General features: G+C 38.5%; 5 protein-coding genes across 14 annotated transcripts in view; 1 reads left to right on the forward strand and 4 right to left on the reverse strand.

Annotated features, from left to right (window-relative positions):
* Positions 1-1,019: 1,019 nt before the first annotated feature.
* On the reverse strand, positions 1,020-36,848 carry LOC114247102 (uncharacterized). 4 transcript variants are annotated; one of them, XM_089740127.1, is made up of 10 exons: positions 36,450-36,799; positions 12,904-13,083; positions 7,110-7,270; positions 6,513-6,615; positions 5,765-5,953; positions 4,823-4,996; positions 4,117-4,215; positions 3,409-3,536; positions 2,812-2,979; positions 1,827-2,175 (listed from the first exon to the last, which is right to left on the reverse strand). In XM_089740127.1, exons 1-10 carry the CDS (start codon positions 36,646-36,648, stop codon positions 1,969-1,971), a joined length of 1,608 nt encoding a protein of 535 aa, XP_089596253.1. In that variant the 5' UTR covers positions 36,649-36,799; the 3' UTR covers positions 1,827-1,968. The 4 variants fall into 4 exon arrangements, with proteins under 4 accessions (XP_028035751.2, XP_028035752.2, XP_089596253.1 ...); XM_089740126.1 differs by having other exon boundaries at positions 2,812-3,015; XM_028179950.2 differs by lacking the exon at positions 4,117-4,215 and having other exon boundaries at positions 1,020-2,175; positions 2,812-3,015; positions 36,450-36,848.
* A 9,765-nt stretch (positions 36,849-46,613) lies between these two features.
* Dlg5 (MAGUK family member discs large 5) lies at positions 46,614-70,977 on the reverse strand. Its single transcript, XM_089740128.1, is given in 29 exon segments — positions 46,614-46,860; positions 47,864-48,083; positions 48,844-49,073; positions 49,692-49,912; positions 51,518-51,792; positions 52,581-52,747; positions 52,750-53,619; positions 53,622-54,518; positions 55,143-55,206; positions 56,303-56,373; positions 58,116-58,200; positions 59,187-59,292; positions 59,834-59,964; positions 60,570-60,649; positions 61,030-61,208; positions 61,669-61,832; positions 62,413-62,544; positions 62,631-62,726; positions 63,246-63,376; positions 64,208-64,314; positions 65,366-65,442; positions 65,805-65,928; positions 66,402-66,541; positions 67,576-67,693; positions 68,399-68,521; positions 68,690-68,805; positions 69,363-69,664; positions 70,264-70,449; positions 70,900-70,977. Coding segments are annotated over 28 exon segments (5,376 nt in total). The 5' UTR covers positions 70,307-70,449; positions 70,900-70,977; the 3' UTR covers positions 46,614-46,753.
* A 1,434-nt stretch (positions 70,978-72,411) lies between these two features.
* Positions 72,412-109,666, forward strand: LOC114247063 (insulin receptor substrate 1 chico). 6 transcript variants are annotated; one of them, XM_089740129.1, is made up of 13 exons: positions 72,412-72,546; positions 72,631-73,550; positions 91,055-91,238; positions 97,062-97,187; positions 97,837-97,976; positions 100,852-100,959; positions 103,588-103,905; positions 106,056-106,154; positions 107,160-107,262; positions 107,380-107,523; positions 108,095-108,338; positions 108,837-109,128; positions 109,395-109,666. In XM_089740129.1, the coding sequence occupies exons 2-13, from the start codon at positions 73,187-73,189 to the stop codon at positions 109,610-109,612; spliced, it is 2,340 nt and encodes a 779-aa protein (XP_089596255.1). In that variant the 5' UTR covers positions 72,412-72,546; positions 72,631-73,186; the 3' UTR covers positions 109,613-109,666. The 6 variants fall into 6 exon arrangements, with proteins under 6 accessions (XP_089596255.1, XP_089596256.1, XP_028035691.2 ...); XM_089740130.1 differs by having other exon boundaries at positions 72,423-73,550; positions 109,398-109,666; XM_028179890.2 differs by having other exon boundaries at positions 72,424-73,550.
* A 9,149-nt stretch (positions 109,667-118,815) lies between these two features.
* Positions 118,816-127,955, reverse strand: ball (nucleosomal histone kinase 1). The gene is made up of 6 exons (XM_028179972.2): positions 127,549-127,955; positions 126,643-126,712; positions 125,648-125,844; positions 124,332-124,548; positions 123,610-123,783; positions 118,816-121,865 (listed from the first exon to the last, which is right to left on the reverse strand). The coding sequence occupies exons 1-6, from the start codon at positions 127,765-127,767 to the stop codon at positions 121,204-121,206; spliced, it is 1,539 nt and encodes a 512-aa protein (XP_028035773.2). The 5' UTR covers positions 127,768-127,955; the 3' UTR covers positions 118,816-121,203.
* Positions 127,956-131,422: 3,467 nt separating this feature from the next.
* spz4 (Spaetzle domain-containing protein 4) overlaps positions 131,423-144,179 on the reverse strand; it is a 13,979-nt gene continuing 1,222 nt past the window's right edge. Inside the window, exons 2-6 of one of the 2 annotated variants that reach the window (XM_028179923.2) lie at positions 136,448-136,630; positions 134,401-135,158; positions 133,450-133,611; positions 132,718-132,971; positions 131,423-131,708 (exon numbers count right to left, since the gene is read on the reverse strand). In XM_028179923.2, coding sequence (XP_028035724.2) covers positions 132,719-132,971; positions 133,450-133,611; positions 134,401-135,158; positions 136,448-136,630 — 1,356 coding nt within the window. In that variant the 3' untranslated portion in view covers positions 131,423-131,708; position 132,718. Of the gene's footprint in view, positions 131,709-132,717; positions 132,972-133,449; positions 133,612-134,400; positions 135,159-136,447; positions 136,634-144,179 lie in introns of both variants that reach the window. The other variant, XM_028179924.2, reaches the window with a different exon arrangement.

Below are 144,179 nucleotides of genomic sequence, written 5' to 3' on the forward strand. Positions count from 1 at the left end.
CAGTGTGATCTTAAAATAGCATCTGCTTAAGATTACTATTACTATTTATTGGCGTCTTGAATTCTCTGTATTTGATCACATAGCGAACCTCTTAGTGGTGCTGTTTTAATCAACTTCGCAATGTTGACCAATACTTAAACAATTGACTTGTACTACCCGAAAATTTCAAAAAATCAAACCCGCAAAATTATAATTTGCGTAATTGCTGGTGATGGTGATAGGACCTCTTGTGAGTCCGCACGGGTAGGTACCACCACCCCACCTATTTCTGCCGTGTAGCAGTAATGCGTTTCGGTTTGAAGGGTGGGGCAGCCGTTGTAACTATACTGAGATCTTAGAACTTATATCTCAAGGTGGGTGGCGCATTAACATTGTAGATGTCTATGGGCTTCAGTAACCACTTAACACCACGTGGGCTGTGAGCTCGTCCACCCATCTTAGCAATAAAAAAATAAAAATAAAATCTGATCTCCCGTGATCCTTACTTGGTCAGTGCGTCGTTAACGCTGATAATCGCGTAAAGGACTTCACGTTGCGTCCATAATTTTAGAGAAAATCGGACATTCAGATCTTGCGCTTATTGGGGGCGCATGATGCGAGGCATAAGGAAACGTTCGGAGAATACTAAAGTGAGATCGGATAAAACGAGTCGATGAAACACGACATTTAAAACATTTAATTGTTTGTATTGCAACACGATATTAGATTCTCTGAAAGTTAATGATTTTCTAGTTAAGGATCTCATTTCTCATTCCGATAAACTGTTAGACTAGCATAAGATTGCTTAATAGGGTTTGTCTCAAGGTAACATCGACACTGATATTGCTAAGTTTGTGCCCAGAAATGATTGTTGGCAACTGAGCTGAAGTGACTACAATATCATGATTTTAAGCACAAGGACAGCTATAGTCTTATCGGTGACGATTTAGTAATATCGGAAATCTATGTCGAGTGAAACCATTTATTAAAGGGTTCTTGTTCAAATTGAACCAACTTAACCGTTTATAAAGAAAACACAATTTCATTTTATTCAAAACGTTTATTTGGATCAGAATTATAAGGAATAGATAAATTAAAAATAAATCATATAAATAGAATTTAAATGAAATGGCACTTATTTTAAAGAAGCGGTCCGCATTGAATAGCCTTTGAACATATTATTTCCTGCTGGTATCGCAGGATAGACAAATATTGTACAAAACTTTATGATTGAATAAATCGTTCATGAAATAGCTAAATAACATTTACTAATATTTGAATACCGGCCACCCAACAACGAGATCCACGTAATCACGAGGCTTCAACCAACGCACCCAGACCTGCGGATGCATCTAGTTCATACCGTGCACCAACAGACGAAAGTAAGTCGCAACATAATCTTCATTTCATATTGGCCCTCTTTACGATTTCTCTACACAATTTTAGGATGTGGCTGGTTCTTCTTTGAAGATCATTTTCAAGATTAAACGACCACAACTGTCGCTCCCCAAAAAGAGAAGGTGAGTTCTAACAAACAAAAGAAATGAGGACGGAATAGTATTCTTTGATATATAGTCATTGATAACTAATTCTTCTTCTTTCTCATCAACCGTTACGACGCTTGGTACAAGCTTCTTCTGTAACTACGTCCAATTTGTGTGGTCTTCGATAATGCACGAGCCATATTTCTCTCACTGTTCTGATCTGTTCCACGTGACTGTCCCTTTGCTCTACGTCCAAACTTCGTAATAACAAGACTCCAAATTGTCAAATTTCTGTAAGCGTTGAGAATATCTGCAAGTCCCAATAATAGATTGGAGCTCCTTTGAAGCCAAACTCCAGTGATTTTTCAAGGTTAAGCCACAATCTCGAAGTATGCATGTACCACAATCGCCTTTTTGGGGTCGAAATAAAATGGCCCGCCTCTATTTCGAGCTGCGAGACAAGTATCCGAGCTACGTTTCTTCGTCCAAGTCTAGGCGCTTGGGTCTAGGTGTCGCAGGGCAGCTGGACGTACCTGAGGCAGGCACCGATGTTGTCCTCGGGGCTCTGTTTGGGTGTCGGCGGCCCGAGGTGCACGGAGACCGCGAACGGCGTGCTGGACGTCTCCACCCAGCACCGCGCCGCCGGGAGCCCCGGACAGAACGAGCCGCCGCAGTGGTGCGGGTCGCACACCCCGCCGCCCCACGCGCTGCTCTGTGCCCACAACAATCTAATGATATGATAAGGTATAATCTGTCGCGGCCTCGCCATCGGAGTGTAACGGCCGAAAATACTGTCCATGGTCCGCGGTGACCTAACGCTACATGAAAACCGCGTCTGACCATCTAATAACACGGAAAAGAGTGCTAAAAAATCAGTCGAATACAAGATATGTCGGTGATGGAAGAACTTATCGTATCATTCAGTTACACTTTAAATGCTATGAGAATATTTCAACTCTTACCCCGGGTATGTTTATTTATTGCGTCAATAGATGAACGAGCTTCACGATTGCCTGTATGCCTTAAAATAGTCCGAGTACCGCTACCCACCCTGAGATGTGAGGTCAAATTGTCCATTGTATTTTATGACGACTGTATCATCACCCTTGAGACCGGCAATTTGTGGCCCGCGGCGTCTATCCGTACTGGCTTAAAGGATACCTTACCACCAGTTAATACTCAGAAAAAGTTGCTGTCCCTTCACTTCACTGGAAGAGATAAGACAGTGCCAAGCTTTGCGGGGCATGGTTTAAATGAAAGTGTAACTTTTTATGAATAAATATATTACATACATACATTCTCGACCAGACCGCACAGGCTAGTAAAAGGAAAACAGTTGAGCACTCACCGAAACGAAATACTCATTCTCGCAGGGCACAGTGATCCTGTCTTCGCACCTCTGCCTCCCGAAGCCTTTGAGGCCTATGCCGAAGGTACCGTAGCCGAAATAACGGATTTTGTCATCTTCATTGAGGTACTGGGTGTACGGAGACCAGCGGATGTGGGCTCGGCCAGTCTGTCCCCACATCCAAGACCAGATATAACTCCAGATCTAGATGCGATTAGTTTGGTTAGACTATCTACTGAAACTGACGGTAATATAGCGAGCGTAGTGTGTAACGATTGGAAATTAGCCATAATTAGTCCTTAACTAAAGAAAATTTCAGTACTTTTAGTAGTTTTAAAAGAGTGATGGGAATAAATGGTAGGTGAAGTTCAAGGGATTTCAGAATTGACCTATTCTTGTTGGTCCCACTGTTAAGCGGTTACCAAAACCAGTGTAACGTGAAGTCATCTCTCAACTTGGAACATGAGCTCAGTTTTCGGAACGGTCTTAGTTTTACCATCTATACTGGAACTCATGAAGCTCGCAGCAGTAATAGACAGGAACACAGAGCCGTACTAAAATTCCCCAACCAGCACCAGAGTTAAATAAAATCCTCACCCTAGACAATGTGTTAGGTCTTGTCACTGGAGGAGATGCTTCTATTTGCGGATCCATCCCAGAACCTTCTATATCATCTTCCTCGCTTTGAGTGTCTTCTGTTGGCATCATTTCATCGGGTTCTGTAGCTATAAAATTAAGGACGTTGACATATGATCCATTGAAACAGTGCACGAAATTTTACCTTTTTAATTATTTGGGAATTATAAATTAGGTGTAGAATTAAATAACACTCTTGTATGGTGACGTCATTGTACAAAATGAATTTTCTATATGGATTTCACTGTCGTCGACTTTTTACGGTGAGCTTTTTAACAATAATAAAAACTGGTGAACACGCGAATAGCTTTATTACACCATAAAGTCGCACTATATAATCAACTTTCTTTAATTTAACATGACTCTCGGTACACTAAAATATTCTGTCCATATAAGAGTACCAGAATACTATTAAAATAAAAATTGAACCCTGTATTTTGTAATATTAATCGTGTGTTTTCAGTTTCAGTATTATGGTATTATTATAACAACCTTTCCAAAAGAATACGATTATTCTGACCTTAGTCTGTCCAACTATATACAATTTAAATTAGAGTTTAAGCCATTCATTTCATCAAAATAAGGCCATTGTTATTCGAATTAAAAGCAAGGTCAAAAATATACTGGGATTAAAGCTTTAGGATTGAAAAGGGGTACAAAGAAATGAACCGTTTTGTGTTTGAATAGTCTGGTTATCCGCAGCTGAAGAAATCGGTGCTGTTGTTGAAATCCCACTGGATGCTGACGCTCCAGGATACGTTGGAATCTCTAGCGGGAATATTCATTAACTCATAATCAAATTAAACTTCTTTTCTATATACCTTCAGATGGAGTATTAACAATAGCCTAGCCTAGTTAATACTAATTGGGCTAATTGGACTATCCTAGGGATGCAATATTGTTAGCACCTCGTACGTCCTATGATACTTGGTGAGCATAATCCCTTGATAAATTCTTAATGCTGATAGCCTTGAGAGGCTATTTCAGCCTCGCCCTAACATGTAGGCGAGCTCACGGAGCTCAAACCGGAGTGTTGCTAACACTGGCCCTAGCAAGAGCCGTGCTTTGCAGAATCTACCACCGGATCGGAAACGCGACCCACTGAGAAGATGCGGCAAGAAACTCAGTGGGTTGTGTCTGTGGGTTAATTCGTTCGTCGAGCCCTTCGTCGCAAGCGACGGGTTCGACGAGGACGGTGACCGGGTGGCACACTGGTATCTTCTCCTTCTATTGCAGTTTAAGGCACACGCCACAATCCATCATCAGTAGACACAATAACTCTAGCATATCAACTAAAAACGCTGCTTAAATAATATTTAATACAGCACCAAAGGATAGGCAGCGTCACACAACCTAGATTACTCTGAACACTTACCCGTAGGCTCCGTGGGTCCCGGTCTGTTCCCCCTGGGCCCTATCCTGAAGGAGTGCTCGTTGCAAGGCGCGTATCTGATGGAACAGAACCCGGAGTTCCTCCTGACGCAGGAGCGGTACTCGTGGTCGGCGAGGTGGCGGCCGTTCTTGGCGTAGTTAAATGTCTTTATTGTGCCTGAAATTTTATTTATAAGCTTCGATTGCTGATAGTTTTAGGACGAGACCAAGCAGCTTTAACTGACCATGTTTGCAGTTTTTAGACAAATCACGTTTGGTTTTGGCTGAGTCATGTCGCTTACTGGTGGTCAAATGAGTCCACCAGAAAGGTAGGTGCCCGACACCGAGTATTTTACTCCGAAGTCTTTACACGAATTGAGACTTTAGTTTCGATTGACATGCTGAGTGCCGGCATATACATTGTTGGTGTGTATGGGCTCCGATAACTACTTAACATCAGATGGAACGTGAGATCGTTCACTAGTGTGAGCACTAAACAAATTAACAAAATAGAACCACTCTATCTATTACCTTGGATTTCGTGAAAGTTCACTAAGGAATTTAACGTAAAACAGACAACAGCATTGCCTTAATACCTAATGAACCAGCAATTCTACTCCGATCGCCAATCAGAATTTACTGTGAGTGAAATTACCAGGCGTGCGCCACTGGGGACAATAGATCTGCCTATTTCTATCGCAAATCATCACGTGTCTAGGCTCATAGGGCAAGACGACGCTGGGCGGTACAGTCGATACCTCGACCTCGGTCTTAGGACGAGTGGTAACATCCACATCCGTGACCTCCAGTAAAACCAATACCAGGGGTATCGTCAGGTCGTCTACCCGTTTACAGAGAGAGAAGAAACAGTCCATTAAATACCTACAATAGAAATTAGTTTGGGAACATCATGAGATCGTCTGGTCGGGGATATATCGATCCTTACCATTGTTTTCAGTGTAGTATTGAAGACAGTCGTGCGGAGCTGAATTAGCCAGTGGCATTTGTGCGAGCCTCATCAGCCATAACCTTGGAGTATCCAACGCCCGCATTCTCATCGATAGCTGCGTAGACTTACTTCCAGCCAAGTCCCCTGCTTCCCTTCTCTCGCTGTTGCTGGATAGTGTGTAGTAAACTGAATGGAAGGAGATTGAAGCGTGCAGATAACCCAAATTCGGTAAAATTGCAATCAAAATTTATTAATACCCTTAAACCTCTTACAGCATCGAATACAATATGATATGATTGATGGAATTTTCGAATCTATAGGCACATAAAATTGAAATGGCTAGTTTTATTTCTGAAGGCGAAGATTCGAAACGACACGTTAAAGATATCATTTGATTAGTTAAAGTTTAGTTCTACTTTTAATTACTTAAAAGCACTTTCTGTAATTAAAACAAAGGCGAAATCTGTTACATGAATCCTTTTTACGAATATTTTTGGACAGTTCATGAGTTTCTGATTATTTCTAATGGCGGAGATAAATAAGAGGAAGGTGCAAGGCAGAAGAACACGGACCCTGGGAATTGCGATGATCAGCATCACACCGCGGGTCTCCACTAATAAGCGTGAATTCGGCTAACTTAATCTCGGAATAATCACGATCTTCAAAAACAAGTACTAATTAAACATAAATGTAATTATATTCCTAGTTTTCTAACATCTTCATAATAATTAAATAATTTACTCACAATGTTGTCCAGGATTCTGTCCGCACAAAACAAATTTCGTTTCCCCGTCCCCTAATATCATAGCGTCCTCGTCGCACTCCCCAGTTGTCCTATTGGGTTGACCCTAGAACAATCGCAGAAATTCCATTGAAATGGGCGGACGGACTAGCTCACGGCCTAACTTATGGATAAGAACTAACTATGGATAAGAACTAAACGCTACCTTGAAGTTTGAATTTCAATTGTATATTATAACGGCAGCCTCACTCTTCCAATCGCAACGCGTAGCTGCTTCGCGGTACAATTATAATTATTTATTTCCTTATTTATTTATTAAGTTGCACCAACAAAGTGATAATCAATACAAAACAGTGGCAAACTGACCAAAAGTTCATGGCATATGTCACCTCAATTATAGGTGCAATCGACAGTGCATTAACAATAAAAATAACAAAAATAACAATTAGGCTGAATGTCTCCAGTAATTGTTCTTCTTTTTAATCGTGTCACTTAAGCGAGTCACATAAGAGTCACGCTCGATATCATTATGCCTAACGTCTTATCCTTTAGCCCACAACAGCTTGTAGATGTCATTTAAAAAGAGAAGTGATTACTTACGATAGTGAAATGTACGAAATCAATCCTCAACTGCATGATACCAGCGAAAGCCTTGTCTATAGTGATGTTGCAATCTTCCTCGCCACTCCACAACTCAGGGAACTCGGGAGACATAAAGTACGTCAAGTTATTTTGGACGACCCCACCGCAGGTTACCTCAACTGGAATTGATGCACGAAAATAGGTTTAAGGCTAATCTTCTTCTTATCAGCCCATGGACGTCCTCTGCTGGACATAGGACTCCCCCAAGCCTCGCCACAAAGACCGGTCCTGCGCTGCCTGCATCCAACGGATCCCCGCGAACCTCAATAGATCGTCGGCCCATCTTGTGGGAGGCCTACCCACGCTACGTCTTCCAGTAAGGCTAATACGACTAATGAACTTCAAAACTTTGAATTTAATATTATGGACAGACTTGATCCAGAGTTTTTTATGCTCCTAATAGTGCCACTGACTATATAGTAACTTCCAACTGAACGGAGTGGGAAGAAATCGTGCGTTAAAAGCACTATATTTTCTTTCAAACTACTTACAACCTAATGAAGATGCTCTGTTACGGGGCGAGTACAAATTGACATTGAGTTGAGACTGAGTTTATTGAAATAAAAGTTTAAAAGGACTGGTACAAATTATATGTGTTTCCACTACTAAAGGCAAATCTGTTCTGCCGTGCTTTTTGTAAAAAAAATGCTTTATAAATAGACCATGTATTCGGTACTGCTTTACTCTGCCTTTTTATTTATATTATTGTATGTGTTGGTATGGAGGGGCATGTGTAACAGTTCCTCACAGATAAGCTAATTACTGCATTCAACAAGTGTGTAATGTTATTGTATCATAAATATGTTATAAGATATCGCAATCTTCATTTGCATATTGGATCAAAATCAATGACGATACAACACAATAACAAACGGTGTTAAGCTAATTGCATTTCAGCCTATATCTTCTCTGCTTACTCGTAATTGTTGTTAGACTATCATTGAAGTCCACTGACATAATAAGATGTACTGTGGTATTAATTAATATCTACAACATACAAACATCAACAGATGCAACGAAACGAAATGAGTTGATAGGGATTCATACGAAGTTCAAGGGTTATATAGAAAATTTGCGGTTCTGGTCTCCCCAATGATACGTTCTTAGCAGAGATTAATACAAAATGCTGGTCCTATATTTCCTATACACCCCAATTTTTGTTTGGGATACATTTTTTCAAGTGAGATTTGCCAAGTGTAGTCAACGGTAGCAGGTCATAGGTAGCCACTTGACTACGTCCCTGATATTGCTAACGTTAAGCGGCAATAGCAATCATTGACTGTCAGAGCCGTATGCTCGCCTGCCTAAATTGACAATTTTTTTTTTTTGAAAAAAAAACTTATTGTTGTACTAGCTGAAAGCCTTTTATTAACTTCCGCTACATGAGAATCAGAACTAAGAATAAAATTACGGATGCGTCAGAGCGGTATCTCTCACGAGAGACGCGTCCGATGCCGCGAGTGCAATTACCGCAAATGAGTCGACTATTATCAAAGCCGGCAATGTGACTTTTGGACAATTATTGGTAAATCAGAAAAACGAATTATTGACTTTGTACTCCATTGGCAGTCACAAAACTCTTCTGAACGACATCTTAGATAAATAACAGGTTAAGTATTAACCTTTATTTAATGCAGGTTTTGTACCGTATTTTTTGAAGGAGACGATTATATTCAAATCAATCTGTATTGACATATCAATAACATTTTTTTGTCCAAATGCACAGATTGCCACCTTTGATAATAGACGACTCAAATACGCTACAATAATATACGAGGTAAATAAATCGTCGACAAAACGACAGTGAAAACCGCGCTATGCGTTTGGAAACCGTGAATCCATTAAGAGGAGACAGCGGCGCACACTCTCGCATGTGGTTAGCGAAACGACTAGACAACCCGAAATAGAGGAACGTAGGGTATTGTGCACATACATATTATGATGATAAAAGCAAATTTATGTTTGAATGAATCTTTTATGTTTTTAGTCCGTTGGCGGTACTAAATTTATGTGTAGTAAATGGTTGTAGAATCTGAGTTTAAGCTTTGTTTCGTATGGATATAGTGCGTTGTTGTGTTTTTAAAATGTAAAGTAATCGTTGGGGTTTATTCAATGTTTAAATTAGAATTATAATCTTTGTTAGTTTCTGCATAGTTTGAAAATAATAATCTAAACAGAGAGCAGTGTCTTGGCTACGCATCTGGGGCTTATGGTGTCTGTGAGTGATGGAAATCACTCAAGATCGGGCGTGCGCTACCTTCTAAGGTAATAAAACACGAAATAGTCATTCAAAACTCACTTAATTATTTGAATTCTAAGCACAAAATTAGGCCATAAGACTGTTTTTCATAACTAAAGTAATTTATTTCGAGAAACTTTTATATTGTATGAAATTCCCTAGCTGCTTAAGTTAAATATTTCGATTTTCATGTGATCAGAATATCCTTTGTGATAAGAGTCGGCCCGCGGGGTCTGTCTTCAGATAAATCTTACACATTTTCTTTATATACTATAAAAATACATCAAAACCAATTTAAACCTATGCCTTACAATGCCGGATAGCAAAAGGTATTGGCTTTCGCCTAAACTGGCCTAAACACAACGTAATCAATTTGATCACTCGAGCTGACGCAGTTCCCTTTGAGCTTCCAGTAAATGAAGCGACGGCTTGAATAAACTATGCTAATGGTGTTAACAAGATAGATAATGGTTAACAAGGTTTAATATATATAAATGTAATGCTATAGTTACGGCTATTGATTTTTTTGCATTTTCCTACATGATAATGACACCTTCTACCATGTGACATGATTGTTGTTCTACCAATCAAATTAGACCGTGCGAAAACTTCGTAATAGAATTTGTAGGGTAATGACAGTAATAGGCGACAGGTCACGTGCACCACGTGTGACTCACACATTTCTCTTCCCCTAAAAGGGAAGATATATTATAAGAACTTAATAAAGCCTGCCATCTTGTATGGATCAGCCTGTTGGACCACTAAAATTTTTATTTTTATTGCTTAGATGGTTGGACGAGCTCACAGCCCACCTGGTGGTAAGTGGTTACTGGAGCTCATGGACATCTACAACGCAAATGCGCCACCCATCATGAGATATAAATTCTAAAGATCTCAGTATAGTTACAACGGCTGCCCTACCCTTCAGACCGAAACGCATTACTGGTTCACGGCAGAAATAGGTAAGGCGGTGGTACCTACCCGCGCGGACTCACAAGAGGTCCTACCACCAGCAAAAATAAATAATAAATAAATAAATATCAGGCATCTTTGCTTAATATTTATTTAACTAGAAACTCTTTGTTATCATATGATTTATTTAGAATGCCATAACCAAAATGAACATCAAGACGAGGGATGATGAAGACAATGAAATAAGAAAGCAAAATGATAACTAAATTTATGTTTTATATACATAACAAGAAATAAATCAACCTACGTGCGTAGGTGTATGACTAGTAATGAAAAAATGAGATCATAAATACGTAGTATAAATCGTAGGCGTTCAAGGCGTTCCTTTGCCGAGGGCACTCCGGAGAAATTGAATGTAATAAAATAACAAACTTTATGAAATCTCAACGAAAACCCACGAGAAGAACATTCAAAGTTGTGTCGTGGCATGAACGTTATTTTTTTTTCTTTCATTTACTTATCACGCATTTCATTTCCTGGTTATTGATGCCAATAGTCATAACCACGGAACGGGTCAAATCACCCGCTGAGTTTCTCGCCGGATCTTCTTAGTGGGTTGCGATTCCGATCTGGTCGCGACTGGATAAAGTCAATGATTATCTAGAAGATTGCACAAAGTGGGAATGAATTGCTCGCTCCGGGCATTTTAATATTGCAATAATTGTTACGTTATAATACTCATTGTAAATGTGAATATTAAAAAAAAATCTAGTATTTAAAAAAAAACTATTATTAAAAAAAAGACATCCCCCTTCTCAAGACGGAGGCTAGTTTTTGTGAATTGGCGGTAGTTTATTTTTGACGTTCAACAAGTTTAGTATGTACTTTCATTTATGTTGAATTTTTTTTTATTTATTTGATTTGATTTGTCGGTAGATTCTGCAAAGCATTGCTTTTTCTAAGACCAGTGCTAGCCAACTCTTTCAGGTTAAGCCCGTGAAGTCACCTGCCACTCCGTGAGTAACTGGAATAGCTCCTTAGACTACCAGCGATTAGATAGTGATATATTCAGATCACAATTTCATTAGAGCAGCGTATGTCATGACCTTTCTCGTGACAAGCTAAACATAAATACAGACAACTCAAGGAACAATGCTTAAATCTCTAAAGCTTTTTATAAGCTAAACAAAGTGGCATCACATTAAATAATTGTGAAATAAACACTTTACTGGTCTGGTTTATTTCAGGTATTTTCATAGTGTTATATCCTAGGGCATTTTGATATGGGGCAATGCTGCCGATGTCGAAACGATTTTCATCCTGCAGAAGAGGGCTATTCGTGCTATTTATAATATGCATCCGAGGGAATCATTGAGGGACAAGCTTAAGGATATCAAAATTCTAACTTTAGCGTCCCAATACATTTATTGTACGTGCGTAAAAATATTGAAGAATTCCCTAGAGTCTGCGATTTTTATAATATGAACACTAGGAACAAACATAGGCTTGCGTTGCCGGCGGCTCGAATTAAGAAAATAAGCAACTCTTTTAGGGGGCTGGGTGTACAACTTTTCAACAAGATCCCACAAAACGTTCAATGTCAAGGAATCTTTGTGCAACAAGGCATATTATAAAGCTAAGGATTATTTACTAGATGGCACTACATGGGAATGAGGCGTTCGCTCCTGACCTTTTCATTTTTCATTTTTAATTTTTTTTAATTGTATTTTTTGAGTAGTTTTTTCGTTTATTGTAAATATTTTTACTTAATTAAATAAAAATAAAAAATATTTCAGAAAAAAACAAAAAAAAAGCCCGCCAAGTTTGTTTCGCCAGTTCTTCTCAGGACTTTGGCTTTTTTTGGAACCGGTGGTAGAGTTAACATTGTTATTTATATTTTGACATTCAACAAGTGTATTATGCTGACATCTAAGTTGAAATAAACGATTTTGAATTTGAATTTGACAGTGCTTTCTGATATTTTCACGAACCGCATACACAACTTAAGCTGTTAGTCGTTCATAACCATGAAAACTGTGAGGTATTCGACGTATTGGAGAAAAATATTAAAATAATATACGTGAGATGTAAAACTAATCTCAAATATTCAATTCGTTACCAATCGGGATTTTCAACCGTATTATGGACGCTGGATATAAACTAGACAAGAAGTTCGTCAACCGTTTGAGTTATTGATCCGAAAACAGAACGATACAAGAGGTACCTTTTTTATGATTGAAGTATTACTGGTAGCCCGGAGGCCTGTTTACAAGAAGTTAAGGTCCTACCGCCAGTAATTACGCAAATTATAATTTTGCAGGTTTGATTTTTATTACACGATGTTATTCCTTCAGCGTGGAAGTCAATCGTGAATATTTATTGAGTACGTATTTCATTAGAAAAATTGGTACCCGCCTGAGATTCGAACACCGGTGTATCGCTCAACACGAATGCACCGGACGTCTTATCCTTTAGGCCACGACGACTTCAAATCTACCATCTATCACTACCATCAGTAAATATAATACAAGATATATAATAATGTAATATTTCTAGTACACTAGTGCGATAAACCTACAACTACTCAATTTAATTACTCACAAACGCAGCAAACTCCGAGTCCATGAGCGCAGTCCCCGGCAGCTCGCCCGTCGCGCTGTCTGCAGTCGTAGGCATTGAGACAAATGCCGGCTTTGGCAATGTTAAAACCAGTCGGCTGGCACTCTCTCTCCCCGCCCACCGGGAAGAAGTTCAGCACCTTACTGAAGGAGAAGAGGCTGCCTGAAACAAAAATATAGGTATATTTTCTCATTAGAAACATTCTATTGCACGGCCAAACTGATGTTAAGTCCGGGCGTATTGAGATTATCACGTAAATACCGCTACACAGATTCAATACTGGTGCTCTCCACGCTTCTGGCGACAAACAGCGGATTAAACAAAATGATAAAAGTACATTTTTAGATACTTTTACTGTATATTATAATTTTATGTTATATTTTATTTATATTAATTTCTGCCGCATTTATACCGATATCTTTTAATTTTATTTTATCCTTTCTTTCAGCATTTAACATGCTTCTCTACATACTATTGTATCGCCGCTAAGGGTAGCGCCATCTATCGCCGAATAGTCGAACAAAAATCGAAGAATCTAGTAGCATCTAGAACGCTCGAAAGTTACAGCGCCATCTATTGTCAGATAGCGGAAACACTATACTCGACTTTTGTGGAATATTCTTGACGATTCTAGGGATTTCGTCTCAACTATAAAAGCGTTGCAGAGATGGCACGCAGTCGGTTAGTAATCGGAACTACTCGAAGCGAACGGATCACCTGAAGCGAAGCGGAACAAGTGAATTAAGAATTTCAAGGTGTTCTGTGAGTGTTCTAAGTGATAAATACAGTGTTAACTTGTAATTCGGTAGAATTTTATTTATCCCGAACCCCAGCGCGTAACACTATGTTGGCATGTCTGTAGTTTTTTGAAGTTGTTTTGATTTAAGGCCCAGGTCTGACACCCATAAGTCATATTCGGAAGTATATTTGTATAAAATACTTTGCTTTTGAGTGGTAGTGGAATAGACCCGTTTTTTGCTATCTATATATTATTACGTGAAGCAAAAACTTTGTACGAAAATTGCGCCAACGGAGGAGTATGAAATTTCCCACACTTATAGAGAATATCGAGAAGGAGTGCAGAATACTCATATTTTTTAAAAATTATGCATAAAAAATACAATAAATCCATAAAAAAATATTCCACACACTACCATGTATTTGACACACACACGCATGCATACTATTTATTTATTGTCAAACTTTTCATATTGCTTATAGTCTGTGGTCAAATTGAGAATAGATTAAATATTGTTTGTCTTTATTAATATTTTGCCTAAAATGTAGTCTTGGCGAAATCTGTGATTATATAATTTGACAATAGAATCATAATAATGTTTAAACACAAAATTTCAATTAATTATAGTCGAATTTCGACTACTGCGGGACCACTAATTAGTTTAAGCTTATCGCTTATATTGGTGTTGCAGCGATCTGTCCGTCATGACTTTTTGTTTGGGTCATCCCGCAGCCCGCTTCCGCGCGACCTCTTCATTTGGGCATCGTCGCGCGACATGTTTTGAAATTCAAAATACGTACATTTCTTTACATATGACCGTTCCCAATAAAATACTACGTTTCAATAAAATTAATAAAGAATATCACTGAAACATCATGTAGACGTCATATTCGCAATTTACATTAAACTTACATCAAAGTTGGGTAAATACCGTAAATATAAGATAGTTATCCCCCCCCTAGGTAACCCCTAGGTATCCCCCTAGGTAACATTATATTTATCGCATAAGAAATCTTCTTTAAATAAACTTTAGATATGTATCGTAATGTAATGTATGCATGTGTAGCGTCTTTAGCTTAATAGTGAAATGCAAAGTATATTTTTTTGCTATAGTTTATATTTTTGTTTGAGAAAGAAGAAATTAGCGGACTACGGTTCTTACGCTATCTTAGGATGGAAGCAGCTAAAGCCTTTTGTTACTCAACAACCATCGACTGGCTGGTAAGTAAACGATCACTCGGCCTAGCTGCTACTAATTATGTATTGGAACTCATAGACACCACAATCTGATTGCCGCCGATTTTATGTAGAGTCCAAGTCTAAGATATTCATTCCATTGTAATAACAGCTAGTTTTGTTTTCAAATCCGAACGCATAATCGAACACAAATTGGCACAATTAAACTAGACGGAAAATTAGTCCAGTTCAAGAGCTGAAAAACTTTCTATCGTGATTATTTAATTGTTTCTTGCCGGATCTTCTCAGCGGGTCGCGTTTCCGATCTGGTGGTAGATTCGGCGAAGCACTACCTTTGCTAGGGCTAGTGTTAGCAAATTCTTTTAGGTTGAGCCCGATGAGCCCGTTGAGCTCATATGCCCTATGATGATGAGGCCCTTAGGCCACCAAAGTAAGTAAGGGAAAGAAGTGGTAAGTTTAAAACTTTTTCCCCAAAATCAAAAAATGCCAGGCACGCATTTTTTATTGAAACATATGAAATATTCAATAACGTTCGAACTCGTTAGAGCAAAATTCAGTATGGACGAAACGCTGCATCGAATATTTTGTTGCAATAGTTTTTGTTTGTTGGGAACTATATATAGGGTATGTTCGGATACACCGCGAGTACTGTTCAGAACAGTGGCTGTGGAGAAATTCGTTCCGTTATGGACTGTGTCAGTCGCAGTATCCTAGGGAAATGTATGACGTCCCATTTATAGTGGGTTTTTTTACGGTTATGAACCGTTGCCTACTTTGTAATATTACGCGCTGGGGTTCGGGATAAATAAAATTCCACCGAAGTATAAATTAAAAACTGTATTCAACACTTAGAACACTTAAAACACTTCACAACCATTTTAAAATTCTCAATTCGCTTCCTCCGCTTTGCTTCAGGTGATCCGTTCGCTGTTTCGCTTCGAGTAGTTCCGATTACTGACTGCATGCCATCTCTGCAATGCTTTTATAGCCGATACCACATCCTTAGAATTTTCGAGAATATTCCACCCTTTGAGTATTGTTTCCGCTATGTGACAATAGATGGCGTTATACTTCTCGAGCGTCCTAGTTGCTACTAGATCCTTCGATATTCGTTCGACTATTCGGCGATAGATGGCGTTACTCTTATCGGCGTAACAGTAACCTTATTGAAAACATAATTGTTTGTTTTTTAAACAAAATTAAGCTGTTTTGTTTTGTCTAGACAATGTCAATTAAATGTACGACAATTATATTTTTTAAGACGTATGGATTTGATGCGAATGCTTAACTTCAGTTTATTTTTTAATTTACTGATACGGACGCTGATAGCTTTGTTTGCCTGCAGCTACCGCGAGTTCATATTTGAAATATAAATTAATAAGACTTTTTTAAAACCAATATAAATGGTTTGTGTATATTTTGTTCTTAATATTATAAAATTTCTTTAAAGTAAAATTACTGATGTTAACGAGTAAGTCCGTATAGGTAAGTTACTATCATCTTACTTATTTCTGCTGCAAAACACATTTTCATTTCAGTTTGAAGACTGCGCTCCTGTCAGTTATACAATACGATTCAGACTAAGACCTCATGTCTACAGGTGGGTGATTGTATTTACGTATATGAGGCCCGAAAACCATATGAGCAGTGAACTCATGTATTAAAGTAGAATAATTAATAAAAAAAAATTAAATTATGTGTACAATAAAGTATTTTAATTCGAGTTTCAAATATTTGAAAACCATTCGAATCGCAAATTATCACAAAACATATTTAAAAAGCACCAAGACAAATCTCATAACAAAAATAAATACTAAAAGAACGCAGACCACAGAAGTACTAACGAAGAACGGACTAAGTTCTTCGATTTGTTACAAGTTCGGGTTCCGTACATTAAACAAAAAGGCTGCGCACAAATCAATGAGGCGCCGAACCACTCTAACGAGAACTAATGAGATTAGTCAACTTTCGAAGTAAGAAGAATAAAAAGAAAGATCTGGTTTTCGCAAAATTTTAATAATGGACAAATGGGAATAAGTTTCTGGTGGTGATAGACTGCCAACTGTGATGGAAAGTGAATACAATTTATGCTATAAGCATTCATGTAACTATTATTATAAAGAAAATAAACAAATATGGTTGACTATACGTGAGACGCACCTAAAACTTAGCTCATAAGGGGCTGGTGATAGGACCTCTTGTGAGTCCGCACATGTAGGTACTACCACCCCGCCTATTTCTGCCGTGAAGCAGTAATGCGTTTCGGTTTGAAGGGTGGGACAGCCGTTGTAACTATACTGAGACCTTAGAACTTATATCTCAAGGTGGGTGGCGGCACTTACTACGGTTCCTTGCAGCTAACTTACGGCTCCAATAACCACTTAACATCATGTCGGCCGTGAGCAGGTCCATCGGCTTAAGCGAAAAAGAAAAAAAGGTAAAAAACAATTCAATTGTTGAGCTTATTGCATTAATATGGTAATCTTAAACATATTCATTTTAAGTCTCACTAAAATAAAAAATGAATGCGAAAATTATTGAAAAATTTAAACGGCTTCGCTTGTTTATGTGACATCCCATTACGGACCCCAAGAATGTATAAAGCATGTCGTTTTACTTTTTTCCTGCAAAGTTTGTGTATCGAGGTCAGCCCGGATTACATCTGCCTTTACTTTCACTGCAAATTCACTTGATAAAAAACGGATCTTGTAATGATGTTTTATCGACAGGTGAACGGATTCAACACTCAAGAGGTGGCTCGCATTTTGGAGCGATATTTTTTAACTCATACATTGCGAACAAAACTTACATGATAACAGTATTTTCAATTATTACATAATACTATTATTGATTCTGCACTACCTTTGGTTGACTGGTAGAGAATTAGGCATTAACTCCGCCAATGTAAATTTAAAATGAAGTGTAAAAAATAAATTAAAAATAATAACCCCAAAGTGTTTCTCCGTCGTTCAAAAATAGTAAAGTTCTCTTTGTTCTCTCTTTGTTTTTAATTTTTTATTGCTTAGATTGGTGGACGAGCTCACAACCCACCTGGTGTTAAGTGGTTACTGGAGCCCATAGACATCTACAACGTAAATGCGCCACCCACCTTGAGATATAAGTTCTAAGGTCTCAGTATAGTTACAACGGCTGCCCCACCCTTCAAACCGAAACGCATTACTGCTTCAAGGCAGAAATAGGCAGGGTGGTGGTACTTACCGCGCGGACTCAGAAGAGGTCCTACCAGCAATAAAAACTGGTCTCTAACTATTTACCATTATTTACGATCTTGACTGGGCTTGCAAGGTAATCACGATGTCCGGTTTGATGGGCAGCTATTTGGTCAACGCACGTTGACATTTTAACCTCAACTTCCAAGTAATGCGGTACGGATTTGGATAATAGCGGACAACATCCGCTTAGCACCAGATGGTCCGTTAAGGAATAACACTCTCTCACGTTGTACAAACTACGTACTTAACACGTATACAAGAGCGACTGGTATAACAAAAATCACATCTGCAAAGTTTATAAAATTACGCACTTAATAATGGTAAGGCACAAGGTATTTGACGTGCCGTGAATATCTTTAACGGCTAGATGAGTTTTCATACATATGTAGATGAGTTTGAGAGGTAGCGACACACTTATCTTGAAACTGTCGTTAGCGAGATTTGACAATCTGTTTGCCCTCTGAGTTTCTCGCTGAATCTTCTCAGTGGGTCGTGATTCCGATTCGGTGGTAGATTCTGCGAAGCACCGCTCTTGCAAGCTTGCAGGCTTGTGTTAGCAAATTCTCACAGGTTAAGCCCGTGAGCTCACCTACCCGACACGCGTATCTGGAATAGCCCCTGAGGCTACCAGCAAATAGGTAGGGAAACAAAAGAATCTGTGAAATGTCTTGTGATCTATAATAGCTACCCGCTATGGGCGTATTGAAAGCAAACCATGTACGTATCCACTACCAGCCGCGAAGCAGTCCTCCGTTCTCAATTCGATGATGAGACATCCATTTTACGATACGATTGAAACTTCAAACACAAATCTGAAGGTGGCGGTGACATTCTCGTTTTTATGAGCTGTGTTAACAACTTAAAACCAGGGGGGCTGTTTTACTGGTAACTCTTGTGAGTCCTCGCTTGTAGGCACCACCACCCCGCCTATTTCTGCCGTGAAGCAATAATGCGTTTCGGTTTGAAGGGCGGGGCAGCCGTTGTAACTATACTGAGAACTTAGAACTTATATCTCAAGGTGGGTGGCGCATGTACGTTGTAGATGTCTATGGGCTCCAGTAACCACTTAGCACCAGGTGGGCTGTGAGCTCGTTCGCCCGTCTAAGCAATAAAAAAAAGAGCTCATTCAACCACCCATGAAAAAAATATATATAAAAAGAATGAAATTCAAGGTGGGCCCAGTAAACACTCAACATCACAATAAGCACAGTTTCTTAACTACACCAATAAAATTACCGAGTAATATCATTACGAACATAATCAAAGCTCTTCATAATAAACTCGGAGCGAGATAATTCGTGTAACATAACTTTCAATATAAATTTTCAAGGGAGCTGAGAAACGGTTAGAAATTACATTCAAACTTGTATCCGGGTGTCGCAAACAGACACGGTAATCCCATTACAAGTGAACCTACGTATATATTACATTATAATTACACTTAACTCGTATTTGATGGTAGGAGGTTGAACGTGGTTTGGGTGACATAGCGTTAATATATCACAGTGCATACAATAACTACCTTGTGAACGTTTACTACACTTGATTATGATTATGAAATTCGTTGTAATCTAAATAGCAGGGCAGTTATAACTTTTAGCCCGCTGAGTTTCTCGCCGGATCTTCTCAGCGGGTCGCGATTCCGATCCGGTAGTAGATTCATTCGCGAAACAATTGCTCTTGAGTTGTTAGGTCTCCTTCGGAGGCGCTCGGGCAGTTGTTAGCAAATCCCACCCCTCTTGGCTGAGCCTTTGCTCGCCCACCTGTCCTGGTGAAACTGGAAAGGCCTTCGGGCCACCAGTAAACATTCAATCATAAAAAAAAAAAAAAAAAGTTATAACTTAGTTTAATATCTTGTCAATGTTGTATGACTAATAAAGCGGAATTTTTGGAATGATCGCTTGTTTTTTTTTTTTAGATTATAAATTTTAATTCGTATAGAAAATTGAAATGATTGATGTAGGGACGTATTACCGAAGCTGAAAGAGATAGCGGCATCGCGACATTATTTAATACTGTCTTTGATACATGTCATCAAAATTTATGATTCGTTTAATAGCTATTCAATCTTATGGACTCTAGAAAATGGAATGGAAGATAAAATTTAAAGTAGATACAAGGCAGGACGGTAATAACTATATTGATTTTTTAAATTGACTTCATATGAGTGTATGAGCTCACCACCAACTTGGTATTAAGTGGCTATCGAAACACATAGACAACACGACGTGAATGTGGCCACTCAGCTTGAAACATAATTAAGGTCCAATTTCTCAGTTGTAGGAAACTTTTAACTATGAATGTCTTCCACATTTTAGAGGAAGAAGCAGACCTAAGAAAACATGAATGGATTGCGTGACGATATGTGTAAGAGAGATGTGAGCGAAGAAATGGTATATGATAGAGGAGTATGGAAGGAGAAAACATGTTGCACCGACCCCAGGTGACTGGGAGAAGCGCAGGAGAATGATGATGTCTCATTTGTAGGGTGATAACCATTTTTCGGATTTTATTTTTGTTACACTATGTTTTTCGTTTAGTTGATCACATTCGTGAACATGTGTCAATTACATATTTAATAAAAAAAATTGGCAGTTTCTTGTGGGACTTGAACACCGGCATAGATTCTTCGCTCTATACAAGTTACCAGACGTCTTGTCTCTTAGGCCACAAGAACTTCAGAACACACTAACTAGTTTAACTTTAATTTCCAAATGAATCTTTATTTACATAATTATGTTCTTCTTTTAATAGGGACCTAAGATATTAGAAAAATCCAACACGATCGTATAGAATGAACTTACTCCAAAAAAAATACTCTATAACCAAACCGTAGTTAGCTACAGCGATCCAAATTTGATGTTCACCCACAGCTAAATGTTTATTAATGTTTTAATAACGTTATTAATTTGTATTAATGAACATTAAAATTATCAACTTTAATTAATTAGGGTATTTTGATTAGATGTAATTTGTTTTGAGATTAAATTTAGGATAATAAATTTAATGTATAGTCTGGAAATGTAATTTTGGAAACGCGACGTAAATATTATATTATAATATACAGCGAAGCAGTTATTTCGGCAGTATTTCGATTTCAAAGTTAGGATAGCGTTCCATATCCCTGAGCACAGAGAGATCAGATATTCAACCATCTTTATCCAGTTTTTTTTTATCTTCACAAACGACTCGTTCAGTAGGTTATCGTGCCCAGTAACCGGGTTGTGTCGGCTATAACAGGAACTTCGAGTCCGATCCTTAATGCTACCGGTCCCACGGTATCTACTGCCTACTTAGAACGAGGAAAAATTACAATGACACGGTGTACGGTTAGACCATACCGAATACTATCGACATGCACGCTAATGATATTACTAAGGATAGATACTGGAACGATTGAAGAGCCTTAAGAGCGAATGCTCGTATATCATGTGATTCTTTTGCCATTGTAATATACTTACCATCTACGGTTCCTACTATTCTAATTATGATTACTTAATTTCCTGTATATTTATTTACATGTATTATTTCATTTGATCAGCGCGTGGTGATGGGGAACTGATCATTCAAATTGGCTCGGCTATTTCTTTTGTTCATTGTGTATAATTATAATATTATAGATTGGTTAACTGGTTATATGAGCAAATGGATTAGATCGCTGCTGTAAAGATGATGAAATAAAAATATAGCAGAATAAAATAAACTAATTAACTTTTGCACACAGCCAAAAATGTATGTAATGTAATATTTAGATTGCTCATCATTAACATTTTATGCCTTATCTATTTTAAAACTAACTTGAGTTAATAATACGTTTTTTTTTTGTTTTCATACTTTTGTGTATTTATAATAAATTTAATTGAAAAGAAATACCTAAAAGAGCACAAACATTGCTAATCAGTGTAGGCAAAATCGCGGTCCATAATCCATGGATTTACTGAATGAACACCATGATGTTACATGAATTCAAAATATAATCCATATTCACTTTACGACCATCTATAAAATAATTAATAACGATTTTTATTTTCCTACACGAATTCATTAAGTAATGAATTAAGTAATTCATGAACATACCCTTCAAACAAACCACTTAGGTGATCAGTCTTGATAAATCAATTAAAAAAAACTACTCCAAATCTAAGCAAAAGAGCATTCAAACGACATTAAATATAAACCAGTTCTTAATAAAAATATGCGAATTGGACATAATTTTTAGCAAGCTGTTTATGCGGACCGTACAATCCAATGAAGTCTAGACCCCATATAATAGTGTCAACGATCGAGGTACAGACTGTCATTAGGTTGACCTAACACACATTAGTGTATGAGTAGTTTAGTGACTGTAAGGTATTCTCGTAACACTTTTTTACTAACCGATAACTTCTGTATGTTGGCTTAATTTTTTAATCGATTTAAAACTAGCTTCCTGTCAGCCTTGATGTTTTAAATTGTCAACGCCATACGACACACGTCGTTACGGATCCTCCCGATCCATTAACGGTAGTTTTAGGTACCTCAAGCGTAGTCACCGCCCTCGCTTGCGACGAAGGGCTCGACGATAAATTAACCCATAGACACAGTCCACTGAGTTTCTCGCCGGATCTTCTCAGTGGATCGCGTTTCCGATCCGTAGATTCTGCGAAGCACTGCTCTTGCTAAGACCAGTGTTAGCAAACTTCCGATTTCAGCCCCGAGAGCTCACTTACACAGAAGCTGAAATACCCTCTCAAGGCTAACAGCATAGGTAGGGGAAAAACTCTATACGTATTACGTTATAGGCAACGCGGCTTACGAGTTCGTCAGTCCGTAAAAAGGTAATACTAAAGCCATAGCGAAAAAATAATCAATTAATACAAAATGTTTAACCACATTAAGACAGGCAAGGCAGTAGAGACGGCAGAACATCTGTATCAGCTCAGAAAATTCTCATTGCTGTAGATCTGTTGGGCCATTTTACGAACTACATAAAAAGTTTTTATTGTACTTACAAAACGACATAATATAACACATTCAAAATACATCACTACCTATACGACAGCACGTAAATCTAAATGCCTTAATTAAAATCACAAAAGCAGACGTTCACATAAATAGTACACAAATGAACAAGAATCAAACATGAACATTGTGAACAGTAAGTCGAAAAGCCATTTAGTTTAATTGTATTAACTTTCTCAATCGGGAGAGGTCATAAACGGAACATCTTTACGGTAAGGTTGGGATTATGGTGACAAGAATGACGTTTTATTGCACCGCCATTCAGTGTCCTTATTGCGAGTTTTTTAACGGTCTCGATAGCGTAAAAGTTAACTCGAAGGTAAGCAAACGTTCCAACTCCATAGAAATTTGAGATAGCAGAAAGAGATAACAGATTTGGACAGGGCCCTACGTTTGCCGCTCACTAAGCACACAAACTAATTGATAAACTAAATCTGGTACTACAGAATTTATATATACAGGAAAGATTCTTTATCTCTTATTCTATTTTACTAGTGGTAGGACGTCTTGTGAGTCCGCACGGGTCCGTACCACCACCCTGCATGTTTCTGCCGTGAAGCAGTAACGCATGTTGGTTTAAAGAGTGGGGTAGCTGTTGTACTGTAAAAACTGAGACCTAAGACCTCATATCTCAATGTAGGTGGCGGCATTTACGTTGTAGATGTCTATGGATTCCGATAACCACTTAACACCAGATGGACCGTAAGCTCGTCCACCCACATAAGTAATAAAATAAAATAAAAAGGTGCACGTGCAACTTGGTGCACGTGAATGAAGTTCTTAAGAACTTCTTTTTCGATATGTAGTATTGTAGTTTTCTTCATTTTTCATCCTTAAATCAGATTACTCTTGTAGAGAAGGATTATAGGGAATAATGTGTGTAAGAGATGCGACATCTTTAACATTTATATTATATATATATTTTAAATTATAGATAGAAAAATAAATATATATGTATTTTTTTTTAAATGCTTCATTAAAGTATTGGACGCTACTCGTTGCTAACGCTTGTGCTGGTCTCTAACAGATATACTATGCGCATGCGTTCGAGTGCCACGCATTCACTCTCGCTCTGTCTCTTTCTAGTATGGTAGCGTTAAACGTTTAACGCAACCTTATTTGAAGTCGCATTAGAAGTTTCACTTCAATCAATAAATAAAAACTAAGCAAACAGAACGCTTCGCTTACGCTCGGTGTAAACTTTGTTACACGCTAGCGCTCGTCTAATAAGCAAGTACCCGATACGTATTACCTTATTCGGTGTTCGTCTGCGGTTACGAGCACGTTGCATTTCCCGCTGGTTATTACGAAGGACAGGTTCTTGCTCGCCTCGTGGTACACTTACGAGCTTAAACTTGGAGCATATTGGTTATTTTGTAGGGTCTAGGTACCAGTTTTACAGAATTTCCTAAAACTTACGAAATTAATTGATTGAATGACTTGGCGGTGCAGTATTTGGTGTCCCTAACAGCTGGAACAAGGGTCATGGATTTCATTCCCGCATCAGGCAAGCGATCGTATTAAGAACAAGTTTGTTTGCTCTTTGTCTGGTTATAACTATATATCCTGGTTGTTATAGTACAGGGAATCATAGTTTCGGATTAGGCGACCGCGAGTGACTTGCTCGCGGTTTTTATTATTAATATCCTACAACAACATACTATATCCTAAAACGTACAATATTTCGTAAAACGGGATTAAAATTACAATTAAATTGCCACTACTCGCAGTATCTAGGAAACAAATCACCAGAGGTTAGGGCTCCAGAGTGAGAAGCCTCCTCGCGATACGCGCCTTATCTGGACGAACTGCTTTTTTGCACACTAGCTGGATAATGACAGTTTCTTAAAGTGTTCGTCAAAACATTTTGCTATCAAACCATGCACCAACACAACCATCAGAACAATTACATTTGCATCAACATGCCACATGGCCGTAGTCTCATCTACCAGGTCTAAATATTTTTGTATTATTGTTATTAAATTAATTTACATATCTATACTAATCTAATATATAAAATTCTCGTGTCACAATGTTCGTTCCCATACTCCTCCGAAACGGCTCGACCGATTTTTATGAAATTTTATATGCATGTACATTTGGTCTGAGAATCGGCTACTATTTATTTTTCATACCCCTAAGTGATAAGGGTTTTCCACCACATTTATTTTAATTTTTTTTGGACATTTTTTTTTTTACTTTGAGGCATTATGTGGTTAAATGAGGTTTTGATAATTTTATATTCCTCATCGTTCACAGCGCTACATGCCTCTTTCACTAATGTACCACAACCTTACAATAAGTTAGTTTTTCGTTTTCTACACTAGAAATTCCCTAGAAATCTTATATATGGCAAAATAACGTTTGCCGGGTCAGCTAGTAATATTATAAAGCTAAAGAGTTTGTTTGTTTGAACGCGCTAATCTCAGGAACTACTGGTCCGATTTGAAAAATTCTTTCAGTGTTAGATAGGCCATTTATTGAAGAAAGCTATAGGCTATATAACATCACGGTAAGACAAATACAAGTGGAGCAGCAATAAAGAATGTTTCAAAATAGGGGTTTAAATAGCTCCTTAACATTCTATAATTCAAAGATATTTTCACTTTCTACGTAAGTGAAGTGGGAGGTAAAATTTAATGTTATGCCAAAGTTTTTTTTAAAGCCAAACTAACTATTCCACGCGGACGGAGTCGCGGGCAAAAGCTAGTTTTAAATGAAGCAACAAGGTTTTCTATTATCATAGTCATTATTTATTATCGTTGTAAGATGCCCATCTGATTGTGGGTTACGGCTGCTCATGGACATTAGTAATACCAGGGAGACAGTCACAGCCTTTACCTACTGCTATCGCCTGCGACATGTGCAGTAACGCCCACACGTGTCTAATAACATGGACACACATTCGACACACAATACCCCGGAAAATTAGATAAAAATGGTGACCGCATTATTGTCTAAGAAATAGGTTTACTCTTTTTTTCATGTAAACAAGTACTCTATAGTACTTAAGCCCGTCATGACCTATGCAAGTGTAGTGTTCGCTCACGCGGCCCGCACTAGCTTAAAATCATTCCAAGTTATTCAATCCCGTTTTTGCAGGATAGCCGTCGGAGCTCCGTGGTTCGTCAGGAACGTCGACCTCCATGACGACCTGGACTAAGAGTCCATCAGTAAGTATCTGCAGTCGGCGTCGATGCGCCACTTCGGTAAAGCGGCACGACACGAGAACCCTCTCATTGTGGCCGCCGGTAACTACATTTCCGATCCTGCGGACAGAATGGAAAGCAGTCGACGTGGCCCCAAACACGTCATTTCGGTTTTTTTTTTATTGCCCTTATAGGCAGACGAGCATACGGCCCACCTGGTTGTCAGTGGTTACCGTCACCCATGGACTTCAGCAATGCCAGGGGTAGAGCCAAGCCGCTGCCTACCAAATTATTTCGGATCCTCCCCACCCACTAACTTAGGTACCTCAAGCACCGATCACCGTTCTCGTCGAACCCGAGTAAATTAACCCTCAGACACAGCCCACTGAGTTTCTCGCCGGATCTTCTCAGTGGGTCGCGTTTCCGATCCGGTGGTAGATTCTGCGAAGCACGGCTCTTGCTAGGGTTCGTGTTAGCAACGTCATCAGGTTTGAGCCCCGTGAGCTCACCTACTACTTAAGACGACGCTGATATAGCCTCTCAAGGCTATCAGCTTAGGTAGGAAAAAAAAGTACTTAAGTAATTTATTGAAGATATTATTCTTCTTACTTATTTTGTGATCCTAAATCTGTAATACTCTTATCAATTTCATAGGGCAAATGCCTTTATTGCTAAAACTTGAAACAAATGAGATACGAATTAATTTAACAGTCAATGAAATTTATTACTGGCTTTAGGCTCGATGTTTTGCTGCTATACGGCTCCGACTGTGAGCCAAACCCAAGCGATTTAATATCGACCTTTCCATTTCTGTCCGCAAATAAATAATGTATTCCGGTTTCAAGAGTGGGACTGTCGTATTTTAAGATAAAATAAGATATACAAAATTTTGAGACCGGAGGATTCTTTTATTACCTGGTGGCGCCCGAGCCCTCGGTCCACCTGGTCTCAAATGGTTACGTGACCTATAAATATGATAAAGAGAATGCCGTTGTCCACCTTGAGACAAAAGGTCTAGTCTCAATAAGATCATAATCTTCATAGTTATGTCTTACACCTTATTAGGATCTTAATTAGAAGATAAGGCTCCCCTCTTTTTGGAAGGATTGAGGTAGAGGTTATAGCATTAAATAATGCCTTCATCGCTTTTTCGCCTGAGCCTCAATGCGAACTTGAGTAAATCAAAGTCGCTGCTCTACATAAACCTATCTCATAGCTTGAATGAAGCCAGAACCATCGAGGATCTAATCTGGTTTTACTGGACCAGTAGGTAAGCTCTCGGATGAGCTGTGAGGCTCAGCCTGAGAGACTTTCCTAACATCTGCGTTGGAAAGAGCAGTGCTTCGATGATTTTATTTATTTATTTGTTGTTGCCCTTGTAGGCAGACAAGCATACGGACCACCTGATGGTGAGTGGTTACCGTCGCTCATGGACTTCAGCAATGCCAGGGGCAGAGCCAAGCCGCTGCCTACCATACGAATTTACCACAGGATTGAAATCCCGACCCACTGCGAAGGTGAGACCCGGCTAGAAACTCAGTGGGTTATATCCGTGCGTTGACTGTGCGTTCGGCAAGTTTCTGTCGCATAGTAATCGTGCAAAGCATAATTAGTATTGTAACCGTCATTAAATATTCATTGTGTTAAATGGAAATAATGTTGCAATGCGATATTTTGATATAACGATTTAACAACTACAACAGTGATAAGCTTGTCTATCCATAAGATAGTGAGGGAATAACGAAAGCGTGCAGCACAATAATCAACAATGTATCTTCACTAATCACTTTCGTCTGGCGGCGTTAGACACGCGTGTAATTGTACTGTTATTGTACAAGTGAAGGTGAAATTATTTGCAAGCCCTGATGCATGACTGGATCGAAAGATTATTATTACAACGCGTTAATAGGAAATGTGGGTTGTGTTTTGTCAATGGAAAAGTATTACCCTGGTTCTTCCCTAAAGAATTGTACAGGAGCTAGGGAGTTTTATACCGTACGATTTACATTTAGATACGATTGCTCTCTCCCCTTTTTTTCTGACATGATATGCACTGTATATACTTACGCAAAAAAAACACTTGATACACAATATTCCCGTGTACAGTTTCGTTCACTGGTCTGTCATTAATTGCTTAAATTTAGTTGATTAATGCTCGGAATATACGTTCGTGTAATAGAACTAAAACGATATACTTAGTCTGGCCATAAATACTGTTACAATTAAAAATAAACAAAATATTACATTTGAATTTGGAATCTGTCATTTTTATATGATTGCTCATTGAGTTTTCTCATTTTGGCGCCAATACATTGTACAATATTTTGCGATATTAAAATGGATAACATGGATGGTTTGGTGGGGTATTAGCTACGAAGGAGTGACTGGGCCATACTTTTGTGAAAAAGGTATCAAGACATCGGCACAAGTGTATCAAGATACCATTCTTGAGAAGGTAGTGAAGCCCCTTAACAACACCATGTTCAATAATCAAGAATGGTCCTTCCAGCAAGACTCGGCGCCAGGTCATAAAGCTCGGTCTACGCAGTCTTGGTTGGAAACGAACGTTTCGGACTTCATCAGAGCTGAAGACTGGCCGTCGTCTAGTACCGATCTTAATCCGCTGGATTATGATTTATGGTCAGTTTTAGAGAGTACGGCTTGCTCTAAACGCCATGATAATTTGGAGTCCCTAAAACAATCCGTACGATTGGCAGTGAAAAATTTTCCCATGGAAAGAGTGCGTGCTTCTATTGATAACTGGCCTCAACGTTTAAAGGACTGTATTGCAGCCAATGGAGACCACTTCGAATAAGCTTTTTATACTTTAAATTGTTTTATATTTATGTATTAAACTAACACACTGTAAAAGTAATAAATGTTATATGCAATAGATTATTTTTTCCTTTGTCTCAGTATTTATGGCAAGACTAGGTACGTAGTAGCAGAAATCTAGTTGTAAATGAGTCAAATACAAGCATAGAAAACTAAAGAAAATTACTTTTTTTTGAACCTTAATACAGTCAAATTGTCTAGGTTAGTCTAGACGCTTCGTATATTAATATAGTACACGTATGTAGCAAACAAATTACGTTTTAGAATAATAGAGATAGAGCGTATACATATAAAATAACACCACAGTAAAAAAAAACACAACAAAGAAATAAGGTACCCGTTTTTTACCTATATATATACGTTCAAACAGATGAACCTAAACAAATTCGTATTGATGTATACCTAGGTATTAATTACAAAATATTTTTGTCGTAATCGAATTGAAATAGTTGCTATTTTTGATTAGTCGTATTAGTCACTAGCTTTTGCCCGCGACTTCGTCCGCGTGGAATAGTTACTTTGGCAAAACGCTTAATTTTACCCGCCTCTTCATTTACGTAGAAAGTGAAAATATTTTTGAATAATAGAATGTTAAGGAGCTGTTTAAGGTACCAAAATCACGCTTTTTAACCGACTTCAAAAGAGGAAGTTACCAATTCGACCATAATTTTTTATCTATGTATGATCACTTAAGTATGTTCCGCAGCGCACGCAGTGGAAGCTCTCAAAAGGGAAAAAACCCCGATTTTGAAACATTCTTGATTGGTGCTCCGCATGGAGCGGTCTTAGCGTGATGTTATAAAGCCTATTATAGCCTTCCTCGATAAATGGGCTATCTAAGACTGAAATAATTTTTCAAATCGAACCAGTAGTTCCTGAGATTAGCACGTTCAAACAAACAAACTCTTCAGCTTTATATTAGTATAGATAGATTATTTTTTTGTAGCACTTAACTCTCAAGATTAACCGCTTCATGAATATTCATAAACAACGCGATGTATTTTGAGGCATTATTAAATTATCATTACTACTTTCCCCATCACTTTATACAGTACGGTATATTTGCGTTCCAACTACCAACATTTCTTGGTATTGTAAGTAGATTTATTGGACAAGGCCAAATGAATTTTACATTTGAAATCGCAAAAATACATTCGACATCAGGTTTTCAAGTGAAATTACAATGCAAAGGCCTCGATACCTCGTCTGGTACGTTTTCTGCGTATTGATAATATTACGAACAGTTGCAGGAATATTTTAGTATTTTTTTTGTTAAAACTGACATTAAATAGATACTTGATTGCTTGAAAACCCTTTATACGGCATTAGGAGACATCGAGATTTTCTCTGAAATAAAAACAGTGGCATTAATAATACGTCGTCGTGGCCTACAGGATAAGACGTCGGGTGCATTCGTGTTGAGCGATGCAACGGTGTTCGAATCCAGCAGGCGGGTATGAATTTTTCTAATGAAATACGTACTTAACATATAAATGTTCGCAATCAACTTCCACAGTGAAGGAAAACATCGTGTAATAGAATCAAACCCGCAAAATTATAATTTGCGTAATTACTAGCGGTAGGACCTCTTGGGAGACCGCACGAGTTGGTACCACCACCCCGCCTATTTCTGCCGTGAAACAGTAATGCGTTTCGGCTTGAAGGGTGGGGCAGCCGTTATAAATATACTTGAGACCTTAGAGCTTATACATCAAGGTGGGTGGCGTATTTACGTTGTAGATGTCTATGGGCTCCAGTAACCGCGTAACAACAGGTGGGCTGTGAGCTCGTCCACCCATCTAAGCAATAAATAAATAAAATAAAACGGTTTTCTCATCGAGCTTCAGTAACGACTTAGCATCCGATCGACCATAAGTTTGTCTGCCTATCTTGACAAATAATAATTAATTATAGAGATAAAATAGTTTGGTTCCTTTAAATTCATAAGCACTACCTAGATAAATTGTAATCAAAATTGTATTAACATGATAATTAGTATTTTCGCACAGACCTATGCCGTACTGCATCATTAAAAGTGAAGAATCCACCTGGACCCTATTTCCGCTGGGTTTTTTTAAGACCAGCCATCAATAAAAAACAACTTCCGTAACTGCGGTGAACCATTGTAGGATAACTGAATTAAAAAGATAATACAGTATTCCTGAATTATTTGCTTACTCCTTATTGCTTGATATGGATTGGGATTTATGAGTATCCTTTGCAAATTAAGGATGCTACTCTATACAATGAGATCGTATTGGAACGAATTCCTAAGTACCGCTTGAACAACAAAGTTATTGCTACTCGGATAGATCATTATCTAGAACCTCAAAAAATATATTTGCTTTTGACAAAGATTAGTTTTTAGTTATATTAGAAGATTAGTTTAGTTATCTAGTAATTTTTTTTTAAATTAAAATATTGGCATTTGTTGTTTATAGAAATATTATCTCAAAATATTCCATATATTTGTTATTCTTTAATATATGTACACAATAAATTACTACCGGTGGTAGAGCTTGATGTACAAAGTGGGTACTACTGTCCCACCATTTTTGGCATTGAAACAATTACGTGTTCCAGTTCGAAGAGTAGGTTGCCTGATGTACTGGATCATTTGAAGCTTCAGTATCAGTAGGTACTGATATTAATTCGAATATTGGATGTTTCTGTTTGTTACTTTTTTTATAGCTTAGATGAATGGACGAGCTCACGCCCCACCTGGTGTTAGAGAGAGAGAGAGTACACTTTATTGCACACCAAAAGTTTACATTCATAAAACAATCAAAAAGCAGATACATTTGTACAATAGGCGGTCTTATCGATAAAAGCGATCTCTTCCAGACAACCGTTTAATTTATAGAGATTCTGGAAAATATGGCAGGTGTTAAACAGGTTGTTAAGTCCCGGAGCCCATAGACATTGACAATGTAAATGCCGTCACCCACCTCGAGATATGAGTTTTTATAACGGCTGCCCCACCCTTCAAACAAAAACGCGTTACTGCTTCACGGCAGAAATAGGTAGGGTAACCTACCCGGGTGAACTCACACTCCTACCACCAGTAAAAAAAAACCCAACTAAGCTAAGCTAGTTAAGCAACTTAACCGTTATAGTTTCTAAAATGCAAACAGGATACCAGGACTTTAAGATTACTTTGTCCATACCAAAGTAACGTGAAAAGAATCCTCATTTCGTTTCACGTATTTTTTATACGCAAACTGAATAATAATGACTGAACTAGATTGAAAAGGATCTTTAGGTGTAGTTTAGAATCGTTTTCGGAATAGCGACGAGCTCATCCGAAAGGGAATGATTAATTGTTTAAGTTCAGCTGTTGGAATCTGTTCTAATTTTAATACTAGTGAAACCGCGTCACTGTCCACACTGACTATCGTTGAATATCTTTTTTTTTATTGCTTAGATGGGTAAACGGGCTCACAGCCCACCTGGTGTTAAGTGGCTACTGGAGCCCATAGACATCTACGACGTAAATGCGCCACCCAGCTTGAGATATAAGTTCTAAGGTCTCAGTATAGTTACAACGGCTACCCCGCCCTTCAAACCGAAACGCATTACTGGGTTACGGCAGAAATAGGCGGGGTGATGGTACCTACCCGTACGGACTCACAAGAGGTCCTAGCACCAGTAATTACGCAAATTATAATTTTGCGAGTTTGATTTTTATTACACGATGTTATTCTTTTGGAAGTCAATCGTGAACACTTGTCAAGTACGTATTTCATTAGAAAAATTGGTACCCGCCTGCGGGATTCGAACACCGTTGCATATCGATACGAATGCACCGGACTTCTTATCCTTTAGGCCACGACGACTTCTAATCGATCGAGCCAAGAAAAATGTTTAGTACATTAGGACGGAGGCATCGCTCTTTAAGAAGGCTGATATCTGAAATACACGCATGACGTTCGTTGATGGTAATATAACAGAAACCTTCTTTGAAGACCTTCAAAAACCTTCCTTCCCAGAAACAACTGTACCGATTTAAGTCACGATCGCTCAGTCATCATCATCAGCCCAGAGATTTAATAAAGTATAATAAGATCTTTAGATTTTGATTTGATTTGATTTTGTTAAAGAACAATAGAAGAGTGAACGCTCTCACGGCCCACCGTTGCCTCAACACATGAGGCCTGTCACAATGAAGTGAAGTGTAATGGCGATCTCATTCATGAAACTGTAATACATGAAATAAGCGGAGACCCCTGACGGATTGCAGTAAAGTAGTTTATACCTGTAATAATCATTTTTATTTTTTTTACTTAAGCGACTTTTACACAAAATTGCTCCTTCATGGTGTAAACCGTTCGTGTCCAGATATTACGTATATTTTCTGGCACAAAAACTAGTGCCCGCCTGCCACATTTGAACCACGGCATTTAGCCACGACGTCCTTAATACATACAAAGAAACATTGGTTTTCATTTTCATACACATCATATATGTGTATATGCTTGAGACAGTTATTTCTACGTTTAGTTGTAATTGAATTTATTTCTTAAATATTCGATGTTTTTGTTAATTCAATGATCAATTACAACCAATCTCTATTAAAGATAATACTGAAAACTTAGCAGTATTTAACAACTAACCATGTTTTATTAGAAAAGCTTCTTTTTAATATTGGTGTGTGAAATAATCACACAGACCTATACATAAGTATTGCCGCTTCGGTGCCACCATCTTATCTATTCTGACCACAAAAAAATCATCAAAAACATTCAATAGCCGTACTACATAAACCTCCTGTCTAAAAATGAACTGCGGCATTCACTTTGTGATATCTACGGGCCCCAATAACAGTGGTTGATCTTTACGATCTACAGCAACAAAACACAAAACTTAAATTACCTAAATAACAAACTTTCTTATCCCAAACAAAAGGTAGTCAGAGAAACCGCAAGATAAAAGATGCGAAGTCACGTTGCTACCACGGAACATATTGCAAGTCATTAAGAGCGCTCATACACTGTCGAATTGTAAAAATAATAAAAAAAAACAAACAAACAAAACGCGCATGCGAATTCAAATAACCCGCTTTCGCTGTTACATTTTTTTACAGTAAGCGACCTACGTCTTCAGGGCATGCTGTCGACGTCGCCCTAAACAGGTCATTACGGATCCTCCCGATCCATTGACGGTGGTTTTAGGTACCACAAGCACCGGTCAACATCCTCGTTGAACCCGTCGCTTGCGACGAAGGGCTCGACGAGTGAATTAACCCATAGACACACCCCACTGAGTTTCTCGTCGGATCTTCTTAGTGGGTCGCGTTTCCGATGCGGTGGTAGATTCTGCGAAGTACTGCTCTTGCTAGTGCCAGTCATAGCAACACTCCCGGTTTGAGCCCCGTGAGCTCACCTACACGTCAAGGAGAAGCTGCAATAGCCTCTCAAGCCTATCAGAATAGGTAGAAAAAAAGAAAAGGGACATGCTGTGACTCCGCGCGAGTTAATTAGATTGACCTACCTATTTCTAACGCGATCGTATGTTTCGGTTTTGATAACGGGAACAAAATTCGACAGTTAATGCCAAAGTAAATATCAGCATTCACGTTGAGCTGTTCATGAGTAGTGGTGACCGCTTATTCCCCCATGAGCCTTGGATTCAAAGGCCCTAGTAATAAGGCGTTCTGAATGGACGGTTCGACAAACGTAATCTCGGGAAAAATCGCAAGGTTGTTCGAAGAAATATGAATGAAACTCTCTTTTAATGGTGATTAATGATCTCAAAATCTTGTGTGTATTATTTAATCAGTAAATTTGTTGAAAAGTCCAGGTACACATTCGTTCAAAACTTGAAGAAAACAATTACAATATATTACAATAATGGCTTACTTTGTCGCAACAATAAAATATAATTTTGAATCAAACTAAATTATCATTCGGTTTTCGCAGGCCGTAGACTTAATTAAAAGTATTACGGTGTTAATCTCGCGTCTATCATTTCCCGACGTTTCGGACACTTTCCAGTTTTCGTGGTCACGGATAACTAAAGTGTGATTCCTCGACATTTGAATATTGTACTGATTGCCGTCTAATTTTCTGCAAATAGTAATTATTCACATTTACGTTTCTTTGCACATATAAAGAATAAGCAGTATTCAACTTTGGTTTCATCTTTAAAATATAAGGATGTTATCCCATAAAAAGCCACTGGCTTCTTGTTATCTACTCTCTTCCCTATTAAGTTTTTTTTTTCAATTAATTTCTGGTAGGTAATGAGTATTTTTTGGATTTTGTTACAAGAAGTCTTCTGTTCAGAATAGTTAAAATTGTATACGAATTGCTTTCATGGAAACATTCTGAACTGCATAATTTCAAACAGGAAACGTCCTAAAAGTACTAGGATGGACTGTAAAAAAATAAGAAATTTGTGTGAAATAGGGTAAACGAGAGAAGGACGTGAGTGTATAGTTGACGTGTGATAGTTCTGAATGAAAAAAGAGGATGTAGGTACTGCGCCGACCCCACATCCTAGGATATAAGCCAGAAGAGGAACAGTTTCAAAAATCGTTAAATGTACGTAATACATCAAAATGTATAGTGATATTTTGACAATAACACAAACAAATCGTAGGTTATTTCCAATTAATGGTTTTTTTTCAATTTATCTAACAAATATTTATTGACGAAACTAAATACCTAAGCTACGTGACCTATGTTGGAAAACACATTATCTATGTATATATATATATAAAAATGAATTGCTGTTCGTTAGTCTCGCTAAAACTCGAGAACGGCTGGACCGATTTGGCTAATTTTGGTCTTGAATTATTTGTGGAGGTCCAGAGAAGGTTTAAAAGGTAGATAAATGAATGAAAATATTCGAAATGAAATAAAAATAACAATTTTGTTTTTCCTTTGATGTGTGTCGAACGGATTCCTTTTGTTTGTTTTTAAGTTTATTTTACACAAAAGTTTAGGTCTTTTATTTATCGATTGAGGCACTACGAAGTCTGCCGGGTCAGCTAGTTTTATATAAAATTCTTAATATTGTTTTATTATTGTGTTACTTTCTGCTTTAAAGATATTTTCTACAACCCTTCAAATAGATGACTTATTATTTCGTAACAGCAACACAGTGATCATAATTCCTGATCATCTATACTAATCTATACTAATATTATAAAGAGGAAAGATTTGTTTGTTTGTTTGTTTCGAATAGGCTCCTAAACTACTGGACCGATTTGAAAAATTCTTTTGCCATTAGAAGCCGACATTGTCCCTGATGAACATAAGCTACTTTTTTTAATTTTTTTTTTTTGTTTCATGTGTGTTTTAATGTTTCCGAAGCGAAGCGAGGGCGGGTCGCTAGTATTCTATATAGTGGAGATAAAATTCTATTACTTACCACCAAAAAATCCTCTTGCGTCATTTTTAAAGGTGTCATTCGCTTTATTTTTAATTGAAGTATTCTTCCGCTTATCTATATCACCGTTTTTCTTAAATCTTATTTTCGCGCCCTTTTTAACATTACAATCACAATAAACCAACATTAATATCACTAAGCATATTATCACAATTTTCACATGAATTATATTCGCCCACATTTTGTGATGTTCCTTAAATTATATATAAATAAAATTAAATTACATATCTTTGGTTATCATTTAAAAAAGTCTAGATTATTTATTTGCTAAACAACTTAAGCTGATTTGTTTACGTAAATTGTAAATTTTCATTTCCCGCTTTTTTTTATCAACTGCCATTTTAGTCGAGACGGCGCATGCGCGGTGTCGGCCACAAGACTGACTATCACGTTTCATTTCACGCGCGCTTTCGCATCGCACGCCGAACCTTTCAAAGTTGCAAAACAAGAAAAATGATTAAAGCATTTCCAACATATTTTTTTTTGTGTCCGTAGCGTCAATTTACTTTTTTGTCGTTTAGCGAGCACTTTCGGTTGCTTTCTCTAATCGTGCGATAAATGGACAGGCTCGAGTGCAGGATGTGAGCGCTTTTACTGTTTGTAGAACAGACCAATTAAATCGGAGCAATTTAAACCTAATCAGAGTTTCCGCGTACTAAGCTCATTAATCTTTATTATGTCTCCATTATATTTATTTTCAATTTACACGCTCGTTTAGCAACTGGTTCTTCTCTTCTAAATCAAACATCAGCATATCGATTATCTAATAGCAAACATTGTTTCAAGTCCAGATTGGTATTAGGAGGTATTGTATTGAACTCGCACTGCCCGGTGCTTGCTTATATTAATTTGTTCATGAGTTTAAAGGGTTTTTTTATTTTTATTGCATAGTTGGGTGGACGAGCTCACGGCCCACCTGATGTTAAGTGGTTACCGGAGCCCACAGACATCTACAACGTAAATGCCGACACCTACCTTGAGATGAGTTCTAAGGTAACAGGTTCTAAGGTAACAACAACGGCTGCCCCACCCTTCAACCGAGACGGATTACTGCGTCGCGGCAGAAAAAGGCAGGGTGGTGGTAACTACCCTTGCGGACTCTCAAGACGTCCTACCACCTTGTCTCAAGATAGGTGCCGCATTCACATAGTGACTTCCTTGAGCTCCGATAACCACACAATACCAAGAGGGTCGTGAGTTCGTCAGTTTACCGATAACAATAAAAAAAAAAAAAAAAAATACTATCCACAGATCACTTTTCAATTGCTCTTTCCATCAACAACTGTCACGGGCCTGGTGGAAAACTGAGAATGTTATTCGACAACGTTTTGACGATGTCATAAATAGTTTAGTCATTAAAACACGAACTACATTCTTCTATATTTTATTGCTCCTTCCTAAAGTTGTAAACAATTCGTTGATTTTCACATATTTATTCTTTTAAAACTTTATTCACGTCTTAAACCTAAAACCGTAAATTGTAAAAAAAAAACAATAATACAAATATAGAATACAGAAAAATATTATTAATAATTAATCAAACATCAACATAATATAATAAATACATCTATACAGTATAACAAGAAATTGTAAAATACAAAATAAATCTAATAATATAATTTTAAATACTGATTATTGTCAATTTTTATTTATTTATTTATAATTATTAAAAATAATAATAATATTAATAAATACAATCAATGCTTTAATTTCTTATTTAAAAACTCGTGTTCTTATGGGTTGATAATCAAAACCGCGCGTCCCAAAACACATATTCACTTTTGCTTGTCCAGAATTTTAATAAAAAAAAAAAAACCTTCGCGGTTTTTTAACGCCCAACGACTGACTGTTATAATAACTGCGGTTAAAAAATTATACAGCAAGAATCCTAAACGTGTTCATTTAGAACCAAAGAACAGCACGTGTATTAGCAAACGACTTAATCAAATCAGAGTTAATTAAACAAAGGTTCAGGCATACAAAACCATCTTTAACCGCAACCTAATAATATTCAACGTATATTCACTTATGACGTTTTCACTGTATGGGCTTTCTATTCTAACGGTCTATGAAAATTTACAAAGTCAATAAAGAAAGGGTTCCGTATGTAAATGTTTGTTGTAATCTATTCTTGATGATTTAGGAAAGGTACGAGCAGAATTTGTACTATATTTGAAATGTAAAATGGAAATAAGTCGAACAAAAGTCACATGCTAATAGGATTGAATTATAAAAGATTATCCATATCAAGAAGCGAAAATTCTATAAAAAAATTATTAAGGCATGAATATAGAAAATCAAAATACCTCTATTTGAGGGATCCAGAAAGGAATGAAACGAAAACACGCCTCTAATTTTAAATTACCAAAATATAAAGACTATATCCACCACTAAATTGAAAAAGTAATGATAAAATTGAAAAGCCTCGAAAAGATCCCCTTGGAAAGACTAATTTATCGTTCGGACGCTCATCTTCGTTGTTGTTTTCAAAGACTACACGCCTTTTCATTCTCGAAATGTGAACACGCATTGGCAAGACTAAAATTTTGCAATCGATTTCCGAAAACATTAATTTTATTTTAGTGTTATAGATAGCATTTCATTTAATTTTGGTAGTTTAAAACTAGTTTTGTTCGTTAACAAGATGTGCCGTTGGTCTTTAAAAATACTTTCAAAACAAACATGATCCTTTTGTCGATGTAAATATTGTGAAATAACGCGAAACGTGTGACAGTGACATTTTCAAATGTCTCAAATCTGTGCTTCGTTTGAGAAATAAAATCTTAATAACCTGGACAGTCTACGCTAATATGGACACGCAATGCCTCAGAGTTTAGAACATATGGGCTAGACACAAGATATAAGGTAGGTAGGCACAAGGTAGGCAGCGGCTTGGCTCTGCCCCTGGCATTGCTGAAGTCCATGGGCGACGGTAACCACTCACCATCAGGTGGGCCGTATGCTCGTCTGCCTACAGAGGCAATAAAAAAAATAAAAAAAATATATATAAGGAAGCGCAGAAGAGGCCGACCTTCCAATTACATTCAAACGACTTGGCAAAGACGGTCTTTAAGTCATAAATGACACAAAATCGTCAAGAAAGACGTAAAGGTATCAGGGGATTTGACCATGGAGTATAGGAAAAACCAGGACATTGAGTAGAAATATTGCATTATGCATTACAACAAATTTTCTATTCCAATTACATTTTGATAATAAATTTTTAAACAGCTATAACAATAAAAACGTCATAAGACAAAATGCGAAGGAGCAAAACTTAAATACTGTATATCAGATCAATATAACACTCACTTAAATTGTAATCCACTTTTCCAGAACGATAAGGTCGTAATTTCAAAACAAACCAAAATCAACCCTTTCTGCTTTAAATTGTTTTCAAACGCCAAATACTTTTATTACAATATGTATGGCTCACGTTCGCAAAGCGTTACCGAAACCAATAACACTACCGCAAATAATTTTATGAAAATTGGATTCTTGTTCTGAAATATAATCTTAAACCGAAAATTTCAACAACCTTAACTTCAACCTTACAACTCTGCCGAGATATGGACAGTTTATTTTGAAAGTGGTGTAAGTCCATTTTTGAGAAAAATGAGCTATCACGTAATTCATGCTTAATATAATGTAATTTTTTTATATATAACTAGCCCGTGTTTAATTTCTCAAAAAAATCCTATGTTTTGTACAACTTAAAATCGGTCGGTAAATGAAATTGCATAATGATCGATTATGAAAGTGGTGTAAGTCCAATTGACAGTGGCAGGTGGCATAGCCAGACCTCATATGATTTGCCTGTATTTTTAAATCAACAAATATAGTAACCTTTAATTTTCTCGAAACAAAAGAAAATGGACTTACACCACTTTCAAAATAAACAGTCCATATATAGCCATGTAGCTTTTGATTCAACATTATTTTTGTGCATTCCATATTGAATTCAACTGATTAAATAATGGTAACTATGGTTCACTCGTGATTAATGTTAGTATATAAAAAAACTGAAGATTTGATATAAATAAATTGCCAGATTTTCTTAAGTCCGACATAAGATAGATGCCTATTTCACCACCTGTTTTACTTAGATACTACCGTCTCTTACCTTGCCTAAAAGCGGAGAGAGATACACACATTTTAAACTTTTAAGCTTTTTAATTAAGCTTTGCACTTTAATTTTAAACAATGAAACAATAAAAAAGCACTTAAAAAAAGAAACTATATACAGATTAAATATAAAACGGTCACTGATAAACGTAACTAAAAAAAAAACAAAAATTATCTAATTAACGAACTAATTAATACGCGTAAAGCTAAATGAAACGCACAAGCTCCGAAGAAAACTTAAAGCGCATACGTTTCTCAACGTTACATCTTTTAGCTGTGGGATGGCGAATTTGGGATGGGATACTTCAATGTGGCGAATCTTTGCAACTTTGACAAAAAAAAAATTGCTTAGATGGGTGGACGAGCTCACAGCACAGTGTTAAGTGGTTACTGAAGCCCATAGACATCCACAACGTAAATACGCCACCCACCTTGAGATATAAGTTCTAAGTTCTCAGTATAGTTACAACGGCTGCCCAACCCTTCAAACCGAAACGTATTACTGCTTCACGGCAGAAATAGGCAGGGTGGTGGTACCCACCCGCGCGGACTTACAAGAGGTCAGTAACATAACTATTTTAATCCGTTCGTTTTTAATTACCAAAATGAATAAGTCATTAGAAAACAATACGTGAATTCGGAATCCAAGATCATTCTGCGAAGACTACTAATTACACATGACAATTTGATACTAAGATCAACGTATGAGTGGTGCGTGAATGGATTCAACAAATGAGTGTTTTTATATATTCCTAAGCACGCACTGCGCCAGACGCAAGTCAGACACGCTTTGTATCAAATAGTATCAACAATTGGTTCTAAATTAATTACAGCGTGTCCGTGACATTTGGAACCATACGAAATGCAACTCTAAGAAAATTTAATATTCACATTCAGTGAATTTTGTACGCTTTTCTTCATTGCTGCGTCAGTATCAATAGCATGAGTAATTAGTGTTGGTAATAAAAAAATGCATTTAAATTTTTCAATACAAATAATAATTACCAAAAAATAATTTAAAAGCATTAGTTACACCGTGTTCGTGTCATTCCACAATTCGCTATCCCAGCTTTAAGTTATAAAGCGTCTAAAAAACAATTATATTCTCTGTACATAGATATATAAGCTTAAATCTAATATAAATGTGCTGTCTTGTAAGCCTCATCACTTTTTATTTCATTGAGATCGTTTTTTTTTTCTTATTTTTCTTTAATCAATCGTTATTTTCATTTGGAATAACATATTTAGGCTAAAACTACAATAGACACCGATGAAAAAATACTATTCTTTTAAACTCTTCCCCGTTTAAAATAGTTTCTCTCTGGAACAATTCACAATACGTGGTAGTTACTCTTTTTTGTTTTTCCTTTATGGCAATAGTTTTAACTTTATGCCAGTTTCAATAGTTGCTCTTTTATGTTACTGTACTTTTTTGACACATGTCAAACTTCATTTCTGTCTTTGTCATTGGACATATCGCTATCCCGTTCACACTTCTAGATATTACTACTCACAAATTTAATTCAGGTAGGTCTTGCTCTCGGGCAATGTCATGTAGTATATATCTAATATAAAATTCAATAAAAAATTTCATGTAATCAGTGTCTAAAATAGTTTTAGCTTCATTGTACTAGCCGGTTACAATACCTGCGGTGACGTCACAAGTACCGTGCGCAAAATAAAACAGTATAAAGTAGTCATTTCTTTTAGAGAGTAGTATCCATGGAGCTCTTAGATATCAATCTAGCCGCACTGCGACTAAGCACTGTGCGACAGAGACAGCTATATACAGATTCACGTGTCAACACTACAGAACTCGACGGATACTGGCGCTATCACTTGTTTTCTCATCTCTAGTTCAAAAGAATGTCGATAAAAGTGGCATACAATGAACTTTGTAGTAAACAAAGCACTAATCATAACAAACAAACATAACTATACAGTTTTTGTTAATCTATAGATTATTATCAAATTGAACAACATCTATCCACGACATAACATCTAAGTATGAACAAGTATAACAATATAAGAAGCGGTTGTTCTACAAATCTGCATGTGTTTAAGAATTTTACCTTCAACTAAAAATAGGGAGGCACCTCACACGAATCAACCCACCGTTCGCAAAGAAATAACATCAAAGCCTGAAGCATAACCAAACAACAGTCTACAGAACTAAACTGTCAGCCCTATTTAGGAAACGTTAGAGTTCAATTTCACAATTTCCACAACGGTTCGTTCGTTGGTCAACCGACAGGTATGTTAATACCGTGATTGCAAATATTACAAACATTAGATATTATTAAATAAGTCTCGATTTCAGCAGCTAGCGAATACATCCATGACAACTGAACATTATATTCATATAAGCATTATAAATAACCTTGAAAAACTGATCGATATAACCCAACAGTCTAGATTATTTAATGGCTGAGATAATACATGTTATTTGTGTGAAATAAAAACAATATTTTACAATTCAAGACAATAGATTAAAAAACAATTCAAAAATTATTAAAATAAGTTTTTTTTTCTCAAAGACGGCTCGTTTTCTTTTACAATACTTAGCGTATTTAAGTTCAACCTGATCACTGAAATATACCTATACATGTGAAACATTTGATTTATGCACATTTAACTTAATCAAATCCACATACAATTGACATAATTCATAGCTTTCAATATTGTAATCATTAAATCAATTCAAAAATACCGATACGGCCAAACTGATACCTAATTAATTGTTAAATTATTATTTTTTGTTATCGTATTAATTATTGTCCGTACGCTGTTGCATTAAAGTCGTTTTTTGTTTGCCGTCAACACATTGGTGAGTCGCCCGCATGTTGTTCTATGTGCTTATTGCGAGGTTTTTTACGTTCTCAGATGGAACAGCGCCCCTAGCGGCAAACGTAGACAAACGTTCCGGCTTCATACAAATTTGAGTTAACTTTTACGCTATCGAAAACGTTAAAAAACTCTCACTAAGCACATTGGCGTGACGTCACACAAAAGTAGAATTCTATATATCAGAACTAGGCCGAATATACTTTTAGCAAAAATTGGTTTTGCAAGAATTAGTGTATAGGCTTATAACTTATAACCTTTACATTCTTGGGTGTTATTTAGAATGATATAAATTGTCCATAATGAATAAATATCTTATAATGGTGACATATTTTGATTTTACAAAGGGATAACCGACCGATCTTTAATATCTGATGACGCGACATCACACATGTCAACACCGTAATTTGGGACACAAAAAGATTTTTTCTAGAACATTTTAACTATCACTGTAATACAAATATATACGTAACCAGGCCGCTCCCAAGTCTAAACTACAGTCTTTAAGGTTCATCTACTTTATAAACACCTACTCCTATCCATGCATTCTCCGTGTCCGTAACGCTCAAAAACGTGACTAATAAACACTACATTACCGTGATAAATTTCGATAAAAAAGTATTCACGCTCGCCCTTATTCGCAATCGTCCAGAACTTTCTATGAGATGACATTTCGACAGTCCACGGTCCAAATTGGCATCGCTCACAAGACAATTGTCATTTCATTATTGCTTTGTAGAAATTTATGAACGTAATTAGTAGATCATGGTGCCTACGTCGCGTTACATTGGAAGGTGTCGGACGCGCAGAGGGACCATACAACGTTGGCATCCGGTCGTCAGACAAAAAGTCACCGAGCAGACCTGATCCTCGGTGAGCAACAACAAAACTCATCCAGTTCGGTCTCATTCGATTTACGTGAACGAATTCACAAGCTTTTCTCAATTGTGTATTTTTCAAAATTTATTTTTAATAATGATCATTACTTAATTTGTTGTTTGTTTGCATTTCGATCTAGAAGTTATGACGGCATATAACATTTGTTCAATACATAAATGACTTTCAAAGATAGCATCTGATTGCGAATAAAGGCACTTTGAATTGTAACATTATTGTTCTATCAAACACTAATACGATATACATTCCGTTGCACTAATACTAATAACATCTATACAAATTCATTAAAATGTTCCCTAAGTTCCTAATACGATTAAAAAACGTGTTTTTATTTTATTACTAATAAATTATTATTGCTCTCTACGAAATTCTTTATTATTACTAATAATTTTCAAAATTTCTACTAAATTGGTAGTTTTTAATACGTGGCAGCATTTCTTGTTTTTCTTCGTTTGGCAACACCTATCCCGTTTTAAGTATTTTTCATGTTAAGTTTGAACATATTGCTTTTAATGTCGTTTTAATATGTGTGTAGGATATTATTATGCCTCTAATATATAATACGGTAGTTATTACTTTTATGTAGAAGGAATGAGATAATTCTTTCTAAATTTCTTTGTTTGACTCCAATAATGATAAAAGAGTAAAACATACTCTTTCTAATCTTTACGTCATTAGAATTAATTTAATTTCCTTGTTTGCTATGTTGAAGTTTGGCACCTTTTCGTTTCTATGATCTTATTGCAATGACCTTTTTTTATAATTTTACTTAACAATTCAATACAAAACATCAAGTTTTAGTAGAAAACTTGTACAATTTGTAACTTCATACCATAACGATCATTTTATGGACACCCCAATAGGGAAGGGAAAAATTCTAAATTTCGAATCATCTACCATGTTTCTTTTAAATTCAAGTTTAAATAATCAGGTACAAGTTTCAATTCCGAGAAATTAATATTGCACATAACGAATCTTTATTCATTGTTGTTGTGCAATTTATTTATTTTGCCATATCGAGGCTGGAAATTTACTAAATCACTTCATAGCCGACAGTGTGACCACAACACAATAAGATTTGCCGCCAGTAATTATGCAAGATTATAAATTCAGTGAATTAGACAATTATTTGAATTGCACAATATTACTTCCTTCATCGTAGACGTCAATCGCGTACACATCATGAATGCTTCGTTTATCACACGGGCGTATAAAGATATCATCACTACGTTTTCGGGTTAAAGGATTATAGCTTCTAACGCGTTTCACATAAAGTACACGCAAACTTTTCAAATATAAACATCGATAATAAGTATAGTAAAAAGTTGTAGAAAAAAAATTTGTATAGTTCAAATTATCTAGCACCTAATTTGTTGATAATTATATACATTTATTTAGACCAATCATGAACACACTTACGTTAGTAGTGAAAGATTTAAAACAAACTTAAATTCAACTCAAGCACCAAAATATTATAAATAATTAATTTTTGCTAGGGTCGTCTGTGATGGTCGCGGCCGGCGGACAGCGTCTGGCGCCGCACGAGCTAGTCGCCGTTGATAGTACGGCGTGAACTTTACGCGACGGGGGTCATAAAATACTGGTCGGTGTATTAAGACAGTATCGAATCGCATACGGTCAGTAAGATTTCCACAAACCTTTAATAGCTTTAAGTTTCGGCGATTTCTTTGTGGCTTCTAATTCTTGCTTGAAGCTCGACATGAACTTATCCCGGAGACTCTGCCTGGGCGCGGAAGGCTTCAGCAGAAACCTCTTCAGATCGTTCGTGAAGCTCTTCGCCGTGTAATTGGTCTCGTCTTTAATAGATTCGTCGTTACTCGATTCTAGGAACGAGACCGATTTATTCGATTGTATCGAGTTTCTCCTTTCTCGTCTCTTTTTCGGTGTTAGATTACGTGGAGCCGGTGGTTGACTGTAGCTCCGCGACACCAGCGAGTATGAGTCGCCGCCCGAGTCGAGCGTGTCCGTGGACCGACTGCAGATCCTGCAGCACAGCTGACAATGTTCCTTCTCGCTGTGATAGCGTCCGTTACAGAACACGTAGTTCTCCTTCACGAACGATATGCCTCCCGACTTGCGCTTGTTGTCGGTGACGTCACGGCGATGCTTGCCGGAGCGCTTGCGGCGACACTTGGGGCAGTTGTTGCGGGCGATCTTCCGCAACTCTTTAAGGAACACGTAGTCGATTTCGAAGTAGTTCTTGGCGTCGGGCTCGGAGTAATATTTCAAGTCGCTGTCGGTTGAGTCGGTTTTGGATTGTTTCTTCTTGGTTTGGGCGATGTTGAGGTCTGAAAGGCCTCGTCGTAGTTCGTTCGGGTGGGGGGTCCGCGGCGGGGGGTCGCAGCGCGCGCAGAAAGTGACGGACTTGTGGGGGGCGGGGAGGGGGTGGGGGGCAATGGTCAGGCCTGCACCGAGGGAACCCATAGAGTCTTGTTCTGCTCCTCCTCAACAGCCTCTTTGATTTGTGTGCACATGTACGCAATGTTCACGCCAGCTGGTATTTCGGCTGCAATAATAAATAAATAGTATTTTAATATGATTACCTAAATTATTTCAGATCATTATTCTGAGATAAGATTCACACCTAGTGATTATTCCTAATTAAATTAGAAAATCTTCAGTCCTAAGTTCTTTATAGACTTGAAGGTATTAAGGCCAAATTAAAATATTGATAGAAAAGGTTATTAAAAAATTCTATTGATCTATTATCAATATTGTCGTCCATAATTATTATAAAATATTTTTTTGTGTATCTCAGTCCTGTGTATCCAGTCTTGTCCACATTCCTGAGATACACAAAAAAATATTCTATTGATCTTCAGAAAATCTACACATTTTCTAACGGAAGAATTTCACAATAAAAGACAAATCGTCTTCTCGCATTAAAACTGTCTAATATCTAAACTTACTAATTTTAGAGGAGAGTGTTTTAAAGGTTTAACATATTGTGATATTTTTATTATTAATCATCTTTGCAACATTTATTTTTTATTTTTTACCAGTTACAGTATCTGTCTTTGAATGTAAGATAAATTATGTATTAATTTTGTTAATAGTAGTCAAAATATAAGTAATCTAAAAAAAAAACTAAAACTAAACTACGCTCTTTTGACAGTATTTATGAGAAAAATACTGTTTTTTTTATTATTTATTGGTTAGATGGGTGGACGAGCTCACAGCCCACCCGGTGTTAAGTGGTTACTGGAGCCCATAGATATCTACAACGTAGACGCGCCACCCATCTTGAGATACAAGTTCTAAAGTCTGATGTTTAGTTACAACGGCTGCCCCACCCTTCAAACCGAAACGCATTACTGATTCACGGCAGAAATAGTCAGGGCGGTGGTACCTGCCCGTGCGGAATCACAAGAGGTCCTACCACCAGTAATGATACCGAATGATTCCGCATATTAACTCAATTTAGAATGTTTTTGGAAATTGTACCCTTTTAATGCGAAAAGACGAAATGATACAAAAGCTGATCGCATTCTCAGTCGCAGCGCACTCACCTGAAATGTAGCTCCTGTACTCGTTTTCGACTTTCAAGCCGTGCTCGTACATTTCCTTCGCTGCTTTGGCGGACACTTTCTCGGAGGGATACCTCGTGTCTTTCACCTCTTTGATTTGTTTGAACGATTTGAACTTTATGAAGAGGACTATAGGGTATATTTGCTGTTTGTGCAATTTCTCTATTGTCGCTACGCTTATATCTAGGATGCAGTGGATGCCCTGGGGAGGATAGCACATGGGTGTTAATGCAGTTCAGATAGTGTACGTATAGAATAGGAGCGTGAGTATAATGAAGAGTTGACGAATGCGCTAGTGTTGTGACGTGGGCAATGAGTGTTGTGTCGATAATTTTTCTAAATAATTGCATACTGGTTGTTTACATTTAAAATGTTCATTTTGAATTTAATTTAATATTTATGTACTTAGGCATTGAAATATATGAGGTTAAGGGCTGGCATGGATACCGCCATGGTTTACCATTAAAACGCCAAAAGAAAACAATATCCGTTTTTACATTAAATATCAATATATTAATACTTGAAGCAAAAACTTTGCACCCCTTTTTAAGAAAATTGCGCGGACGGAGGAGTATGTAATTTCCTGCGTTTAAAGAGAACATAGAGAAGGAGTACAGAATGTTAATATTTTTTTCTTATTCTGCATAAAAATACATTAAATAAAAAAAATAAAAAAAACATTACACACACTACCATATATTTGACACAAGACGCATGTATATTATTTGTTTATTGCAAAACTTTTCTTATTGCTTATGCTTATATTGTCTGTGGTTAAATTGAGAATAGATTAAATATTGTTTGTCTTTATTAATATTTGTTTAAAGTGTAGTCTTGACGAAATCTGTGATTATATAAGTCTTTGACAATAGAATAATTTCAATTAATTACAGTCGAATTTCGACTACCGGGGAACCACTAGTGAAATGAAATCGTCGTGATGAGCGCGCAATGTATATTACCTTGTCGGCGAGGTCCCTGACGGCGCGCAGCGGGATGCAGTCGAGGTGCGCGCAGTCGGGCGCGGGGCGGGGCTCCACGTGCGTGCCGCTGGCGAGCGCGGGCGCGGCGCCGGCCAGCGCCAGCGACGCGGCCCGCACGGCGCCGAACACGTGCGGCCAGTCCGACACCAGCCGCGCCGCCACGCACTCCCACAGCGGGCCCAGCACCACCACGGGCCGCTGCCGGGCGTCTGCGCACGCAACCACGCACGTCACTGCACCCGTCCCAGGGTACTCATTCATTCAAACTTTTGTGGACTAATTTAGGGCACTTTTTTTTCTTTTTCCTTTTTTTTCCCTACCTAAGCTGATAGCCTTGAGAGGCTATTTCAGCGTAACCTTAACTAGTACGTGAGCTCACGGAACTCAAACCGAAGTGATGCTAACACTGACCCTAGCAAGAGCAGTGCTTCGCAGACCAACTGATCAGAAACGCAACCCACTGAAAAGATCTAGCGAGAAATCCAGTGGGCTGTGTCTATAGATTAATTCGTTCGTCGAGCCCTTCGTCGCAGGCGACGGGTTCGACGAAGACGATGACCGGTGGCCAAGTTTGAGTGGACGTCAATAGGACCTCTTGTGACTCTGCAGATAGGTACCACCGCCCCGCCTATTTCTGCCGTGAAGCAGTAACGCGTTTCGGTTTGAAGAGTGGGGTAGCCGTTATAACTATACAGAGATCTTAGAATTTATAGATGTCTATGGGCTCTAGTAAGCACTTAACACCAGGTGAGCTGTGGGCTCGTCCACCCATTTAAGCAATGAAAAAAGTAACAGCGTGGATGACAGCGGCAACAGCACAGACTTACAGTGCAACCTCTCGACCCTCTGGTACGAGAGCAGGGGCAGCTCGTCGGCCAGCGTGCCGGAGTCGCTCCAGCAGCCCAGCTCGGTGTTGGAGAAGGAGGCGAGCTCTTTGCTGTCGCGGTGTTTCTTGCGGCGGAAGAAGGAGCGCCGCGCCGTGGTGGAGGCCCGGCGCTGCGTGTCCGACTCCAGCGTGCCCGACGACCGCCGCAGGATCTCCTCCACTCTGTCGACAACCCACACAGCGTCACTAGTCCGCATGTTACAAATCGACTGTCTAACTTTATTATCCACTAGCTTTTGTCCGCGACTTCGTCCGCGTGGAATAGTTCACGAATAATGCTTTATTTTAGAACAAATTTGGTTAGCATAAAATCATATCGAGCAAGATCGAGGAACTGCTGATTAATAGCCTTTGCAGCAGGAACTTGGAAGGAAAAATATAAAATAAAAATATAATGATATAAAATGTATGTAATGATATTTATGTGTTAGATTTTTTAAGTTACTAACATAGATTATAAGTAACTCTTACTAATAAAATGTTATGGCTTTAAAAAAAAAACTGATATAAAGTATAAATAAATAAAAAACGTTATAGTGAGCCAACCTTAATATACATATACATAGGCAGTCGCGGATTTTTTTAGATGTTTTAAAGGGGAACAATTCTGTCATCCATTATTTTAGCGAAACTTTAACCGTTTCTGCAGCGCACGCAGTGGAAGTTCTCAAAAGGGAAAAAAAACCCGATTTTGAAACATTCTTTATTGGTGCTCCGCTTGTATTGGTCTTAGCGTGATGTTAAATAGCCTATAGCCTTCCTCAATAAATGGGCCACCTAACACTGAAATAACTTTTCAAATCGGACCAGTAATTCCTGAGATTAGCCCGTTCAAACAAACAAACTCTTCAACTTTATAATATTTTATTATCCATTTTATTTATTACTCAACATCTCAACAGACCGACTTCAGACATCTATACATTAATACGTGAAGCAAAAACTTTGCACCCCTTTTACGCAAATTGCGCGGACGAAGGAGTATGAAATTTCCCACACGAATATAGAGAAGGAGTGCAGAATGCTAATTTTTTTTTGAAATTATGCATTAATAATATATTAAATCAATAAAAAAAATATCACACACACGCGTGTATACTATTTGTTTATTATCAAACTTTTCTTATTGCTTATAGTCTGTGGTCAAATTGAGAATAGATTATGTAATATTGTTTATCTTTATTAATATTGGTCTATAGTGTAGTCTTGACGAAATCTGTGATTATAGAAGTATAATAGTCTTTGACAACTCGTCTAGTGTCAAAGACTACTTTAACACTAGAACCTTATAATGTTCAAACTTATAATTTCAACTAGCGGCCCGCTCCAGCTCCGCTCGGGTCTTTAACAAAAATTTCAACGATGTTTAACGTTGTTTTATTTTTTAAATAAAAGAACACTTATTGCGACATAACTATAATAGTTAGACATATGCTGTCGCGACATTTTTTGTAAATAATAATGTGTACTACAAAGTCGTAGTACATTATTTTATTCTATCATCAATAGTTTTCGCAGGGCACGCGATGTAAAGAATATTTTAGGTAATTTTTTTACACCTTCAAAAAAGGTTTATAGCCTATGTCACTCGGGAATAGTGTAGCTTCCAAACAGTGAAAGAATTTTTCAAATCGGTTCAGTAGTTTCGGAGCCTATTCAATACAAACTAAGAAACAAATCTTACCTCTTTATAATATTAGTATAGATTAATTATAGTCGAATTTCGACTACAGAGGGAGCACTAGTTAGAACAGAACGGTCACTCACTTGAATTTGCTAGGTATGGTCCCCCAGTGCCTCTTAGCGCTCTTACAGTCCAGCTGCCAGGCCCGCCACAGGCCGGGGGAGCCGTTGAACAGCGTGTTGTCCACAAACAGCACCTCGTCCTTCCGGAACCACAGCGAGTACTCGTCTATGACGTCCATCCCGATGGACGTGATCTTCGCGCACCTGTCGAAGCCGGCGCGGATGTAGAACGCGTCGCCCGGCTTGTCCTTGATCTCGTGGTACTGCTGGAGGTCGTGCCGGACCAGGACGCTCACCTGCGACCGAACGAGTGATCGTTGCGTATTTGGAAGAAAGAAAAAAAATCGAACAGGAAATGTAGTTCGTTGGAAGGGCGGGATGGCCGTCATACAACGAACACAAGTTATAAGGGAACTGCTCCGGAAACCCAAGTATCTTGTAAACCGGCACGTAGCAGCCTGTAAGAAGCCCATAGGTCCCACACTATGCCTGTTTCTATCGTGTAGCAGAAACACGTTCCAGTTTGAAGAGTGGGATAACCGCAGTAGCTGATTAAAAGTCCAGAGCGCCCTAGGCAATTACTTTATCCGCGCCACTGTACCGGCCATGAATGGCCATCATATTACTATAAATTTTAACTAGCTGTTATTGCAATAACGATGCCGTTGTATCATCAAACCCTAGACTTTAGTAGACCAAGACATTTAGTTCAAGCATTTAGTTCTTAATTATCGATATGTTATTTTCTTTATTTAGTTAAAAAATGTGAGCTCCCGTGCCCCTTGTAACTACACGCCCCTAGGCACGTTCCTAGTTTGCCTTACGGATAATCCGCCTCCGGATAACCGCCATGCTATACAATTGAGACGTCGACATTCTCGTTATGATATCTATCGTCTCCGGTAATCTTTTAACACCAGATAGTCCGTGCGTCCACTGAGCGTTCACTCGTTTATACAAGGAATAAAATAAAAATAAAAACATAGATCTCGACCGGCAACCGAACCAGTAACTCGCGATACAGAAGTACCTGAATGTAAATTATTGGAATATAACAAAGTATTATATCAAAAAGCATTCGCACCTTATCAGCAGGCTTGGCCAGCTCCAGCGCGGCTTGTTCGGCGGTGGCGTGTCTGAGGTCGACGTTGTTGTACTCCAGGATCTGATCGCCGGTTCTCAGCCCAGCGTTGTACGCGGGAGAGTCGATCTGTACGCTGTGCACGAAAATACCCACAGCGTTGCCCCCACCAAACTTATCCCTAAATCTGAACAGTTCCTCATCTCAATGAGGAGAAACCTTGGCAGCTCTTTATTGGCTTGCGACTGTCTTAACGTCGATACTTCAGTCGAAGGGGTCTCCATTCTCAGAGATTGCTGCGGCCCAGGCGAGTTCCTGGGTGTCGGCGATCCCGACAACGAAACTTCCTCGTCGTGCGAGCTCTCTCCCGACGATGAACTGCCCTGTACTTCCATTTCGTCTTTGTATTTCTCCGGGCTGTATTGCACGAGCATTGTAATAGAATTGCCTATTTGTCTTAGAACTCTAGCTGCGAGGGTGTAGGTCGCAGAACGCATGTTAATCCCGCATACTTCGAGCAGCTGATCTCCTACTTGTAGACCGACTTGACTTGCGAGGGAGTTATCATTAACAGTGGAGACGAACACACCACCGCTGCTTGGAGGGCAGTATATTTGAATACCTAGTGGCTGTTGACTTTTGTCGATATGTACCCTTCTGAGTTCCCCCGGCAACGGTTTATTCCAACTCAGCCCACAGTATTCGGGCATCGAATTTCTTGTAGCTTTATGCGCTAATTGCTTTGCCCCCCTCCCGGGGCTCAGTACTTCAACGTGAAATGTCGGCATCGGTGAGTTTCTTTCGGAACTTCTCTCGATCGAACCTGTGCTCAGTTTGCCCGCGGAGTTCTTAGAAGTGACACTCGGGTTGGACGGTATCCGAAACCTCTGGTTCTCCTTTTTGCGAGGAAACGTGCCGCCCTCATAGCCGTGGTTGTAGTCCCCCACGCGACTGTTTCTTGGCACCGGTTGAATGTCGGACATATTGTGAGTGTGCGACGTGAACGAATGCATTTCGTAGCTCGTTCCTATACTCTCCCCGATTGGCTCTGCGGTATGTTCGTCGGGCTCGCCAGCTGCGAGTACCGACTCGACGTGTGCGGGTTCGAATTTGAAAAGGGTACCCTGTAATACTGCGACTGTAGTCTCGACTGCGAAGGCAACGTCCCCGTCATGGGAAAGTTGGCATTGCTATTCAGCGAGTCGGGCCCAAAACTATCGCTGTCCGATGGATACTTGTTCACTGTCTTCGGTGACGACTTCTTGGTCGAATAATATTGCTCAAGAATATCCTTGCCCGGATGATTCTTGATAGAATGCTCTAACGAACTTGGCGATTTGCGCGTTACAAAGTCTAGAGAGCTCGGTCCCTTATTGACCATGAAGTCCAGGGAGTGCGGACTCTTGGTCCTGGTGCGCGTCACCGGGTGGTAGTCCAGCGAGTCGTCGGACGGGTTCAGAACTAAACTCAAACGATTCGGCGTTATGTCGTGTTCAGAATAGTCGCTGATCGACATCTTATCTTTTTCTAATGTACGAATTTTCTCGAAGCTGTTGGGGGAAGCGAAAGGATTGTGAATGGCGAGAGGGGCGGGCTTGGGGAAGTGCTCGATAGCCGGGGAGGACTCGATCGACTTGTAGACTGAATGCCTCGCTGGCGTCGTGGCTTGCGTTAGCGGAGCGTGTCCCAAAGGTATCGGGTTCGAGTTCCTATTTGTATTCGATCTTTGCGGTTCTGGTGGTAGTTTCGTTGGCGGACTGAGGAGTATCGATAAAGGCGGCCTTTCTTTTCTAGATCTCGGCTGCACAATCGTCCCAGTCGAGTTTTCTTCTAATATAAAATTAGCTCGAGCCTTAGGCCACGTGCCACCATTTTTTGAATCGTTCTGCGATTCCTTATTTTTCCGTCGAGAGCGTTTTAACACGCTACTCGTTTCTTTCACTGTAAAAGGTAATTTTTATGCGAATCTTCAATACATAAAAAATAGATACATTATCAGAAATGACTAGATTTTGCGTTAGCGTTACTATTTTTCAGAACGGTCGTACCTTTTCAAAATTTGATAACTTGAATCGAATATTGAAAAGATGACAAGTGCAGATACGGAAATTGATTTAAGTAATTTGATTAAAATCTAAACTAAACTACCGACCACCACATTGCTACAATTGAAGACACGAGTGGATGAAGAGAATATGATGCAATTTGTTAATTTTGAGAAAACGGGTTAACAAATTTTTATTATTTATGTTTGAAATAACATGCGTATGTGGCTGTTATTTTTATTATTTAAACGTATCTCCTTCATCTACTCCAGAGTATTATTTTTTCGAATCATTTACAATTAAAGAATACGTTAAGTGCCCATGTCACTTTCATTTAATGTGATAATATTTTTTCTTGATAGACAAGACCTTCATATCGCGCAATTTCTAAAAATAGTCTTTAAACCCGGAGTTTTTAAGGTCTAATATGGTTTATAGGCAGAAAATGAATCGTATTTAATGTCGTCTGTTCGTTAATCAGTTTCGGAAATCAATAATATTACATTAAAATACGCCTTACCAGTTTTACCGTGATAGCTGTCTATGACTGAATCCAACTCCGCTATAGCGTCAGACTCGGGCACCTTTAATACAATAGGCATACGTGTCAAATTCGTTTCATTGCACATCTTTCTTTCTAATGTTCATATACATTGACATTTTAGACTTCATTTTTTTTTATAAATACATATTCAGATATTTGCGTGTATATACAAAAGTGACACTTATTAAAATATTATAAAAACTTTTTTTTAAATAGTTATTAGCCAAACGTTACCGAATCAATCATTTTCTTTATCAATTATCCCTTCCAAATCACCTTTAAGTAGGCAAAGAATAATACATGACACATGATTTTTTTTTAATCTCCCTTGTAGGCAGACGACCGTGCGGTCCACCTGATGGTGAGTGGTTTCCGTCGTCCATGGGCGTTAGCAATGCTAGGGGCAGAGCTAAGCCGCTGCCTACCGTGTGCTTTTTACACGCTTTATATTAGCTTCACTTGTATGTATGTTTGTATGTTTGTAACTGACTCCTTTAGACGCGATTTTGACACACTTTAAACGGCCAGATTTCATTCAAGCTTTGTAGGTTTATCGAGGACCGATGACAATACACTAACTTGATAAGATTATTCCATTATTCAAAGTGCAAAATCACGTATTTTGCACTTTGAATAATATAAATATGTAATATTTTAAATAAGATTTTTGCCAATTTATATAATTTTATCTATAGTCGATAAGGAAGGAATTGATGTTAAAGTACATAATAGTTTTAAAAATACGCTTTTATAGAAAAAGTAACTAAAAAATTAAAAATAAGTAATAGTTTAAAAAAACTAAAAAACACGCTTTATATAAAATTCAACTAAGAAATAGAAAATAAAATTAAATTGAAAATCGTGTAAAAAATATATATTTTTTATTGTAAAAAAAGCGTGGGGTGCATGGTGTTATTAGTTATAAATCCTCAGACCACTGATTGACCTTTCTTTGACTTTTGACCTAATACTTCATAGTCTCAACTGGAACATACCTATCTAATCACAATTTTCAATTTTTTTTATTGCTTAGAAGGGTGGGTGGACGAGCTCACAGCCCACCAATTGTTTACAACGAACCGCTTTCTAGTGACCTATGTCGATAAAATACCGAATAAAAACCATGACAGACCGACCTTCTGTTTATCCTTGGACTTGCTCCTCCCGGTAACGGCTTCGATCTTGCCCCGGATCATATCCCACGTGCCTGCACCAACATCACAGAGTACAATCATCCCGACAACTCTCGATACAACGTGTTATCTTATCGACTATAAACCGATCATTTCTGATACACAATGAGTACTTATAACGTTTCACTATTGCGATTTCGATGATACAGTTTCGCACTATCGTCATGTGACCTATTAATATCCAAAAACATCTAGTATATTTATTGTAAGGTTGACGAGCAAACGCGATCACAGCCCACCTGGTGTTAAGCGGTTACTGAAGCCCATAGACATCTACAACGTAAATGCCGCCACCTTAATAGAGATATGAGTTCTAAGGTCCCAGTATAATTACAACGGCTGCCACATCCTTCAAACCGAAACGCATTACTGCTTCACGGCAGAAATAGGCAAACTGGTGGTACCTACCCGTGCGGACTCATAAGACTTCTTACCACCAATACCCCCTAGTACCAGTTACCCCCTAACTTACTTAGATTCAAAACCAAATTCACATATTTTAAGGAAAACGCGTCAAATTTACTGGTGGTAGGACCTCTTGTGAGTCCGCGCGGGTGGGTACCACCGCCCTGCCTATTTCTGCCGTGAAGCAGTAATGCGTTTCGGTTTGAAGGGTGGGGCAGTTGTAACTAAAACATGAGACCTTAGAACTTATATCTCAAGGTGGGTGGCGCATTTACGTTGTAGATGTCTATGGGCTCCAGTAACCACTTAACACCAAGTGGGCTGTGAGCTCGTCCACTCATCTAAGCAATAAAAAAATAAAAAATAAACAATTCCCAGTCCTGTTGTTCAAACAGATCGTGCTTAACAACTGCCCAAGTTTTGATCGACAATCCAATTCCTACGTACGTAAATCAATACGACAATATCTGATGAAGACTTCATCGAACGCAATCACGATCTCTATCGAGACACGTAATTAGCGAACAAGAATTTGAGTGTAACAAACAAACGATTGTTTGTTTAGGCTTTAGGTATTGACGTGTTACGAAATGAAAACGCAGCACTGAGATAACGGAGATCGTATAAATCGATATTTGAGATAAATCATTGTGCTTTTTTCTACTAGGAGCACGTAGACGTTTTATACTAGCTTCCGCCCGCAGTTTCGTCCGCGTGGACGGAAATCCGCGTTTAGCATTGAGACATTAGGTGAGGTAGCCTTATATATTATATACTTTCCCAGGATTATGAATTATTTCCATATCAAATTTCCTCAAAATCAGTTCACAGATTTAAACGCAAAAATCTAATTTTAGATCCTGCAGTAACGCTATCGCTACTTTTTACTTAAAAATGTAATTCATGATTTTTTGACAACGTGAGTCTGAATAATGAAATATAACAATATTCTCTTTCAAATTAATTTTAAAATTGTCAAAACTATATAAAAATTTCAGGGTTATACTGGGAACAGTTTCGGAGTTCTGTGTGCTTACGAGTATTTTTTTTTAACTTCTCGCCAGGAAAAGCGCCCTTAACGACAAACGTACGGGGCACTGCAAACACACTATGCAAACAAAAAAAACAGAAAACAATTCTAAAAATCGTTGGCATATGTTCTGTTACTCTTTAATTAATTTTAACTATGCTTTGAAGTACAGATTGTAACTCTGATAACCCTACTGCGGGTATGTCAACGTTCGCATCCTACAGCACGTGTTGTGCGCGCGATGTGCACGTGTTGCGCACGCGTTGTGCACGTGTTGCACACGCGTTGTGCACGTGTAGACAAGGCATAACGTGAACCAACCTCGCTCCTGCGCGATCTTCCCCTGGCTGCCGGCCGCCACGTGGTACACGTAGCGCCGCTCCGCCGCGCCCCCCTCCCCCGACACCTGCACACACGCGCAACGCAACTGCTGCTACACATACAACTTTAAATTACAATTCAAAACAACTGATGTTTTATTGAAGTGAAACTTCTTTAGGCGAGTTAACAGTGAAATGTAACTCGCGACAGATTCGTTACGGCTAGAGAGAAAAGATATAAATTTAGGAAGAGCGAGAGTGAAAAAATAAGACAGCGTCTCGCGAACGATTCGACCGTGGAGAGGGAAAGGAAAAAACGAGCTAGGTCGCTTCTCTTATACACAGTATTTCCTATTACAAGAGAAATTTGGCTTAGGGATGAAAAATGAAGAAAACCAAAATACTACACACCGCAGAAGTTTCACTTCTTTACGTGCACCAAGTTACACGCGCACCATTTTTACATTTATTTCCAGTTTTACGAATTTAGGATTTGTTTGTGTGTCCGAATGATTGTAGACTGTGCAATTAACGGTCGTTCACGTGACAAATTAAAAAGATTTCAAATTAAAATTCATTGAGGCTTCACTCGCACCTCGTAAATTATTTCTAAAATACAAAGTAACCTACTTTATTCTCTTTCTCTTTATTAATGATGATATGAGAGAGAGAGAGAGAGGAGTGAGTGTTGAGATGACGGCTTATAGAAGAGAATGGAAGAGAAAAATTAGCTGTGCCGACCCCTGTGGGATAAGGTGGAGAAAAAGAATAAGAACCTACTTTATTCTCTGTAACCTGTTTCAATACTCCGTCAGATTCGACTCAGCTGTTTCGGAAATTTGCTCGAGTTAAAAGTCCCATCAAAATTGCTACCGCCAGCGTGCTAGTAGTTGTAATCAAATGACCATAAAATATATTATGTAGTCTCGTTAGAGATATATTAAAAAGGTACAGAGCGGATTGAAGTATACAAAGTCACGGCCCACTTGCTGTTAAACGGTTATCGGAGTCCATGGACATCACAACGTGCCCGCAGACGTCAGTACCGTCGCCACGTGTTCGTTTGACCAACCTTGGAGTCGACGGCTGCGGCGTGGAACTGGCCGTAGCTGTCGTCGGTCTGCGAGCAGATGTTCACCGGCTTGTTGTCCGGAAACGAACTGGCGTACGCGGACAGCCTGGTCGACAAGTGCTCAGGGTTACTCATTGTGCTAGTGTAGAGTTGCGTTGGTACCAGTAGCGCCATCTTTTTTATTTTTTTTATTGCTTAGATGAATGGACGAGCTCACAGCCCACCTGGTGTTAAGTGGTTACTGGAGCCCATAGACATCTGTAACGTAAATGCGCCACCCACCTCGAGATATAAGTTCTAAGGTCTCAGTATAGTTACAACGGCTGCCCCACCCTTCAAACCGAAACGCATTACTGCTTCACGGCAGAAATGGGCAGGGTGGTGGTACCTACCCGTGCGAACTCAGAAAATGTTCTACCACCAGTAATTACGAAAATTATAATTTTGCGGGTTTGACTTTTATTACACGATGTAATTCCTTCCCCGTGGAAGTCAATTGTGAATATTTGTTAAGTACGTATTTCATTACAAAAATTGGTACCCGCCTGCAGGATTCGAACACCGTTGCATCGCTACACACGAATACACCGGACGCCTTATCCTTTAGGCCACGACGACTTCAATATGCGGTGCGAGTGTGTTCTCACCTGTTCCTGTGGTCGGTGAGGGCGTGCAGCGGCCGCAGCACCGTGATGGAGACGGACTCGTACTGGCAGTCGTTCAGCAGCAGCATCGCCTCGGAGACACTCTTCATGCCCTCCAGAGATCTGTTGTTTATCTGGATAGAACGGACATGTACAATCAAATACCACGTCGACCTGCATGATCTGGTTCGGTTTACTTCTTGTTTCAAGTGAATTTAGATTGTTTGTTTTTGCATTAAGTGCATGAGTTGTGAGGTTTAAAAGTATTAGTTTGTATCTCACTATGAGGATAGATGTGGCAATTAAATTAGAATTCCTCATATATCGCATCTTTAGAACAGAAGTGAATTAAAAAAATTTTTTTTTTGTTTAACACCAAAAATGCAATAATTGAAAAATTGTATTTTTTATTAACGATTTTAATATTTTAATGCATGACTAAAAGATAATTTTGATTACTGATAGAATACATAATTATAAGTCGTTCAAAGTATAAATTTCTTAAAATTTTTAGTTAAGCCACTTCAACTCTAAAACTGCGGTATTAATATTTCAGATTAATATTATCTACGTTATCTAAATTTAAACTTCACAAGGCGAGTAGATATTTTTTTTAATGTAGAATTAATATTTTTAGTCGCAATCTATTATTAATGAATCATTTAAAACAACGCCTGATTGACGTCTGGTTCGGATATTACACGTCCCTGACAGCCCTAATGTCGCACACGCAACTTACGCTGACAACCCTGTCGCCCACGCACAGCGTGCCGTCCTTGGCCGCGGCGCTGTTGCTCGCTATCTTGCCGATGAAGATACCTGGTGAACGAGATGCTACAATAAGGTTCGGGTCAAATGAGATGTTGAGATGCTGACACTTGGATGGGCAGGTTATGCAATTATATGCAAATAAATTCTTAGTTAAAATTCAATTATTGTATTGGTAGAAATCAAATAGAATATATCCGCAGAATTTTTTTGGAGGTTCTATTCGAGACTTGCCATGATATATCGACAATTAGTACTAGGCATTAAGGACCTAAGCCTATGTCTAGCAGTGGGCGTCTGTGGGCTGATAGAAAATAATTAAAGTCCTATTATGACAGTTCACTTGACGGTCAATAGTGAGCTCTAGCAGAGCAAAGCAAGCCCTTTTGGAAGTATATGAGAAGTTGTAATGTGGGAGTGTGGCTAGTCACCGTGCTGCAGCGCCAGTCCGCCGGCGTGGGGCAGCAGCGCCGTGCGGTGCAGGGCGCGCGCCCGCTGCACGGCGAGCGGGGCGGGCGCGTGCGCCAGCGCGTGCAGCAGGGCGCCCGCACACGCGCGCGCGCTGCTCCACGCGCCCGTGCCGCACGCCGACGAGATGCGGTCCAGCACTCTGCGCACGCACAACACGCTCATGTCAAATATTTCAATATGTGAGACATCACAGATAATACAATTATATATATTAATATAACAACATTAAAAAAAAGTATATACATAAAAAAATACACCACATAGAAGCTAACGTTCCTTTTTAAAAAATGATATCAGTTTACACTTCGACCTTAAATGAGTCTGCCCACTACACCATTCCATACCATGACCGTGCTAGAAACGTGACAGGGAAAAACATTTTTTTTGTATTAAAAAGTATGTAACCATGCCCACTAGACCGTTCCGTGACCGACCAGCATCAACACGTGCTGCCATGCCAACGATGTAGTGGGCAGACTAATTAAGTCCAAAGATGGACGAATGACGACGACGTGATCTTGACCTTAATAACCACTATGATCAAAAATCATTTTAACTAACTCATCATCAAATCAACAATCATATGAATCCCAGCTAACCTGATCTTGCCATCAGCGTTGGAGCCCTTCTTGACAGCGGTGACGTATACGCTGCAGTCGTTAGGGAAGTACGGCTCGTCCCTGCCGCCAGCCAACTCGAAGCCAAGCTCTCCGTCTTTAGTTAGCCCGCTCAGTTCGACGTCAATTAGGTCCCATTCTATATCCTGTTGGATATTTTTTTTCTTTTTTTTTTCCTGCCTAGCTACCAGTAACTTCAAGGGACTATCTGGCTTCGCCGAATATGTGAGCGAGCTTTACTACTTATCCGCCACCAGATCAGAAACACGATCCACTAAGAAGATCCGGTGAGAAAGTTAGTGGATTATGTGTGTACAAAAGCACCGAAAGTGGATTTGGAGGAATCCCAAATAACGTCGCCTGGCCGAATGCGTGATTAGAGGCGGCGGCGATAAAAGGATTATTGTGTCGCACCACTTTTGTGACGTCATTAGTGGGGTTTACTAGTTAACAATCTATTTGAAATAGTTAACTTGTCGTTTCTAAGGTTTATGTTTTTGAATTAAACATTGACGCTTAAACATTCAATAATTTACAACGTGCTTCAGTCGCTTTTACATTAGACGTGAATTAATAAAGGGAAATCATTACCTTTTCCATTAGAATGTCATATTCTTACTAGTAAACTGTACGCGGAAGCACACAAATCGTTTTTAAGCTCTTTGATAATTGCCGAAAGCCTTCGTGCAACTAATTCCATGACGTCATACCGTGACGTGGCGCTACCTGTAGGTCCGCGGCGTCGAACAGCCTGGCGGGCTCGTGCGCGGGCTCGTGCGCGGGCTCGTGCGCCGGCTCGTGCTTCTTGTTGCCGTGGCGCCGCGCCTCCGCCACCTCGCCCACCATCTGGTCCCGCTCCTGCAGCACAATACGGTTAGCAGCGGGTCGGGGGGCGGGGGGTCGGGGGCGGGGGGTTGGGGGCGGGGGGCGCCGCGACGACTCACCTTGCGGAGTCGGTTGCAGAGCGCTTTAACGCTCTCTCTCTCTTGCAGCAGTTTGTCTCGTTCAGAAAACGCCCAGTCTCTCCTTCGTTTCGACACCTGTCAGCAAAATGCGTAAAGAAGTAACACTTTGGTTTATATGTTGTATTTCTGAAATGTAACAACGTATAGAGGGCACCTGACTGAGAAAAATATTGAAACCCAATTGTAAGGGCACAGAGCTGGGCTGCAGTAGTTGTTTACTAATGATAACTCCGGATTTTACTAGCGCACTTTAATACACGCGATCACGTACAAACGTTCTATGTTATAAATGTTAATATTAAATGTTACGGTCGCGAGGACCGATCCCGACTTTCGCGGAGCCCGGTTGTTGTACGACTGTTATGTTATGTTCAACTGCAACTTTAAATAAAGGTGCAGTGTGGCGTTATTGCTTGCTAAAATGTTAAGTCGTATTACACCAAACACTAATTTTAGTTTATGGCCATTATTTCATTTAAAATTGAGTAATATTTAATGCGGTCGTAGAAAAAGTTATCTCGTGAGATTTTGGAAGTTGTAATTTTGTAGACCACGGGAGGAGCCGCATTAGGGGGAGGGGAGGAGGGCGCCTACCTCTGCCTCCCGCTGCGCGTGCGCCAGCTCTGCGCGCGCGGCGTCCAGCTGCTTGCGCAGGCGCTCCAGCTCCTGGTTGGCCTGCTCCAGGTTCTCCACGCGCTCCTTGTCCACCGCGTCCACCACCATGCCTGCCAAACGTAACGCAACACTTACTAAACTAATCTGAGAATGATACTATTTATTGTTTTATTTATTGATTATATGGGTGGACGAGCTCACAGCCCATCTGGTGTTAAGTGGTTATTGGAGCCCATATACATCTACAACGTAAACGCGCCACCCACCTTGAGATATAAATTCTAAGGTCTCAGTATAGCTACAGCGGCTGCTCCACCCTTCAACGAAACGCATTACTGTTACGGCAGAAATAAGCGGGGCGGTGGTACCTACCCGTGCGGACTCACTAGAGGTCCTACCATCAGTAATACTACTATATTTATTTTCATTATTCACTACATTTAGATCCAAAGTGTAAGCAAATCGACATGTCACAATCATAGAACATACAGAAATGCCTTTAATTATAAGTTTCAATTTCGTTAGTAATTGAAAATATGAGTGGATAAAAGGGATATGATACAATAATTTGATGATTAATTTTGAGAAAACGAGCAACAAACTTTTGTCACTTGTAATTTGTCTTCGTACATAACTCCTTCATCACATGCAATTTCTAAAAATAGCCTTTAAGCCCTGAGTTTTATGGTCTAATATGGTTTATAGGCACATAACACCTTCATTCAATATAAGAGCTCAAAAATCTTAAAAATTGTACTTAACCCCTTCAACCATTCAAGTCTTCAATTGTATTAATACAATAAGACCTAATGAAATTGTGCATCCAGTCATGACATAACCACATTTAGGTACCCGGCGATGCACAGGTCACTGGATTGTGGACTCTATTGCGTATAGAAACATTTGAAGAATGTCTCCGGGAGCAGCCGGGGAAGCATCACCTTGCAGTTTGTCCAGGGAGGGATCGTTGGAGTGCTGCCCGTTGAGAAACCCGTCATTGCCGACTCCACTTGCGAGCCCCAAGTGGTGGTACGCCGAGTTGTCTTGTCTGGAACGTAAACAGATCATTCAATTAGAAGCTTCAAGCCTCGTCAACACGGCGACAACGATTCAGCAAATGTTATTTATTAAAAAAAAAAAAAGATCGTTTCATTTCATTCATGTATTTTGTTTGTCTATATATATAGTATTGTCTATATATATGTATTTATTTTGGCAATGTAATTGCCTAAACCTAGTGTTTATTTTTACTCATGTATGCAATTCTTGAATCTTTCACTTCATCAATGAGGGTTAAATTTTTTGTGCAATAAAAAATTTTCAATCAATCAATCAATCATTTCTTTTTACAAATATCTTCCGTAATAGACATCAATGTCCAGTATGTTAGACACGACGCTCCCGCCCACAGACCCACCAACGTGACTGCTTGTGACCTCTCTGGGACAAGGCAGTCTCTGAGCACCAGGGCTTAGCCGATCTCGGGCAATGTAGACAGGACATAACAACTTTACATAAGGACTCTAGCGGGATACTGTAAGGCGAGAGACACATGCACAAGCCTGATGCCGGATACTTTTTTTTTTAAGGGATTTTATGACCTGGTATCTAAGACCTTTAAGTCATGCCTTATTTTTATTTATAATCTTATTTTTATGAAAAATGATAATATGGTGTGAAATGAAATGAAGATGATTAATTTGAGACATTAATCAACTGGGATGAAATGAAATGATATCATCTCATTTCATTTCATCCCAGTCAAATTAATTTCTCCCATATGGGATGAAATATAATCTTAGTAAAATGGTGGTCATTTACTGAGATTTTTTCAATGGACTTCTTAGAGGATCCCGAGAAGTTACGTCCAGCGGCTTTATTTCATTTTCCCACATTTGTGCACTAACACAGATATTAAACAGTTAATAAAGCACCGTTATTACACATTTAAGCCTGAAGAAACACTAAATAGACAAAATAAAACAAATCACACAACCTCACTCCTCGCGTTCCCGCCAAAAAGTCCTGCCAGATACTTTAGACAGTTGTGTTGCCCATACCCCGCGACGGCTTGCCTGGCAGCAGAGGGCGCAACGTACCTGGTGGCGGAGCACTCCTTGAGGGCGCGGTCCCGCTCCGACAGCGCGCACTCCACCTCGCGACGGAGACTCTCGGCCTGCGGACCACGGGCTCAATGTACCAACTTATACAGGGAAAGAACACCTTTGCATATGTTAAGATATAACGAGTAATCTATTTATAATCTATATATTAATATGTGAAGCAAAAACTTTGCACCCCTTTTTACGAAAATTGCGTGGACAGAGAAGTATGAAATTTCCCACAATTATAAGAGAATATAGAGGAGTGCAGAATGTTAATATTTTTTTAAGATATGTCAGCTAGTCTATTAATAAATATTAATATTTCACTGACCTCTGTCTGAGTTGTTAGTATGTGGGGATAATATTTATGACCGGGTTGGAGTTGACGTGACAAGACCATCCCCACTCTCTATTGTAAAATTAAATGAGGCACCTGCAACGCTGTGGCCCTGTGATGTTCCCTGGATGCTTGTAATGCAGCTTCCAAAGCGGACACCCTTTTCATAGCTCCCTGCAGGTCATCAGATAACTTCTCCATTTCTTTGTGAACTGTATCCCTGGTAGAACAGAAAGTGCGAGTTAGGGTCGTCGTAGCCTAAAGGATAAGGCGTCCGGTGCATTCGTATGAAGCGATGCACCGGTGTTCGAATCCCGCAGGCGAGTACCAATTTTTCTAATGAAATACGTACTTGACAAATGTTCACGATTGACTTCCACAGTGAAGGAAAATAACATCGTGTAATAAAAATGAAACCCGTAAAAATATAATTTGCGTAATTACTGGTGGTAGGACCTCTTGTGAGTCCGCACGGGTAGGTACCACCGCCCTGCCTATTTCTGCCGTGAACCAGTAATGCGTTTCGGTTTGAAGGGTGGGGCAGCCGTCGTAACTATACTTGACACCTTAGAACTTATATCTCAAGGTGGATGGCGCATTTACATTGTCAATGTCTATGGGCTCCAGTAACCACTTAACACCAGATAGGCTGTAAGCTCGTCCACCCATCTAAGCAATAAAAAAAAAGCGTACCTCTCGCTCATGATGAGCGTGTACTCTGCCATGGCGGCGTTGCGCTCGTCGGTGAGGCGCTTGATGTCGGCGCGCTCGCCGGTCTCCCACTGCCGCACCACGTGCGCCACCTGCTGCTTCAGCGTGTTGCGCTCCCGGATCTCAACGGACAGACAGACACATCAGGCGACCTCTCCATCGTACAGCGACTTAAGAAGTCCATAGACAGATATGCCTTCAATTGGACACTGTGTTTGGTCCAGTCTGAATTTTCAGTTAAAAAATTGATACATTATCCATATGTTAGTAAGTAACTTGTGTTATTTTTGGAAAGAAGTTTGTTATGGGACGATGCGGAGGGGTACTTAACGGGGAAAAAACGTCCGTAACGTAAGATTTTTTGTTAGTAATGCACAGTGTACGACTTTGTAACTAACTTTGTAATAACGTACAGAAAATAACATTTTTTTATCATTCATTGACAACGATCTCAGAGCGTTCGTTTGCGCAATACGCTAACTCTTATGCAGACAACCGTGAATGAAGTGCACCACAATAAGTTCGCATGTTACCGAATGACCGTGGGTTGTTGCGAAACCTCCAGTTTTATTTTCTTTATACCTCGAATAGAACTTAAGATTAATATTTTTTACTGGTGGTAGGACCTCTTGTGAGTCTGCGCGGGTAGGTACCACCACCCTGCCCATTTTCTGCCGTGAAGCAGTAATGCGTTTCGGTTTGAAGGGTAGGGCAGCCGTTGTAACTATACTGAGATCTTAGAACTTATATCTCAGGGTGGGTGGCGCATTTACATTGTAGATGTCTATGGGATTCAGTAACCACTTAACACCAGGTGAGCTGTGAGCTTGTCCACTCACCTAAGCAATAAAAAAAAAAGGAACTTCGTTCCTATCTGGTGTCCCACGACACCACACATCTTTTTTTTGTTTTTGGTAATGATTTTCAAAATCATAATTGAATCAATAGTTTTATAAATCTATATTCAGCACACCTATTGCGATCTCAATGGGTAATCGTTTGTTTAAGCAATTTAAAATCAGCTGTTGTGTCATCAACATCAGGTAAACCGCTATCAGAAGGTAAGCGGTAGGTGCAGTTTCAAACACAGAGTACATGAGCACTGCATGTAACAGTGCTGCCCCACGAGTGCACACGTGTAAATGATTCAGCTCACCACAGCATTCCTCTCCTGTGTCAACTCATGGCACTGAGTCTTCAGACGGCTGTTCTCTTCTTGCAGGATCCGAAGCTTCTCCAATGTTGCATTATGATTCTCTATTAAATCGTCATATCTGTAACACAATTAAACTGATCAGACGATATATTGTAATCAGCTTAGCTAATCATTAGAATATGTATTTTTGAGCTATTAGTCCTTTTCAATGCAATTAGCAAACATAACGTCAGTTCTACTTTTTGAAACAATTAGGTTCATATGTTTAAAAAAATTCAAAACTTATTATTCGTCATTCATTCAACAGCCCCAAGCTGGGATCTTCAACTAAGTTATGGGATGGAATACAAATAGGACAAAAAAACAAACATCCAGACTGAACATCAAATATTTTTCACAAAGATACTGATTCCAAACTGTGGACAAACCCGATCACTGTGGTAGTCACTAGAAACTCAAATTTCCAAGACCTATTACATCTAATGTCAGAATTTATAAGCGAAATCAAACTATAATGTGCATACACTGTTTTGTCTACCAAGTTCTAAATAACACTGGTAAATAACTTTTGTACTGGTGGTAGGACCTCTTGATAGGCCGCGCGGGTAGATACCACCACCCCGCCTATTTCTGCCGTGAAGCAGCAATGCGTTTCGGTTTGAAGGGTAGGGCAGTCATTCTAACCATACTAAGACCTTAGAACTTATATCTCAGGGTGGGTGGCGCATTTACGTTGTAGATGTCTATGGGCTCCAGTAACCACTTAACACCAGGTGGGCTGTGAGCTCGTCCATCAATCTAAGCAATAAAAAAAACATATCACCTTTTTTGAAAGCAATCCAACTCTTCCTTTAAGGCTTCATATTTCCTGAGTGTGTGTACCAATGCATCAGAGCTGCCTTCCGGTGTACTGCTCTGCTGTAAGTGTTGTACCTCACGCTCCAAACTTAAAATGTAAAGAAATGAGTTAAAAATAAACAGAAGACAGAAGAGTGTGTGGGAAAATAGTGATAAAACTTAGTACCATAAATATAAAAATAGACAAAATATTACTAAAAGAAACAGAGAAATATGACTCGTGACAAAGAAAGACAATACTAAATGTAAGTCATACCGTTGGTTATCATTGAGCAGATCTCCGTATTTTCCACGTAAGCTACTAGCCTCTTGAGCTGAGACCTCCAGTTGATTCATAGCTGCTCTGTGCTGCCCTCGGAAATATTCCAATTCCTACATAAAACAAGAATTTAGAAATTAATGGATGTTGTAAACCCTAGCAGATGTCTTCTGAATTGGTAAGGTATCCAATCTTATGTCTCAAGGAGCATTCTTAGTGTCTATCAGCTCTCATACTATAACTATATCTGCCTACCAGTGGTATTGCATATGAAGAGCAGAGGAAGTTTAGTCTAGTTATTCTAGATTTATTAATGCAGCTGATGTATTTATGGAAATAATTTTTAGATGTGCTGTAAAGTTGGATATGAGTTACATGTGTCTATAATTGTTCAGACAGGTTTTATTTTCTTAGATGTAGAAAAGGAAACTTGTACATTAATCACCACCCTCTAATATTAATCCTTGGAATTAATTAATTGGAATTAATCTGTAGTGCAAAAATTCTAGTGTCTCTCTGTCAATTAATTGAATTTCAATCAATAAAATCAGGCATCAAGTACCTAACTTACTCTGACCAAGTTATTCTAAATCCACCTCACAGTATTAATCGGTTTCAAAATATGATCAAAATAATGTGTTCACCTAACTTAAGCTACTGCATATTTTACCTTCATTACATGCTCACAGCGTCTGGAAGTCTCCGTATGCTGTCTCCTTAGCTGATTCAAATCATGCAATGCCTTCTCGCATTGCTGTTTCAAACTTTCGTTTGTCTGTTTGTTTATCACATCATACTGCAGTGACTCATATGGGCCGCTCATAACGTGAGCACCATGAGGTTTCACCGTGTAGTTCTGTTTGTCATAGCATTGGTTGTTTGATATAACCTCATAGTCAATCGGTATTGGTATTGTAGGTAGCTGTGTGTTATTGTGTCGTTCCGTGCTTACATAACTGTGTGATATTGACTCTGCAAATAACATGGTTTAATATAGTTAGAGTGTTTATACATTATTTTGTTTTCATAATAGATTTGCATATTGCATTTTCATTAATATCACTAATGTTTAAGACTACCACTTCTGCCTAACTACCTACCTAACTGTAATACAAGTCCTGTTCAAGTTACAAGTGTGGGCTCTACCTCTGTTGATTCAAAACATTTATACATTCATAAAATACTGGTCATAAAATCATAGTTTATGTTTATTAAAAAAATAGACAGCTCCCAAACCACACAACATATTATTGATCAATGCCAAAAAGCAAGAAGTCATTACAAGGATGTTAAACGTTGCACAAGTTTATAATAGACATTTTTATATTTATATACAATCTTACCAATTTACTGTTTACTGCCTACATGATTGAAAACAGGACATTTACAACTATATTATTTTAAAGTGTTATTTAAATTAGGGAATCTTTTTATTTATTCAGCTGTTTATCAAACATAGCTGAGACATCCACAGCTGACCACAGGCCTTTTACATGGGCCTTCAAAGTGCCCAATTCAAAATTGCAAGAATACTTGTATTTCTAAGAATAAATGACACCAATGAATCTCACCATTACTTCCATTACTCTCCAAGGATGATGTACCAGATGCCATAATACAATATCGAACATAAACATCAAGGCATTCAATACGGGGAGCCGCAATAAATCCTTATTAATACAATTATTGTGAGATGGCGTGTGGTGATCTCACCTTGTTAATGATCACTGAACATCGTCTACACACATTTCTGGTACCTGCCACATACAAATACCAGTATTATCAACCGCACAACATGAAACTCAAGAGGATATGGCTGTTGACACGTTTTCTACGGTCCGACGATTGTTACAAAACTATGAAAGCGCATTATATCGCAACTTTCGATGTGTACTGACAATGACAATGAACGAAAAGGCGACTGTATAACTCCTAACGTAACTAAAATCACATAACAGTACAAAGCCACGGTTGATCACCAAACGAGCTTATGAGCCTACCACAAAAAGCACCTTTCGCTTGAAATGTGAAATTCACAATACGAACTTATTTCACAATGTAAACAGATTGAGCGGAACAATGAGTTTTGAGCGAGTTTTAATTTATGTTAAGACGTAAACGAACGTGAAAAGGCATATCCTATATTGGCACTCAATTATGTCAATAGAACTGATATGATTTTTGCCAATAATATTTTATTTCTATACCTTTTTTAGCAAGGCAAATGTCTGACTGACAATGAATTCATGAATGACTGACGTCGGTCGGACATATTGAACCACAGTGTCAGCAGTAAATAAAATATATTCGGATACATTTTTGAAATCACAAATTCAAGCTAAAAGAATTTTTCTGACGGGAACTGTAACTAACCCTGTTTTTGAAAGGTAAACAAGTAAAATATCTAATGTGCTTCTATCAAGTGATGAGCAAAGACGTTACGACTTCTCTGACGATAGAATAACATCGTGTAGTCTATGTCTAATGTGCAGCCTAGAAGTCGTCGTGGCCTAACGAATAAGACGTCCGATGTATTCGTATTGAACGATGCACCGGTGTTCGAATCTCAGGTGGGTACCAATTTTTCTAATGAAATACGTACTCAACAAATGTTCACGATTGACTTCCACAGTGATGGAATATAACATCGTGTAATAAAAATGAAACCCGCAAAATTATCATTTGCGTAATTACTGGTGGTAGGACCTCTTGTGAGTCCGCGCGGGTGGGTACCACCACCCTGCCTATTTCTGCGTGAAGCAGTAATACGCTTCGGTTTGAAGGGTGGGGCAGCCGTTGTAACTATACTTGAGACCTTAGAACTTATACCTCAAGGTGGTGGCGCATTTGCGTTGTGGATGTTTATGGGCTCCAGTAACCACTTAAGACCAGGTGGGCTGTGAGCTCGTCCACCCATCTAAGCAATAAAAATAAAAAATAAACCATAATGTTTCGTTAATGTTTTTCTGTAACCACTTGTTTAGTCAAGAAATCAGTTCCTAACCTCAGATGAGAGATAACTTAATTGAGAAAGGCAATAAAAAGGTGACCGGCTCAACGTGAAGCACTTTTATCTTCTTTGCTTCATCCAAATATGTTCAACGGCTTACGCGCGATCCAGTAACAAACATTAAAAGATCGTCACAATATTTTACATTTATTAAATTAAAATTGCATGTGTAGTAAACTCTCTCATTGTACTTGCAGAAAAGTAAAATTCGGAACAGACGAGTGTTACGCTTTAGATGAAGATCTAGTGTATCCGAATATTCAATTACCAACATCTTGTTCCAAGTTCATCTTCTTATAAAATTTTTGAATACAGCATACAACATTTTTGAAATTGTCGGTTCCAGAAATATTTATTTGTTTTTTTCTATTAAATAAGATAACAAAATTAATGACATAAATAATGAACTGATCGGTTGTTTAAGCGATTTCGCAAAACTAAGAATATTTACGAAGTTGTAATAAAGCATTTTTAGGTAAACATTGCCATTTCAGTCAGCACAACATTAATTTTATTAATGTAAAATTTTACCACCGTACTTTATTACATTTTTCTGTAACAATAAATTTTTGGTGTGTAATAAAACGGATTTTTTATGTTTCCAATGACGGTAAGAGTTTTACGTAGTTTGATTGGTTATTGTCGAAGCAAGAGAGCAAGATATCTATTCGAAGAAATACAGATACTGCACAACATCAAAGCCGCAGTGAAGGAACACGATTGGTTGCGCGTAACGCGACAAATACATAACGATAACGGCGCGTATCGTATACATAGCAGAGTAGTACTACTATTTCGCCGTACAAATAAATGACACGCAATAGTGAAGAGCCAATAAAATCTGGTACAAATACACCACTTTTTATGTATCAAGTGCTTAAACATACAAACAGTAGCGAGTAAATAAATTGCTCTTAATAATTTGCAGCAGGAACGAGCGCTGCGTCTGTGTGTGATACTGATAACATGTGAATCTGTGTTTTGATGTCGCAAGGCATGAGGCGGCATGAGTACGGCATGACTTCCATGCCCTGCGTACCTGCGGAAGGGCGTGCGGTGCGGATTACGTTTACTATGAATGATTTTATCTCTTTCTAAACTTTCTAAACCCGAGTATCTGTGAATGACCGAGTATAATAGTGAGCGTACTAAATTACGTATCGAAAAGTGTTTGTTGTGATGTATTTTGATAATTTTGCAAAGATAAGATTTTTCGTCAGCGGTGTTATCGTGGTGTGCGACTGCAGAATCGGTGGTGTGCGGCCCACGGAATAAATTGTCATATGGAAGCGCGCGGGACGATTCGTTACGGCGGTCGTTTTGCCAGACGAACCTGCATTTACGCACTTTATGGTGAAGATACTGCGTATTTTTAGTGAGGGCGCTCGTTTAACCGTATTACTATTCGGGTGACTTTCATCATCGGGTGTAAACAACTTCAAGGTTATCGGTTGGCATGTGCGAGTGTCTGTAGACAGGGAGCTATGTCGGGGGCGGGCGCGGGCGCCGTGGTGCGCCAGGGCCACCTGCGTAAGTTAAAAAATATGAAGAAGAAATACTTTGTGTTGCGCGCGGAGACCGCAGACTGTTCGGCACGTCTTGAGTATTACGAATCTGAGAAGAAATTTCGAGCTAGTGCGGCCCCAAAGCGCGTGCTGCCTCTCAAGAGCTGTTACAACATTACTCGGAGGCTGGACCTCAAGCAAAAGCACGTGATCGCCTTGTTCACACGAGAGGAGCAATTCTGCGTTGTTGCAGAAAACGAGCAGGAGTTACACGCCTGGCTCTCAGCCATTCTAAAACAGCATCGTTCAGACGACGCCAGTACCGAACCTCTGCTACCCATACGTGAGTACAACCTACAAATATATATCCAACATATCAAAATTGATAGAAACACTTAAAACTTCATACCTAAACACCTTATAATAATATGTTAAATTATCACACAGTGATGTGATCAAATCTTTACATATTATTATCAAGACTCCAACTTTTAGCTTTCACAATTTGCTTATTTGTTAACAAACATGGAAAGTTTGACTAAACACAATTCGAATAAATTTTATAAAACACCAAATCAAAAATTAAGCAAGTAATCAGGAAATACGAAATGCATGTTTAGCTAATGTGTTGTTTACTCAAACTTGTTTTTCTACATACATATAATTTTTGCTGTGACGAGTCATACAAATGTGTATTAAGTATGATCATTAAATGTTCCAAATTAAAAATGCTAATAACATGTTTATTCAGTCTTATTTCATTCTAAATATTTCTAGTAGACTCATAAGTATTATTCTGTTGTAATTGCTTGTTATATTTTTAAATAACTAAGCAAAATACTTGAAAATATAAAATAATATGCAGAGAAAAACAATATTTATTTTAAACAAGTGTACAAGCTGACTGAAATCAATATTTTTATATTCATTATGCGGAATATCTTATATAGCTGTCATCGTGATTTTTAGAATAATCATTTCAATTATTTCAAAGGTAGTGTTTCAGCAAAAGAATAAAACATTCCTCGTTTTTTGAATATAAATTATCTGCCTTTTTGTGTGCATAAGGTTTAATAGATTTTATTTAAATTAAAAACTGTTTTGTTATTAAACCACCCTTTACACTTCTAGTGTAAAATGATGGTGATAATAGCCCATCCTGCAAGACAAAAAATATACCTAGAGTATTTACCACCCATAGTTAATCAACAGGTGGCTTATAAATTATTTTAGTTTCAAATTTTCTAGTTTTTTAACTAATGAATGAGATATATCCCTGCAATGGTTCAACAGCTCTTTGGAGCTCCTTCTTTGGAACAGGACTCTTCAGCTATAAGTAGAAGCTTGGCATTGTTGATACCTATGTGCATTAGTGGATGTATGTTTATTTGCTATTGAAGACAGTAAATAAAAATAAGATTAAGTATTTCTTGTGCCTTGATTGTTTATATGTGTAGATGGTTTCCTGCAATTGTATCTATGTGTTTTAAATTCACACGCCCATCCTAACATTTATAAGGCACTGAATTTATTTTCCTTCTTTTTAATATTAACAAGCACTAAAAATGAAATAAGTCTTATTCATCTCCTTTGAATCAATCCTTTATTAGCTTTCAGCCATGGTAAGACTAATCTATTAAATGACATATATGTAGTTTTGTTCGCCCATTCCTGCATCAGTTTTATTAGGTTCGGTGACGTGTCATTTTATACCGGTAGGGTATTTTGTGAGCTCACATAGTTGGGTCTGGACACTGTCTTATTTCTGCTGCAAAGCAGTAAGGAGATTTCATTCGAAACGATTGAATAGGTGTTATGCACAATTGAGAATTGCATTCACTTTCTAACGTCTATTGAATTCTGTAACTGAAGTAACTGTAGAAAATACTTGGGCTAGGTTATGGGTTTTTTCACTATACTGAGGCCTTAGAACTTATATCTCGAGGTGGGTGGTGCATTTACGTTGTAGATGTCTATGGGCTCCAGTAACCACTTAACATCAGGTGAGCTGTGAGCTTGTCCATCCAAGCAAAAAAAAAAAAAGCAGACCATAAAAAATTTTAGAGTTTTGTGTTCATCAAAACCTTTTCATTAATATTCACGTTATTTTGATGACTATAATGAATTTTACACCAATTATTTTATGGTCTAGGTTCTAGACCAAAACTATTCTCAATATGGAGGTCCAAATTGTGAGGAACACTGAATGAACCACTTATGCAAGTTAGAAATGCAATAACTGACCAGGACTTCTGCAGTATTGGAATCAATGTTTCTTTGTAAAAAGGTTTGCTTAAATCTTAGTTGTGTAAAAACCGAATAATATATTATAGTTCGGACTTGTTTTCACTATCAAGATCTGATAACAAAAAAATCTAATTCTGTCATAAAAATATATTACAACAAAAACAATGTCAGAAATAAAATTAATCATATTAATTGCCTGAGTTAGATTTTATTTATGTACTTTTTCTGTGAGACAGCTATATGGTATGTATCAAAATAGAAGGAATAATGTGGGAACTATTTAAAAAAAGATCACTTGGAAATGAATAATTCATTGAAAATAATTTGCACATTATGCCTAAACATGCTGTTTTTACTGCAAGGCATATTCCTAGTTGAAGGATTGACCATTAACATTAACACACATTGCCCCTAGGTCATAAATCATGAGAATTTGGTTGTATTACTTATCAATTAATAATTGATACAAAACTTAACTTGTGAAAATTCCCAACAACTATATAATATTACTAAGCTTATATCAAACAATCTTAACTTCCTGTGAAGAAAACTAATGCTTAAAACTAATTGTTATGCTAGGACACCGTCATCTCACTTAAGGCTTCACTTTGACAGTTAATAATGCTCCATTTTTTATCTCATGAGATTGGCTGTCCATGTTTATACGGATAATAATCTTCTTTCAAAATCTCAAGTCTAACTATGAAGTTGCTGTTATACAATTAAGCCTAATTTCAAATGAATTTGTTTAAATATGGAATTTCACTTTCAAATTCAATGATTAATTTATTGATTAGTGTTTTGTTTTCGCTACATTTGTATCTTTTTCATCAATAACGGACACGATAAAAATATGAGTAATGATGGAATACGTCATAGTTCCGTCGCGACAGCAATGCCGCACAAACAGCTCATAACATTAATGACGTGTGCGGAGTGAAAACTACAAACGGACGCACTACTCCCTATTGGTTTGACGGTTTCGACATGGAAAATTTGATCTAAAATATGAACCCCGTAGTCGCCTGTGTCTGGCTGTAGTATTGACCGCGGTGACCTCTCTGCTCTGGCCGAGTTCTGAACCCGGACTAAGATCGTCTGGTGTTGTAGGGCCCTAAAACATCTTTGGGCCCGCGTTCTGCTCGGACCGTCAAGTCCCGCATACGCCGCGTGCCCCCTGGGCGTGGGAACCTCGTAGGAAGTTCGGCACCTTGCTCGAAAAAAAAAATTGCCTTGATTAACACAGAACGAAGGAATTTGACCGTCTTGTCACTTGCGATAAAAAATTTATTCATTTTGATAATCGTAAGCCGACTTCATGTTGGTTAGACCATGGCTCAACATCTAGGCCCCAAACGAAAAACCGCCCCCTAAAGAGTCACGGTAACTGTGTGGTAGTCTAGTGCGCGTATAATACATCACGGCTTCTCACCAAATGCCACCAGCATTACCGTAGATGCGTAATTTGAGGAGTTGGGAGACAATGACGGAGAAGCTCGCTTATCGCCGTCCAGCTTTTGTAATCGCTCGTCTTCGACCGTACTCACCAGACCTTGCGTTGACAGAATTCTACCATTTCCAAAGTTTGCCAGGGAAAAAATTTAATATCCGAGAGGCAGTACAAAATGCCTTTGAAGAGTTTGTTGACTTCCGTACACATGCCTTCTTCAAAAAGAGCACTGAGAAATTACCACTGCGCTGGCAGAGAGGCATGAATACCACGGGGGCATATTTTAAATGATAATTTGGTAGGTCGCAAGACCTAAATACTTTCTAATTTATGAGCACATACAGATTTGAATATCCAAATTTTTATTATAATGAAATACTTCTTGGTCTGTGTGAATTTTTGCATAATCAATATCTAATTCTATTAACTGGAATTTAAACAATTCGAAACCACACCTATTGAATGGGCAGTTCAGTGTGCTTAGCCACTTCGATAAAGCGGCACGACACGAGAACCCTCTCATCGTGGCCGCCGGTAACTACATTCCCGATCCTGCGGACAGAATGGAAAGCAGTCGACGTCGCCCAAAACACGTCATCTCGGATCCGCCCGATCCACTAACGGTGCTTTTAGGTAATTCAAGCACCGGTCACCGTTCTCGTCGAACCCGTCGCTTGCGACGAAGGGCTCGACGAGTAAATTAACTCTCAGACACAGCCCACTGAGTTTCTCGCCGGATCTTCTCAGTGGGTCGCGTTTCCGATCCGGTGGTAGATTCTGCGAAGCACGACTCTTGCTAGGGTTCGTGTTAGCAACGTCATCAGGTTTGAGCCCCGTGAGCTCACCTACAAAAGTTAGGGTTACGCTGACATAGCCTCTCAAGGCTCTCAGCTTAGGTAGGAAAAAAAAAAAAAAAAAAAAAGTGTGCTTAGTGCGAGTTTTTTAACGTTCTCGATAGCGTAAACGTTAACCCAGTTTTGTATGCAGTTGAAACAGCGCCCCTAGCGGCAAACGGTCCCATTCCATACAAATATGAGCTAACTTTTACGCTATCCTGAACGTTAAAAAACTCGCACTAAGCGCACACCTCTAAAATACCAGCACGTGTGAGGGAACACATGCCGAAAGTGAAGACGATTGAGACGTTGATGCTTCCTTTTAACGGGTCAATGTTTCTGTTCGATTTTCTTATTTTCATGTCCAGTCTTATTTACGGGCAAAAACGGATTTGAATAGGTATCATCTGATTTTTTATCGTTTTAAATAATAATTTACGTTACTTGAATTTCAAAATGTTAACTGCTTTACACACTCTTAAATAAATTTAATAATGGTTAATTATTGCTAACATTTTACTAAACATTTCAAAAAAATCCAAACAAATGGTCAATTTAGTTTAAGATAATTATGATTCTCGCCACAATGACCAAAAATAATTGGTAAGTTGCTAATAATGTATATTGATATATAGAGGGTATACAAAAAAATCTTCATTCTCCTATATATCAGAAACTACTAGTATTTTATTCATCGGAAGACCACCCTGGTAACGGACGCGGGTAAATGTTTGTCTCCCTCAAGCGACAAAACAAAGTGAAAATTTGACTAATATAATACAACTAGAGCTTTTGCTCGCGACTTCGTCCGCGTGGAATAGTTCACAAATAATGCTTTATTTTTTCGTTTTATCGTTTTAAATAATAATTTACGTTACTTGAATTTTAAAATGTTAACTGCTTTACACACTCTTAAATAAATTTAATAATGGTTAATTATTGCTAACATTTTACTAAACATTTCAAAGAAATCCAAACAAATGGTCAATTTAGTTTAAGATAATTATGATTCTCGCCACAATTACCAAAAATAATTGGTAAGTTGCTAATAATGTATATTGATATATAGAGGGTACACAAAAAAATCTTCATTCTCCTATATATCAGAAACTACTAGTATTTTATTCATCGGAAGACCACCCTGGTAACGGACGCGGGTAAATGTTTGTCTCCCTCAAGCGACAAAACAAAGTGAAAATTTGACTAATATAATACAACTAGAGCTTTTGCCCGCGACTTCGTCCGCGTGGAATAGTTCACAAATAATGCTTTATTTTAGAAAAATATTGGTTAGCACAAAAACGTTATAGTGAGCCAACCTTAACATATAGACATATGCTGTCGCGGAGTTTTATAGATTTTGTAAAGGGGAACAATTCTGTTATACATTATTTTAGCGAAACCGTTTCTGCAGCGCACGCAATGGAAGCTCTCAAAAGAAAAAAAAGCGATTTTGAAACATTCTTTATTGGTGCTCTGCTTGTATTGGTCTTAGCGTGATGTTATATAGCCTATAGCCTTCCTCAATAAATGGGCCATCTAACACTGAAATAATTTTTCAAATCCGACCATTAGTTCTTGAGATTAGCGCGTTCAAACAAACAAACAAACTTTTCAGCTTTATAATATTATTATAGATTAATATAAAAATGTAAATAATTTCTTAAGGTAAGCAAGCCTCTAAAATGTCAATGAAATTAGCCTCGCATACCACGATCTTTAATTAATAAAAATATATTATTAATCAGTTGACATAGAATTGCTATCTCTTAAACTTCGTAACGTCAAGGGCAGACAGGAATTCGACAATCAGTCATTCACCTCTCAAAATACCCTCCTGATTTCTAAGTCTGTCTCAATCTGAATACTATGTTGGGTTTTTGGGCACTGACAAGATTATATTACAGTAAATTAAGATCACAGTCTTATACGTCTCATCAGTTCCTACTGCGGTAGCTTTCCGACTTGAAGGATAGAAGGTAAATTCGCAATCAAAACATGACAACATTAACAAATTTGCTGACCATACCTGATGAAATAATCAATGCAGAAATGTTCTTTGTCGTTTTTTCATTCTCTACTGAACCTAACATTCAATAAAACTCATTGAATGTATTAAAGTCAATCGCTAGAGTACCGTTGTTCATTACACTAAGTCGTTCCATGAAGAACTCCCGCGTAAACAGTGCTTAAAGTAAATAGCCATTCCATTGACCCGCCCGGCCCCTTCGTCAGACAAACCAAACCACAAAAAAAAACGGCTTCGTCCGATATCGAAAAGGCCCTAAAAAAATCGCACGTTGTGGAAATACACTAGAGCGGATTTTCAAGGTAAGCCCGAGTGTCACTGACCTTAATCGTACTCTGCTATCCTACGAGTAAACATCGCAGGCCTCATAATCAATCACAATAAAACTAATAACCGACACACATACATACATGTATAAACGTTTCGATGCCTTATGATTGGGATTTATTTATGTTCCGGGGTTCGGTGCAGGGAATATGTAATGCGTGTTGGAGAGATGGCCGTAATGACTAATTATAAATTAGCCTTATTGATGGGAGCTCGGATTAGTTCCGCATCCGTAAGATCTATATCTGGCTCGATAATCTGGCCGTGTATGTGTGTGTGTGTGTATTTTTTTATTAATTAAATATTTAGTCGTCGCGAGTATTGTTGTTTGTCGTCCGTGAGGTTACGCAACTCGACCAGCAGAACAATAGCTGCGAAATGTCATAGAATCGTAAAACACTTAAAGTGCGCCATTCAGTACAGTTTGTTGAATGAGTGTGCCGTGGGAAAGCTCTACGTCTCATGGTTATTGTAGTGCTTATGATGTTTCAATGAACGTGGCGTCGCGGTGCCTACATTACTGTTTGTACGATGACTTTTTGTTGAGGTTTCGTAGCTAAATGACGAACAGAATCATTGCAGTTGCGTCATGTTTTTGTTATTGCATTTAGACGGATAAACAAGCTTCACTATTACCCACCTGGTATTAAATGGTTAACATAAACTCTAAATTGCATTACTAAATTGTAACAGATGCGCATACCGATGGTGGTGGCAGAAATTGACAGTATGGGCCAATAAAGTTTATCTATCTACAGGATTATAGTTATTGTTTTGCGTATTTAAACAAGTAATAGGAACTCTCGAAAGCAGTGGTTTGTCTCCTCGCCGAACTCGCCGAAAGGCTCGACGAGTAAATTAACCCACAGACACAGCCCATTGAGTTTCTCGGCGGATCTTCTCAGTAGGTCGCGTTTCCGATCCGGTGGTAGATTCTGCGAAGTACTACTATTGCTAGGGCCAGTGTTAGCAACACTCCGGTTTGAGCCCCGTGAGCTCACCTACACGTCAATGAAGCTGAAATAGCCCCTCAAGGCTATCAGCATAGGTAGCAAAAAAAAAAGTGGTTCGTGTCCAGTATTGAACTTGAAACCCCTTAGTGTGAGAAACAGATGTCGTCGCGCGCTAAGCTGCCATACCAATAACGCAATAAAATATAGACTGATTTCTGTAGGTATGACACGCCGAATCTATTTGTTAAATATACAACTTGTAAACATGATTTGTATCGAACATTTTTTTTTATCTTTAAACACATACGCACGTATGTTACCGTAGAATGATAAAACGTAACTCTTCAATGTAGGTACTAGGATTTGATAATTTTTGAGAGCTGTTTTGATGTACGCTTTTGAATTTGTGTTTTTATGATCGTATCTTGGTACATCTAATTCTCATCACGGCGTGTTGTGTGATTGCTCGGTGTTGCCACAATCCTTCCTATTTCTTTTACTTACCTTATAGTACATTCTAATTTCATAGGTGGAACAGTTATGAAGTCGTCGTTGCCTAAAGGATAAGACGTCCGGTGCATTCGTGTCGAGCGATGCACCGGTGTTCGAATTCCACTGGCGGGTACCAATTTTTCTAATGAAATACGTACTTAACAAATGTTCACGATTGACTTCCACGGTGAAGAAAAAACATCGTGTAATAAAAATCAAACACGCAAAATTATAATTTGCGTAATTACTGGTGGCGTCTTGTGAGTCCACACGGGTAGGTAATACTACCCTGCCTATTTCTGCCGTGAAGCAGTAGTGCGTTTCGGTTCGAAGGGTGGGGCAGCCGTTGTAACTATACTGAGACCTTAGAACTCAAATCTCAAGGTGGGTGGCGGCATTTACGTTGCAGATGTATATGGGCTCCTAACCACTTAACACTAGGTGGGCTGTGAGCTCGTCCACCCATCTACGAAATAAAAAAATTAAAAAAGCTACGCATTACTATTGAAATGCTTTACTTCATGTCTCAAGTTAAATGGTGGCAGTCATTCTGTGATGTATAGTATAGACTCCAGCAACCATTTAAGTTCAGGAGGACCGTGAGTACGTACGTCCGTCTGTAGACAGATCTGTTCTAAACGGTCAATGGCAATCAATAAACAATCACAAAACGCGCGGAGAATCTAAAATAGCAACGCTATTGGTTAAACATAATCGTGACGTCACATACGATGCTCTCGAAAAAAGTGAAATAGAACGATAGAACTATTTTAAAACGTCACAAATCACAAACGTTAACAATGAGCACAACCTTCGCCTTATTCTGCGTATGTCCTTGGCATGATTGTTATAATTTTGGTTCTCATTGACGTAAACTACCGCATTCTATGATCGCCTTTCACTAGAGTTCAATTTGTCAATTGAATTAGTTGTACACTGTGTCTCAAAATCAATCATAGTGCAGAAGAATCGCAGTCAGACAACGAGCAAGGAAACAAATTATAATGTTGTGCACTTTCTGTGTGCGATATTCAAAATATAACATCAGTTTGAAATAACTGAATGTAGTTTAAAAACTTAAAAAAACCTTAGCAACCCGAACTGAAAATTTTATTAATTTAATGCCTTTGTTTTTTAATCGAAGTTATAAAATGATTGTATTGTCATCGGTATTTGATACGTGTGCAAATTTTCAAGTTAATATGACTTCTTGAAGTCGATTAAAAGGTTGGAAGATCTCGATACATTATTATATGCAAACAAACATACAAAAATATCAAGTCAATAAAAGCGCGTTAAAATTACTTAATCTTAAAAACAATCATGCTTTCTTTTTCTTTATACAAGACAGGATTTCCGTTTCTGGGCTAAACGCAAACTTTTATGACACATTGTATGTTTTTGTTATTATTACTTTATGTAGGTATTTACTGTAGCCTCGTTTTGATCCAAATGTTAAGATTAGCGAGCAATTTTTAGTGCAATATTGAATGTCTTTAGATAATAAGTACGTAAATAAATATGACCACGTAGTTGTAGATTTTGCGAAGCATTGCTCTTTTTTTATTGCTTCGATAGGTGGACGAGCTCATAGCTCACCTGATGTTAAGTGGTTACTGTAGCCCATAGACATCTACGACGTAAATGCGCCACCCACCTTGAGTTATCAGTTCTAAGGTCTCAGCATAGTTACAACGGCTACCCCGCCCTTCAAACCGAAACGCATTACTGCTTCACGGCCGAAATAGGCAGGGTTGTGGTTACCTACCCGCGCAAACTCACAAGAGGTCCTACCACCAGTTGCTAGGGCCAGTGAAAGCAAATTCTCTCAGGTTGAGCCCGTGAGCTCACCTACTCATCTGCGCGAAGCTAGAATACCCTCTTAGGCTACCAGCTAATAGATAGGGGAAAAACTTGAAATATCACTGTACTACCCTCTCACTCCGGAAAGCAAGCCTGCTTTATACAGAAATAAGCAGGGTTTGTGGTACCTACACGTGCGGCCCAGAATATGTCCTGCCGCTAATAATTGGTTAACTAATAAATTAAGTCAGTTATAAACACTTGTTTAAGAAGCTGTTTGGTTAAAAGGAAAAAAAGACGTATTGCAAATTTCTTATAACTTCGCGCTAAAAGGTACAGGTTTAAAAAATCATTAGGAATATCGGAGAATAAAAAAAAAGTTTTTAAATAATCTTTTTTTTTTAAATCGCTATGTCAAATGCTCCATATTTTTTTCAGTTATAACAACTGTTTTCACGCATCGTATTGACAGAATATTTGAAGATTTGTAACAGTCTTATTGCTTTTTGGGTTATGGTGAATTTTAAAAAATCTACACAGTACTCAACGTTACGTCTTTCTGCCACGATCTAGAACTAAATCCGAGGAATCAATCAGTAAATACTATTTAGTATGGTACCGCGAACAAGCTTTTTATACCTTTTGTTATAAATGTAAAAACTTATATTACGTTTTTTTTTTTTTATTGCTTAGATTGTTGGACGTGCTCTCAGCCCACCTTGTGTTAAGTGGCTACTGGATCCCATAGATATCTATGACGTAAATGCGCCACCCACCATTGAGATATAAGTTCTAAGGTCTCAGTATAGTTACAACGGCTGCCCCACCCTTCAAACCGAAACGCATTACTGCTTCACGGCAGAAATAGGCGGGGTGGTGGTACCTACCCGTGCGGAATCATAAGAGGTCCTACCACCAGTAGAAAACTTATCAAGTTTAATTCTAATCTTAATTCTGGAAAAGCTCTCACCTTTTAACTTCCCTTACTCTGTTTCCTGAGCTCTATGACCTGTCCTTCTCCAAACTGGGTTTGCGGAAAGTATATACTCAACGGTAGGCACCGACTTGGCATTACTGACGTCCGCTAACGACGGTAACTACTTCCCATCAGGTGGGCCGTGTGCTCGTCTGCATCTGGGCAGGGTGTTAAAAAAGAAAAACAAAAAGTGTGGTGTCGTGGGACACCGGATAGGAACGAAGTTCCATATTATATTAAAAATAATTTTAAGTTCTATTCGAGGTATAAAGAAAATAATTATTCGGGTATACATTTTGTACTATGATTTTTTATTGATAAAAAAAAAACTACTTTACAAAGTTATCAACTTTATTTTATTACAATGATCTATAAAAAATATATTATAATATTATATGTACTTACAAAGAAACAGCTATTTATATGAATAATGATATAACCGTCATCACGTAGATACATTAGACACTGTATAGCCATCATGCTAAGACTATACATAAATAATAAAAATCTTACGTTACGGACGTTTTTTCCCGGTTAGGGTACCCCTCCGCATCGTCCCAAAAGGAACTTCGTTCGAAAAAAAAAAAACTGACTTTGAAAAGTCTCTCAGATAACCACATCGAATTATCAATGTACGTAATAAACACAATGTTTTTATTGTTATCAGATTCCTAAATGAATAATTTGTTCACAAACATATTTGTTAATGATGTTGATAAAGAGTGATTAATTTATATGATATTTTCGATCGATTAACATTTCTTACAAGTAAGGTACTTGCGATGACACCATTGTTATTTAGATTCTCTTTGCTTTTTTTTGGGCTGATAATGTCTCGCGAATGTTTCCCGAGGCCCATAGAAACAAATATAGAAGTCATAAAGTGATTACTGAAAAATGAAGATATGCAACATAAATGCTGCATCTATTTCTCTATTTCTCCTCTTTAAAAACTACATTAAAATATTGCACACATCAAGGAAAGGTTGTGTACTCGATTTTTTTTTATTTTTCCTTCAGTTACGTTGCCGTGACACTTATTATTTTTGTTACTGACTTAAATACTTAACAAATTTAATCTACACATTGTCGCTAAGCTGTTTTTCTAAAGACATTACATAATTATATTAACAAAGACTCGAGTTTTCAGATTGGAATTTTCTTTACTGAATAAAAAAATTATTACACTGAAATATGATTTTTGTTAAGACATGATTTTCTACGGTAGTATGATGGCGCAATTTAAGTTAGTCTTTATGCAAAGCCATTGTACTGGATGCTTTAATTTGATTGCTTTCGAAGGCAGACGAATATATGTGGGACTGGGTGGTGGGTGGTCACTGTAATGGATGTGGAACATGCCAGGATCACAGTCTAGCCGCTGCCCCCGGCTGACCTCATCGAGCAGTTTTTGAGCTCTCGTAAACACGTTCCAATTTACCTTTTAAGTATAAGTAGTGAAGTTCGGGGTTAACTTCACTGCTTGGACTTAAAAGGTTCAGGGTAGGGTCAATGGCAAAAGATCTCGTGGACGTAGCCACATGCGCTGGACTGATCAGGTGAAAGACCTTACTAAAATCCCACTTAACGAGTGCGTGCGCTAAAGCCTTGTTCGCACTAGGCGAGTATTTTAGTCGAGTACCGAGTAATTTTGTGGCTAAACTACTCGCTACTCACCCGATAAAAATAGAACAAAATGGATTGACTTGACTAAATTATTTACTAACCTACTCGACTAAATTTTTGGTGTTGAGACACATTTAGCTTCTAAATTTTTCGGTACTCGACTAAAATACTCGCCTAGTTTGAACAAGGCTTAAGCCTCGGTTCGCAAACTACGGAAAACATCTCTCAAGGCTTTAATAAACAAGAATTCCACATGACCGCGACTGCTCTGCCGACTATGATGAGTGAAGTCAACAATTGAAAGCTGTACAAAATTAGCTTATCCCTCATTTTTGTAAATAAAACAGTTTTTTTTATAGCTCAAAAAATAATATATTATTAAAATACTTTTTACTGGTGGTAGGACATCTTGTGTGTGCGTACGGGTAGGTACCATCACCCCGCCTATTTCATTTTTTTTTTTTTTTTTTTATTGCTTAGATGGGTAGACGAGCTCACAGCCCACCTGGTGTTAAGTGGTTACTGGAGCCCATAGACATCCTCAACGTAAATGCGCCACCCACCTTGAGATATAAGTTCTAAGGTCTCAGTATAGTTATAACGGCTGCCCCACCCTTCAAACCGAAACGCATTACTGCTTCACGGCAGAAATAGGCAGGGCGGTGGTACCTATCCGCGCGGACTCACAAGAGGTCCTACCACCAGTAATTACGCAAATTATAATTTTGCGGGTTTCATTTTTATTACACGATGTTATTCCTTCATCGTGGAAGTCAATCGTGAACATTTGTTGAGTACGTATTTCATTAGAAAAATTGGTACCCGCCTGAGATTCGAACATCGGTGCATCGCTCAACACGAATGCACCGGACGTCTTATCCGTTAGGCCACGACGACTTCAGAACGGCTTCTGCCGTGAAGCAGTAATGCGTTTCGGTTTGAAGGGTGGGGCAGCCGTTGTACTGTTAAAGCTGGGACCTCAGCACTCTTGTCTCAAGGTGGGTGGCAGCATTTACGTTGTAGATGTCTATGTGCTCCAGTAACCACTTAACACTAGGTTGGCTGTGAGCTCGTCCAACCATCTAAGCAATAAAGAAAAAAAAATGATAATAATTAGGACTAGCAACCATAGAAATACATAACAATGTTGTATCGAAATTTAAATATTAACGCTATAAGTAATTACATACTCGGCCGTGACGTTATTGAAAAATTAAATTGAATCTCGACCGCAATACCGTGAACGCAACAGTGAAAACCCAACTCAAAATAAACATTTGTGGTTGTTGTAATCAGAACATTACGTAAATAACATAATGTGCAGCGGCTTAGAAAAAAAAAACAACAACATACGTTTTATAAATATAATACATCATCGCTAAACGAATCGAATAAGCTAAATATTATTAGGTATTTTTGTACATAATAAGTTCGTTGGTTTAAAACTGTTTGTAGAAAACAATGTAAGGGTATTGTTTGTCTTTAGTCCTTGAAATGTTAAGGACGGGATAATTTTTTTAAGAGTTTTTGTGACCTGGTAACTAAGACCTTTAAGTCAAGTCTTATTTAAATTTTAATGAAATGAAATAAAGTTGATTAACATGAAACGTGGCATGAAATGAAAACGAAATGAAAAGAGATGAGATGATGTGGGATGAAATATATAATCTCAGTAAAATGTTGGTCATTTACTGAGAATTTTTCAGTGGACTTTTTAGAGGATCCCGAGAAGTTGCGTCCAGCGGCTTTGTTTTATTTCCACACATTTGTGCACTTTCACAGATACTAAACAGTTAATAAAGTACCGTTATTACACATTTAAACCTGAATAAACATTAAATAGACAAAATAAAACAAATCACACAACTTCACTCCTCGCGTTCCGGCTAAAAAGTCCAAGGATGGGAAGGTTCGCCAGATACACATAACGTGAATACAGCTACCCACCTTCGGGCATAAGATCGAAGTATTCGTTGTAATGTAATGTAAATGCTGTCCTCTTGAAATGGAACACATTACTGCTTGCTGCACATGTAGGGTAGGAAGGTGGTACCTACATACCCGTACGAGTTAAAGGTATCCCCGGGCCATTAGGGTGCCGGGTATTTGGCCGCATCAATTTTCACCACTAGTCAATCAGCTCTATCAAGGTAACAGCGTCAAATCAGCAAAATTCAATATGAAATTTGCTGATTTGACGATATTGCTGATAGCATAAACTAGAAAAATTGTTGCTGATCGTAAGAATCAGTCTATTTTTAATTTCTATTTTGTTGCTGATTCTTTAGGCCCATTTGAACATTGTTCGATGAAGCAACTGAATTTTTTAGCATTTTTCTGTTCAGCAAGTCAAGTTCAAGATGGCATGAACTAGAAAAGTTGTTGCTGATCGTAAGAATCAGTTTATTTTTAATTTCTATTTTGTTGCTGATTCTTTAGACCCATTTGAACATTGTTCCATGAAGTAACTGAATTTTTCAGCATTTTTCTGTTCAGCAAGTCAAGTTCAAGATGGCATAAACTAGAAAAATTGTTGCTGATCGTAAGAATCAGTCTATTTTTAGTTTCTATTTTGTTGCTGATTCTTTAGGCCTATTTGAACATTGTTGTATGTGGCAACTAAATTTTTTAGCATTTTTCTGTTCAGCAAGTCTTGACTTGCTGAACAGAAAAAGTGACCAGGTTTTGCGACCTGGTCATGGCGTTCCGTGAGGCTGAGGAGCGCGAAAGGGAGTGGGATCCCTCTTCGGCTTCACAGCGAAGAAGGCGGAGTGAGCGGCACGGGCGCGAAGCTCCCGTTCATCTCCCGTAGGGGCTGTCGGGTGCCGGGTGCGGGGGTGCCCGGTACTCGGCTGTTGGTCCGGTGGTGAGGCGGCGCAAGGTGGCTCCTGTGCACCGCTCACGGTGTGTCTCCGAGACGACGTCCTGCGGGATTTTCCCGGGGATGGAGTGCCGTCCTATTAACAGGATGGGTACCGGCGACGGCGAGCCTTCGGCGCGCACTGTGCGGTACCGTGGGTTTCGTGGAGTCGGAGTGGTGGGGCTCGATGGGGTTTAGTCGGTAGTCGTTCTGCGGGGCAAGTGCTTCGCGCGCCTTTTTCAAGGCGTAGTCTCCTGTGAGAAATTGGGGGAGGTGAAGGACCTCGGCTCTTCTCTTCTCCCCTTCTTCCTCTCAGGAGGCGCCGGAGTCCGACATAACCCGGTCTGTTACCCCCCTCGACCGGGTATCCGTAAATGGATTCCCCAGCGTTAAAAAGGCCCATTTGAACATTGTTCAATGCAGCAACTAAATTTTATTTTCATTTTTTGTTTAGCAAGTCGAGTTCAAGCTAGCATGTGTTAAAAAAATCATTGCCAATTTAAAAAATACGTCAGGTCTTTTTTTTTTTTTTTTTCGTTAGTGCTTACTTGCAGCAACAAATGAGCAACAAATTTTGGTTCAATAGTTGATTCGATATTTATTGATTTATCAAAATTTTATGCTAGCTTTATATGAAGTTAGCAGTAATTGCGATTTTTCGCGAACGGCTCAAGCAACAAAATCGCGGTTTTAGCAACTAAATAGCAACAAAAAAGCTACAAATTTTGCATAATTTCATATTGAATTTTGCTGATTTGACGCTGCTACCTTGATAGAGCTAGTCAATCTATTCAAGAATCTACAAGAATCTATTGCCGGTTTCCGATTTCTTTGAACCATTTTTCATATCTCCCAATTTTGGAAACAGTATGTAACATTAGTCTCTTTCATAGATGGTTGGACGAGCTCACAGCCCACCTGGTGTTAAGTGGTTACCGGAGCCCATAGACATCTACAAGGTAAATGCTGCCACCCACCTTGAGATATGTGTTCTAAGGTCTCAGTATAGTTACAACGGCTGCCCCTCCCTTCAAAGCGAAACGCATTACTGGTTCACGACAGAAATAGGGAGGGTGGTGGTACAAGAGGGCGTACCACCAGTAAATTTCTTCGGTTTCTTAAAGATTTACCGAAAGCTTTACTGGTGGTGGGGCCTCTTGGGAGCCTGCACATGTATGTGCTACCACCCTGTCTATTTCAAATAACCCAGTTTAATTAATATAAAAATGAGTAAGAACAGACACCGTGATATTTTGTTAAATAATCAACAAAATTAATCTAGCGCTTATTTTGTTTTAAGTGGTTTATTCATATGATTACTTCTAATTTATTTGGTAAATACACAATCCGACTGTTGTCGCAATTCGATTTCGGTTCTTTCCTCAAACCAAGAATGTGTAGAAACAAAACAAACAAACGTTTGGGTTTTTTCACAACTTAAATATAAAATATATGTTTCAGGAGGAAATATTTTTTTGCCGTTTTCTTAATTGTATTGCAATTGTAAGGATAAGAGGCATAGTGTATTCGTATCGAGCGATGCCGTTATGTCGATATTTAAATCCCGCAGACGGGTTCTATCATTTCAAAGGAAATGCGTAGGCACTTACCGCGCGTGTCCACGATCTCACGTTGAAGAAATTTTAACCCACAGACACAGCTCACGGAGTTTCTCGCCGGATCTTCTCAGAGGGTCGCGATTCCGATTCGGTAGTAGATTCAGCGAAGCACCGCTTTTGCTAGGGATAGTGTTAGCAACGTCCTCAGGTTAGAACTCCGTGAGCTCATCACCTACTCGTTCTGCGAATCTAGCATTACCTCTTGAGGTTACTAGAATAGGTAGCAAAAAAAACTATGGCACTCTGTGGGCTCCAATAATCACTTAACACCAGGGCTGTGAGCTCGTCACCCATCTAAGCAATAAAAAAAAACAAAGAAGTAATCATACCGTGCGCTAAAATCCAGACTCTCAATATATTACAATATTAGATGTTTGTAATAACTGTATTTAATTAGTTATGGTTATTGGGATTGCTGTATTGAAACGCAAGTATTCACACACGAAATCTTTAATGTCTAGTGCCGTCCCCCGTACGTCATCCACAGCTTATACAGTAAAGTATCTTCACATGACAATATTCATGTAAGGTGGGTGTAGTCACGACACGGCCATCCTGCTGTTTCTGCAAGTTTTCCCTAACCTGAAAATCAATTAGAGATTTTTTTAATACTTAATTCTCACTTACAGAACACGTCTGGCAAGTTACCGTTCAAAAGAAAGGACTTGGCGCCTCTAAGAACATCCAGGGTCTATACAACCTCTGTCTTACGGACAAGACTCTAACTCTGGTCAAGATCAAGAGTCACAACAACGTTATCAGCGATCTAGGGATACCCGAGCGAGTGGAGTATTCGCTAAAGAATATTAGAAGGTATGTTAGTTTATGAGTATAAATGAGCCCATCAGGTCACGGGGCATTTGGCGCTACGAAGCCGTTTAGAGCATGAGGTCGAGGTCTCTTGTAACGTTATCCTGACCTAACCGGAATAATTGCTTCACAACACAAATACGGATGTGCTATAAACCAGTACTGGCTTACAAACACCCTATCAGGATTATCAGATCAAGATAACCATAAGTCACAAGTAGTTACCCTAAACACGTTATTACAGAACCCCCGATCCATTAACGGTGTTTTTAGGTACCTCAAGCACCGGTCACCGTCCTCGCCGAACCCGTCGCATGCGACGAAGGGCTCGACGAGTAAATTAACCCATTGACACAGCCCACTGAGTTTCTCGCCGGATGTTCTCGGTGGGTCGCGTTTCCGATCCGGTGGTAGATTCTGCGAAGCACTGCTCTTTCTAGGGCCAATGTTAGCAACACTCCCAGTTAGAATCCGGTGACCTCACCTACACGTCAAAGAGAAGCTGAAATAGCCTCTCAAGGCTATCAGTATAGGTATGAAAAAAAAAACCACAAGTAGAGGATGTTTTTTATACAAAATGCAAACTGCGTTGTTGACCGATTGACGTTGTGGACCGATTGATCTGCACCATTTGCATTTTAATAAAAACACATGAACGGGCCGATATTTGTCTTAGACCTATAATTAAAAAGCGATAGTGTACTCGCACGAGGGGAATTCCACACAATCGCCATAACACAATGCTGGGCGATAAGGTATTAACTATGAAAACAGTTGTTTTTGTCGATTATTGATTTGATTGTTTGTGACGATGTTATTGTGGTTTGCACCTGTGGCTTCACTGTAGTATGTATGTGGAATATACACTGAGGTGCTTGCGGTCCAGTAGGTAAGATATCCGGTGCAATCATCGACCTGAAGAGGATCGATCGCCTCTAGTCTAGCGCGGTGATTTTCAAAGGGTCTACCTAAAATCGAAAAACATGGCACGTAGGAATCACGATACAAAAAAGTTTGAGGATCTCTTATTTATTGATTAACAATTCGATTTCATATTTAAGCCTAGATGTATTTTTTTTTGTATCTTATGTATGTGGCGACTGGTGTCACGTGAGAAAAACTTAGCAGATGAATAATGGCAGTTCTTGGACAATGAAAGACTAGAATCGTTTGATACGTTTAACTAGACGTAATATTACCGGCGCGTATTAGGTTGCTGTAAACAAAGACATCGTTATGACAAATAAATAGCCCACCCAGTGTCGAGTGGCCGTTTGAGCCCACCCAGAGACGCGAGGTGGAAATGTAGAATAAAATAATGGTTGTACAATTCTTGAAACTGGAATGCAGATATCGCGGTTCCAACGGACAGGGTTTGAAATTACCATATGATTTAATTCCTCGACCCATAGTGGAAGACGTTCACGAAAACTTTTTAAATATGCGGAAACAGCAGCATATCAGCATTCCATATTTATTTTCAGTTTTTTTTATATACTATCCATGTTTCAAAACATAAATAAAGGATATTTTTTCTGATTACTTGAAATAACACTCAATAAAGAATAAGAATGAGCAAAACTTTGATGTTCACTGTCCCGGACTTTTTATTGCATGACGGGGCGTTACGACAATGGTAGAGGGTGATGTCTACGGATTCCGATAACCATTGAACACCAGGCTATCCATTTACATCTCTGTCCCACTCTAAAAAATAAAAAATTGCCTTTAAAACTGTTAGGTCATTTTTTTTTATTGCTTTGAAGTCGTCGTGGCCTAAAGGAAGGATATGACGTTCGGTTCGTTCGATTTTTGAAAATTTATTGTACGTGCGTAAAAACATTGAAGAATTCCCCAGAGTCTGCGATTTGCACAATGTGAACACTAAGAACAAACATAGGCTTGCGTTGCCGGCGGCTCGAATTAAGAAAATAAGCAACTCTTTTAGGGGGCTGGGTGTACAACTTTTCAACAAGATCCCACTAAACGTTCAACTACTACCTGTTCATAGATTTAAGAAAACTGTTAAGGAACGTTTGTGCAACAAGGCATATTATAAAGTTAAGGATTATTTACTAGATGGCACTACGTGAGAATGAGGCGCTCGCTCCTGGCCTTTTCATTTTTCATTATTAATATTTTTTTTATAATTCTATTTTTTTGACTTGTTTTTTCTTTTATTGTGAATATTTCTATTTATTTAAAAAAAAGAAAATATTTGAGAAAAAACCAAAAAAAAATGCCCGCTGAGTTTGTTTCGCCGGTTCTTCTCAGGACTGTGGCTTTTTTTGGAACCGGTGGTAGAGTTAACATTGTTATTTGTATTTTGACATTCAACAAGTGTGTCATACTGACATCTAAGTTGAAATAAATGATTTTGAATTTGAATTTTTGAATTTTTGAATTTTGGTGCATTCGTATCTAGCGATGCACCGATGTTCGAATCCCATAGCCATAGCCAAAAGCCCATAGACATCTACAACATAAATGCGCCACCCACCTTGAGATATAAGTTCTAAGGTCTCAGTATAGTTACAACGGCTGCCCCACCCTTCAAACCGAAACGCATTACTGCTTCACGGCAGAAATAGGCGGGGCGGTGGTACCTACCCGTGCGGACTCACAAGAGGTCCTACCACCAGTAACCTGCCTTTATGTGCCTTCTTCTTCTTTTTCTTTCTATCGTTTATTCGGTCTAATGCCAGGGTCCTAAAGGCGAACTAAAGTTATTTGAAGAGGGCTCCAAATTCTTTGACCTCCGCTATGTCGCATGGTGGGTGGCGAATTTGGTATCCACCGATATCCGGTACTCCTAGATGAGCCACTTAGCGTAGCTCGTATAATGAATTTAAGCTAATAAAAATGTATTCAATACAATTATTCAGCTTGGCGAGTTCTTACTAAGAGTAATTCTAGATACAAATACAAATTAGTAATCTTGTTTCGCTGTATTTGTCGGTTAATAAGGCTTTGAATTTTAATGGCGTGAATAATAAATCGGCGTCCTGGTTCAAGTGAACGATAAACAAACAGAGCAACCCTGACCTTGTCCGCTCGCGGCTGTCATGCAAATATCTCCGGTAAATACCCTTCAGCCTAAGTATCAGTGCTAGGGGGCATTTGGGCTCCACATTGATGAGTTCCAGTATAAGACTTAGACAAGTGTTGTACCAAATCAACTGAGACTACAATATTGCGAAGCGAGCAGCGCTATTCCTTTTAAATTATCTGAGCTCTGTATCCAGCTATTAAGGTCAGAAGGACTCTGGAATTATTAAAATGCCGCATCATCATCATTCTGCCCTTCCCCCAGGCACCTGGGGTCGGCGCAACATATTTTCTCCTCCCATATCACTCTATCATGTACAATTTCTTCGCTCACATACATATACGTCTTACATATATCGTCTTTCACGCAATCCATCCATTTTTTCTTCAATCTACCTCTTCCTCTAAAGTCTTCCACATTCATATTTAAAACTCTCTTACCAACCTCATTGTCATTTCGTCTCATCACATGTCCATACCATCCCAAACGCGCGCTTCTCAATTTCTCTGTCACACGCACCACTTTCAGATGCAATTATTAAAATCCCTGTCTACTAGAAATCTATACTTATTATTATTATTATAATATTATTTTTAATATTATAAAGAGATAAAGATTTGTTTGTTTGTTTGTATTGAATAGGCTCCGAAACTACTGAACCGATTTGAAAAATTCTTTCACTGTTTGGAAGCTACACTATTCCCGAGTGACATAGGCTATAATATGAAAAAAATTAGGGATCCTTACTAAAACTCCAATAATGTAACACAAGGTGTAAAAAAATTACGTAAAATATTCTTTACATCGCGTGCCCTGCGAAAACTATTCATGATAGAATAGAATAATGTACTACGACTTTGTAGAACACATTATTATTTACAAAAAGTGTCGCGACAGCATAATATGTCTAACTATTATAGTTATGCCACAATAAGTGTTCTTTTATTTTAAAAAATAAAGAAACGTCAAATATCGTTGAAATTTTTGTTAAAGACCCGAGCGGAGACGCAGCGAGCCGCTTGTTTAGAATATAATGCTTACGTTGTTTTGTCGACGTAGGCATTCTGTGAATTGGTTGGTTCCGGTTCACGGACATCCGTTATGTCAAGGATACAAGGCGCAGCCTCCTTATAGCTAGTCATAAAGGGAAAATCCTGTCCATGTTAATAGAAGTTTACCTTGATCGAAAATTGGCCAAGGGTCTGGGATTAGCCCAGACCCTTGACGAATACCGTGACCAATAGGATAGCGCGAGTTCAGTATTCTCTCGTATTTATGGCTAGGGCTTCTTTAAATTGATGAAGAGTTTTTAATAGTGGGTAACGCAATGTTTTACCACCAGCAATACGTGTTCGTAAGGCAAACACCCCAGCGTAAATGATTTACCATCAACAGCGACGCGGGCATGGCTGTCGCAGCCTTGAAACAGTGTGCTCCAAGCTCTACAACGGCCCTCTTGTCTAATAACTGCACCGTGTGGTTCACGTTCGATTCTAATTCGATCGACTACTTGTGAGTCTGCGCGGGTGGGTACCACCACTCTGCCTATTTCTGCCGTGAAGCAGTAATGCGTTTCGGTTTGAAGGGTGGGGCAGCCGTTGTACTGTTAAAGCTGAGACCTTAGAACTCTTGTCTCAACATGGGTATTTACGTCGTAGATGTCTATGGGCTCCGGTAACCATTTAACACAGATGAGCCGTAAAGCTCGTTCACTCATCTAAGCAATACAAAAATGTATAATTTGTTAAAGATTTGGTATTGAGTCTGGCTGTAATTGTTCACGTCCTGAATGTGGCTCCCGGTAGGCACTCGTCACACAGGAGAAATTCCAAACCCAACAATAGACAATAAAATGTTACTTTTCATTTATTTCTATAGTCAAGCTAAAAATAAAAACAAGCCATCAATAATCATCATCAGTCATCAATATAAAAAAATTGATACCTCACTCTAACAGATCATTATCGATTGCGGTCTCCAAATGTTTTTCTAGTGTCGTCACTTTACGCTGAATGCTTACAGTGATATTGTGTTTTTTAAATGACATGTCTTTTTCAAACTAAATTTCAGGAGATTTCACGTATGACGTTAGAAAAACCCGACTAGCAGTGTTAGGGTTAATTGTGAGTCCACACGCTTACGTTCGCCGTGAAGTTTTCATCTGTTCAATGAACTGATCAAGTTGGGTGGGGATGTTTACACTGCTCCGTAACCCTGTGTGTCGACGTCGCCCAAAACACGTCATTATGGATCCTCCCGATCAATTAACGATGCTTCTAGGTACCAAAAGCACCAGTCACCGTCCTCGTCAAACCCATCGCTTGCGACGAAGGGCTCGACGAGCGAATTAACCCATAGACACAGCCCACTGAGTTTCTCGTCGGATCTTCTCAGTGGGTCGCGTTTCCGATCCGGTGGTAGATTCTGCGAAGCACTGCTCTTGCTAGAGCCAGTGTTAGCAACACTCCGGTTTGAGCCCCGTGAGCTCACCTACACGTTAGGGTGAAGCTGAAATAGCCTCTTAAGGCTATCACCCTGTGGTGACCCTCTAACACCAAAGAGGATGGAACTCGTCTTATCATTTAAAAAAAAAAGTACTGCTTCATCGTCCTGTGTGAATGTGAGCAGTCTTCATAATAAGATCGGTGCGTTCCTGTGGTGACCCTCTAACACCAAAGAGGATGGAACTCGTCTTATCATTTAAAAAAAAAGTATTGCTTCATCGTCCTGTGTGAATGTGAGCAGTCTTCATAATAAGATCGGTGCGTTTAAAACAGGTGCGGAGATTCGGAGTGCTTCTTCTACATGGAAGTCGGAAGACAGACGACGACGGGAGCCGGCGAACTTTGGATGCTCTGCGACGATTCGAACATAGCGCAGAGCATGCACTCTACTATACTACTGTGAGTATGCATGCCGTTAGCAACGCCCACATACGCTCCATTGTGAGCTTTCCTGCATGTTTCAGTGACCTCGAAGGGTCATACTAGATACACCTAGTCGCACTTTTTTTCCTGCCTGCTTTAGTGACCTCGAAGTTACATACTAGGTTTGAGCCCCGTGATCTCACCTACATGGTCTCTCTAAACCATCAACTTATTAGAGTAAGGAAAAAAAGTGGTCACCTGTGGCTCCTCGCCTAATACTTGAAATCGGACTGCATCTTTCATTGGTAGATCTTATTTGTAAATTAATATAATATATAATGGAGTATGAGCGACCTAACGGGTGCTTCTGCATATACAGCGTCAACGCAACCACGACCTTTCTGACAAGAGTGTCCGACTGAGAAAAAGAAGACAAGAGATCTTCCACCGAGCGGGTGAAATAGCTCCATAGACCGACGGTCCAAAATAAATTTTGTTGTTCGGAACTTGTAATATGCAAGCTTATCTTGAAAATGTCGTTAGAGAGAGATAGATGTATGTCAAATATTTTTGTTCCGTAACGCGCCTACCGCCACAAAGTCATTCTCATGGAGAACGAACTACAGTTTCGATACGTTGATGGAACATATTATGTAATTCGATCTTGCGTCTCTTTCGTTTCCAGAGCGATGCGAGACTGCGCGAAAGAGACGGAGCACGAGCGCGACCACATCGTCATGCACAAGAACTACGAGGGCTCCAACACGCTGCCGACCAGACGACAGACGTACTCCGACGGCAAGGGCCGAGCCGGCCTCACCAACGGTAAGGGCATCTATAGACGCGTCGACTCTGATAATGTCAGTGAACTGGTATTCTACTATTCGCCGACCTGTGACCGGCTTATTCTTTCAGCATACCTAATTACTTTATTTTCCGAATTAACGTTGATCAATGAACGTAATCTATACACGATGTATTTCTACATGATTTTGCACAATTTAAAACTTGCACGTATTGAATAAGATTTTAAACATATCGTTGTCAAACAACCCCAACCAACAGATGGCGCTGTAAACAATATTTAAAAAAAAAAAACAAAATTAGGACTAACATTGTCAAGCGGTTCAAAATAATGCGTGACATTTATAAATATACGTCACATATTTATAAAAGTTTCACTGATCAATTAAACAAGGCGAAAGTTTAGTATTGGACAGATCTATTTAAACATTTTTACGTTCGTTTATCAACGCCCTAATTGTAGCATTATTAGTGGGTTATAATGAAATGCTGTCAAACAAATATTAGTTATGATAATTGAATAGTATTGTGGCTCAGTACAAATGTAGTTTTAGTAGCTGCCTGTTTAGTAGCATCTGTGACTAACATCTGATGGTAGCGTAGGACTGCACTCCTCCCCGGGTACATACACACTGGCGCACTGTATTCTCTTATAAGGGCGGTTTAATCTCGCTTTTATTCTATACGTTTAACGCTATCGAGTTTTACAGTTAAAATAAAAATAAATTCAAAAGATTCGTGGATATAATTAAAACCACTTTTACGGGTTAATGTGATTTACGGGCGGCAACGTGTTTGAAATGCCGAAATTTCTGCGACGAAAAGAAGTAAATACAGTCTCATTTGCAAATGAGTTCAGATTATTTGTTATAAAAAAGATTATAAATTCATTCAAAACTTAAAATAAAAATAAATTGGATCAAAATTAATAAAATTTATTCTAACATTAAGAACGGCGCGATAAATAGAACCTAGGGCGGTATCAAGCCTAAAACTATCACTATTAGTGTCGCGTCCATTCATTTTTCAAATTTTGACGGTAGTCTGCAGAGTTTTTTTTTTTCCTACCTAAATTGATAGCCTTGAGAGGCTATTTCAGCGGAAACTTAACTAGTAGGTAAGCTCACGGGGCTCAAATCTGACGACGTTGCTAACACGAACCCTAGCAAGAGTAGTGCTTCGCAAAATCTACCACCGGATCGGAAACGCGACACACTGAGAAAATCCGGCGAGAAACTCAGTGGGCTGTGTCTGAGGGTTAATTTACTCGTCGAGCCCTTCGTCGCAAGCGACGGGTTTGACGAGAACGATGACCGGTGCAGAATATCATAGTGGAACAACAAAACCTTAGTAGCTCGTTAAAACTGGAAAGTATTCCAAATGTCGGTAATTGTAAAATGATTATATCGCAGCTGCGGGAGGCCAGGCTGTCATCTTGTAGACAGTTTTTTTAAGGGATTTTAAAACCTAGTAACTAAGACCTTTAGGTCATGTCTTATTATGTATTTGAGACATTAATCAACTGATATGGGATGAAATATAATCTCAGTAAAATGGTGGTCATTTACTGAGATTTTTTCAATGGACTTCTTAGAGGATCCCGAGAAGTTACGTCCAGCGGCTTTGTTTCCCACATTTGTGCACTTTCACACATATTAAACAGTTAATAAACCACCGTTATTACACATACAAACCTAAAGATAAATTAAATAGACAAAATAAAACAAATCACACAACTTCACTCCTCTTGTTCCCGCCAAAACTCCTGTAGACACAACGGAATAATTTGACGTTTACCCGCCACGACAACCACAACTGAATTCGGTGCTGCCCGCTCTCAATTAAAACTGCCATTTAGTCAATAACAAAATTAACAATCGCCGCCTAAACAACACAATAATCTACCAATGATAACAAGAATAACGAAATAAATAATAATGCTGAAAATGATTTTTCATTATTTCAAAATGTTACACGCCATGAAATAAAATATATACATAATTAAGCCTTAAAAGCGGTCTTGATTAGAAAGTCTAGAATGATTTTAATTCAAAAGTACTAGGTACATATATGTACTACATTATTTTAATAAAAGCGAGATTAAATCTGTTCATTTCAAAGATTTATTGTAGTCAATACAATATGAAAATAAATGAACAACGTAATTAACAATAATAACGTGAATAAAGCATTTTTATTGTTATTAATAAATTGTGAATAGTTTTTGTGATTAATAAAAAACGCTACCGATACGAATTTAGTGTAAATAAATACAAGTTCAACTGTGTTTATTTACAAAACGCGATTGTAAAACAATTATGGATCTAGTCAATAAAATCAATCTGAAAGAAATATTTTGTCTCTATCAACTTGTGATTTGATTTTGTTTTAACATTGCAAGTATCAATCAATTAGTTGTTGAGCGTTGATAATAATATTTTCGTAGATAGCTATTAACATAGCTTTGTATACAGTTTTACTTAAAGCGTAGATTTTTACAGAATAAGGTAAAATGCAAAACTGTTGGGACGTATTCTTAGCAGGGTCTGTTTGTTCACCCGCGTTAAATAATACCTTGGATAGTTTTCTAGAATTTATTAAAAATACTTTTAAAAGACAAAAATAAATGGTAGAAATTTTGCAGCAGTAATGGAGGGAAAATGCAATGACACAGATTATACTGATGAGATAGATTATACAAACTCAACAGTATCTCTCTCTATCTGTCCCATGCAATCGAAAATCATCCGAGATGGTTAAGACCATTTCCCTATAATTTCGATAAACGAACAATCAACCTAGTCTTACTGAAGGTCTTAGAAGGTTGAATTCTTCAAATCTGTCGCCTACCGCAACAGTATGCTAGGTGAATGAGTCTAGCGGGCAAACATTCCAGAGGCGGCTGGATTGTGCGTGGGCGCCTGCATCAGGCAGTGTGTCTGTGCGGGGGACGACTCGCTGCCCCTCGCCCCCCTCACGCCCCTCACCCCGCTCGCCCCTCACGGTACGGATGCCCCCAACACGCCCGCCACAGCTCGCGACGGTAACCTCTTATAGTGTGTCCGTCGCCAGCTGTACGTTACACGCTTGACAGTTGAATCTTGTCATATCGAATTAATAAATTTTTTCTTTAAAAAATGATAGTAAATTCTTATCTATGATTCATTTGTCAAGGGCGTAACTAATAATGCATAGGTATTGCCGCTTGCGCTGTGATCGATGTATGGGTGTTGCCACTAACAAAAAAGCCTTCAATGCTACCATTTAAAAAAAAAGAGGTATATTATTAATATGATTATTTTGTGGCGCTTATGAAATTTTATAGAAATACTAATAATTTTTTTTATTTGTTATTGTTTACTTAATTATTGTTTCTGATCTCGGATCGACTGAAAGAATTATGAATAAGTAAAAACGAGAATCGCTTAAAACTATTAATTTCCAAAAAAAAAACGAATTTGATGTCTTGATGTTTCATAAAAAGGATTGATTGTTAAGTGCCAGCTGTATGTATAAAACAGATAAATAATGAATATGTTACCTGATACGTGCGGTTAAGTTTATAATTAACTAAATAAAATAATAAAACATTATAAACAATAATACGGAATAAAAAATTCAAAAAAGCATGAGCGATGCTAAAAAATATCTATGACAAATCAGGTTTTAATTTATTATTGGGTAATTAATAAATATTATTTATGTTTGTGCGACCTCTAGTAGGCACAGCGGGGGTGAAGTGAAAGGAGTGAAGTATTCATATTAATTTTTACGATTCATTTGTTTCTTCCAGTCACCAGTTTTTATTTTATTATTTTAAATGTAAATAGTTCCGTGTGATTATACAGTATGTGGATTTTTAACAAGCTTAGCCAAGCAACTTTGGCGCTTAAAACTAACTATATTTAACTGTAAGAATGTTAACTTATTATTAGTGTACCGATATAGCTTGTAATATCGACGTTGAAACGTAAAACTGCAAGCCATGTTAAGCTGCGTCATACATTACTGTGAATGTGAAATATTATTAAATAATAAATAGAATAAAGATTAATTTTTCGGTAGGCGGCGGCTTGGCTCTGCCCCTGGAATTGCCGAAGTCCACGGGCGACGGTAACCACTCACCATCAGGTGGGCCGTATGCTCGCCTGCCTACAAGCGCAATTTAGAAAGATTTTTTTTTATTATGGTCGGTTTTTTTTTTTAATTGTGCCCGTGAAACAACCAAATTTATTTAATCAAATTTCTCTTGTAATAGAGAATGCTGTGTATAAGAGAAACGACCTAGCTCGCTTTGTCCTTTCCCCTCTCCGCGGTCGAGTGATTCACGAGACGCTCTGTCGATTTTCTCACTCTCACTCTTCCTAAGTTCGTATCTTTTCTCTCTAGCCGTAACGAATCTGTCGCAAATTAAATTTTATTCTAAAGGAGCCTAAAGAAGTTTCACTTCAAAAACAATATTTGTTTTGTTTGTTTTGAATTCGGAGTTGAAATGGTATTATCAAATTAAGATTAAGAGAACAACAGGGTTCAAGTAGTGTTTATAGTAACATGAGTAGGTACAACTGTCTACGCATTTATGCCGTGAAGCCAAACTTCGTACCTTGTTAAATAATACGATTCGTTCTAATGTCACAAAGTGATGCTCGCATCATAATAGTCTAGTCTAGTCATAATAGTTAGACTAGCGGCCACCTACCTCTAGGATATCTTATCTAGGACAATAGAAATATGTCGATTAATAGATGTTAAAGATCTGTTTTACTAAAAAACAAATCTTGTCACATTCCCAGTATTGGACTAGTACGATATATTTCACGAATGGCTTACTAATTTATCGCACCCGTTTATTTATTCCTTAAAGTTTATAGCTTTATAAATATGTTTATTTTTTATGTGTATGTATGTGTAAGAAAATTGTATGATATTGCATGGTATAATTTTGCGGGGTTTGAAGTTGGGTTTGGTCGGTCATAATATATGAGATCACGATATATAGAAATGTGGGTGAATCGCACGCATCACACGACACGATGTCCCTATAATACAGAAATCAGAGAATAATCACAACATCTGTTTCATTCACATTTCAAACAGTTGCGACGGCGAGCGTGTTTGTACATAATAGTATAAATTGTTTCTTGCGTAAAAAGTTCGGTAAATCAAAATTATCTCTATCCGATGAAAATGTCTATTTTTTCATTCCCGTTTTGACCTCTTGTCTATGTGGCCATGAGCGGATTCATACGATATAATAAAATTTCTATTCTATTTCTATAGTAGATCTGTGTTTATAAGCTACCCTCAAATAACAAAAAATAACAAAATGATATCAGCTTCAAAGTTAAGAAATGACGCTCACTGATTTTGTAATATAAATTCTGAGTCACATCTATGTGTGACAGGATATCAAAATTCTGTTCATTTACGTTATTCCTCTACAATACAAAATATGCTCGTGTTGAGTTATAGTTTTGTACTTGTACTGTATATGTTTTGAATTAAAAGAACATCGCGTCGCATTTAGGCACGAACCCCGCCGTCGCTCACATGTAACACACACATAACCATCGCACCGGGTGTCGCTTGGTGTCATATGTTTTACGTGTTGCTTGTCATTTGTCTTCCGCAGCCGAAAACCAAGCGCCGAATAACCCACTAACCGACAAAAAGGAGAACAGGCGCGCTCTAAAACACACTAGGACGATATCGTTGCCGAGCGGCTGTCCGTTATTCCAAGAGCCGCCGAAGATCGCGCACGAGAGGACTCGGTCCGAGCCCTTGACGGGGGACGAAGTCGATAGAGTGATCCTAGAGAAGGCCGTCTCGCACTCTTCCTTTAAAGCGATCAATGGAAGTGACGCGCCGCTGAAGAAAACGCAGTGGTCGCGCCGGGCCAGTACCGGCACGGGCTCGCGACTGCCGAAGCTGTCGCCGGCGCACACCAAGAGTATGTATCATTAGGTCGAGCATGAACTACGTGTAGCCACAATTATTTTGTTCGCCGGGCGCCTTTTTGTTATTGTTTCGCGCGTTTTTTTCCTACCCGTAAACGTAAATTAAGGTGATCGATGTGCTTACTGCGAGTTTTTTAACGTTCTCGATAGCGTAAAAGTTAACTAAAATTTGTATGGAGTTGGAACGGTTGCGGAGGACAGGAAGTAATGGAGGAACATAGTCCTAACAAAATTTCTCCGTAAAGATCACGACCCCCACCACCGAAGAACACGCCGCACGAAGGGGTAGGGAACGTTTGCCTACGGTTGCCGCTAGGGGCGCTGTTCCAACTGCATACAAATTTGAGTTAACTTTTACTCTATCGAGAACGTTAAAGGGCTCACATTAAACACACTGGTGACATGATAGCAGTTTTGCCGGTTTTTTATCGGAGGCTACTGGTATCCGGCCTTAAAATATCATTACTCTTACCTCAGCCATCTTAACTGGTTGTAAGGGCTTCTGTGAGTCCACAAGTGCTCACCCAAATTTGTAATGGAGAAACTTTAAGAGTAGGTTTGTCTTTAAATACTCTATGTCACAACTTGGACTGCGAAAATCGTATCGATTACTTCCATCGTCAGTAAATTAAAATTACATATTCTTATTACAAACAGTTTCTTAAAAAATATTAAAAAATATTTTAAAAAAATAACACGTTCGATAAATCCGATGATTTTATAAGTTATCATGATTAAATAAATAAAAATGTAATTTTATTAAACCGGATTTGTTAACGAACATTCCGCTAAACATCGCTTTGAATGTGTAGTAACACCACGCATTAAATCTTCAAATAGGATTTTTTTTATTTTCAGTAATTGTAATGGTTTTATTAATGATTTTACGTAACCAGCCAACTTTTTTTTCAATTAATTGTTTGCATACATTTGTATGTAGAAAAGACTAAACGAGCCTTATTGTTAGAAATTTAAAATGCCCAAACGCATTTCTAAGTTAATGTTGCCAGGTTCAACAATATAAAAACGTACTATGACGTTGTTCATGCTCATTATGCTCACTCATTCCGTAATGTTAGCGTGTACATTGCATCACTAACCCCATAAATATTTTTCCAGATTAAAATTTTAATTTGTTTTTGCCGAGATGTTTTAGCCTTTTTGTGCTGCTCTAATTATTGTTTTTCAAACTGAACTAATTGCAATTTTTTTTGGCTTTATTGGATTTTTTTGTGTGTTGTATGAATTGTTGTAAAGTGTATGCAAACGTTTGCTTATTATGATTTATGTATAAATTTACATGTATTTAAAAATGTATCCGTTTGTTTTTGTATGATATGCACATATATTTGTTTGTACTTAAAATGTTATGAAAGCTTTTAAGTTATTTTACTTTTTTATTTATTGTTTGAGCAATGAAAATAACCCACTTTAAATTAAAAATGGATTCGCTTAACGCTCCTTTTAACTGTGTCAAAAAGCTTTAAGCGCTAAATAAAATTTTAGTTTTTAATGATTATGTTAAATCACAACGTTCATATTTGAGTTTTCAAAGTGTTAATTAATTTATCATATTTTAATCGTTATTCATTATAATATTATAATAATTTTCATTTTAGGTTTATTTGTTTTCATCTTTTAAATAAATAATTAATTAGCATATTCTTATATTTAAATCATAGATTGTTGTTTAAAATTTAAAAAAAATTTGAATCTGACTAAAATGTGAAAATTTTGTTAACACTTTTACCAATAATCATTTTAACGCTGAATTTGTGAAGATCATACGACATCATAAATATAAAATACTTGCTGTTTTCAATATATACTAAAGTGTATTCAAATTTAGTAATCTTGTCACTTGTCTGAAGATAAGATATTAAAATTTTTAATAAAATAATATTATATTCAGAAATAGATTATTTTGCTATAAATCGTGAATAAGTTAACATGTCAAATACGTACAGGGTTGCCATATTAACGTTTCAATTTTATTGGGATTTTTTTTTTATGATTTTCTTCTTCATTTTTGTTGTGTATTGAAGACGATATTATACATATATAAAAAAGCGTCAATTCGATTTGTTCACCGAAGTCTGATCCCTGCTGTGTGCTGATGTGTGTGTGCATGCGTGTGTTGCAGACTCGACGACATTGCGGAGTCGCTGCGACAGTATGCCGGCCCGCGCCTGCTCCGCGCTCGACGTGGAGCGGCCCCCGCCCAGACACTGCGATCTCGACGGTACGTTGCGGTCCAAGGGCACTCCCCAGTGCTGAAACTTGACTAATGCCCCATACGTGAACGGAGACTAAGGCTTTGATATTCAATGCCTATACTATAAACAGATGAGTGAACATGTTCATGGCCCACCTGCGGTTTAGTGGTTACCGGAGCCCGTAGACATCGACAACGTAAACATCGACACCCACTCACACCGTCTCAGTTTAGTTACAACGGCTGCCCCACCCTTCAAACTGAAACGCATTACTGCTTCACGGCAGAAATAGGCAGGGCGGTGGTACCTACCCGTGCGGACTCACAAGAGGTCCTACTACCAGTAATAGTGGCCGCCAGTGCCCATAAATATCAGATAAAGTTATGCCGTTTCATTAAGACTAAGTCGAAGTTCCGTGGTGGTGTGTACTACCCTCCAAACTGGTAAGCGCGACTGGTTCGGTGGGACCCGGCGTGCGGGCTCACACTACCACGTGACCGCCGCTGTCCGGTCCCCAGTGGGTCCCTCAGTCTCCCCTTATAAGGCTTACGGGAACATGTATTAGCCTGATGTTCTGTTTTGATATTAAGTAACCGAGTACTGTGCATAGTTGCGTTTTGTGGCTTAAGACGCGGGAGAACCGCTATGAAACCGGTTTTTTGCTGGTGGTAAGACCTCTTGTGAGTCCGCGCGGGTAGGTACCACCACCCTGCCTATTTCTGCCGTGAAGCAGTAATGCGTTTCTGTTTTGAAGGATGGGGCAGCCCTTGTAACTATACTGAAACCTTGGAACTTTTATCTCCAGGTGGGTGGCGCATTTACGTGGTAGATGTCTATGGGCTCCAGAAACCACTTAACACCAGGTGGGCTGCGAGCTCGTCCACCCTTCAAAGCAAAAAAAAAATACTATTGTAGCTTCGACTTCGACGTTACAACGTTCTTCACTGTTCTCTGAACTGTTCCACCACCAGCCATCACGCTACATGTTAAATACAGTTGCATGTTTTTAAAGTTTTTTTTTGTGTGTCCAGGTTTAGATATAGGCAGAGACGAGGTGGAGGGCGCCGAGTGGTTGAGAACCCCTCGCATCCCCGAGGAACCAGATCCCTGTGACATGTCCAAAGACTTCATGCAGTGAGTATCTCTCCCTCACACCTCCCGCCGCCCCCTGCGTGTCCCCCTGCGCGCCCCCCTTCACGTCCCCCTGCACGCCCCCTCTGCGCGTCCCCCAATAAAGACGTGTATTTACAGTTGGCACGGTCGGAGCACGGAGGAGAGTCACGCGGTGGACGGGTACCTGCCGATGACCCCGGGCCACGACCTGCTGGCCGGGCTGGTCTCTGCGTCCAGCGGATCTGTATGCAGCGGTACTCCTTCTACGGATCCTAGGTTCAGGTGAGTGGCGCATGTCCCTTCCGACATGCTCTTGTACTCACTTTAGTGAACAACTACTGCCTCACGTAACTGGTTCACACAAATAAACGTTTTAGAAGATTATGGGATGTAGCAAGTTCTATTAATGAAATCTCGAAGATATATATTATGTGGGAAACGCAGCGTTTCGAGTGAAAGGGATTAATGTATGAGGAAAGAAGGCGTAGTAGGAGTGTGAACGATTACGACGTGCTATCCTAATAAATTTTGTTACTTTTCCAAAAAACCTGCTATTTACTTTGAGCAAATCCCACATATATAAAATATATTAAAAAGATAACCAATGGCGCCAATCGTTCGCTAAAGTGAAGGAGAGGCAACCGACCCACCGGAGGAGGTGCCTTAGCCCCGCTGATGTCCCGGGACTGACGTAATCATGCCCTGTGTGCACAGGCTCAGGTGAACTAGTAGACGCCTCGTGGAAAATCTTTTGGCTCTGTTTTGTCTGGCATTGTTGATGTCCATGTCGGCGAGCCTTCGCTCCATCAGCGACGAGCTGTGAGTACTTGAGGACGTGTTTGTTCTGATCCAGCGAGTACCAGCTGGAGCCGGCGACGTCCCACATCGGCGTGGAGAGCCGCCCCCCGCGCGCCTACAGCGTGGGCTCCCGGCCCGCGCGCGCCGCCCCCACCGAGCCGCGCCACCGCGCCTACAGCGCCGGCTCCAGCGCGCGCCACCGCTCGCACGCCGCGCACCCCGCGCACCCCGCGCTGCCCCGGGCCTCCGCCGAGGACCTCATGGAGCTCGACTTCTCCAACAACTCGCCCTCGAACAAGGTGCGTGAGGCCTGCTGTTTATTTAATTCAAACTTATAAGACAATAATACAATTAAACCTTTCTAATGTACAGTCGAATGTCTTCATCCTGTAGCTGCCTCGAAGTCGCTTTGTGAGCCCAATGCAGCATTTACACGCTGTTGTATGCAGTACAAATACCTTTTATGACTTACAGTACGCTAGTGAATAGGCAGATGGCTCGCCTGGTGTAAAGCGATTACCGCAGCCAGTGGATACTTCAGAATAATTCCGCCTGCCTGCTTGTAGCGGTTGCGGGCCGCGCCAAGCGACGTTGCCGCGCCTTACTCCAAAGTATCTAAGCATACACACATCGACACTTTTTGATGAGAATGACTTCCGCGGTGGAGGAACAACATTTTATAATAAAACATCAAACCCGAACGAAAAAATACGGGTGGGAACCACCGCCCTACCAGTTTACAAACATGATAACACGCTTACGTTGTGCAGAAGAAATGATAAGTGTAGTGGTTGCAGTCGTCGCTGCCGCACAGCCCGCCGCCCGGCGCCGCGGCCCGCCAGCGCAACACCGACGAGTACGTGGACATGTCCCCGCGCAACGCCGGCTACGTCGAGATGAAGCCCGCCACCGACGGCTACGTGGAGATGCACGCCGGCCGCCGCGCCGGCTCCGCCACGCTCTTCCCGCTCGAGCTGGACCCCGCCGACGGCCTGGGCCCGCTCCGGGAGCTGTCCGAGGAGGCCCGCCCGCCGCCCGAGCCGCACTACGTCACGCTCGCCAACAGGACGCACGACGACGCCGCCAGAGGTCAGGCACTCTTTAACCTAAACTTGCAATCATCATGCATTTATGCCAATCGTATAAATATAATCCCTGAATCTATAGAAATCAAATGAAGCGTATTAGTATGATGTAAACCGTACGTCAAATCCATTATTTATTTAAGTAGCTTAAGGTCATATTTTTCTTTCAATTATTAAAAAAATATTTTTGTAAAAGATTACTGAAATTCGAATATGATTGACATTCATTTTTTTGACGTGTAGAAGGCACTTACTTCATTTTACGTTCAGCAGCGGAACCGAACACGGCGCCGATAGTGGTGGCGGGCGGCGGCGGCGTGCCCGCGCGCTTCACGCTGGAGGAGGAGCCCGCCCCCCCCGCGCCGCTCAACTACGCCGCGCTGGACCTGGAGCCGCGCCCCGCCGCCTCCGCCGCGCCGCCGCGCACCTACACGCAGATCGACTTCGTGCGCACGTGCGAGAAGCTGCACGCAGCCGACGGCACGTGAACGCACGGCGGGGCGTGGCGCGGCGGGGCGTGGCGCGGCGGGGCGTGGCGCGGCGGGGCGTGGCGCGGCGGGGCGTGGCGCGGCGGGGCGTGGCGCGGCGCGGCGGGCGGACTGTGTCCTTATAGTGTACATATTAAGACGTGTGTTTTGTTCGGCGTTCGGCCTGCGGCTGCGTGAACCCGTGGGCGTGTCAGATTAACTTTATAACGATCGATATTATGTTGTCGAAAACGTATGTTGAATTACATTAATTAAGTTAATGTTTGAAACGATGGAAGTTGAAGGAGCGATGTGTCGCTTTAATTATTATTATTTTTAATATTTCACGATCACTAGGCTTGCTTTATCTTAACTATTTAATAAGTGTATACTTTTTTTGTTATTAATTTTATTACTATTATAATTCGATTTGATTATTATCAATTCATTGTATTGCGATTGACGAATCGTTTGTAAAAAAAATATAGTTAATAATGACATTTAAAGGATTGAAAATTATCCTAACTCCAAAAAAAAGTATCTAAATTATAACTTTCATGTATGTGTAATCGAAATTTTTTAAAGTGTAATTGTTTATTTTTATTTTTATTTTTAGAGCGACCGTGGGTTTTGACAGCGGCTAGGTAGTCTAACGGTTCAAGATGTAAAATGAATATATATATACATTATGTATAAACGTTATATATTAATAATGCAACGGTTGTGAGAGAGGCCTAATGTAGTACGTGCAGAGTTGTGTTCCCTGTTCACAAACACCACTATTTTCTAAAAACAAACAGCATTCGATTTAATGGGAATCGAACAGTTGAGCATCAATTATCCCACAAACAAACCAAACGTGGACACTATTTATTATTAACCCTGTTAGTGCTGAGTTTATTCTCACATATTTTTGAGAAATTGATAAAGGATTTTTTGAAAGTACCGCGCGTACAATTAAAGCTTTACAAAAATCAATGCTACATTCACAGCAAAATAATTTTAAATGTTTTTTATGAACGTTATGAAAACGTTATACATAATACCTTTATTCAATCAGCGCAATAGTCGGTATTCCGACGGTACTTTATTCGCAGTTCGAGTTGATCTAGGCTAGCGCTCAAAGGGTTAAACGAAACATTCATCCGTTTCAATAGTGTGTCCATAATTTTACCCAAAAGTTCTGAAGACTTAAACATATGTGGTTCAATTCATATTTTTGGTAATTAATATCTAGTGATTTATTAATAATGCTGAGTGGTTTTAATAGTGGTGCAATTGAGGAAGGTCTGACATGAAATTGAGGGCATTAAGGCTCTTATATTCGGAGCACGCGTGCCCGATATATGATCTGTACCATTGTTGAATTCATACAGTGATCTTCGACGTATTGTGTTCTCGATAACGTGTAAACAGTGCAATTATTTTTACTTAACTCGTTAAAAAGTATAGTTGATGTTTGAGCAGTTTCTAAACACTGTTGGCTTCGGTGGCTGCTATTCGATTATTGTTTAGTTTATAATATTATTACAGTTTACTGAAAAATCTGTTATAGCGCCATCTAGTTACTATCGAGTGAAACTAAGCTTTCTGTTTACGACCAAGAACTTGGCAGTTTAAATAATGCGTAGTCTAGCGTGATTCGGTTTAAAGTGAAATTTTATCAATAATGAATAATGTTAAAGTTATTTGTCTCTTTTTTTTAAGAGTGCGAAAAGTAGTTGATTATATATTTGACATTGTTCCCTCCCGCCACTTCTGTATTACAGGTTATTCACCCCACCTACTAAAGAAGTCACTTTTAAAAATGACAATTATTGTTTAGTGCAGATAATGCGCTACTTATTAATTAAATTTACCTACTTAATGATTTATTACTGAAAGTGAACAATTTATTTAAAGTACATTGCGTTATTTTATTTGAGATAGTTCATAATGGACAGTTGGATGTTGTTATGCAAAATTGATCCGAATTGTTGTTTTTTGTAAAACAGAAGGATCTCTCGCCGATGTTATTTGAGTTTGAAATTAATTGTATTCTGGAGCGATATCTTTACTAGTGTTTGAGTATCCGTTCAGTTTTTTTTTTTGCTGCATTTATCTTAATAGCAAATCTTCATATGGAAAGGAATTCAAAACTAATTAAATAAAAAATCATAAAATCAGGATTTACATGTAACGTTAAATCAACAAATTTGATAAGCCTTCTAAGGCTCAATTATCCAGAATTATAGTTATTAGAAAATTAACTGAATACTTATGGCGACTGTAAGCACTGGCTAGTCCAGTCCAGTGTTGAATAACAACATCCAATGGTTCTACAGCGTGTTCAATATATTTAAATATTTTACTATTAAAAAAGCGTTGCTAATTTAATTATTTATGGTGCAAATACAATTTAAGCTCGATTTGGGAATTGTGTTCATCAAGTCATTATTACTGGTGGTAGACCGCGTCGTGAGGAGAGGGATGTCTAATAGTGACAGGGCCCTACGATGCCACTGATACACCAAGGGAACTAGCCGAGGGCTCGTGAGCTCGCCAAGATTAAATCGTACTTGTAAGGTGACCTACCCAATACATAAACAGTGTAAGCCCGTCCTATAATGCACCTTCACCGGGAGCATGGCGCTGGTACTCGCACACAACCAGTTGTTGTCGGAACCGCCTCCTCGCTCCCGATGCTCTAGGTCAGTGCTTTCCAACCTTTTTTTTGTGCCATGCCCCACTGTAACATTTCTAAAATGTTTATACCCCCCCCCACTATACATCATTTTTAACGTTAAAAAATTTATTTGCGACTGCCCCCCCTAATTATCGAATTGCCCCCTTGTAGGGCCCCACGTTGGGGGGAAACACTGCTCTGGGTACATATCCACTGTCGACTGTTTCATCTTATTGTCGCTTGCATCTATCCATATTTTTGAAATGAAACTTCTTTAGGCGCGTTGAGAGTAAAATTCAACTCGCAGATACGTTACGGCTAGAGACAAAACATATGAACTTAGGGAGAGCGAGAGTGAGAAAATCGACAAAACGTCTCGCGAACCACTCGACCGTGGAGAGGGCAAGGACAAAGCGAGCTAGGTCGTTTCTCTTATACAAAGCATTCCCTATTAAAAGAGACGCACCGCAGAAGTTGCACTTCTTTCACGTGCACCAAGTTGCACGCGCATCATTTTTTTGTTTTATAACAAATTCGATTCTGTGTTAATATACTGAATTGCATTGCGAATATTATAAGTAGTGTATACGTTACGTTTACGGTTATTAGAGCATCAGTCAGTTTGTTGCTAACGGTGATATTTGTCTGCGCTTGAAACAGGAAGGAAAGAGTTGTATCGTTACTTCGTTACGTGACGATTTCCCTCCGTCACTCCTAATGCAACTCAAGTTTGTTCCAAAAATATTTAAATAAATCTTACAATGGAAAGTTCATTTAGGCAAACTAATTTCATTCGAATCGAAACCGTGTATATCCGACCTTATGGTTCTGCTGTCTGGAAATCTATATCAAACTAGTCCACTGTGTTCAATATGTAAAAATTAAAAAGAAAACAAATCGTATTTTTAAATTAGAGTTACAGGTATAATTGGGATCTTTGTTTGTTTTGCAATTGAATGATTAAAGTTACGGCTTCATCAATCTTGCTATTCCCTCGTGAGCACCGACGCGCTCGCGATGTACAGAGCTGCGGCTCCCATCGGCTCACTGACCCGGACGCGCCCGTGGACTCTGTTATTACACCGGCCGATCATTCGTGTGACGTCATATGTGCTTATTTAAACGTGCATACGTATGTGCATCCGTCTCTGGTTCCACGAGGACTAAAGTGATTTGTCTTGGTTATTTATTATACTCGAAGTATTTAGGGGGCTTCCATCAATTACATGGGGCATTTTTGAGACTTTTTCCACCCCCCGCTCCCCTTGGTGAGATTTCGTAAGATGCTCCTCAATTCCTTCCCTAATCTCACGCGAGATTCTTCAAAATGTATGTTTTGGCTGTAAAACTTGTTGGATTTATTATTTTTGAAGACTAGCAAATATTAGTATTTGTGAGTATTACAGTAATTTAAAATCACAATCTTAAAATTAAATAATACGTTGCGCTGAGACGTTTGTCGCGACGCCCGATTTTTTTCCTACTTATTCTCGAGGGGTTTTCTAAATTCATCGAACTAGTAAGTGAGCTCGCGGCGCTCAAACCTGACGACGTTGCTAACACGAACTCTAGCAAGAGCCGTGTTACGCAGAATCTACCGCCGGAGCGGAAACGCGACTCAGTGGGCTGCGTCTGGGGGGTCGCCCGCTTTGATACAGCTGATCGATAGCGTTCGTACAATCGAGCGCTAGCAACGGGTTCAGACGAATACCACAAACACTATTATGTGTCGGAATTGGCCATATTTCATTCAAGAAATAAACGCAATTTTACGCTGTTTTGTGCTAGAAAAAAAAAACGTGATATTTGCTGAAGATATTTTCCACCTCGTCATACCATTACAACAAAATTTTAAAAATAGTGTTCAAGAACATATACTATTAATTAAATTAAATATACATTAGTAAAATGTACATTGAAGTTTAATTTGATAAGTATTTTTTATGAACACCACTATATTGTAATTATACAATGTAAGTTATACACTAGACAGACGGGCCACTGTGCTTACAGTATTACTGGAAGTCATAAGTAGATAACGAAAAATGTTCACCGGTGCTCACGTTCGGCAACCAGTTAGTTAAGCATATTTCTACGAATTGAGTAACATATACTCAAACTAAACACGTAATTCAAACCGAGGCATAAAGCCACGGTAATGTTGAAAATTTCTATATTATTATTTTGTTAGTATTAATTTTGTAACATGCAATGTATAGTCGTGAAATCAGAAGATAAGCTTCTCAACACAGAACGCGCAATTGTAATGGATCCGTACTTGTACCGTACACACCCTCTATACACGCACAGTCTGTATGAACCACGTAATTGTTACAAAGGGTGTTGATTTTGATAATCAAAATCTAATTGATTAGTAAGTAAGGAGGTAGACGAGTGAGGGAGAAAACATGAATCTTATGCTTTTGAAGCCGCTTTTTGGAATTAATAGCCGTTGTCTTCTCTGTCTGCTGCTGTTCGGAAGACATTGACCAAGTTATATAGATTAGATCTGTCCTGTTCGTTGCGTTCTCTGGGAAAACAATACAATACATACACACAGTGATACAGTGAGTAACAGTTTTTCCAAGGGCGATGTTTTAATGTTATCTGTTTCTTATACTGACCTTTGGCGACTGCCTTCGCCCGGGGACAACGACAAAGTACTCTGCAAAACATTATTAGGAGAAAAAATATTTTTTATAGCTCTCAAATGTTATCACATTTTGTTTATTACATACTTATTTGTATGAATTCAAGGGAATTCGGAAATGGTATGTAGATTCAGCTTACTAGACTCTAAAACTTAAAGAATAAGGTTCATATTTTCTCAGTGGGACTTTATAATGGGATTGTAGGGATGAATTGATGTTGAAATGTGTCTCCTTTTAAAATACGCCACGTAATTGAAAAAATAAATTTAGTGAGTTTATTTACCACGGCCATCTCAAATTGGGAATATCCGTATAATCACAGATTCGGAAGTAATTAAAGCCAATTATATATTCATAAACTTGTGAATTTTATGTTTGAAATTTTTCTGAATAGGACTAGAGTCCGTGACCATGAAAATTGTAAAGTATTTGAAACATCGGAAATAATAATAATAACGTTGTCTATCTCTCGAATTTGTATTTTTATAAGAAGAAGATTCTGTTTGATTGTTTGGCTATTCCTTATTATTCGCAATTATTGTGCCAATTTTACAAATCTCGGCTGAGTTTTGTCCCATCAGGTATGACCTTGTCTGGGCCCTAAAAATCACGAGCAACCCCTAGATCATAAACAACGGCTACCCACTTATGACGTATTACCCACATCAAGTATCGTGATTGACGTGAAAAATGATCAAAATTCTTCGTTAGTGGTTTCAATTGAATAGTGACTCACAAGAAAATGTTAATTGAATAATCATTTTCATTTTAAACGTCTTACGGCGGCAGATCTACCCGTTTAGGTTTTCCCGAAATGTTTTTTCCTATTCCTACTCTTTATATTGTTTCTGTATTGATGTTGTTTATACCGCTTTCAATATAAACCCTAAGAATACATAGACGTATGTATTTAGTCACAAAATAATTTATGAAGAGTCATGTCGGGTCCGATCCTCACTGTAGAAATACGTATTTCTTTTTGTCATCAAGTCGATGGGTGAAAGGAGATTTAGTTAAGCGACATTTCGCTTCATACTTGACATTTATCTTTGTAATTAGAGTTGCGTTTTATTTGGTATTACCATCAACAATACGATGTTTTTAATTGAACTTCAATTAAGTTTACTCCGTTCGTTACTTCCGTACTATTCGTTAGTTTTTGTCATGATATTTTTTTCAAATTTTAAACTTTAAATGGCTCGATTGATAACGTTAATAAACTCGCACTAAGCACACTGGAGAACTGCCTAGCTTGGTTTGCGTCGAACATGGTCTGGCCGTAGACTGCCACCTCATAGATGAGATTTCTCACGATTTTCCCTAGATATTCCATATTTTGTACTCTGAACGATTTTTGTGTGCCTATTAAACATAATAATTTTTTTTCCTACCTAAGCTGATAGCCTCTCAAGGCTATTTCAGCGGAACCTTAACTAGTAGGTGAGCTCACGGGGCTCAAACCTGATGACGTTGCTAACATGAACCCTAGCAAGAGCCGTGCTTCGCAGAATCTACCGCCGGATCGGAAACGCGACCCACTGAGAAGATCCGGCGAGAAACTCGGTGGGCACAAAATTATTAAATGAAATATTGAAAGCAGGGTAGATTTAAAGGACAATCAAAATCATCCCTCGTGTTTAGTAGTTACTTAAAAAGCGTATTTTAGAAGGAGTCACCGTGGCTACATTTGCATTGGTGTGGAACTGTACAATAGCGACATCGAAAGCTAGTGTGAATGCGGCCTTATTTTATTATATTTAAATAAATTAAAATATACAAAATGTTACATATATATTTATATTAAATAATTATTAAGTAAATAAAAGCAAGGTTTTCCGTGTTGACAACAAATTAATAATTTATCGCAAATTTAGGATGGGAGTGTTATAAATTCATTTTCATTTATAACATTGTTCGACTACCCAACACATCAGTACTGAAATGTTTATAACATTGTCTTAATGTGATTATTAAGCCAAACTAATTACGAGGTTGAAAAAGGATTCTGCTAAATTTGAATCACCTAAATAAAGTCAAACGTTTCATCCTATTTCATTGTTCTACCACCTTTTGATACAATATGTCATATAATTCCACACTTTACCGGGGACGAAATTCTAAAATTGCGATAATTTAAAGTTGTAAATGCACCCACTAGTCGTGATTTCAATTTTTAAACAGTAAATAATGAATAAGTAAATATGTTCCTCTTACAATTAAATGGCGTTTATGTTCTTTTTTAAGGTTTTTAGTACGTAGAATGTATGAAATATTGTCGGTACCGCGAGATTAGATTATGTGGGTTTATCACACCAAGTATACAGAGGGGTAGGTACGGTTGGTCTATCTCAGTGGCGGCCGATGTTAGTGAGTAATGGACAAAGTTAACACGCTACGCTGCAAGGGCTTGGGACTACGAAAAGTGAACTGGTTGGGCAATGTATATATATATGAGGATACATGTTAATTATGTTCTTTGCTGTATTGCTATCCACACAAATATTTAGTCGTCGGTTAGGAACGATAAACGCTCGATAAAAAAAACAATAGCTCAGTTTTATTGATTTTTAAAGTAATACAGACTTACCGCCAAATGCTCAAGATTTCACGACTGATTTTTTCAAATGTTACACATACTGCGACGACGCGTAGCGCCAGTGTCGCGCGCAGTTGATTGCGCGGGTTTCGGGTGAATTGGCGGGAGATTTCAAAATTTAAACCCCAAAATCGAACATTCCCGTGTTGCTGTTTCTAATAACTCAACAAAAATAAATAACCATAATAAACTTATTTTAACGCAATGTAGTAAATCAATAAATGGTTTCAACCTATTTTCTCAATTTAATGTGAATATACATCATATTTTATTGCTGTATTTATTAAATATTTTCGTTGCTCGAGGCTTTATACATATTCTTACGTATGCCTAGTAACAATAGAATTGAATGAGAAATTGTACGTTTGAAAATTTCTGAGATAACTACATTAATTAACATTAACATAAACGAAATAGTGAAATAGAAATCTAAATAATACTAAGTAATGTTTTAATTGGTGTAAATCCGACATAATTGCCAGCCAGTTCACGTGGTGACGTTGAGGCGATACTAAATAGAGATGGAAAATTTTGTTGTGTTTGAAAAGATTAAGAAAAATAAACAATATATTTTTTTACAAATGGTGCTACTGTTTTGTGTTTAGTCGATGGACAGCTTGAACGCTGTTACTGCCATTGTATTTACGAGTCTTTAATAATATTCATAAAGTTAGTAGTGTTGAACCTGTTTGGGCTTCGGAAAGTTCAAAATCGCCCAGAAAGAATGTTTAAACAGTACAAAATATCTAAATTCATAGTTCCAAATGGGTTCACGAGCGAGAGGTCAAATCGCGGATACGTGAAGCGTTTTCCACGTTGCCTTTTCAAACACGCATAGCTATTAGTAACATATGGAGGCCATAAACAATGCGGGTCTTTGATAATAAATGATTAATTACGCTTTTAATTAAGCAATATTGACTTCCATGTTTTACTCAGTGCTAAGAGAAGAACCGCTCACGCGTCCCGCGACGCGGCAAGGGTCCTCACCACGACATGTATTTAATTAGTAAACGTAATGAGTCTTGTGGTGGTCCCTTGCAGTCGGGGCCCGGGTTCACACGTAGTTGTAGCTTTTGTAATTCGCGAGACGACACGGCGACCGCAGGCCGGGCCGGGCGGCGCGCGGTCTGCGCTGTGTTACGTTGTCTAAATAAAATGTTTTCATATGTTAAGTCTTGTTTATTTTATATTGTAAATAATAATAATGATAATAAAACGAAATAAAAGCTTTGGATTTGCGCATTTTAATAATTTTATTCAAACCCCTTAAAAATGTCCTTGAAAAGTCAAATAAAACGTACAGAATATCTATATTGAAATATTTTTTATTATTATTTCGCATTATATTAACAAACTTATTTATAATCAATATACAAAATTCATGCATGCGACCATCAAAACCGAGTACACGCCAGTACCCTAAAGTAATAATCAAATTAATAAGTTGACGAAAATAATTATGAATAACAATTGGACAAAACATTAATGGGTGAATGAGAACGAACGACCACAGAACCACGAATTTATAAAGAAATATCTTGGAGATTGGACGACCGTATGTGCCTCGGGTGATTACAATATCATTATGTGTATAGAAGAATTTATTCGTATTCGGTGTAATGTGAGGTGGGATGGTAATGTAACTAAACATTATTGCAGAAACTCAGACTAGCCCTCAAAAAATATCTAAATATAAAGTTTATTTCCTCGTAGTGCTTTTAAAGACCGACCATCATCCAATACAATTACAATATAATATATTCTAATTAATTTTTGAATTAAATTTAAAAAGTATAATGATTTTAATAATGGATAATTAAAAAATTATTACAATTAATTTCGATCGATTACTATTTCATGGCTTACAGTGTTAAGAGTTGAGTTACTTATGTTTGGAGTTTTGTAAAATTCGTGTGTTCATGCTATAATTCTGATTCACCAGCCTTATTTGAGTGGGAATTGAGCAACAATCATTTATACATTTTCCTCGAGAAACTAACACGCTCACTCATTTCTAATTAATAATTTTAATTCCGTTATGTCAATTATTATTTATTGGCACAATTTTCGGTGTTGAAATGTCTTTAGAGGAAATAAAAATTTTGTACTAATAAAAGCTTAGTTTTTATGACCTAGGACTTTCACTTGTACAAAACTACACTAAGAGGCTAATCAATAAGTTAGTGCTACATATTTGACAAGTACAATTTTATATTTGGATTATTGAACCATTTGATAACATTGCACTATCAGTGGTGTAAATTTTAATCTTATTTTATGGAAATGGCACTATTAAGGTACAAGTTATTTGTGCTATTCTTATTGCGGTGGTGGTTTATACTATTTCAAATTATTTAAAAAAATACATATTACTAACTATTACTAAATACTACATATTACTAATGAATATGTTAGAGGAAGTCTGAAAGTGGCACCTGTGACAGAGAAGCTGAGGAGTGCACGTTTGGGATGGTATGGACATGTGATGAGACGGAATGAAAATGAGGTTGTTAAGAGAGTGTTATCTATGAATGTGGAAGGATTTAGAGGAAGAGGTAGACCTAAGAAGAAATGGATGGATTGTGTGAAAGACGATATGGGTAGGAGGGGAGTGAGCGAAGAAATGGTATATGATAGAAGAGTATGGAAGGAGAAAACATGTTGCGCCGACCCCAGGTGACTGGGAGAAGGGCAGGATAATGATGAATGATGACTAACATAAGCGAAACATTTCTGACAACATAGACGGACAACAATGGTGACATTCCAGAAATGAAAACACAATCTCTATACTAAAGATATAGTAGCTACATGAAAATGAATTAGTATAACAAGATTTTTTTTAAATGATATAAATAAAAATTCTTGAACCAGGACATGTATACAAAAAAATCAAAACAATTACACACAGAAAATACTTTTGCGAAAACTAGATCCGACATTGCATTCATTAAAGTCTATAGTGAACATTATTTAAATTGCTAGTACGCGTTAATAATGTTAAAAACGAAAAGTGACGCAGCGAAACAATTTTTAACATAAGGGATGTGATAATTTACATCAGACTTTATTTTCTAGGAATTTCAAACAATTTTTTTTTTGTATAAAGTAAATACACAAAAGATTACAATAACATTTCATTTAAAACATAAATTCAAACATTCGAAATACTTACAACTTAATTAAAATGAAATATACTAACAACGATATGTATGCTACATAACACTTTACAATTTATACTGTAGCAAATAATACATTAACGTTTTAAAAAAGGGATTTGAATATGTGGTAGAATCAAATTACGAGAAATATTTTTAATAATCCAGAGAAATTATTCTATTGCATTATATCAAAGAGAAAAACTACAGTCAACATTCGTAGCAGCAGGAACTGTCTCCTGTATAGGTTTGTTAGAAACAGATGTGAAGGTTTCTTACATGTTGTATTTAATACTTAAAAATTTAAGTCTTATTCATTATTATTTTTAACAAATAACTTTGTATATTGCAATGTAATAAAAGATAACATTTTAAGGACATTTCAAAAAAAATGCACAATTTTTGGTTCAATGTTATGAAGCAATCTGCTCTAGTACATTTCTTAAGCATGACTCAGTATTATCTGTCTTCATATAAAAATACCACATCGGTGTTGGTCTTTCTGAAACTGTCCCTAAAACCCTTTCAACACGAGTGGTTTATGTGGGGGGCGATCGTCCGTTGACGACGGTAGGCGCGTCCTTCCAGGACCTGCCCTTCTTCACAACTCTCTTTCTAACGACCTTTTTAATAGTGACATGCTCATCGGTTACTACTTTCCTTGGACGTTTGACCTTCCTCTCTTCAATAATGAACGAATCATCAAATATATCACCACTTGAATTCACTGAACTTTTTTCACCGATCACTTCACTGATTGGACTGTCGAAAGAGACTTGTCTGCCTTTAGCCTTTTCAACGGAGGTCTGTGTCGCGATGGTCGCGTGATTTTTCTTGGTCGGAGGCGTGGCCTTCGGCGCTAATCTGGTCTTTTTAACTTTGACTACTAAAGCAGGTTCGGTGGATTTCCTTTTTGTTTGTCTGATGTTTGTAATTTTTTCTGGTCCATCAGCAACCGTATCAGTGGTGACTTTGGTGAGCTTGCCTCTCCGCTTAGTCACTTTGTTCTCTTTGAGGCTGTCATCCTCGCTGTCTTGTGTTCTTGTTTTCGGTTTTTTCTTTGGTGTAAATTCTAGTTTACTTGTTTTTGTTTTCCCTTCCTTTTTGAGGTAAGTTTCGAAGAGTTGTCGACATTTCGCGTAATCTGGTATTTGTTTGGGCTCTAATGTGTTTATGTACTCAAAGAATTTTATGAGAGCATCTGAAAAATTATAGGTAAAGTTGTATATATTCATATTGAAGAAGAATTGGATTAAGTTAGATTTATTTAGAAGTCGTCGTGGCCAAAAGGTTAAGACTTCCGGTGCATTTGTATCTTGTGATGCACCGGTGTTCGAATCCCGCAGGCGGGTACCAATTTTTCCAATGAAATACACATACTTAACAAATGTTCACGATTGACTTCCACGTTGAAGGAATAACATCGTGTAATAAGAATCATGGGAGGGGGGTATTCGTGTAGGAGGCCACCGAATTAATAATCTTCGTTTCGCTGATGATACCACTATAATCGGTACCTCGGAGCGAGAGCTGCATGAGCTTCTGAGGAGAGTGGAAGTCGTTAGCAAAGATTACGGACTTCGCATCAACCGATCCAAAACGAAATTGATGTTTGTCGATAGAGCTGGCACAATGACACGCACTCACGAACTGCGTGACCTGGACGTGGTGCAGGAATTTGTGTACTTGGGGTCATTAATATCCAGTGACGGTGATTGTGACAGGGAGGTGGTCAGGAGGGCCCAGATGTCAAAATCAGCCGTGAAGCGATTGGAGAAGATTTGGAGAAATCGCAGCATAAGCAAAAAAACTAGCTATAAAGCTCATGAGAACCCTTATCTTCTCCATATTCTTGTACGCTTCTGAGACGTGGACCCTCAAGGGCCGTACCCGATCGAGAATTGACGCATTTGAAATGTGGTGTTGGCGCAAAATGTTGGGCGTATCATGGACGGAGCGCCGAACAAATGTGTCAATTCTCGAGGAGCTAAACGTCAAGACCCGTCTATCTGCAATTTGTATGCAGCGTCTCCTCAAGTACTTCGGACACGTGGCCCGACAAAATCCTGAGAACTTGGAAAAATTAATAGTTGTAGGTCACGTGGAAGGAAAGAGAAGTCGAGGAAGATTGCCAACCAGGTGGACGGACATTATCAGGGAGGCCACAAACACCAGCGTCCCGGGCGCCATTAAGCAGGCCGAATGCAGGCAGCATTGGAGGAAGCTGGTGCAAAAACTGGACCAAGGTGGTCACGACCCTCAGTAATGAGGAAACGACAGAGAAGAAGAAGAATAAGAATCAAACCCGCAAAATTATTATTTGCGTAATTACTGGTGGTAGGATCGCTTGTGAGTCCGCACGGGTAGGTACCACCGCCCTGCCTATTTCTGTCGTGAAGCAGTAATGCGTTTCAATTTGAAGGGCAAGGCAGCTAGCTGTTGTAATGCAAAAACTAAGACACAGAACTCATGTCTAAAGGGGGGTGGGTGGTGGCTTTGTCATTGTAGATGTTTATGGGTTCCATAAGCTTGTCCAACCAACTAACCAATAAAAAAAACCTTGGTACTAATCATGTTAATTGAGCAGGGCTGGTGGACGGCAAATCTTCTATTTGATTGTACAAAAATAAATGCAGAGTGGAGAGATCTACTGATTACTCTATCACTTAAATTTGGATTACATTACAACTTTGTGACTGAAACAGGTCAGATGTTGTACTTATTAATTCCCATTGAATAATTACTAAAATTTTATAAATTGTTCATTGCATTAAATTAGAGGAAGAGAAATTTAAGAAAAAATGGATGGATTGCTTGAAAGACGATATGTGTAAGTGGGGAGTGAGCGAAGAAATGGTATATGATGGAGAAGCATGGAAAGAGAATACATGTTTGGCGACCCCAGGTGACTGGGAGAAGGGCAGGAGAATGATGATTAAACATACCGGGAACATCATGGTACTGTTTTGTGATGTTGGCTTTCACGTTTTTCATGAAGGCTTCTTTCAAAGTTTGAACAGTGCGAGGTTCTTTCAATGATTTTTCCCATGGCAGTTCCCCTGTTATCCACTGCAGCATGTTGTAGCCCAAAATCTCTAGATCACCACGCATCGTCGGTACTAAAATATAAATTTATGCAGATATGATGATGATCTGATGTACAGTTTGCTGTAATTGTAAAATGCACAAAACATTCCAAGTTTTTATTCATGTCTCGATCAGTGAAGTAAATTTTTTGATGTCTTCCAGGTGTCCACTGGACTGCCCACTTGGTGAGTTCATTATCTCAACCCAGACACCATTACGTCAATGACGCCGATTGCTTTAAGGCATAAGGTAGAGCTCATCAATTCTGAATGCATTACTGCTCAGTGGTGGAAATGGAGAATAGTGGGCTCAATATGTGCATGCTCAGCAGTATATGTATTTTTGGGCTCTAATGTGTTTCTGTACTTCAAGAATTTTAGAATAAAAAAATCATGCTTAGTGTATGTAAAGAGCAGGCATATGGGTATGCCCTGTCACCAGTACAGCCACCATTCCAAACAGGTTGACATTTCGATTTGAGATATGAAGACACAGCAACATTCCAGTCCATTACGTCGATGTACTAGAGAAACCAAAACATAAGAGGATCATCATCTCATTAAAAAATAACAGCACTCACCACCTAAGTGTGCATCACGACTTGTGTACTCAATAGTTCCATTATGGGCAGATTTAGGGTCTGGTTTGAACTCTTTGTCATTGACTCGAGAAGCCAATCCAAAGTCTACGAGGTAAGCTTGGTGTTCTTTCCCTTTCTTCAATCCCATCAGAATATTAGCTCCTTTGATGTCAGCATGAACATAGCCCCGATTATGTATGTACTCTAATATGTCTAGCTGACAAACAAATTTTTAGGGTTAAAAAAATTTACTACAACTGCCTGCCAAATAACTCTCATGTTTATGATGTAGGGACTAGGGTATCTATAAACCTTGAAGAAATTAGTGGCAGCCATGTGTTAACATATGATGCAGTTTGCTCGTACAAAGTCACCTGGACCGACTAGATAGTGCAATAGCACACTGGTCATATTTAGGCAGACTTAAACTAATCATCTGTGCAATTAAAACTTGGGTTACTCTATTGCTCTGAATAGTAAACTTCATTATTATAGATAAGTGACTAATATTTAAAAAAAATATCTAATGTTTAAAAAAAAAAGGACATGCCTGCTAGTTTTCTTGCCAATTCTTCTCAGAACGGAGGCTAGTTTTTGTGAATTGGATGTTGAATAATTTTTTTTTGATTTGATTTGATTTTATGGTAGGGCTTTTTGTGACCCTACACAGATAAATACCACCACTATGCTAATTTCTACTGTGAAGCAGTAGTGGGTTTCAGTTTGAAAAATGGGGCAGCTGCGGAACTATAACACTGAGAGCACTGAAACGTTCTGGGTGGAATGTGAGCTCATCTACCCATATAAGCAATACAAAAAAATTGTTCTTTGTAGGGTGCGATGTGAGTTTGTTAGTTAAAGATAATGGTTACTTAAAAATGTTTATTGTTCAAATATAGACAAAATAAATTAAATGTTAATATTATGAATGCACCCGGGTGACGCAGTTGTTGATCGTGCACTGGCGATTTGTGGAAATGAAGTTAACGCGTCACGCGAATTATGCTGACAAAGGTTCTTAATATTTTAAATGTAGAATGTGTACGCTAGGTATGCTATCTCATTTATAGGTATAGGTTTAAACACATGGATTGAGCTTAAATCATCACACTATGAACCTGTATTGATCAATATGATAATATGGCTGTCTGCCAGTACTGAAATTAAGACTTAGTACTGCTTTATCAGATGTCACTAGATCGCATTAAGGTCTATGGTAATCTTATAATCATTTAGGACCAGAATCATGAACTTGCCTTGCCACCTACAGAAACTAATAAGTTTTCATCACTAACTAAAATATTAGTATTACTAACCATTTGTAATCCTAATTGGAAGACTGCAGTCGGTGAGAATAACCTCTGACTCTCCAGGAAAATGCTCCAAATGTCCTTACCATATCTTTCTAATATAAGGTACCTGTACTTTTCACCTTTGTACATGTGAGAACCGCTGCCAAAATGAGTCGGCATTCCAAGGCTCGTTAGTTTCCTTTCCTTCATAAACTGTGAAACTGAAATGGTATAGGGCGGTATGGGTGAATTAACTCATTGCCAAAGTGATTTCAAGTAGTCCTCCCCTGTAGTCCTACCTCTACTGGTGGTAGGACCTCTTGTGAGTCTGCGCGGGTAGGTACCACCACCCTGCCTATTTCTGCCGTGAAGCAGTAATGCGTTTCGGTTTGAAGGGTGGGGCAGCCGTCGTAGCTATACTTGTGACTTTAGAACTTATATCTCAAGGTGGGTGGCGCATTTACGTCATAGATGTCTATGGGCTCCAGTAACCACTTAACACCAGGTGGGCTGTGAGCTCGTCCACCCATGTAAGCAAATAAAAAAAATTACCAGAGCCCATAAGCATGACAATGTGAATGCTACCAAGTGATGGTGTCTTGTGGGTAGAAGATACATTTCAGTGTCAATTATATTGTAGAAGCTAATTTAAATATCAAACTGGACAAATAACTGCTTCACACCAGGAATTGGCAGGATGGTTAGGCAGGCATTTTATTCCTATTTATCTGCCTCTAGCCTCAAGCTATTCTGGCTTTGCCTTGGTTGGACGGTAAACTCACCCACCAGGTTGGAAATTGACCCACTGCACTGCGAGAAGATCCAGGGTCAAACAAACTGTGTTTTGTCTGTGTGTGCCATATTACTAATAGAATTTTTATAGTAAGGACTCCTAAACATCAGAGCAAGATGCCACCCCTCAACTCAAAGCTTTATGCACAAATCTCTAGTGGCCTTTAGAGGTCAATAAAATCAACCTTTTTATTAAAATTTCATTAGTACATTTGACAAATACCTACTATCATCTTTGTTGGCATTTCTAAGGTAAAAGTGTTTCTCAACAAACAAGGGTCCATTCTCATGAGGTTCCTGTAACAAGATTGTATTTCACAAAATATATTTAGTTTAAGATCAAAATATATGCAGATTTATATATTCAGCAGTAATTTTACAGTTTTAAGTGGTTTTAGTCATTTGCATGTTGAGAGGCTGAATATTCTAAGGTGCACCTTGAAATGGTATTGAATTGTATTGATTGAAATTACAAATAGAAATTTATTAATTTAAATTTGCATGTCATTAAACTTTTTTATAGAAAGCCATAATAAATTCTATATCTACTAAATTGATACAGTCGAGAGATACAGGCCCAACAAGAATGTGAAAACACTTGACAGCATGTAAATGATATACTTGAGTTTTTATGATTATAGCATTAAGATGAAAAGATTTGCAGTTCCTCACTTACACACCAGGTCATCTAGTAATATTTTTTTCTAAATCTTTGACTTAACAATTTGCATTATTGCAGAAACATTCCTTGGTAGTTTTCTTAAATCTATGAACAGGTAGTACTAGAATATTTGTGAGATTTTGTGATGTATTGGTGTAGAGTAATATTTACCTATTTTGCATGGAAATATATAAATACAATTTGAATATAACAAATACAACCAGATGCAAACAAATTCTGTATTATAATTTGAAACCATATGTTTATTTTCACTATAAGTTTGTTTGAATGCACTTAATAAGTTTTTAGTGGCTCCTTAGTTTACGATTGTTGTATGTATGATTTGGCGCGTAAAAAACTTCTTTTGTATTTAGTCTAGTTTACTTTTGTTTTTAAGTAAAAAGTAAAAAAGTGTTGCTTTATACTTATTTAATGAACAAAAAAATCAATCGATTGATCAGCAGATACTTACGATTTTGACAACATACGGGTAATTCGCATTCTTCCTGGGAGAGCCATCTTCGCAGGCAGCGTATATCTCTCCAAAGCCCCCAACGCCTACAGAAGGACCTATCCTCCATTTTTTCTTGGCCGTGGTGTCACATATTACCTCTCCGATGGGAATAGGAGCAGGCATTTTGTATCCATTTGCCTTTTTTCGCGGCGCAGCTTTCTTCCCTCGGCCCGACATTTTAAATGGAAACTTATTTTAATTTTAAATGACTCATGGAAGAAATCACTCTGGAATAAATTTATCACTAGCGATGTTTTGCAGAATTAATGAAACTAAAGATATCTGAAAATGCAAAGTTAACGATTTTATTACTATTTTATCTCCACTTTTTAATGTTGAGATCAGTTGACAATTTGACATTGTTTGATTCGTTTGGATAAGCAAAGGGAACAAAGCCCATACTATCAAATCTCTTGTAGCATACAGTAAAAGCCGTGTTTGTTTTACATTACAACATGGTATTACAGAATTAAATGGCTTACTTCATTCAATAAATACAAAGTAGTAACAACTATGACCTATCAGTAAAATAAAATAATCTATCAGTAAAAGCTGTGGGAATTGACGGACAGGTCAATGTATTTTTTGATTAAACCAACAAAATTAATGATTTTGTTTCATATTCTAACATAGGCATATTTTCTGATACTAAATGACTAATAAGCCATGATTTTTCTATGTTTAAGCCCAAAAATTTTTTTTTAAATAAATTGAATAATTGTGATACTATCTTCTTTGGATTTCGCTAGTCGAAGACATAGGTGCCTACTTTTACGTTGTAATATTGTCTATAGATAGTATTAGTCACATTATTTTGACGTTTTGAATACATTTAGTAGTTTTTGTGATCACATGATCGCATTTTTATTTAAAACAATTCATATTACATACTTGAAATGATGCGTTCCCGTCAGTTTTTTTTTATCACTTTCTTAAATATTTAAATGTCCTTGATGTTCAACATTAAATTCTATCCGATGATCTACAAGCGAAGTAAATTGTTCCTTCAAAATAAGGTCAATCTACAAAACTTGCATCCGTCCGGTCATCACCTATGCCAGTGTAGTGTTCGCTCAGGCGGCCCACACTAACATAAAACCCCTTCAAGTCATTCAATCCCGTTTTTGCAGAATAGCTGTCGGAGCACCGTGGTTCGTGAAGAGCTTGGATTCTCATGACGACTTGAAGTTGGACTCCATTAGTAAGCAGCTACAGTCGCCATCAGTGCGCCTTTTTGAGGAAGCTGCGCGACACGAAAACTCGCTAGTCGTGGCCGCCGGTAATTACAAATCCGAGCCTGCGGACCGAATGGTGAACAGTCGTCGTCGCCCTAAGGCCTAAACGCGTCATTTCGAATCCTCCCGAACCACTAGCTTTCTTTTTTTAGGTACCTCAACGACCGAGTCGAAGCCGAAGGGTTCGACGAGCAAATTATTAAAGCTCAGACACAGCCCACTGAGCTTTTCGCCGGATCTTCTCAGTGGGTCACAACTCCGATTCAGTGGTAGATTCTGCGAAGCACTGCTCTTGCTAGGGCTAGTGTTAGCAAATTCTCTCAGACTGAGGCCGTAGTTGACGAGTTCGACGAAGACGGTGACCGGTGATAAGAAGGTTTACGTGTCGCGCCGCTTTGTTGAAATAGCGTTCTGACGCTTCCTTGAGCTACTTACGTATCGGTAATAGATTTAGGTCGGCGTGAAAATCTACATTCCTTACATACCACGGTGCTCCCACGACTATCCTGCAGAAACGGGATAGGGTGATCCGTAGAGAGTTAATGTGTGTACGGGCCGCGTTAGCAACACTTCACTTGCATAGGTCATGACTGAACGTATGCAAGTTCTGTAGACTGTCACCTTGTTACGAAGGGACAATTTACTTCGCTTGCAGATCATGGAGTAGAGTCGAACGAGGGGTTGCGTACTGACTTAATGTGGGGTCCGAATGTCATCCCCGTCTCGAGACTGACGCCTAAGTACTTAGCCTTTGAAGCCCACGGTATGGGCTGGCCAAAGATTTTTATGGCGGGAACGGAGTTAACGCCCCTAATTGTTGACGAGATATTAGCAGTAGTGTCGGGCCGACCCTTTTTGAAGAGCACGGCTGTGCTTTTCGAGGGCTTGATGTCAAAATTTCCCTCGTTCAAATCAACGAGATGCGAAAATTGATAGTCAACCATAATGTGAATGTGAGGCCAAAATTAAGACAAACTCTATTCACAAATAATAAAAACGTAACTACATGTAACATTACCATATAACTTTATTGGACTTCAAAACAAAGTTTAAGTCGGATCTGTTAGTAATAGAAATCTGTAAAATTCGCTAAAAAGTTCACTAGCCTTACATTAAAAAATTATAGACGGTCTTTCATAAATCTTTAACATTGAAAAGAACCTTTTTTGACCACGCGTAGAAAATAATTTTCATTTCACCATTTCGTCTGGTCATAAATTTATAAAAAATTAATGAGTGCACGAATCAGTGAATGAATGACGAAACAAATTGGCAGGTAGCGCTGGAATACAAAAAAAATACTTGGAACTATTTGAAACATTTCACAATATTCTACGTTTTGGATTGATACCTATAATATTTCGTATTGTCTACGAGCTCCGATAAATATTTATCATTCAATTCTGATTTAAGGCATAGAACTTTTTAAACTAATAAAGTACCGTATTTTGTATCCTGCACATAATTTCATAGACAATTAACAATTGTGTCATAGTCATAGAGTATCTGCTTTGGTTCCAAATTCCAATTTTGCATCAAAGTATCCAAAGATTCGCCGGTGTTAATTATAGTCGGATTTTTAATTAGACGAAGCCAGCTGACAGTAGCTAATGTCACTTTGTGAAATAATGTTGCTATATTTAAAGTAATAGTGATGCGTTCAGTTCTCGTTCAATCACATAAATGAACAATGAGTGTGAAGAGTTACTCATTAATTTCAAACTATAAAAGAATATTATTTATATTTTACAATAAAATTGTATTAAAGTGATCCAATATAATAATATGTTACTAGTAGTATGTAACTACAATCAGTTTTTTTTATTTTCATTACCTATGTACCTATAATTGTTATATTTTATACATCTATAGTTTCAACTATATGATGCATTGGAAATAGGACAGTCTTACAAGCTTCCTCGCAATGTTTTTCTTAATGTTTAAAACACTCGGTATTCAGTACAGGTAGATACCATAGGAACATAATGTTTCGTCGAAAACTCGTTGGTATGTACAAAGCACGGCTAAAATTCGAACCCCGTGCCCGATATCGGCAGTTCGGCACACTAACTATTCACTAGACAATCGAGGCAATTTCATTAATTCAGGAGTTTTTTCAATCGTTCACTTTGTCACAACACTATTTTTATTTCATCAAAAACTGACAACACAGTAAACGTCAGTTTACTTCGTCTAATAAAAAATCCGACTATAGTATTGTTTTTATTTAATGTTATATTTAAATTTAATCATAGGCTTTAAGTCTATTTTTGATTGTTAAGTGTATACTGAAGGTATATTTTTTAAAGTTATTTTTCCTCAGATGATAATTGGTATGAAAGCAATATGATATTAAATAAATATTAAATAAACTTTATTTGTTTTGAATTTTACGTTCCTAGCTTGCATTATTATATTTTGGGGTTAATCTGTATTTATGTTAAACTGTTTTCAAACCGCGAGTTCCACGACCAGCAGTTTAGAAGAACATGCTAAACAAACTCTGCCGCTTTCTTTAAGAGTACAAATGTATTAAAATTACATAAATATTTATACAAAACGACAGAAAATTGTTAAAAAAAATAAAATAACTTCTCGCATAAAATTTAATTTTTAATTAAGTAATTATAATGTTAAATTAATGGATTAATAAAATCCGAATACAATTTATAAAACATAACAAATATAATTTACATCTATAATAAGTTAACTTAAACTAATAAATACAACGAGTATGAGTCAGTAACAAACGTAAATAGTTAAATACATTTTAATATACGCTTCTTTTTTTTTTAAAATAATTTTTTAATAAATATATTTCTTAGGTGGGTTCTTAGATTACTGTTAACCGCTGAATCAGTCTTGAAGGCAGGATATACAAATCTGAAAAAAATATTTGAGCATAAATATATTATAGAATAAAATTATTTATGAAGCAAGCATTTAATCACTGATGGCAATGGCTTGACTGTTTCTGTCTTCATCAGACGATTCGGCTTTGATAATGGAACAGTTGTCATATAATGCAATTGAAACTTTGACCTCATATCTCAAGTTGGGGCGACAATCGTTTTCATGGGTCATTAAAGGAAAAAAATCGCCATGTCTCTTAATAAGAGGCTACACCATCGTCAGGTTTGAACCCCGTGAGCTCATCTACTGGCCTGGCGACGCTGACATGGTCTCTCTAGACCAGCCTTTCCCAAAGTGGGCGATAAAGCCCCCTTGTGGGCGCTGCAGGCCGGGGGGCGGGAAAAGACCCAGAAAAAAAGGGGGCGTTGTGTAGAGGCTTGGCAGGCGATTTGTAATTTCATCTAGGAAGACTCTTAGACACCGACTGAGCTATGGTGGTTTTTAAGTAGGTAAAAAAGGGGGGCGCTAAAAATAATTTATTGTCAAAGTGGGCAATAGACAAAATAAGTTTGGGAGCCTCTGCTCTAGACCATCAGCTTAGGTAGAAAAAAAAAAAGGCTACACTCACGTTAAGGTGCAAATAAGTTCAATGTCGGCAATAACAGATAAATGTAAAGATTTTTATTACAATATAAGAAATCAAAATACATAATTTAACATAAATCAACTCACACATTAGAACAAATCTTCCAATGCGCTTGAAGGAGGCACAGTTCCCAAGATACTGGCTACGTTGCCTCGTTGGACAGCTAGCCTCACTCTCTGTGCAAAGTACCAGCCAGCCTTAGCATCACGTGTAACCTCCTTCAAGCGTTTGGAGATTTCTGTTAATAATTTCTTTGCCTCAGGGTCCCAAGGGCCCATCGTCTCAACCGCGAAAGGCAAAAAAGAATAAGAAGACCCCAAACCCGAATACTTCCGCTTTTTGAAGTTTCTGCTGAAGCTGTATGTTGTATGAATGTAAAGATTAAATAGTTACCTCAAAGGAAATCCTCATCATCATAAGCGGACATGTACCAGTCTCTGGCGACGTCTTCAAAAATGACTCTCTTGACTTTTTCGTCGTACTGAGGATGTAGGATCCGAGGCGATCGAGCTCGGAACTCGACCGGCACGTCGTAACACTTGCAAACGCAGCAGGTCGGAAACCTAAACCAGTCCGCGAAGATTCCTCTGCATTCGTTACGAGGGTCATACGCCAAGAGACGGTGGAGACGGTATTGTTGCTCACATCTGCAAATGGAACACACACTAACAAACGAACGCACGAACGAACCAGCAAAATTATAATTTGCGTAATTACTGGTGGTAGGACCTCTTGTTAGTCCGCGCGGGTAGGTACCACCACCCTGCCTATCTCTGCCGTGAAGCAGTAATGCGTTTCATTTTGAATGGTCGGGCAGCAGTTGTAACTGTACTTGAGACCTTAGAACTGATATCTCAAGGTGGGTGGCGCAATTACGCTGTAGATGTCTATGTGCTCCAGTAACCACTTAACAGCAGGTGGGCTGTGAGCTCGTCCACCCATCTATGCAAAAAAAAGTTCAGAATCTCTCCTCATTCTCAATCATTAGCCTATTGCTGAGAATCGGCGGTCCCTTTGATTCAGTTTGTTGACTGTCTTATCGATCCCTGTGACTTTCGAAGAAGATAGATTCGTTAGAAAAGAAGTGACTAGTATTGTTTGAAAATTATGAATTTGCCCATTTACCTGCATCCTTCTCTGCAGTACATCTGTTTCCGTTCATGCAAGCAGGTCTCCATGTGTATGTACTGCTCAAACGGGTGCATATTCAGTAATGCTAATACTTCCCCTCTGGTGCTGTTGGCCCAGAACGGCGCTGTTAGAGTCTCAGTGGATTCACACGCGTTGCTGTAAACAATACATTTTTATTTTATGCTATCGGTCGTCGTTCCTAGTAATTTAATTCGAAAACTCATCGTAATTTGACAAAGTGTTATAAGCAAGAACTGGATCTCCACTTTTTAAACTAATACCACTAAATTGAGGTGGGGATTAAGGACATCTTGAGTTGCAACGATTCTGTCTTTTTTTTCTACCTTATTACCAGTAGCCTTAAGAAGCTATTCTGATTTCATCAGATGGGAGGCGAGCACATGCGACTCGCCTTATGAAACTTTGTTAAAATTTGTCCTAGCAAAAGCAGTGGTTTACTGATTCTACCGCCGGATCGGAATCGCGACCGGCTGAGAAGATCTGGCGAGAAACTCAGTGGTTTGTGTTTTATATATTTTTTATTTTTTTTCCTACCTATGCTGATAGCCTTGAGAGGCTATTTCAGCTTCGCCCTAACGTATAGGTGAGCTCACGGGGCTCAAACCGGAGTGTTGCTAACACTGGCCCTAGCAAGAGCAGTGCTTCGCAGAATCTACCACCGGATCGGAAACGCGACCCACTGAGAAGATCCGGTGAGAAACTCAGTGGGCAGGGTTGTGTCTGTAGGTTAAGTTGCACATCGAAACCTTTCTCGTATTCGACGAGAACGGTGACCAGTGCTTGGAATGCCTGAAAGCAGAGAGGTTGGATAGCGAGGATCGCAGTCACTAGTTAATGACCAAAAATAGTTCGTAAATTATCAAAATCACAACTAATTACACAAATTACTAAATGTAAGCTATTTATGCGCTGAAAGTAACTCACGCTCCGCCAAGCTTAATGACTGCAGGTCTGGCTCCCTCTTGGTGCTGTGGCTTCACTCTCACCTCATCTTTTTTCTCATTAATTTTATTTTCATTCTTCTCGATTTTTATCCTCTCGTGCTCAGAAAAGAGTAACGTTGGAGGTAAAGTAGAAGTATCAACGTTCATTGGATTCCATCCATCTTTTCCAGATTCTGTTGTTTCTTCTAATTTATCTGTGATAACATCAGTTGTGTTGATAAAATCTGCGGACGTGGCGTTCGAAATATCGGTTGTATTCTTCTCGTCTATTGCATCAATATCTGTAGAAGATTTCGGGTATATGCTGTTTGTTTCAATGCTCTGTTTTATTACCGCTTCTAGAGTAATAATTTCTTGGTCTAAGTTATTGATTTCAATGTTAGCTATGCTCTCCAGTTTGGTTTTATATGAAAGACCTTCATCATTATTGGATTCAGTTCTATTAGAATCATCATTATGTATTGTTTTATTCTCGATTATTTCTAAAGGTTTCACTTTAAGAGTGTCATTTTCCGTCTTTTTTGTCTTTTCGCTATTAATAGGACGAAAGTAGGGTCGATCTTTCATGGCACGTCCTTGACTTGTTTTAGTGTACATCATTTTAGCCTTGACGATGTCTTCGGCGAAGCCTGACTGTTTCAATAGAGGTTCTTCGTAGTCGTCTTCAATGTAGTTTTCTAGTTCAGATTTTAAGATTGATATGTGTCGTTCTTCACCGTACATGCGTTTCATCAGACCCTGGAATTCGATAAATTGAACTTTAAAGTTTAATTATACAAAACAGCTGTTACTAGAGGGTATAAAATTTATATAAATTAATACGTGAAACAAAAACTTTGTACTCCTTATTACGGAAATTGCGTGGACGGAGGAGTATGAAATTTCTCAAACTTATAGAGAATATAGAGAAGGAGTGCACAATGCAATTTTTTTTTTAAATAGTGCATAAAAGTTACTTTAAATCAATAAACAAAACATTACACCCACTACCATGTATTTGACACAACACATACATAAAAATATACTCTTTGTTTACTGTCAATTGGGAAACTTTTGTTACAGTTTAAAGTCTGTGGTCGAATTGAAAATAGATTAATATTGTTTGTCTTTAATATTATTGATCTATAGTGCAGTTTTGGCGAATACTGTGATTATATTATCGAATTATAATAGTGTTTGACAATAGGACCATAATAATGTTTAAACTTATAATTTCAATTAATTATAGTCGAATTTCAACTACTGCGGGGCCACTAGTTTATATAAAAGTACCTAGCCATAGAGGTAGGTACTTACATTGCTTATGTTACTGAATGAAAGTGATAACCATTAGTAATATGATACAAAATTTTGTCTCTGCATTAACCTTAGTTGATATGCAGTGAATGCCCTGGAAATTAAGTCCACCAACACAGAAACGTGTGATAAATATAAGAAAACAATGCTCTGACATGTGATTAACAACCAACGCTTTTGAATAAAATTGAGAACTTTTGTCTGAAGGCGGTTATATTCACGTTGCAGTGTCGAGGGGTAATGGGCACTCGTGTGTGTGTTTTAAACTAATCAACTATATCAACAACCTATTCAACCTTCGATCAATAGTACTATTATTGATCGAAGTATTCAACAATAAATTGCCGATAGTTGCAGCGCGGCATAACCAGATTTCATTAGTTAGAAATAAGTCGAAAACAAACTTTATGAAACAAACTCTTCGTGCCTATGCACGCTTATTTCCACATTGTTAATGCAATTTTGGATGTTGGTGAGATTTTCGGTGGCGTTACAGTCATATAATAATACAACTCCCATAGACCCAGTCCACTGAGTTTCTCGCTGGATCTTCTCAGTGGGACGCGATTCCGGTGGTAGATTTTGCGAAACACTGCTCTTGCTAGGGCTAGTGTTAGAAAATTCTCTCAAGTTAAGTCCTTAAGCTCGCCTATCTGGTAGCTGGAATAGTCTCTTAGGCTACCGGCGAATAGGTACAGGAAAAAAAAAGAAGAAAACAATCTCTTTCTTACCTGATTTTCTCTCACAAATCTTCGTATTGCGTTCCAAGGGTAGCTGGTCCCAGGTGCGGTGCAGTAGTTATGTTTGCTGAGGTCGCAGGGAGCAACCTGCGGCATCCTGCCTCGGTGCGAGCGCCCAGACCTGGCGCAGGCGGTCGCGTAGTCCGCGCCGTTGCTGCCTCCTGTCCATATCGCCTACTTAGGAGAAGTTTGTAATGTTGATTGATATATTTATTCTTACTCGGATCATTTGTACTCCATATTTGACTGTAGATCAGGAGATACTATTTATTTATTTATTGCTTACATGGCTGAACGATCTAACAGCCCACCTGGTGTTAAGTGGTCACTGGAGCCCATAGACATCTACAACGTAAATGCGCGACACACCTTGAGATATAAGTTCTAAGGTCTCAGTATAGTTACAACGGCTACCCCATCCTTCAAACCGAAAGGCATTTCTGCTTCACGGCAGAAATAGGCGGGGCGGTGGTACCTACCCGTGCGGACTAACCTACCTGGTCCTACCACCAGTGATTACGCAAATTATAATTTTGCGGGTTTGATTTTTATTACACGATGTTATTCCTTCACCGTGGAAGTCAATCGTGAACATTTGTTAAGTACGTATTTCATTAAAAAAATTGGTACCCGCCTGCGGGATTCGAACACCGTTGCATCGCTAGATACGAATGCACCGGACGTCTTAACCTTTAGGCCACGACGACTTCAAAAATTAGTGATGAGGCGTATTGTGACAATATTTATATAATTAGACTTGGACCTGATGTCTCAAAATGAGTTGCAGCATTTACGTTACGGTGCCTATGGGCTGTGGTGACGATTTAAGCCGTGAGCATCTACCTATTTAGTGGAATAAATCAATAGTAGGTATATGTTGGTAGGCAGCGGCTCGGCTCTGGCATTGCTAACGTCCATGAGCGACGGTAAGTACTTACCATCAGGTGGGCTGTATGCTCGTCTCCCTACAAAGGCAATAAAAAAACGAGTAAAAATTCAGAAGTTTCCGAGACTTTTTTCGGAAGCTGAAGTAGAATCCTAGCTTTGTTTCGAAACATAATCTTCTCAATTCCTATCCTGATTTACTAAACACCAGTTTTATTTATTACAAACAATTTAAGTTATAATATAATAAATCATCATAAGAATATGTTCAGCCTACCATTTGGAAGTTGCATTTCTTTAACACCAAACATGCCATGAATCCATTTACGTATGTAAGCATAGGAAAGTTAATTCATATTGTCCTCTAAAATTAAATCTTGAAAACAGTAACAGAGATTAATGTTTGTAAAATTGTAATTTAAAATTAATAAAGAAAACCTCGCTATGTTACAGTTCATAAAGACCTAAAATAAAAAATAAAAATCAATATACTTAGATTACTTAAATCTAGAGCAATTTTCAGACCGGTTTAGGTAAGTGTAAAAGTCTAGAACGATCGATCAATATCCAAATGAGATGCAAGAGTCACAATGCCTCGAGCTACGCCTAATTATATCCTCGTAGTTTCACTTTCTTATTGACCACTTTCTAGTCTGTTAGCGGATGACACGTGAATGTGAGCACTTTTGGCGAAATCGGATGTAATTTAGGAGTGTGTGGTTTTTTTTTATTAGCGTCGATGTATTAATCCAGGGGTTCTTAAGTGGTAATTACATATACATACATATATTCGGCTACTATTTAAATGTATGAATGAAGAGAATTCAGGGATGCGATGGTATTTTTTGTTCTAGGTCCATTAGTCATTTGTCACAAAAAAAAAAGAGTCCTTTTGGTTTAGTTGCAGCCCTAGGCATAGACTACTCTGTAAGAGCAGATGATGATCAATGTAAAGGTGGAGATAAATGTAGAGATGGATGGCGCGTGATAAAAATGAAACAAATCTTTGTAAGTGAATTTTGGATAAGTGCTGCGATTCCTCTGATCGGGTGATACGACTTTAAAATGGTAGTATCTCAAATAATTCTGTTGGGTTCTCCTCCACTCCTTCAGTCCACAAAGGCTTTGGAGTTAGGGGCAGTATTGCAAAAAATATCTCTGTTAAAAAAATTGTCCCACATTTGATTCCGAAAAAGAATTAAGTCGGTGACGTCATCAAACCAAAGTATATCTACGTGTGGGCATCTGATTACCGTTACGAAGCGAAACGAAAAAAAAAACAGATTTACTTAAACATTATTATTTTTTCCGAGGATATCAAACTTTAAATACACTAGAACATTTAAAATTTGTTGGAATTGATAGATATAGAAACTCCTTAACAAAAAAAAAAAAACATAGACATAGACAGAGACAATAGGTGTCTTGACTAGTGAAAAAAAAGTAGGTATATCTATCGGTTCGTGAAGTAAAACAAAATAACAAAACTGTGATTTCCATAAAAAATTCTAAAACATTCGCGTAATTAATTCTAATTTATAAAAGTGCGTTAGTATCTTATTTCGTAACTGCCTATGCTCTGCGATTTCAAAATAGGACTATGGTAATATTTAAATTGATATCAACATTGTCATGTTTTTTTTTTTATTGCACAAATTAAAGGCTTCATGGAGTGGAGTCGACCGAATGCATCAACCTCTTTGTCATTCATCAATTTTATACCATTTGTAACTTTTATCGTTAAAAATTGCCTTTGAAGAAATCATTTTTCAACCTCATATTTCTTCTTCAAAAGAGGCTTGTGGAGATTATTAAGCGGTAGGCAGCGGCTTGGCTCTGCCCCTGGCATTGCTGAAGTCCATGGGCGACGGTAACCACTCACCATCAGGTGGGCCGTATGCCGTCGTCATCTGCCAACAAGGGCAATAAAAAAAATCTCTAGAATGAACGAACTCCAGTGTCGATGTGCCATCAACTTGGCCACAAATTCGGCATCAGCTTAGTTGGATTATAACTTCGTTTATGCTATCAATGGGAGGACCTATAGGATCAAAATTCATTCATAAACGAGTCTTCTCGTGTATTAAACAATCGCAATATCATCTTTGTATTTCAAATCTATTGTTGACAAGTTTACTTAAGTAGTTTCACAACTGTCAATAAGAATTTCCTTCGGTTTACAAAAATACTTTTACGGCTTAATTTCAGGTCGTCCCCGTGATCACGTAACCGTTCTGTATACTGTTTTTACTGGTGGTAGGACGTCTTGTGAATCCGCATGGTTAGATACCACCACCCCGCTATTTCTGCCGTGAAGTAGTAATGCGTTTCGGTTTGAAGAGTGGGGCAGCCGTTGTGCTGTAAAAACTGAGACTTAGAACTCCTCAAGGTGGATGGTGGCATTTACGTTGTAGATGTCTATGGGCTCCGGTAACCACTTAACACCACCATGACCTCGTCCAACCATCGAAGCAATAAATAAAAATAAAATAAAAACGAAAAAAAACCACTTGATTAAATAGTAAAATGAGTTTTAATTACGGTCTGCTAATGAAATGAGAAGTAGACAAGTAGACTTTTTATGGGTTAATGGTGTTTTTTTTCCTATCTATGGTCTTCCGAGACCATTTCAGCGTGATGGGGCGAGTAGATGAGCTCACGGGGCGATGATGGGGCAATTTTATGAGTTTTAATTTTTTATTACTAAGATGAATGTAGAACGAAGCTTATAGGCCCATATGATGTCAAGTGATTACCGGAGCCTAGATAAATCAACAACTTAAATAATGCCGCCACCCACCTCCAGACACGAGCTCTTTTTAAATTTAAATCGCTAACCACGTAGGAAGGGTTTATCATTATCTGACATAATAAACGTGATAATACCTGAAAATATAACTATATTCTCTCGCGAATCATAAACAGCCAGATAGAGAAGCACTACTTCGAACTATTAAGCTAACATAAAAATATTTCAGTCCATAATAAATGATGGTTTTGTGCACCGTATTTGTAGTTAATGATCAGTTAGCGAGCATGACAGCAAGTGAAAGTGACCCAATGGTATTTTTGGGCGTGTGACGTCATAAGTCGCGATGCGCGTGCGAGGTGGTCTCGGTGTTCGTGATGTTAACGACGGGGCCTCATCGCAGAGGGATAGGCTGATCTTGAACTGAACTGTCAGTTTTTTCTTATTACTGTAGAAGTTCAACGGTGCTCACGGCCAAAATTAAGTGGTTACGAGAGCTAATATACATCGCTGCGAGAGTGTCTCCGGCCTTGGAACATGGGCCGAGATCGCATTGGTAAGTATTTTAATAAAGCTTATCCCTTTCATGTGGATGGGTTAGCTCACTAGGTGAGTTCCATCATCTGCAGACCTTCAAGTCCCACATACCCCGCGTGCTCCCTAGAGGTGGACATCTTGTAGGAGGGTCAGCCCATGTCCGAAACAAAAAGAAAAAAAAAACTAGGTGAGTTAGAACAGCAAGAACAGAATTAACAGAACTCCCGTATCTTGGGTGGGTATTGTAGATAAAAGTGTTTTGCAAAATAAGGTAGTTGATGCATCAGAAAATAATAGCGTAAAACATGTGGATGTGTGGTAATGTTTGTTATACCGTTTGAAACTGGGTGGACTGTGCTCTCGTCTAACCCTGCCGACAAAAAGTCTATTCGCAATTGACAAGATCGATAATTGTTACAAACTAAAGTCTGGAATCTTAACAAGAAGATATCAATATCTAAGATCATCAGGCAGACTACGTTAAATTTAGCAATAAATACAAAATTGACAAGGTTCCAAAACTAGGGAAATAAATTCTGTAGCCTGGTGATTTGACTTGACGTGACTTGAAAAAACAAACCGTCTTGAAAAATAACAAGAAAAGTTAATAACAAGTCTAACCACGCATTCGTCTGTTTGTATTTTTTATAAAATACCTCCAATCTAACTTTTTAAAATTCTAAGGCATTCACCAAATAATTAATAAGCTAAATCTAAAATAAGAACCGGCAACAAAACAAAAGCAAACATATTATTCTCAAAACATTCAAGTTAACAAGTGACTGCCGGTGAAATCTGCCCACCTTTCTTTACTCGCCAACTTTCCCCGCTGCAACCGGGTCCGCGGTGCGGTGATGTAAATATAAATCACGATTTTCGCGTTTGACACCGGCTGTCTATGGTAATAATTAAGTTATGTCATTTTGATTGTCAGGAGACAGTGTATAATTTTAAGCTTATCAAAATCCGCTGTCGATCTTGCGCGCAACATTGTCTTCTACCTCACCTTTCAGTGTCAAGGTCAGCAGTATTAAGTATGTATTCAGACTTTTTACTCTAGTCATGTGGATCAGTCTGTATAGACATTTTTAGTTATTGTGGCGTTGACTTAAGCAAAAGTTGGCCTGCTGTTTGTTTTCTAGGCTGCGCATGTGTACGTATTGATTATAGAAAAAATAATTGTATCAAGATGGTTATAACCTATTAAATCCGTGTAAGATGGTGTTTCTAATTAATTTTATGAATGAGGGATTACTGCTGGCCTGGAGGCATCTCCAGTTTCACCAGGATAGGTGGGCGAGCAGAGGCTCAGCCAGGAGGGGTGGGATTTGCTTTTGCAACTGCCCGAGCGCCTCCAAAGGAGACCTAACAACTCAAGAGCAGCTGCTTCGCGAATGAATCTACTACCGGATCGAAATCGCGACCCGCTGAGAAGAGCCAGCGAGAAACTCAGAGGGCTGTTGTTTAGGTTAGGAAGAAGATGTTCTTTATGAATCCCAATAACCAAAAGCGAGGTCAATTGTCTGCCTCATATCTTATCGTTATATGTTTGCTCGAGTCGGGGTCGTATATTTGTTTCCGGCACTCGTAATACTGATTTTCATCGTATTTTGGAGATATTGGATGTGTGAAAGCCACTGCTAGTGGATCTCTCAGAACCCAGGGAGGCTCCCTGAGCCAAAGTGCAATCTACTAGAGTAAACGCTTCTAGACAACTACACAAATGTAGGTATGATATGGGATTGACATAAGCAAGACATGTGACTTCATTGGCTGATGTCGGTCACCTATTTTTGTACTTTTCTACAAGCGTTTTGTCCTTTTTCAAACAAGGTTTGTAGAGATTACCTAACGGTAGGCCGCGGCTTGTGCCCCTAGTATTGCTGATGTCCCTGAACCACGGTGACCACTCACCATCGGGTGGTCCGTGAAGGCTCCATGGAAGCTAATAATTACGTCTTATATTTGTAGAGTAGCAGTAATGCGTGTCGGTTAGAAAGGTGGGGCAGTAATAAATGAGACTTAGAACTCATGTCTCATAAAGCGTGGGGGCATTTACGTTGTTGATGTCTATGGACTTCGGTAATCAGTTAACACCAGGTGGGCCGTGAGGTTGTCCACCCATTTAGGCAATAAAAAAGGTATAATAATTTGGATTAGCGATACCCACTTCTCAAGTCAAGATTTTTTAATGACTACTATTCATATAAAGAATTTATGTCTTTAACATACCCAAACATATTTATTGCATAGGGAAGTAAAATATCTTGGAGCTACTTGATTTGTTAATGTTTCAACTCGTTAACGATACAATTTCACAGCTGCACGTCCTGAATTCACTTTTATTGCTAATTAAAATGGCATTGGCTTGTTAGATATAATTAGTGTTATTAATAGGTTAATATGAAAATTCTTCATGATCATTGCATTTGTTATCTATCTATCTTCTATCCATCTATCTATCTATATATATAAAATGAATTGCTGTTCGTTAGTCTCGCTAAAACTCGAGAACGGCTGCACCGATTTGGCTAATTTTGGTCTTGAATTACTTGTGGAAGTCCAGAGAAGGTTTAAAAGGTAGATAAATATGAAATGCTCGGAATTAAATAAAAATAACAATTTTCTTTTGTAACATTTTGTCTGTTTTAAGTTTATTTTATACAAAAGTTTAGGTCTTTTATTTATCGATTGAGGCACTACGAAGTCTGCCGGGTCAGCTAGTCTATCTATATATATAAAAAATAATTGCTGTTCGTTGGCCTCGCTAAAACTCGAGAACGGCTGCACCGATTTGGCTAATTTTGGTCTTGAATTACTTGTGGAAGTCCAGAGAAGGTTTAAAAGGTAGATAAATAAATGAAAATGCTCAGAATAAAATAAAAATAACAATTTTGTTTTTCCTTTGATGTGTCCCTCGTCGGACGGATTTCTTTTGTTAGTTTTAAATTTATTTTATACAAAACTTTAGGTATTTTATTTATCGACTAGCGACCCGCCCTCGCTTCGCTTCGGAAACATTAAAACACACATGAAACCAAAAAAATAAAATAAAAAAAAATAAAAAAAAAGTAGCCTACGTTCATCAGTCGGCTTCTAATGGAAAAAGAATTTTTCAAATCGGTCCAGTAGTTTCGGAGCCTATTCGAAACAAACAAACAAACAAATCCTTCATCTTTATAATATTAGTATAGATTGAGGCACTACGAAGTCTGCCGGGTCTGTCTCATTATTTTTACTTTTTTCGCATGTTGTAGTAGAAAGTTTGTCAGTAACAATACTGTTCGTCGCCTTGTAGTGTGAGATTAGCCGCCGTTCGTCAGTCAGGAAGTGTTCTCTAACTTCCAAAATAACGTAGGTCAATGAGTTTGGCCTGGACTCGCCAAGCGCTAGTGAATTAGTGGTATCCTTCTTCAAACCCCAAACCACTTAGGAGGCAATAGATGGATGTACTGGCCTTATCTCAACGCCGGCAGAAGCGCGAACTCAGTCAGACTATGATAATAGTTAGATTCTCCCTTCAACAATTAAAAAAGGATCTCTCGATAATAT

This window comes from Bombyx mandarina, chromosome 03 (assembly GCF_030267445.1).
Source record: "Bombyx mandarina strain Sakado chromosome 03, ASM3026744v2".
Lineage (NCBI taxonomy): Eukaryota > Metazoa > Arthropoda > Insecta > Lepidoptera > Bombycidae > Bombyx > Bombyx mandarina.

Excerpts from the sequence above, each read along its gene's own strand:
- LOC114247102 (XM_089740126.1), bottom strand. The coding sequence starts at position 36,648 with ATGTGGGCGAATATAATTCATGTGAAAATTGTGATAATATGCTTAGTG. Across the intron at positions 7,271-12,903 it reads ACTCGGAGTTTGCTGCGTTT|TTGAGGTAACCTGCGGTGGG; the intron begins GTGAGTAATTAA and ends CATCAATTCCAG. Across the intron at positions 5,954-6,512 it reads ACAGAATCCTGGACAACATT|TTTACTACACACTATCCAGC; the intron begins GTGAGTAAATTA and ends CCTTCCATTCAG.
- LOC114247063 (XM_089740129.1), top strand. The coding sequence starts at position 73,187 with ATGTCGGGGGCGGGCGCGGGCGCCGTGGTGCGCCAGGGCCACCTGCGT. Across the intron at positions 97,188-97,836 it reads ATGCACTCTACTATACTACT|AGCGATGCGAGACTGCGCGA; the intron begins GTGAGTATGCAT and ends TTTCGTTTCCAG. Across the intron at positions 107,263-107,379 it reads ATGTCCAAAGACTTCATGCA|TTGGCACGGTCGGAGCACGG; the intron begins GTGAGTATCTCT and ends GTGTATTTACAG.
- ball (XM_028179972.2), bottom strand. The coding sequence starts at position 127,767 with ATGTCGGGCCGAGGGAAGAAAGCTGCGCCGCGAAAAAAGGCAAATGGA. Across the intron at positions 126,713-127,548 it reads ACCCGTATGTTGTCAAAATC|GAACCTCATGAGAATGGACC; the intron begins GTAAGTATCTGC and ends ATCTTGTTACAG. Across the intron at positions 123,784-124,331 it reads TCGTGATGCACACTTAGGTG|TACCGACGATGCGTGGTGAT; the intron begins GTGAGTGCTGTT and ends TTTATATTTTAG.